We start from the raw sequence: 144,179 nt of genomic DNA on the forward strand, positions 1-144,179 counted from the left end.
GTGGGTGAATGAGAACTTTTGTTTGATGTAGTTTCATATTTCCTATGATGTAAATAAGTTAGCTACAGATTAGAAAGAGAGCAGAAGAAAGAAAGAAAGAAAAAAAGAAAGAAAGAAAGAAAGAAAGAAAGAAAGAAAGAAAGAAAGAAAGAAAAAGAAAAGAAAGAGAAGAAGGAAGGAAAGAAAGAAAGAGAGAGAGAAGGAAGGAAGGAAGGAAGGGAGAAAGAGAGAGAGAGAGAGAGAGAGAGAGAGAGAGAGAGAAGGAGGGAGAAAAGAAGAGAAGAGAAAGGACAAAGGTTCAATCCCATGTAAGACTGAAGAAGAATCCCATGAAGACTGTCCCCTCCCCTGGAGAGTTCTGACTCCCAGCAGAGTGAAAGATACAAAACTTGGCTATTCTCTATCAGGTGAGTTGGAGAGATAAAGGAAGTATAAAAGAACAATTAAAGGAATGATGAAATAAAAGAATAAGAGAAAAGGAAGTACTCATAGATAAGAAGAGGCTTAAATTAGTCTTAAGTGGATATTTAATGAGTACTTGAGAAGGAGAAGGATCTTTTTTGTTTGTTTGTTTGTTTGTTTGTTTTTTGATACCAGGAATTGAACCCAGGAGCACTTAACCACTGAGTCACATTCCTAGTCCTTTTTATTTAAAGACAGGGTCTCACTAAGTTGCTTAGAGCCTCACTAGCTTGCTGAGGTTGGCCTTGAACTTGTGATCCTCCTTCCTCAGCCTCCCAAGCCCCTGGGATTACAGGCATTTGCTACCATGCCTGGCAGACGGGATTTCTTGTTTGCATCTATTCTCTTGGTTGATGGATGCCCAGAGCCAGATCATTCTCTCTAGCTATGAGTGCCAACTTAGGTCAAAGTCCTGGCTTGTACTAACCAGCTGTGTGAACTTGGGGCATCCCTCCCCCTCAGTATCATCTTGGTATCCATTTCAATAAAACGAAGGGGTTAGATTCTGTGGCGCTCCTCTCAGCTCCAGCTTGCCCTGGGAGAATGCAGCACTCTGTTCTCACAGTCACACTCTGTTTTGTATCATCATCTTTTCTGTTTTGGGTTTGGTAATATTAAGTAAGAGAAACCTAATTAAAATCAGGTTAGAGAGGTGGCGAAGGGATATATTACAGGACTCTAGGAACACCTCACTTTTGCCCATGAGTAGGAAGGCATTGTGGCCTCAAAATTGGAAAAAACCGAGAACTCCCCTCTCTCTCTCTCTCTCTCTCTCTCTCTCTCTCTCTCTCTCTCTCTCTCTCTCTCTCTCTCTCTCTCTCTTTCTCTCGTCTTTTTCTTGCTATGTGTCTGCTCCCCTCTCTTCTTTCTCTTTACCAATAAGATCTGTTTGCTTTTCAACATATAAAACTTCAAAATGGGGAGCCCCCACCAAATGCCTGGTATGACTCCCAGGTGTACATGCCTCGCAGATGCAGTTCCTACAGCTCAGTAACCCAACCTGTGCCCAGTTCCAGCTCTTGAGAGGGAAATGGGATTGGCCCAGCTATGGTCAGGGAAGGCTCCTTGGTCAATCATCTGTAGTGATCTTATGGCGGAGGCCAGTCCCCGTCCTTTGGCAGGGCACGGTCAGGACAGGGTGGAAAAAAATCACTCCATATTCATAATTTCCTTGACATTCTATCAATTTTATTCACATCAATCCCACACCAGACTCCGACTTCCCCATTCGTGCCTGCCTTCCCAGAGCCCCAGAGAGTGTCTCTGAGGGTGACATCATGTGTGGAACTGAGAGAATGCAGAGTAAATATCCCCACAGAGCTTTACCACTTACATTGTCATTTTTACACATGATTCATTTAACCCTCACACAACTGTGAGCAGCAGGTATTATTATTAACCATATTTTATAGTTCAGGAAAATAACATTAGCCCCAAGTCATAATTGCTATTAAGTAGTGAAATTAGGACTTAAATATAAATATAGCATTTTTGCCTTTACTCACATTTTCTCTTTCCGTAGTTTCAGTTACCTGTGGTCAACTGTGGCCTGGAAATATTAAATGGAAAATTCCAGAAAATAACAATTCATAAGTTTTAAATTATGTGCCATTCTGAGTAGTTGATAAAATCTCTCACCATCCTGGCCTATCCCACCCAGGATGTGGATCATCAGTCTGTCCAGCGTATCCACGCTGTATGTAGGACCTTCCCACTTGTCCCTTAGTATCCCTCTTGGTTAGCAGGTTGACCGTCATGGTGTTGTAGTGCTTGTGTTCAAGTAACACTTATTTTATTTATAATGACCCCCAAGCATAAGAATTTTGCTGCTGGCAATTCAGATATGCCAAAGATAATCCAAAAGTGCTTCCCTTAAGTATCATCTCACATCATTACATGAAGAAAAGTGAGTAGGATACAAGAAAGAGAGAAAGTGCTCATTCATATAACTTTTATTGCAGTATACTGTTAAAATGGTTTTATTTTTATTGTTGCTCATCTTACAGTGCCTAATATTAAGACACATGTATATGAGGAAACACATAGTATATATAAGGTTTGATATTGTCTGCAGTTTAAGCATTCCACTGGCAGTCTTTGAAGTTAGTCCTCATGGATAAAGGGGAATTACTGTATCATGGCTTGAAATTCCAGAATCCAACTAATGATTCTAAGTGTCCTTTAGTCCTAATATTCACCAATGCAGGGATATTGATATCATCAAGTTTAATAAACAAAACAAAACAAAACCCACATCCCAATGTTTTTAGCTGTTTATTTCCTTCTTTTTCCCAATTTTAGTTTTGTGTTATAATATGGCCAATAAGATGTGCATTTTTGAAGCTCACCACATTGGGTCTCTTTATATTTGTTGAAAATATATTTCATTGGAAAACAAGGAGAGCAGAGAGGAACTAGGAATTCTATAATAAAAAGAGAAAGGCTCGTAAAGTGCCATCTGGCTACGTCTTTAATGAGGAGCTTCAGACTTGCTCCCGAGGCCATATGGGATGGGGTCTGAGAATCCGAGGGAGGTTTCCAGCATAATCCTGGTTACGCGCAGCCCCAGCACCTGCAGGAACAACCCTCTGTTGTTGAAATGTCAGGAATGCTTTTTATTTCTTTTACTGGCATGGGCCATATCTGTGGTCAACTTGGTAGTGTTTGTGTAAATTTGACCTAGGCTTTTGGTTTTTACCCCCAGGGAATCGGGAAATTAGTCTTTTAGAGATTCTTCCTTCTAAGAACAATAATAAACATTATTAATCATTTATTGATTACTCTGCAATGGGTCAGCCATGTGGTAAACAATTTATATAATAATATTCATTTAATTTATCTCAAACACTCTAATATAGGTAATATAATCCCCATTTTTAGGGTCACTGAGACCCAGAAAAATAAAGCAAGACCCCACAGCTAATAAATAGTGGAACTTTCACTTAACCAGTTCACTTGGGTGCACACATTGGGTTCCAAGTCTCCTGAACTTGAGGTGGACACTGAGGAGCAAAAGGTAGATAGGAACTTAATTTTGCCTTATTCCAAATCCTGCTTCAGAGAGAGCACCATTTTTATGTGCTTTATAGATTGGCATTCTAAATAAACTTGCGGTTTTTTTGTTTTGTTTTGTTTTGTTAGTTTCAAAGCTAAAACTACAATACTCATCATAATAACTTTGAAACATTCTCTACTCTGTGGTTATTTAGGACTTCCTCCAATAGCTGTCACCACCACTCCCACCCATTTCCCTTTCCTTATTGGCATCCAGCTAGATGGAGAGACCTGGCCCAGTCTTCCTGGCAGTTAAGAGTGGCATGTGAGCTCTGGCCAATGCAAGGCAGGGAGAAGTGGTGTGTGCCCCATCTGGGCCTGACCCTTCACTTTCTCTTTTGTCAGTCTGCTGGTTGAATACCAGCCCTTGGGTTGACCTTGGAAGCCACATTGAAGATGACAGAGCCTCTCTTAACCTGAAAGACTGTGTGAAGTTGAGCACCCATGCCCTTTGCTAGAACTGGGGAGAAACTTCTATTTTGCTAAGTCACTGGAATTTCTTAGTTCGTACACAGTATACTCTCTCCTGCTGGAATTTATGTAAATGAAAGGGTCCTGCCTGAACCAGGCCTTGCTTCACATCATAATGTTTGAATGCTTGGTTCACCACCTCTCTTACTTGTATATTGTGATTTGGGACCTGTTGACTGCCAAGATCCAAGCTCTGTTATTAGCCAAAGCCTACTTGGTAACTATAAGTTCAGTTCTCTAGTCAACACGTGCTTTGAAGAGAACATTTGGTCATTTAGACGCCTGGGTTTTGGTCAAGTGCTTTCTCCCTCCTGGTTTATCTGACTTTCCACAATCAGAACTCTTGAGTCAAAGGGTGGTAGAGAGGATGCCAGTATTTTAGAAGTTTCTTAGAGAATTTTAAGACAAGTGCCTCATTTTACTGATGACAAAACAGAGACCCAGTCACCTGCCTGACAACATGCAGCAATTACTGGAGGAGGACATGTTACAGCCCAGGGCTGGGACCAGGGTGAGGAGAGCAAGAAGCCAGGGCTTCCAGTTGAAGAACACCCCAGACTGTGCTTCAGAGGGAGAGAACCCTCAAATGTTCTTTCTTTCCTGTGAGAAATGGCCATGTCTACACTGAGTAGCTTTCTCAGATTCCTTCCCACACCTAGGACTCGGGAGCAAAGAGACTTATTTTCACTTTGAACTCTCTTATTCTAAGCTCAGGCTGAAATAATTCCCTTAAAACCTTTGTATTGGATTTTCATTCACTCCATAGACTCCATTAGATGAAAACTACATTCAATACTTTTTGCAAGACAGACTCTCAGGTATTTTGCAATTAGGTTTCTGTTAGGACTGTACCCTTAAGATTCTTAAGAGTCCTTTTGTCTAGCTGGGAAGGTCTATTAAGTATCACCTTAAATTAACTATTTCAGAGGTTTTAACCTATAGATCTTGTAGCCTTGTCCTCGATTTGCTCTTACTTTGACACTCTGGCCTTCTGAAGAGACAAAAAATGTGAAATAGTTTTATTTTCCAACCAGTTAAGTCCAAGCTCCTTTAAGTTCTCTTTAAATTCTTTGTGTAGATAAAATGGTTTGTTCTCCAGCTTATTATCTCTGTTGCAGCTGGAAGCACCCAACTTACACTTTCAACATATGTCTAGAGATATTCTTAGCTAGATCCACAGTTTATTAGCTATTTCTTATTTTTCAAGTTACTGTAAGCAATTCTTTTCAATTATTTTTGCTGCTACATAATATAGGTCACCATTTTCCCAGCCTGCTGTTGTAGTTATCTCATGGATTTCCAATCTCTCATCATTTTTCCAGTCTTTGCTAACATTTCCTGACAACGTTTCCAGTGTCTTGTTGCTAGCCAGTTCCAAGGCCAATGTCTACATTGTCTACATTGTTCTAAGTTTCTATTATTACCATTCCCCACTTCTGATACCAATTTATGCATTAGTTATTTGTTGTTGCATGCTAATTTATCCAAAAACCTTACTGGCTTAAAAATAACACATTTAAAATTTTTCTTAATGTTCTCTGATGGCTTGGTGTTTTTCTGATCTAGATTGCTGAATGATCACAGATAGCCCAATTACACATCTGGTAAAAAGCCAATTACACATCTGGGTACCTGGGCCATGCACCCCTAGCATCTGGCATGCTGGCCCAGGCTGCTTCACAGAGACTGGGATCCAAAATTAGCAACAGCGAGCGAGCACTTTTCCATAATCTGTTTGAATCTCATCTGTAAATTCCCAAATGGCCAAAGCTAGTCATGTGACCAAATGTAGATTCAAACAGTAGAGACATAGACTTAATGGTGGAAGTTGCAAAATATGTGGCCTTTTGGAAAAATATATAAAATAAGCCAAGTATTTTTATAGTTTAAATAGACATCTTGATTCCCTATGCCATCATGATTTTTCATATTTTTTCCCTGTGTGGTGGCTGATTTTATGGGTCATCTTGACTGGGACATGGTGTGCCCAGATATTTTGTCAAACATTTTTCTGGATGTGTCTGTGAACATATGTCTGCTTGAAAGTAATATTTGAGTCAGCAGACGGAGTAAACCATTTTGTCACTGTTAGTGTGAGTGAGTCTTATTCAATTAATTGAAGTTCTGACTAGAACAAAAAAACTTTGAGGGAACTTCTCCTGCCTGTGTTTGAGCTAGAACCTGGTTTTCTGTTGCTTTGGATTGGGACTGAAACCTCCAGTTCTTCTGGTTCTGAGGAGTTCAGATTTGGACTGTAACTTACAAGATTGGCTCTCTTGGTTCTCAGATCTTTGGACAAACTGGAGCTATACCACCAACTCCCCTGAGTCTTCAACTGCCAACAGCAGATATTGAGACTCTTCAGCCTCCATAATCATATGAGCTAATTTCTTGTAATAAATCTTTTCATATATATAATGAAATATACATATGTTAGACTTCAACTTACAGCGGAGTCATATCCAAATAAACACATGGTAAGTTGAAACTATTGTGTCAAAAATGTATTTAATACACCTAAAGTACTGAATCTCATAGCTTAGTAATGCAATACACTGAGGAGTATTAATTATTCACTCTCATGTTATTGCTAGTCCAGGAAAAGTTTTAAAATTTTGAAAGTGATTTTTACTGTGCATTGCTTTTACACCATCATGAAGCCAAAAAATTGTAAGTTGAATCATTATAAGTTAGGAACATCTGTATATAGGCATATATGTAGTCAGGGTTCTCCAGAGAAATAAGATCAAGTAAATTGTGTGTGTGTGTGTGTGTGTGTGTGTGTGTGTGTGTGTATGCTTGTCCAGTATTGCTTAAGTAGTGGGATATATAAAGGGGATCATCATAAGGCCTAACAATTATTAAATAATTATTATACCCCTGGCACCATTCTAAGTGCTTTACTTCTATTAACTCAATTATTATAAAGTCCTAAGAAGTAGGTATTTTTATTTTACTCATTTTCAGAAGATGAATTGGAGATACAGAGAAGGTGAATAGAAGGTGAATAGTAAGACAGGCAGCCACTGATGATAGGACTAGATTTGCACTCCTCAGGTGATCTGATTGTAGAACTTGTGCTCTATCTACTACACTTGACTTTCTAAGAAGAAAAGGAAGCAGTGGGGGAAGGAGCAAGAGGGAGGGAAGGAACAACAAGAGGAAAGGCAGGAATGCATGACAGCAGAGAGGTCTGCAGTGCCCAGGTCATAATGAATCTTGTGAGCTGAAGTGAGCATTTTGGGGGTGCCTACAAAGTTCACAGAACTCTTTAAGTGCTTCTTTCAAAGACCCTCAGGAGCTACGTGCACATTTTATCCTTCTGCCCTGGCCCCAGTTGGTTGAACTGGTTCCAACCTGAGCAAATACTAATCTTTCAGGAGTTTGTAATTGAGTCGGAGAGATTCCAGATTGGTCTGGATTGAACTGTTGTCACTAAAAAAAAAAAAAAAAAAAAAAAATAGTACACTGAAGAGCTACAGGTGATCAAGTCCTGCTACTGCATGGCCCTGAGAGGCCAGGAAAGGATACAGAAGTGCAGAGAGCCAAGAAGACTGCTGGTGAGACTCCAGGCCTCTTTCTGATCTTCCCACGTTTCCTACCTCTGTTAGAGTCCACCAGTGTTCAGTATTTACAGCTCCAAAGGCCTGGGGATTCTATACATCCAGGTAAAGAATTTTAACTTTATTTTAAAACAGGGAAGAGAAAGGGGTAGAATTGTTTTGTCTGGATTGTAGTGTGGAGGTAACAGGGAGGCAGATTTGGGTTCCGAAGAGCGAAGAACTTTCTAAATCTGTATTGTCTAAACACAAAACAATTTGAAACCCAAATTTTGGGGATCCCCTGGCACTTGGGTGGCACAAACCCAGAATTATCAAGCATCGGACAGAAATGCAAGCTTTAGGTGGAGCAGCAGTGGACTAGGCCATGACTCCTAGGTTGGTTTCCACCCTGTGATTTTGTGATTCTGTGACCCTGGACTAGGGCCTCGGACAGTGTGCGTGGCTCTTTGTTTCTGGGAAGGAAGGCATTCCAGGTTGAAGGTGCACAGCTATACCAGTTGCTATAACTAGAATGTCTGAGTCCTAATCCCAAACTCCTGAAATATTAGGATCCAGGATGGATCCAGTTCAGTCATTTGGGACCAGAGGAGGATATCTCCATACAGAGCTCCTGAGGGCTTCTGAAAGAAGACTGGCTTCCTAGGACCTGCACAGGAAGCCTTCCTAGGCAGGAGCCACACCTTTCTTGTGTAGAAGAAAACAATGCTCCTTCCTCACACCTACCATGATGGGCCTGTCAGCACCTTGGACCTGAAATGAGCTTCTTTCTGGCGAAGGTTTCGGACACAGCACAGGACACCCCAGGAGAACAGCCGTTAAGCTCCCTGTGTCTGAAAGCCTGGTGGTTGCCTTCCATTACTCCACACACCCTGGCCACATCTTCTCCCTTTCTCCCCATCCCCACACACAGATCTGGTGCTTCTAGTTCTAAAAGCAATAATTATTTATTAGCAAAGAAACACAGAAAAGCTTAAAGAAATAGGAATAACTCAAAATACTACCATACAGAAATAGCTATCACTCAGTGGACAAGGAACAAGTGCCAACTCCCCTTCACACACATGCCAGCATTTCATGATCTCATCTTAGCTGAATGTAACCTCCTTTTTCACTCAATCACCCCTCCTGGACATGTTTTCATGTCGATAAACGCAGACAGATCTTGCAAGGCCCCTCTTCTTGTTTCCCCATGTTTTTATGCCTCATTCGGATTGCTGCAGCCACCCTCGCCCAGCCGGTTCCCTTCCCAGAGACATCAGTAATGAAACAAAAGAGTCGCAGCTTCAGGCTGGGCACTGTGGTGGCCACCCGCTGGAGAAGTTGCTCAGCTCTTCCCTGCCACGACCTTGCTGCTGGGAGATCACGTTGAAAAAGATATGACAACAGAAATTTCTTTTGGCCCCATGGCCAGTTTGTCTCAGTCTTTCTTTACAGAATTCTTGTTTTTTCTCTAATTATGTAGCACCCAGAGCTTCAGAGCCAAGCCATGCTTCAATTTGTCAGGGGGAGTTTGGGATCATTGGCACGAAAGACATTATAGAAAGGAATGAATGTGGCTTCCGACCCATGGACCCTTGTGGAAGGAGACCTGTGACTTCTCTGGCAGGAGGAAGGGTACCTGAGCCTGGCTGTCTCAGCATTCCCACTGGAAAGTTCATTCTGCTGGGGGCCACACCCCTCTCCAGTGGTTTGTCCTAGAACAAAAATCAGCATTTCAAAAAATATGCTTCTCCTCTGATTTCTGGTTTTTTATTATTATTATTTTTTATTTTTACAGACTGCATTTTGATTCATTGTACACAAACGGGGTACATCTTTTCGTTTCTATGGTTGTGCACGATGTAGATTCATGTAATCATACCTGACATCTGTCTCACTTATTCAGCCATAAAGGAGAACATTATGGCATTTGCAGATAAATGGATGGAGTTGGAGAATATCATGCTAAGTGAAATAAGACAATCCCAAAAAAACAAAGGCTGAATGTTTTCCCTGATAAGTGGATGATGATACATAATGGGGTTAGGGGAGGGCTGGGAGGTGAGAGAAGAATGGAGGAACTTTAGATTGCGTGGAGGGAAATGGGGGGGTATGAAAAAGGGTGGAATGAGACAGACATCATTACCCTTTGTACATGTATGATTACATGAATGGTAAGAATCTACATCATGCACATAGATACAATCAATAATGTGAAAAGAGAGCCTACAGAATGGGTGAAAATCTTTTCCACACGCACTTCAGATACAGCACTAATCTCAAAAATGTATAAAGAACTTACAAAACTTTACACCAAAAATACAAAGAACCCAATCAATAAATGGGCCAAGGAACTGGACAGACACTTTACAGAAGAAGATGTATAGGTGATTAATAAATAGATGAAAAAATGTTCAACATGTATAGTAATTAGAGAAATGCCAATTAAAACAACTCTAAGATTTCATCTTACTCCAATTAGAATAGTTATTATCAAGAACACAAACAATAATAGATGTTGGTGTGTATGTGGGGAAAAAGGCACACACTTCCATTGCTGGTGGAGTTGCAAATTGGTGCAGCCACTCTGGAAAGCAGTGTGTAGAATCCTTAGAAAACTTGGAATGGACCCACCTTTTGATTTCTGTTTTTTTCCTCTAGTTGGAGGGAATAAATATAGAACAAGGTTTCTCAACCTCAGCATAAATAATATTTGAACTGGATAATTTTTGTTATGGAGGGACTGTCAAGCACATTGTACAGTATTTAGAAATATCCCTCATCTCTACCCACTAGGTGCTGAGAGTGGTCCCCTCAGTTGTGGTGGCCAAAAATATCTCCAGACATCGCCAATTGTCCCTGGGAGAAGCATTGCCCCCTGATTGACAGCTGCTAGTACCAAGGTTACAGCCAAACCAACCTGAACTTAAGGTCCAGCACTGACCCTCACTTAGCTCTGTGACTTTAGGAATGCTATCTGAACATTTTTAGTCTTCAATTTTCTCATCTTTACAATGCAGACAATAATGGAATTTACAAGGATTTGGTGAGAAGATTAGATATCATGAAGGAAGTACATTGGTTAACAAAAGTTCAGTGAATTATCCAATTTTGTTTTCACAGTTGTTTTAGTCAGTCTTTGAGTTGTTGTGACCAAAATATGATGAGAACAGCTTAGAGGAGGAAAACAATTCAGGGCTCACCATTTCAGAGATCTCAATCCATAGACAGCCACCTCCATTGCTTTGGGCCCAAGATGAGGCAACAAATCATGGGTGAAGGGCCCAGTAGAAGAAAGCTGCTTGGCTCTTGGTAGGGTCAGGTAACAGAGAGAGAGAGAGAAGGAGGAGGCAGGAAGGGGCTGCAAGGAAGAGTAACCCTTCTAGAGCCCACCCTCAGTGACCCACCACCTCCAGTCACCCCCGCCTACCTACAGTTACCACCCTGTAATTAAATTCATTCGAACTAGGATAGACTAATTAGGTTATAGTTCTCAAGATCCAATCATGTCACCTATGAATATTCCTAAATTACAAAGAGATTTTGGGGGACAACTTATATCCAAACGGTAACATTCTGTCCCAGGGAAACCAGAGTTTTGAGATGGATGAAATGAGATGCCCTGCTTCTGCTGGCAGAGGGGGTTTGTACAAGCTGAAGGCCTCACCAATTTCCTTCTGGGTTCCTGTCACTCAGATATGAAGAAAAAAATCTATGACAAATAATGAAAGGGAAGAGTGAACAGAGTAGGATTTATTTAAGTGAGAAGAGACAGAACTCCTGTGAGGTGGGAAGGGACATGATGGTATTACAGGGTTGGTGCCTTCCAGGACACTGAGGCAGTGTGAGGACCTCACTACCCCTTTGAACCTCAATTCTTGGAATCAAGTCAGAAAGACTTCAGACACGTTACTTAGAGTAATAGGCATGAGTTCATTGAAGGGACAGGAGAAGGGAAGAGGGAGAAAAAAATCTCCAGGGAGAGGGTGGGTTCTCTAAGAGAGGAGAAGGACAATGTGCCTCTCCTGTACTCCAGTTTTATTGGGAATCCTAGACAAGTTTACAGAGTCTCACCTAGGTCCACCTCTTGACTTTTTTTTTTTTTGCCAGGGGTACCAGGGATTGAACTAAGGGGCACTCAATCACTGAACCACATCCCCAGTCCTATGTTTTGTATTTTATTTAGAGATAGGGTCTCGCTGAGTTGCTTAGCACCTTGCTTTTGCTGAGGCTGGCTTTGAACTTGTGATCCTCCTGTCTTGGTCTCCAAAGCTGTTGGGATTACTGGCATGCACCACCATGCCCAGCCACCTCTTGACTGTTGACTGATAGCAGGATGACAACAGAACTTCAAGTCCTTACTGCCATGACGACTCAAGGCCTCCTTTGCCCATGCTGACCAGTTCTAATTGGATTCTTAACCATACATCCTTACAGGTATTATGGTTAGAAGTAATTATCCTTATCTCCCTGAGTTCCAGGAATTAGTCTGTGAAAAGAGTCACAGAGTTCTCCCCTTTCAGGGTAACTGGGTTCCTCTTATTCATATTATTTTGGGCCTGCATTTCTCCTGTAGATAACAGGTAGTTTGCTGAAGAATGTGACATATCCTGTCCACTTAAGCCAGGTAGGGTTGTAGGTAAATTGCTTCTTGGAAAGAATGCATGTGATGAACAGCACAGTGGGCCCATTTACAGATTAATCTGTAAATTCCCTTAATCTTATGTTCCCACTACTTGCTTCTATCTGCCCCCAGCCCATCGCTGGTTTCCAAAAGCTTATTTCCATCTCACGATGCAAAATACGTAATTCATTTCCGAGAGTCCCAGTCTTAACAGTTCCAGCATTGTCCAAATGTTCGAGTCAAAGTCTTTTCTGAGTCTCAAGGCAAACACTAGGTTGTGAGCCCCTGTAAAATGCAAAAGCAATGTACAGATATATATTATAACATACTGTAGCACAGAGTAAACATTCCCACTCCAATAGGGAAGAACAGGAGTAATGAAAGAAGGGATGGGACCAAAATGAGACTGAAACCCAAATGGGTGAACAGATTTCCTAATTCTGTGTATAGTGACTGCAAGACATCATTTCCAAAGGGCTTGGACAGTCTTGCCCATTTGTCCTTGTCAGTTCTTATGGGCTCTCTTTTAGCCTGACTCTCTGTAGTCAGCAGGTTTTCTCAGCAGACAGTCTATAATACTGGCATCTCTTAATTCCTGGGGCCTCCATTCTAGCTTCAGTTTCACCATCAAAGCTTCATGCATCACCCTCTTAAGGATGACCCACAAGGACTTCAATCCTGCTACACTTTGCTTAGTCTCTCAGACCTTCCTTTAATATTTTGGTGGAAGCCTCCAAGATCATCAAACTTCAGCATTCTGCATTCCTGCAGAACTGGTACCACCTGGATGATGCCAAGTTCTGCTGCTAGCTCCTGTAATACCTGGGTCCCTCAGCATGGTGAACCAACTTCCTATTCACCCTGTGCAAGTAGGAGATCCCTATGATCTCTTCCCAAAGTAATTGTCTCTTCTGTACCCTGGAGCCTGCAATAGGTGCGGTCTTGCAAATTCCTGCGATGCCCTGGTGGCATCTTTCCTATTGTCTCTGTGTAAAGTACTTAGCATCTCTTTAGGAGATATAATCTCTTCAACAAACACAACTTCCTTGGCCCCAGCTTTACATAAAATTTTCTGAAAAAAACTCCAAGTTTTTAAAGTCCTTTAGCTCTACTTTCTCTTCCCCATTCTCACAACAAACCTTGCTAAAAGTTGCCAGCAATATCCATGCCACTGACTGAATTCTGTGCTGCCTTTAAATGTCCTCCATCAGATTAATTAATCCATCACTTTTAAATTCAGCCTCACTCAAAGTCTCAGAACGTGGGCAATATATAGTCAAGTTCCTTGCCGGAATATAACATGAGTAATCTCTAGTCCAATTCCTAAGAAAATCCTCAATTCCCTCTAAAACCTCATGAGTACAGTTCACATTCCTATCAGCATTCTGGTCTTCTAAGCTCCCACCGGAAACATCTATTACGCTCTGCTTTCAAGCTTCTAAAGCTTTTCCAGCTTGCATCTCTAGATTTTAAAAAATTCCTCCTTCCCACCAACTGCAAACGCTTCTGAAACACATGATTCAGTTAGAGCAACGACCCCACTTTTTGGTGTCAATTTCTGTTTTAGGCAGCTGTCATGTTGCTGTGGTCAAAATACCTAACAAGAACAATGTAAAGAAGGAAAAGTTTATTTGGGGCTCATAGTTTCAGAGGTCTCAGTCCATAGCCATAGTCCATTGATCTGAGGCTAGGGTGACACAGCACATCATAGGTGAAGGGTCCTGCAGAGGAAAACTGCTCATCTCATGCAGAGTTCAGGGAACAGAGAAGATCAGAAGGAAAAGGAGCCACAGGGAAGATATATTCTTCCAGGGCATGCCTCCAGTGACCCACCTCCTTCATCCATGCCCCATCTGCCTACGGTTACCATCCAGTCAGCCACTCAAACTAGGATGGATTGGTTAGGTTACAGCCTCATACCAGTCTAATAATTTTACCTCTGAGTATTCCTGCATTAACAGGAGCTTTTGGGGGACACCTCATATCCAAACCATAACCACAATAATTCTTTGAGGTTGCTAGTATCAATATCCCCATTTTTTTTGCAAGACAAGATTGAGACTTAGGGACATTGGATGACTTTCTTAATTAGGAAGTGACTCCTGCTGTTAATTCCTTGAGTAAGGGAACTTCCTGGTCATACCTGGAATAGGTTACTAGTAGACTGAGATACAAATTCCCTCAAACACAGGCATAGTGGGCAGAGCCTGGGGAACCCAAGCCCCTGGGACTCATCTCAGGCTACCCATTGTATAACATAGAAATTATCATTTTCTCTATGCCAAGTTATGCATGACAGCCCTTTGTAATCCCAAGTCATTATACAAATGAAAGCTGTTAATATGACACAGCTATGCTCTGATGAGGCTGTGTAAACCCAAGGGAGAGATTTATTTACTTTACAGGAGCTGGGCCTTATTGATCTTTCACTGATTATGATTTTATGACTCCAACATCTTATGAATGAAGATGCTAAAATCTAGTGCTGACAGCAAAGCAAGAATGAAGAGCTGCTGAGAGTAACTGGAGTTGGAGAGTTGGGAAGGGTATAAGACTCCAGAATAAACAAAGAATCAGATCAGATCGCATTGCAAGATGATGTCCCAACCAGAGACTTCTTCATCTCTGAAGACAGTCCTCTCCTCTGCAGAATCCCCGAACTTCCAGAATCAAGATTTAATTGTGAATAAATCAAGAGGTAAATAGAGAAGTGATAAGCAAATGTAGCAAAATGTTAATGATAGCATCTAGGTGGGTGTTCACTGTAAAATTATTTCCCTACCCTGCGTGTTTGACATTTTCCATAATAAAAATATTAATCTCTGGAAGACTAGACCACAGGGTCTAGGGCTTTTTCTAATTAACAGAAGGTATCTTCTGATTTATATAGTGATTTTTTGGTTTAGCACAAGACTAGATGATTGATTTGTAATTTAAAAGAACAAATTTGCTTTCCTACAGCAATCATGCTAGAGGAAAACTGAATGATAAAATGTTTATAAGCTTTTGTGATCAATCTATGTTTTACAGTTAGAGGTTACTTTTCTGTGAGATTAAACAGGAAGGGTGAATTGAATAACTCCAGGAGAATTTTTTTAGAACCTTGAATGTCATAAAAAGCTACTGCTTGATACTTCTCAATAACATATGGTTTTAAAATTCTGTACTTCTTTCAGTGGATCATCTTTTTTAAAAGTTTTTAAATTTGTTCTAATCTGTTGTACATGATAGTAGAATACATTTATACATTTTGATAGATCATACATAAATGGAGTGTAATTTCTCATTTTTCTGCTTATACATATTGTAGGATCACATCAGTCATGCAGTCATACATGTACATGAGGTAATAATGTCTGTTTCACTCAACTATCCTTCCTACCCTCACACCCCTTCCCCTCACTTCAATCACCTCTATTTAATATAAAGTAAACTATTCTTTACTGTCCCACTCCTCTTATTGTGAATTAGCATCCTTATATCAGAGAAAACATTCTGCCTTTGGTTTTTTGGGTTTGGCTTATTTCCATTAGTATGATATTCTCTAACTCCATCCATTTACCAGCAAATGCCATAATTTCATTCTTCTTTAAAGCTGAGTAATATTCCATTGTGTATATACACCACATTTTCTTTATCCATTCATCTGTTGAAGGGCATCTAGGTTGGTTCCATATTTTAGCTATGGTGAATCACCTTTTATCTTTCTGTCATTTACTACGTGGGCAGCATTGGTGCACGATTAAAATTAAAAAGTGTGAATGGAACAAAAGCAAGGTCTCCTTTCCACCGAAGTCAACCACTTCTCCCTCTGAGGAGAAACCACCTTGTTAGGTTCTCATCCGTTTTTTCAAAGGTGTTTTATGAATACATGAGAAAAGAGGTTATCTTACAGTTAAATATATCCTTTTGCCCACTTGTCTGGACTCTTGGGTTTTTGTGCTTCTGAGGACCCAGCAATGTAAATGTTTTCCTTCAACCTTTCCTTATCTCACTGAGGAGGGTAACGGCTAGCCCAGCACTCTGATTGTCAAAAAACTTGAGTCAACAAGATTACTTCCTCTCAACCCTTCCTATTAAATATTGTGTGCTTTATGGTCTATATTTTCACTTAATGTAATCAAGACCAAAATGCAATTTTTAAACTTATAATTTGTCTTTCCACACACTGATATCAGATACAACAACATGATGCTTTGATCTAAAAGTCAGCAAAGAAAGGAATCAAGTCTCCATTTGTGCTGGTCCTTAAGACAGAAGGGACACTGAAGGTAGGTTGATTTTACAGTCTAATTCTTAGAGGGGAATCTTACCTACTATTTTTTAAGGATTTGGCCTAGAAATATCCAAGCATACCCTATAATACTATTTTTTTTTTTTTTTTTTTTTTTTTGCCGTGCTGGGGATCGAACCCAGGGACTTGTGCTTGCAAGGCAAGCACCCTACCAATTGAGCTATCTCCCCAGCCCTATAATACTATTTTTGTTCTGAATTTATTATGGCATTTTATTTAAACATTTGTTATGAGGAAGTAATATAAACCTTGTTTTATAGGGGAGCAATCTGAGATAAGACGGAAGTGGCAAGTTAAATTTTTCAAAGATGGCCACAGCTATGTCTCCCATCCCCATGCTGTTTTACAATGTAACCTTGTCATGCACCCCTATCAAGAGGTAGAGCCTCTCACTTTGAATCTGAGGTGACCAAATGAGACACTCGTAACTATCAGAATATAGCAGAAATAACTCTATGTGATTTCTGAGGCTGAGTCAGAAAATATTCCAGACCTTCCACCAGCCTTTCTTGGATCTCTCCTGGAGGAAGCTAGCTGCCTGGCCAAGAGTCTGGCCCCCTGGGGACCTCACTGCTGGAGAGGATGCGTGTGACTGTCACCGATGAGCCTAGTCTTCCAGCCATCCCCATGAAGGCACCAGACTTGTTTAGGGACAGCCTTAGATTCTCCAGACAAGTCCACCTGCAGCTGAGAACCACACTCAACAGAAAAATCACTGGCCAACTCCTTCTGAAATTCTTTGCCCATAGAATCCTTGTTTAATCCTCTGAGTTTTCAGATAGTTTGTTCCACGGCAATAGTAACAGAAACGAGGAGCTTTGAGGAAAATGACAATTTAACAAAATAATTAATATAGTGTCTTCTAGCTAGTGTCTTAAGCACTGTACATGATTCTGGGGATTACATCAGAGAGTAAGAAGAGATTCCAGTTCTCAAGGAGCTTATAGACCATTCTTTATATGTCAACTTGCAAAGAAACACAAGTACAATGCAGTGTTGGAAGTGCTGTGCTAGAAATATGGATGAAGTAATGTTGGAGGCATAATGTAGAAATGGAAATGACCAAATCTCTCCTGCTTCTAGAGGGTTTGCTACCTATTCTTTCCCCTACTCCTCAGCTTCAGAGAAGGTAATGTTGACGGGAAATAAGAATAACAGAATATCCTTGTTTCCTTCCTAACCTCAGGTAAAAGCTCTAAATAGCATAGAAGTTGTTTTTCTTTGATTAATGCCATATCAGATTAAGGAGATTCCCTCCTATCTGTTAATATATATTTAATCTTGATGGACATTGAATTTTGTCAAATACTCATTCTGTATTTATGGACATAGTATGATTTTTCTCCTTTATTCTGCTGATGTAATAAATTATACTGATTGGTTTTCCATATTAAACCACCTTTGCAATCCTGGAATAAATTTTATTTGGTAATAATATATTACCCTTTGAATATATTGCTGGATATTTTTTTCCTTTGACAGTGCTGAGGATTGATCCCAAGGTCTCATGCATGCCAAGTAAGTGCTCTACCACTAGCTGTTACCGTTGGATTTGATTTGCTAGTAATTTCAGATTTTTTAATATTATGTTCATGAGAGAGATAGGCCTATCTTATTTTCCTATTTTTATATAATATCCTTGTAATTTTTCATCTCAAAGCTATCTTGGCATTATAAAACAAGTTGAAAAGAATTTCCTCTTTTTTTTTTGTTATATAGGTGAATTTCTGCAAAATGGTGTAATTTCTTCTTTAGATGATTAAGAAAATCACCAGCGAAGCCACCTGAGCCTGAAGATTTCCTTGTGGAAGGTTTCCAATTAAAACATTTTTAGGAAAAAGATCATTCAGATTTTTAATTTCCTCTATTTTCAGTTTACGAGGTTGATATTTTCAAAGACTAATCATTTTATTTAAAACTTAAAATTCACTGGCATCAGTTCACCTGTAATAATCCTATTATTATCTCTGTGGTGTCTGGTGGACATATAATGATCCCCTTTTCATTTCAGATTTGCTAATTTATTCTTTTCATTCTTGAGTATATTGCTAAAAGTTTCAGAGAACATTTTTTTTATTTTTCTGCTTTGCATTTTTTATTTGCTTACTCTTATGATTATTGTCATCTACTTTCTTTAGGTTTATTTTGTTATTCTTTTTCATAAAATTGACATTAGAACATTTAAGACTATAGTAATCTCTCCATTATAGCTATTGTCAACAAATTTTGATGTATCACATTTTCATAATTCAAAATATTTTCTGATATAAATTGAAACATTAACTCAGGGATTATTTAGAGATATTTTCCTAATTTCTCAACATGTTGATAATTTCTGTTTAAAATGTTTTCTAATTTAATTATGCTGTGATCTGAAGACATTACATTAAGTAATGTTAATTCAAATTCATTACATTCAGTAATTAATCCAAATTCTTTGAAATTCATTGACATTTGTTTTATGTACCTGCATACTGCCAATTTTGGTAACTACTTCATGTGTATTTCAAAATAATGTGCATATTATCCTCGTCACAGTGTTTTTTATATGTCGGTTGGTAAAGTTGGTTTACTGGGTTGTTCAGATTTTCTAGGTCCTTATTAATTTTTTTTTCTTGTGATACTGGGGATTGATCCCAGTAGTGCCTACCTCTGAGCTACATTTCCAGCCTTTTAAATTTTTTATTTTGAGATAGGGTCACACTAAATTGACCAGGTTGGCCTTGGACTTGTGATCCTCCTGCTTCAGCCTTGACTGGGATTACAGATGTGTGCCACAATGCCCTATTATGTCCTTATTAATTTTTGTTTTTTATCTGCCTGCTCTAATCAGTTTTGAGAGTGGTATTTTACAGCCACATCTTCCCATTCTATGATTACAGATTTGCATATTTGTCCTTTTAGATCTGTCAATTTTTGCTTTATAAGTTTAGAAACTATGCTAATAGTGTCTGGAAATTTAGAATCATTACATCTTCTTGAAAGACTAACTTTATTCTTACTTATGAAATGTCCTTTTCTATGGTAAGGTTACTTTTTTTTCTGATATTAGGATGGTTAAAGCAGATTTATATCACTTTGTATCTATATGGCTTTTATTTTATTTCTTAGTATAGTGTGTGCTATGGTTTCAATGTTGAAATTCCCTCAAAGGCCCATACCTTAAAGGCTTGGTCGCAGGATGGTGGTATTGGGAGGTGCTGTGGATCTTTTACAGGTAGGGCCTATTGAGAGGTTCTTAGATCAGTGGGGACAGAGTCCCAAAGGGGATTGCGGGACCCTGGTCTGTCCTCTCTCTTGGCTTCCTCGACTGGGATGTTGAGTACTTGCTCCGACATGTGCTCCCGCCATTACCATCTGTTGTCTTCACCAGAAGCCCCAAAGAAATGGAACTGCCCCATCTTGTGCTTGAACCTTTGAAACTATGGGCTGAATAAACTTCTTTTCTTCATAAGTGCGCTTTCTCAGGTATTTCATTATATTATTGCAAAGCTGAATGATACAGTTGCCACCCTACACATTGTACTATTAAACATGCTCTTAATAGCACCTAATCTACCCTTCTCTCATGCCAGTCAGCATCTTGGGGTAGATCTCTTTTTCAAGACCCTGTCTCAAAATGAAAAACAAATATATGGTTTGGGGATGTGGCTCAGTGGTGAAGCACCTCTGTGTTCAATGTCTAGTAACAACAACAACAAAAAACAAATAAAACTCTTATTACCAGTAATGTTCTTGGACAACTGCTCTGAAGTACAGTACGCCTAACCCATATAGTTGTGCCCTAACAAATGCATAGTAGTAGTAATTTTGTGAAAATAGATGAGAGCACCTATTCAAATCACAATAAAATTTCAACTTCGAATTCATACAAAGTCTATTCCCTTTATATAGTAGCTATTGCCCCAGATTATGGTTTTGAAATCACAGAAGTGAGAATGTCTGATTTCATTGGAGATGCTACATTTTTCTGTCTTATCATCTTTTCTTTCTTTCTCCTTTCTTCTTTCTTCCTTTCCTTTTTATTTACCCTCATTTCCATTTTATTTCCCATTTTTTTTAATCCTTTTTTTTTTTTTTCCCTTTTTGTATCTTGAATTAAGGTATGTCTTTTGAAAGCAGCAGATGGTTGGGTTTTCCCATGGGCAATATTGAGGTTAAATTAAAGTAGTATTTGTCTATTTAATATTAACACTGACATATTTGGGTTTATATTACCATCTTACTCCAACATAGATGAGTACTTTTACCACTTCCCAAACAACACTAGAATGTTAGTAGAGTTTTATTTAGTTCACTTCAGGGTTTTTTTGTTTGTTTGAATTTTATTTGTTTTGTTTTGCAATTTGGTCATGTGTTTCAAATATAATTATACTTAAAGCTTCCTAAAGCAACTATTGTTTTAAAACAGGAAACATTTGTTCATATGTACATATTTACCTTTTAAGTTATTTTTATTTCTCTTTTCATTTCCATGTTTACATAAAGGATTATTTTCTTCTGTCTGATAAATTTTTGTTGTTGTTGTTAAACAAAGCTTTATTTAATGCATGGCCAATTTTTAAGAATTATTTATTTATTTTTTAATCTTTTTACAGATTGCATTTTGATTCATTGTATACAAAAGGGGTACATCATTTCATTTCTATGGTTGTGCACAATGTAGATTAAAACCATTCATGTAAATCATACATGTACATATGGTAATGATGTCTGTCTCATTCCACCATTTTTCATACTCCCCTCCCTCTCATTTCCTTCTATATAATTTAAATTTCCTCCATTCTTCTCTCACTTCCCATCCCGCCACTCCCACTATATATCATCCACTTATCAGGGATTGTTTTTTTGGACTTGGCTTATTTCACTTAGCATGATATTCTCCAATTCCATCCATTTATTTGCAAATGCCATAATATTATTCTTCTTTATGACTGAATAATATTCCATTTTTATATATACCACAGTTTCTTTATCCATTCATCTGTTGAAGGGCATCTAGGTTGGTTCCACAATCTAGCTATTGTGAATTGAGTCACTATAAACCATTAATTTTTGATAAAGTGTGTCTCCTGGTAATGAATATCTGTTTTTTTTTGTTTTATGAAAAATATTTTTTGCCACCATTCTTACCTTTTGTTGAGATATAATATACATAAAATAAATTATATAACTTCAAATTATGCAACTTAATGAAATTTACTCTCAGGCTTCTGTACCCAACCCAGATAAAAATATAGATCCCATTTTCACTTTTATAGGTATTTTTCACTGGGTATAAAATTCTGGGTTGGTAGCTACTCCTCTTCCTTCTAGGACACCAACCTACTTTGTATTGTCTCTGTTGAGATATAAGCTGTTGGGTTTAATATTGCTCTTTGAGAATGTGTTTTTTTCTCATTGACTCGTTTTAGGTTTCCTTAGTGCCTAGGTGTAGTTTTATTTGAATTTATTCTTTGTTAAAAATTTACTCTTCCTAGATTTTGTAGAGTTTCTTGAATTTGTGACTTTAAATCTTGTTAATTTTAGAAAATTCTCAGTTGTTATCTGTTTAAGTGTTCTTAATTTCTTCTCCAAGGATTCTAATTTCATGTATGGTAAAACTTTTACCATTTGTCATATGTCTCCAAAGATCTTTTTGTTTCTTCTACCCCCTTGTTCTCCATACTTCAGCCTGAATATTCTATTGACCTATATGTAACCTTCTGTCCTTCTGCCTAATCTATAGATAAACCCGTTATTAGTTTTAATTTTTTGTTTATTGTATTCTTCTGAATTAGAAAAAACCATTTGACTTTTTAAAAATGGAATCCACTTCTTTCATTCCTTTCTCTTTTAGAAGTTTCTTTCTTCTTCCTTTCTTTTCTTTCTTTCTTTCTTTCTTTTTTTTTTTTTCATGCTGGAGATTGAACCTGGGGCTTTGTGCATGCCAAATGCACACTCTACTACTGAGCTAGGCCTTCAGCCCCTGGAACTCATTTCTTAAATGAAATTGTCTATTCTGTGAACAATTTATTGGAACATACTTATTAATATCTTAACACCTGTGCCTGATACCTCTAGCATCTGTATTTGTCAATGGTTGTTTCTATTGTCTGTTTCCCCCTCTCTCTTCTATTTCTTGGTATGCCTATTGATTTTGACATTGAATGCTTAACTTTCTAAGAAAAACCGTGATGCTGTAGATGATATTATTTTTCTGTGGAGAAGATTCACCCTTTTCTCTGGCAAGCAGTTAAACTTGAGATAGACTGTCTCAATCCAATTATGAATTGAGCTTTCTTGAGTTTGGGGAACCTCCTTTATAAGACTCTGTTGCAGAATTTGTATGTACCTTTGGTTCATCCACGGGTCCATAGAAGGGTCTGAACTGAGATGCCAAGGTGTTTGCCCGGGTACATCCCCCATGGAAGATCATAAAACTCAATTCCTTCTCTTCAGCATCACAAAATTGTCCAAAGTTATTCTTGGATTTCCAGATATATTCTCTTCACATTGGATCTAGCTTAAGTAACAAGAAGTTCACTGAGGCAAAACTGGAGCAGAGTATTGGTCTCTGTTCTTTGTATCTCCTTTCTCTTTGGATTTGGGTTTCTTAAGTCATGGCAGCCTCAGAAGTCAGAACCAATGTTTACCTCTCAGGAGATTGCTGAAAGCACTGTTGTATTTTTCTCTTATCAGTTGTCTCCCACTCATCATCTCAACCTCTCATCTCACTCTTTAATATTCAGCAAATGTTCTAGGGAAAAAGTGCAGATCCAGTTGTCAGATTCCAATCAGTTCCTTCCCTCTAGGGTCTTGATCCTTCACATCCTGGCTGTCTCTGAATCGTTTATGCTTCATGCAATTTTTTTTAATATAGCTTTTTCAGGTATCTGGTTGTGCTTCTGCAATTTACTCCATCATAGTCACAGTTATTTTACTTTTAAATACAGAAAGTTCCTACAAATAGAGCTCATGTATTCCCTCATAAAGTTATATATTAGTTCTGTTTTACAATAGATGTTGGTGGGGGAGCTCTGGATATCCAGAATATCAGGTTACCAGAATTAATATAACCAAAGAGGTTCAAATAACTAGGCCCCATAAATGGAACTAAAATGGAAAGTCTTGATGCCATAGTTCCAAAATGGTTGTAATGGTTTTAGGGCAAATCTTTTTAAAAATCCATAAAGGCTACAAGTTTAACCATGAAAATTAAGATTCTCACTTAACAGAGCAATAAAAGAGAAATAAAAATTAGCTCAATGCCTCAAGCCTGTGTGCTTGAAAATATTGATAAAATAGATTTTAAAAAAACGTCGTAAAGGGGATTCTGATAGTGAAAAAAATATAATGCTTGAGTTCTGCAAAAAAAAAAAAAAAAAAAAAAAAAAAAAAAAGGAACTGATAAAGACCAGGAAGATCATAATTTCTTTGAGTAGAAGAATGACCTACTTTGATCTTTCAATGAATAATTATATAGAAAGGTGGTCATATGACTCTGCTCAGGAAATCATGCAACCAAATTTTTTTCTGTCTAATTTTTTGATAAAAGAAAAGAAATGGTAAGAAAATCAGGTTTAACAAATTTCAGATTAGTATTTAAGTAACTTAGAATATAAGTTTGACTAACTTAAAATAATGTGCTTATAATTATATAGATTAGGCATCAGCAAACTATCATCTTAGGACTGAATTCAACCTACCACCTGTTTTTATAAATTATTTGATTGAAACGTAGCCACACCTATTATGTTATGGATTGTCTATATATGTTTTTGTGTTACAACAGCAGAGTTGGCACTCATGAGAGAGATCATATGTCCTGCGAATTCCAAGGTATTCACTCTCTGTTTTGTCAGCCCAAGGGGTAGCTATTTCTTTTGGGTGATCACGAACAGTTATAGTGCTCTGCTGTGTGAAGTCTTTATGACTTGGATCTTTCTATTTTGTCACTTGACCTTCCATAGAATGTTGTTCTTGTCTTCCTGTCCAGGCTTATCATGAGGTCTGCTTCGTAGCCACTGAGAAGGGGTCATGTGAGTTATAGTCGACCCACATCTATAACATGATGTCTTCTACTCCACCATATAAGGGCTACACTATGTTTGTCATATCTTATTTACTAAGGTAGAAAAGCAACATACTTTAGAAATATGTCCATTTTTAAAACTTTATACCCAAGGGAAAATTTTATCTCTTATACCTCTTCTTACAGGTTTGATGAATTAAGAAAGCACTGCATATAACAGCTGTATAAAGAAGTAGGAAAAATCAGAGAGAGTTGGAGTAAAGTTGAGTCAGAGGGAGAATGGATTGAATCTCAACTCTGTCCCCAGCTAACTTGAACAAATTCTTTAACTCTTCTGAGCTTCCGTTTCTTCATGTCTAAAAGTAGCTTGTGGAACAGGTCATTTCGAAGAATAATTTAGATGTAAATGCTATGGATAGGTGCTCCACAGATGTTGGCTTTTTTTTCTTTCCATGGGTTTCCACTTGTGTCAAAAGGCACTTGTTTTTTGGAAATGTTAAGCAGAATGGAACTTCACTGGTTCCCTACCATAGAAATGTACCAGGCCCCACACACACTGTTTATATCTGATAACAACTCTGTGTAGCTAAGTCTCCTTTCTGTGTAAATAATTTGTGAAGAGTCTACTTAGAAAGCACATCTTTCTGCAGACACTGACATTCAGAAAGATTATGGCCATTTTTAGGTAGCAGAATTGAAGAACATCTTTGTATACTCTGCTTCTGAAGCCTGTAATTGATGCCTTAAACTACAGTATATAATTTAGCTTGACAGGCTTCTTTTGTGTTAATAAGAAGTTATTCAATAATTCATTTCCTATTCCTCTCACTGTAAATCATGATAAAGAAATGCGGTTTTAATGAGGCTGTAATATGCTTTTCCAAGGGAATTCTGTAGTGCTGTAACAATTAATGTACCATGCTTTTAAGGCACAATTGCCTCAAGAATGTGTGCTGCTTGATCCGAAAGGAGATGACACTTTCAGGACCAGGGGTGGCAAGTTCCCCAAACACTGTCTACATAGAATATGGAGATTAAATTGATGAACACTTAGAACAAATACAAGTCTGACATACTGACATGAGAGAGGAAACAATGATTTCCCTTCCCCGAAAACTACTATTCATGAAGGAAGAAATAAAGAAAAATATTGATGCTTTCAGCACTAATTGCTTTAAATGCAGTAACTAACACATTCCAGGTGCTTAATGCTATTCCTCTGCTCTTTGGTTTCCTTTGTTCATTTTAATGCAACTAATTTTGTTTTGATGTTAATTATCCTTTAACATCTTGTTTAATCATGCAAGATGTCCATATGTTTTTTGAAAGGAAGAAGAGAATTCTAAGCAGAAAGCCAAACAAACTAATGCATGACTTGCTTTTCCTGAAAATACGTGGGTGCTATTCCATACACTACCACTTAGACTTATCCTCCTGTGAGTTAGGTATATTTCCAACACACACATTATAAAATTTAGCAGCAGGAAGGATAAATGACCACCAGCATCAGTTCAATTCAATAAACATTCAGGAACCTATACAGTTATTTCAAAACAATACATCACATTATGAGGATATAATCATGAATAAATGTTTCTAAGATATCTTACTGTAATACAGAAGACAAAGGCGTATACAAATGGTATTGATATATTGTGTCCTATGACAGCTGTTCTTATACAGATATTATGTATTCAGGAAATACAATAACTTTCATTTGAATTATATTTTCATAGTTTGCAAAGGAATTTTATGTACATTATTCTTCATTTGGATCCCTCAAAAATTCCAATAAGTGTATAAAGTGTATTATCCTAACTTTACAGGTGAGGCATTTATGGTTCAGAGTTGTTGACTAACCCAAGCCTGAATGACAAATAAGAGGAATCACGTTCCAAGTCCTTTGCCTGATTAGCAGTATTATTTGGCTTTTCATATATTATACAAAAGGGCAGGGCATTAGTGAGTTCTCTTTGAACAATGTTGTTAAAGACTGAATATTTGTATCACTACCCTAGTCATACATAGCGTGTTGAATCCTTAATTTTAAATGTGATGGCATTTGTAAGTGGGACCTTTTAAGAAATGAGTAAGGCTAGACGAGGTCATGAAGATGGAGCCCTGTGACCGGATTAGTCCTCTTATAAAAGAAGAAGAGACTAGAGGTTCTCTATCATGGTGGTGCTTGCTGTAGTTTGCAACCATTTCTGATCTTGAACCCCAATACAGTGGCCCCTGAAGTTCCCCATGTGCTACCCATAGTTTTTCATTTTTGACCAAGTCGTCTTCTCTGCCTGGAATATACTTTCTTCCCTTTTTAATTAACAACCTCCTGTTATCCTTAAGACCCAGTTATTCTATTTCCCACTGGGAGCTTTCCAAACTCTGAGAATCTGTTAGATTTTCATCTTCCATGTTCCCATACTATTTTAATTGCATTTTCCTCATTTTTATTATCATTATGATTTTGAGTCTCTCCTTTATTGAATTGTGAGTCCAATGAAGACAGGAACTAGGTCATATTTTTCCTCTGGTAACTGTCACATAGAAGGTGCTGAGTGCTGTACCAGTGACCGGATTCATTAGAAATATAATTGCCCCTGAAGTGAGGCCCAGGACAATACACAGTAGATCATTGTAGGCTCCTTTCCTTGTATTTTAAGGATTTCAATAGGAGGGTGAGTAGAGAAGCCAATCTCTGGTCTGCATCAGCCTGTTCACTGTGCTCCTCAGTTGAGACTACAGGATATAGTAAAATCTTCCTCTAAGGAGTAGGCAACTAAGTAGACACAGTCTGAAATGTTGAAATGGTAAATTTTACTCATATTTTACAAGAGAATAATAATATTATAAAAAAAGTTTAGCTCACAGCTGCTTTATTCCTGGAAGCAGATAAATTGAGGTAGATGGAGCTCAGAGACGGTCCAGGTCAGTCCTGGGGCATGATCATCATACACACCCACAAAACTGAATTTCACTACAAATGGGAAAATGCAAAAAAGGGTAAGACGGAATCCTCTCTCTACACACCTCTACTTCAGCATTCTTCCAGAGAGGCCCCAATCTACCTTTTTCCGTTTCATTGAGGATAAGGTGTGTGCTATCATTACCTGGAACCCTGATCCCATTAGGGGATGGGGAGTCAATTGTCCCACCTGGGTCATCACCAGGTAATTCACAAAGAACTTCTGGGGGAATTGGGGGGACTATCTTCTTTGCCTTCCCAAACTTACCATGACCAAAACTAAACTCAATTCCTTCCAACCCCAAACGTGTTTCTCCCACAGTCACTCCTATCTTTGTAACAACAACTCTATTTTTTTAGTTGTTCAGGTCAAAAGTTTTGGGGTCATCCTTGACTTCCCTACTTTTCCCACAACTGACATCCAAACCTTTAGTCAAACCTGTAACCCCCACATTAAAATCATCTTATCACTCTCCTCACCTGTGCTGCTACTTCCCTGGGCTACACCATACCCCGCTTCCCTGAGAGTTTTCACTCCAGTCTCCTGACTTACCTCACAGCTTCCACTTTGCAGTCTACCCACCACCTGGCAGCAGGAGGGATCCTTTAAATCCTGTCAGATCATGTCCTGCCTCCACTCAAAACATCAAGAGATTTTTAAGTCACTTGAAATTTAGTTAAAACCAAAGACTTTACAGAGGTTTTTCATGCCCTGGTGCCACCTCCCTGGCTCTGCATCCCCCATACAGCCCTTCTATTTGTTCTGGAAACATCAGGTAGGTTCCCACCCTGGGACTTGGTAGCACATGCTCTTCTCTGAGCAAAGAAGGCTCTTCCCTTCCCTGGCTTGGCCCATTCCCTCCCTTCATTTAGGTTTCTGCCCAAGTGTCTCTGGTAAGAGGCTTCCCTGTGCATTCGACTGAATCCCAGCTCTCTCCCAGCATTCCCTACCATGCTGTTGTATAGCTAAAATTAGCCAATAATCAAAGTATGATTTCACAAGTCACAAGTTCTATTGCCAAAAAAAGAGTTTTTTTTTTTTTTTTTTCCTTTTGTTCTCAATGCTTAAAGAGGGGGAGAATAACAAGAACAATCTCGTAGGGGAAGCACTTGATAGATGAGTGAGTGAGCTCTGATTTTGTTAGAATCTGATTATTGCAGTCTGGTTGTTCAGGATGGAAGAAGGGGTCTCTGTGGAAAGGAAAGTCTAGCTGAAGTCTGAGGTATATTTTTATATGACAGGTTCCCTGGAGAGGTGACTTGAATAACACCAGAGAGCTATAATGGCACTTAAGATCCTGACATGCTGGTGTTGGTGGTCGAGGCTTCGACACTCCGGGGGGGGGGGGGTACAGGGTGTGGCGCCACTGCAGTTGAACCACATCTCAGAAAAGATGACAGAGTGTAGCTGCCACCGCCTGAGTTCCCTCTGTCTGTCAAGCTCTTAGGATTACATGTACAGTATTTTGAAGTCCTGGGGTGGAGGTTAGTAACTCACAAGTGGGGTCTGGTAAGGTGAGGTAATATTTTACAGAAAGAGGGAGAATACTTGAAATTCTCATCACATGTTATACACATAGCAAGCTTTGTACGTGTTTAGAATCATTTCAAAGATACATAACAGGGTTGGGGATGCAGGTCAATGGTAGAGCGTGTGCTTAGCGTACATCAGGCACTGGGCTCAAACCCTAGCACCAAAAATTGAAAAACTTCATAGCACATGTTTACCAGTTGTATTAGTCAGGGATCTCTAGAGGAACAGAATCAACAGGAAGTATGATTATAAAAAGGCGATTTTTTAGATTGACTTACACGACCAGAAGCTGGATAGTCCACAATGGCCATCTGCAGGCTGGAGAGCTGGAAGAACCAGCAGCTGAGCACTCCAAGAGGCGAAGCCCCAGTACAAAAAAGATCTACCCTAGTCCGAGACCAAGGCTTCCAGAAACTACCTGGAGAATCACTGGCAGAGTCCGCTTTGGAAGAGTGAAGAAGCGAGAGTCCAGTATCCTCAGCTGATTGAAGCAGCAATCAAGAACCCGTTCAAGAAGAGTTGAGCTTGCATCTGCATCTGCTTCCTTGTTCTTCCAACTTTTATTTTATCCAAGCCACCATACTATTGGGCGGTGCTGCCCAGACTTAGGGAGGGGCTCCAGTTCACTATCCCACATTTCAATCATTCCTAGACACGCCCTCATGGACACACCCAGAAGCCTCTTAATCATTGACATCTCTTAATCCAATCAAGTTGACCATTCAAATTAACCATTACACCAGTTGTATTTTTTATTTACAATACCTGACTTGATATATATGCAATATGTTACATACACAATATGTTATTATCTCTATTACCTCTAAAACAAAATGACTGTTTGTATAAACAAAGATTTTATGCTTTACACTGAAGTATCTCCAGAATTTAGAATGGCACCTGGCACATGGTAGGCACTCAGTGAGGACGTGTGGAGTGAATACATGAATGAGCACTGTACTTAACCAACAGGAAAATGAAAATATTAGTACTTAGTGATGGTGAAGATATGGAGAAATAGCATCATACTCCTTTGGAGGATACTTTTTTATTAAGAGGGCTCTTTGACACTTGGAAACATCATCAAAGTAAAAAATTAACAGCAACTCAACTTCTTGTTTCTCTGTAACACTACTGGTTCACAAAGACATATGGCCAATTATAGTTAGAGAAACATTTTTAAAAAAAATAAGATAAATCAAAACAACTTTAATGCTCATCATTAGGGAATTAGTTAAATAGATTTTGGTGCCTTGGAATAGAGCCTTAAAAGCAAATGAAACAAATGGCTAAGTTATTGCTGCCTGGGATATGTTGATGAAGAAAAAAGAAAAGTAGGTTATAGAATTGTAGAACTGGAAGGGTCCTTCTTGCTTTTTCAAAGAAAATATTATAAAGAAAGAATTACATGCACATGCTTGTACACTTTCGGGGGTACCTGGTTGGACATCATTGGACTGCAGTGGCGATTATTTCTGATGGGGTGTGGGAAGGGGACTGCACTTACTGATTTAAGCACTTCTGGGCTGTTTGAGTTTTTATACTATAAACTATTTAAGTTTTATCTTTAAAAGTCATATTTTTTTCAGTAAGCCTAAAAACTAATAGATATGAGGACTTGGTTTGAATATTGGCTTTTACCACTTGCTAGCTATGTGACCATTAGTAATTTACTCTCTAAAGATCAAATCCATTGCTTGACAAGGAGGCAGGCAGTATCAGATGCCCACTTGGCTGAATAGTGGGGAACTGTCTTGGACACTGAACCACAATAAAAAGCAGCAGATAACCAAATAGATGGGATCCTGGAGAGGAGCCTTGCATAATGCTGCTTCAGGTCACTTAATATTGATGCTAATAGACTCCATAAAGCCTTTTCCCCTTTACATCCAGGATGTAAGCCAGACCTCTTTAAGATCACAGTGGTTTATTTCATCCATCCCGGCTTCCCAATCAATGCTTTTACTTGAGAGATATTTATGTTTAGGATGCTGAAAAGCTTTTCCCACAGTCAGGTCCCTAGAGCATTCTGATCCCACTTTCTAGAGTTAAGTGCTGGGACCTTGGACCCTTGATGTGAGAGACAATAAATAATCACAACTGCAGCATTTGGCAAATAAGAAACTCGATGCAAAGCTGTGGAGAGAAGGTCCATGCATGCAGAGTGGAGGCAGCCAAGAAGTGTGACGCTTCTAGCTTTTGATCCCAGCAACTAGAAGTGAAAACAGCAACTATAATTTTGTACCCTTTGGGGCATTTTGTGTATCAGTTGTCATTTGTTATTAGGCTACCTCTCCTTTTCTCCCTGTTTTCCCCTTATTCACCAACCTTACTGTGCTAACACCCTCTTTTACTTACCTGCAAAATACTGTGGTTAACTGAACTCTTCCTCTCAAGGCCTTCACTCGGGTTCAATTTCCATCTAATCCAGGAGATTCAACTTCCCACAGCACTGGTTTCAACATGTCCATTTCTGCTAAATGTTTCCTCACAGAGGCAGAATTAGGTCTAACTCTGTTAATTTGGTACTCAAAGCTGCTTCTTGTAATCTGATTTTCTCATTTCGCCACAAGAGAAAGAGCAGATTACATGGTATTAAGAGACCTGGGTTCCAGTTTAAACCATGATCAGCTTGTTTGGATTTCTTAACCTCTTTTAGTTTCAATTTTCTCCTTTGTAAAATGGGATTAGTAATAATGCCTGTCTCTCAAAGTTATTGTGAGGATCAAATGAATCAGTGCTGTGAAAGCATTCTAAGTAGTAGGCACCGTAAAATACAATAGTAACACTAACATTTATTGAGACTTGTGTGGATGCAAACCTATAGCAACCCAGGGGGCTACTACTTTTTCCATTTTACAATAAGATAACTGAGATACACCTGGACTAACTAGTGCATCTTATGTATAGAGCCAAATAGTGGCAGAACTGAGAACCCAATGAAGGCCCAGAGCCTGTGTCGGACCAACTTGTAGCACGACAGTTGGGCATGATTACGGCCTGAACCTAACCAAAAGGAAGCAGTTTCGGTTTCCATACCCATTCTCTGGTTTCAGTATTTCAAAACTTGACCTCTCCTTCCTTCTTTTCCACAGAGTCAAGTTCTTCACAGATCAGTTCAGCTCCGCCCCTCTCCAAAAGTGTCACTTGACCACAGTTACTACTAAAACCAACCTTTGTCTCTCGTCAGGAGCTCTTACCTCACCCTTGAGTGTGCCTACTGTGTGTCGAGCTTCCTGTGGGCTATAGGCCAGGTGAGTCTGATTCCTCTCTTTCTCCAGCGTCCATCATGGAGCTCAGTGAGATTTCCTGGATAAATGAGTACTACCCAATCTAGTATTCTTCCAATTTACTTATTTAAAAAAATTACTTGGAGATCCAAGATGGCGGACTAGAGGGAGGCTGCGTTCCTTGTCCCTCCATAACTCCGGTTTCAAGCAGAGGATATCTGTTTCTTGGTGAGGCGATTTTTGCTGCTTATCAATCCCCTGCTGTTTACGCCATTTGTCTGCTGTGATCACCTGCAGTCTGCCAGGATATCGACACCTTTTTTGAATGCAGATTGCTGACTGTCAGGAGCCTATCATTGGCCATTTGACTTCCTCTTGCCTGTCCATTGCTTGCCTGCCTTACACCTATCCATCACCCAACGCACGAGGTTCACCTCCCGATCGTCTGATGACAGTCAGCAAACTGATCACTGACTGCCAGTGGAGCACCAGCTGCCTGCTGTTGCCTGGAAGTTCACTGTGACAGTACCTGCAGGTTTAATTACACGTGGCTGCCGCCATTTTGAGAAAATAGCCAGACCCTGTAGGACCCATGGCCGGACTGACTGAGCCCTGTCTCCAGGATCCCTCAGCCCAACCGATCACTCCCTGCCTCTGGGGCCTTCACATCGGCTGACTGAGCCCTGCCGCCAGGACCCCCAGACCAACCGACTGCACCCTATCACCAGGACCCAAGACCGACTGCTTGCACCCGGCCTCCAGGATCCCACAACCACACCGAACACACCCGACCTCCAGGACCCCTGCCTGACCAACCGCATCTTGCATCCAGGACCTCCAGCTGACCACGGCCACACACTGAGCTGCAGCTCCCCATTTGCCAACACATTTTGAAGACAGAACGGCTATCTTGGATAATCCTGGAAGCCATTGCAACGATATTTAGGTGGGGCAAATCCCATCCTGACGCCGGCTGGAGGCTTGAAGCTCATTGTTAGGTACCTCTCATGCATCAGGCTATGAACTCTGGGAGGTTTCATTACTATATGACTGTTATACTGTAGATTTTCTTTTTTCTCCTTATTGAAAAAATTTAAGTTTTTATTTCTTTACTTTTCTTGCTCTCTTTTCCTTTTGTTTACCTGTTCCCTCAGAGTCTCTTTCTCCCTTTTTTGCATGCTATCATCCAATTTCTTTTGATTACACTCTCACCCTTTCTATTATCCAGAACTTCTGTATATTCTTTTCTTATCCCATTAACAGTCACATTCTACATCTCTCTGCATCCTCTTTGTCCTCCATTAGAAACTGCAGACCTTATTGCAAATCTGTTTGTTTTACTGAAGATAATATTTGAACCCATTCTGTTTATTATGACAATTTTGTTATTGTCCTCATAGGGGCTATTTGGTCTAGGATTGCATAGTATCTTAATTGGGCACTGCTAATATTGATCTCCCCTTAAAGAAAGGGTTTTGGAAACCTATAGGGCCACTATAAGCCTATGGGGGAAATCTGCAATACCCCAGATCTGCACTGCTAGAGGGGAAGATACATGAACAACATGAAAAAACAAGGGAAGAAAATGATCCAAACAAATCTAGATTCTATATTAATAGATTCCAATGACAGTATGATAGAAGAAATGTCAGAAAAAGACGTCCGATTATACATGATTAAGATGATTCACAAAGCAAAGGATGAGATAAGAGAGCAAATGCAGGCAATGAATGATAATACCAATAAGCTGAAAGAGCACCTGCAGGAAGCAAAAGATCATTTCAACAAAGAGACAGAGATTCTCAAAAAAAAACCAAACGGAAATCCTTGAAATGAAGGAAACAATAAACCAAATAAAAAACTCAATGGAAAGCATCACCAAAAGACTAGACCACTTGGAAGACAGAACCTCAGACAATGAAGACAAAATATTTAATCTTGAAAATAAAGTGGCCCAAACAGAGAAGATGGTAAGGAATCATGAACAGAATCTCCAAGAACTATGGCACACCATGAAAAGACTAAATTTAAGAATTATTGGGATTGAGGAAGGCACAGAGATACAAACCAAAGGATGAACAACTTATTCAATGAAATAATATCAGAAAATTTCCCAAACCTGAAGAATGAAATGGAAAATCAAATACAAGAGACTTACAGAACACCAAATGCACAAAATCACAACAGATCCACCCCAAGGCACATTATAATGAAAATGCCTAACATTTAAAATAAAGATAGGATTTTGAAGGCTGTGAGAGAAAAGCATCAGATTACATATAGGGGGAAACCAATACGGATAGCAGCCAACTTCTCAACCTAGACTCTAAAAGCTAGAAGGGCCTGGAACAATGTATTTCAAGCTCTGAAAGAACATGGTTGCCAACCAAGAATCCTATACCCAGCAAAACTAACCTTCAGATTTGAAGATGAAATAAAATCCTTCCATGATAAAAAAAAGTTAAAAGAATTTACAAATAGAAAGCCGGCACTACAGAATGTTCTCAACAAAATATTCCATGAGGAGGAAATGAAAAACAACAATGGAGGTCAGCAAAGGGAGGAACTACCTTAGAGAAAAACCACTCAAAGGAGAAACTAAGTCAACTTGAAAACCAAAAATAAGCCAAATGACTGGGAATACAAATCATATCTCAGTAATAACCCTGAATGTTAATGGCCTAAACTCATCAATCAAAAGACATAGACTGGCAGAATGGATTAAAAAGAAAGACCCAACAATATGCTGCCTGCATGAGACTCATCTCATAGAAAAAGACATTCACAGACTAAAGGTGAAAGGATGGGAAAAAACCTACCATGCACATGGACTCAGTAAAAAAGTGGGAGTTTCCATCCTTATATCAGATAAAGTGGACTTCAAGCCAAGGTTAGTCAGAAGGAATAAAGGACATTTCATACTGCTTAAGGGAACCATAAATCACAGACCACAACACAATAATTCTGGGTGACTTTAATGCACCGCTGTCACCACTAGATAGATCTTCCAAACAAAAACCATCCAAAGAAACCATAGAACTCAATAACACAATCAATAACCTGGACTTAATAGACATATATAGAATATTCCATCCATCAACGAGCAGATTCACTTTCTTCTCAGCAGCACATGGAATCTTCTCAAAAATAGACCATATGTTATGCCACAAAGCAGCCCTTAGGAAATGCAAAAAAATAGAGATACTGCCTTGTGTTCTATCAGATCATAACGGACTGAGAGTAGAAATCAATGACAAAATAAAAAACAGAAATTACTCTAACATCTGGAGACTAAATAATATGCTATTGAATGAAACATGGATAACAGAAAACATCAGGGAGGAGATAAAACAATTCTTAGAGGTCAATAAGAATGACGATACAACATATCAAAATCTCTGGGACACTATGAAAGCGGTACTAAGAGGAAAATTCATTGCATGGAGCACATTCCAGAAAAGAGTGAAAAGTCAACAACTAAATGACCTAACATTACAGCTCAAAGCCCTAGAAAAAGAAGAACAGAATAACAGCAAAAGTAGAAGACAGAAAATAATTAAAATCAGAGCTGAAATCAATGAAATTGAAACAAAAGAAACAATTCAATTGACAAAACAAAAAGTTGGTTCTTTGGGAAAGTAAACAAAATAGACAAACCCTTAGCCACACTAACAAAGAGAAGGAGAGAGAAAACTCAAATTATTAAAATTTGTGATGAAAAAGGAAATATCATGATAGACACCACTGAGATACAGAACATAATGAGAAGCTACTTTGAAAATCTGTATTCCAACAAAATAGAAACTACCGAAGACATTGACAAATTTCTAGAGACATATTCTCCTCCCAAACTGAACCAGGAGCACATACACAATTTAAAAAGATCAATATCAAGCAATGAAATAGAAGCCATTAAAAACCTACCATCCAAGAAAAGCCCAGGACCAGACGGATTCTCAGCCGAGTTCTACAAGACCTTCAAAGAAGAACTCATTCCAATACTTCTCAAAGTATCCAGGAAATAGAAAAAGAGGGTACCCTACCAAACTCATTCTATGAAGCTAATATTACCCTTATACCCAAACCAGGAAAAGACACATCAAGGAAAGAAAATTTTAGACCAATATCCTTGATGAGTATAGATGCAAAGATCCTTAACAAAATATTGGCAAACCGTATCCAAAAACATATTAAGAAAATCGTGCACCACGATCAAGTGGGGTTCATCCCTGGAATGTAAGGATGGTTTAACATCTGTAAATCAATAAACATAATCCATCATGTCAATAGACTTAAGGATAAGAATCATATGGTTATTTCAATTGACACAGAAAAAGCGTTTGACAAAATACAACACCCCTTCATGCTCAAAACACTAGAAAATATAGGGATAGTAGGAACATATCTGAACATTGTAAAGGCTATTTATGCTAAGCCCATGGCCAACATCATTCTTAATGGAGAAAAACTGAAACCATTCCCTTTAAAAATGGGAACAAGACAGGGATGTCCTCTTTCACCACTTCTATTCAACATTGTCCTTGAAACCCTAGCCAGAGTAAATAGGCAGACCAAAGAAATTAAAAGGATATGAATAGGAAAAGAGGAACTTAAGCTGTCACTATTTGCTGATGACATGATTCTATATTTAGAGGATCCAAAAACCTCCTCCAGAAAACTTCTAGACCTCATCAATGAATTCATCAAAATAGCAGGCCATAAAATCAACACGCATAAATCTAAAGCATTTTTATACAAAAGCGACCAAACAGCTGAAAGGGAAATGAGGAAAACAACTCCATTTGCAATAGCCTCAAAAAAAATAAAATACTTGGGAATCAATCAAACTAAAGAGGTAAAAGATCTCTACAATGAAAACTACAAAACATTAAAGAAAGAAATTGAGGAAGACCTTAGAAGATGGAAGAATCTCCCATGTTCTTGGATAGGCAGAATTAATATTGTCAAAATGGCCATACTACCAAAAGTGCTATACAGATTCAATGCAATTCCAGTTAAAATCCCAATGATGTACCTTACAGAAATAGAGCAAGCAATCATGAAATTCATCTGGAAGAATAAGAAACCCAGAGTAGCTAAAGCAATCCTTAGAAGGAAGAATGAAACAGGGGGTGTCACAATACCAGATCTTCACCTATACTACAAAGCAATAGTAACAAAAACAGCATGGTATTGGCACCAAAATAGACAGGTAGATCAGTGGTACAGAATAGAGGACACGGACACAAACCCAAATAAATATAATTTTCTCATAGTAGACAAAGGTGCCAAAAATATGCAATGGAGAAAAGATAGCCTCTTCAACCAGTGGTGCTGGGAAAACTGGAAATCCATATGCAACAGAATGAAACTAAACCCATATCTCTCACCCTGCACAAAAATCAACTCACAATGGATCAAGGACCTTGAAATCAGACCAGAGACCCTGCATCTTATAGAAGAAAAAGTAGGTCCAAATCTTCAACTTGTTGGCTTAGGATCAGACTTCCTCAACAGGACTCCCATAGCACAAGAAATAAAAGTAAGAATCAATAACTGGGATAGATTCAAACTAAATAGCTTTCTCGCAGCAAAGGAAACTATCAGCAATGCAAAGAGAGAGCCTACAGAGTGGGAGAATATCTTTGCCACTCATACTTCAGATAGAGTGCTAATTTCCAGAATCTATAAAGAACTCAAAAAACTCTACACCAAGAATACAAATAACCCAATCAACAAATGGATATGAACTGACACTTCACAGAAGATCTACAAGCAATCAACAAACATATGAAAAAATGTTCAACATCTCTAGTAATAAGAGAAATGCAAATCAAAACTACACTAAGATTCCATCTCACCCCAATTAGAATGGCAATTATCAAGAATACAAGCAACAATAGGTGTTGGAGAGGATGTGGGGAAAAAGGTACACTCATACATTGCTGGTGGGGATGCAAATTAGTGCAGCCACTCTGGAAAGCAGTGTGGAGATTCCTTAGAAAACTTGGAATGGACCCACCATTTGACCCAGCTATCCCACTCCTCAGCCTATACCCAAAGGACTTAAAATCAGCATACTACAGAGATACAGCCACATCAATGTTCATAGCTGCTCAATTCACAATAGCTAGACTGTGGAACCAACCTAGATGTCCTTCAATTGATGAATGGATAAAGAAACTGTGGTATATATATACAATGGAATATTACTCAGCTATAAAGAATAATAAAATTATGGCATTTGCAGGCAAATGGATGAAATTGGAGAATATCATGCTAAGTGAGGTAAGCCAATCTCAAAAAACCAAAGGATGAATGATCTCGCTGATAACTGGATGATGACACATAATGGGGGGTGGGAGGGGGCAAGAATGGAAGAAGGAGGGACTGTGTAGAGGGAAAAGAGGGGTGGGAGGGGTGGGGAGGAAGGAAAAAATAACAGAATGAATCAAACATCACTACCCTATGTAAATGTATGATTACGCAAATGGTATGCTGTTACTCCATGTACAAACAGAAACAACATGTGTCCCATTTGTTTACAATAAAAATAAATTTTAAAAAAATTGCTTTGGCTGATTGTTAAATATCTTATAAATTAAAACCACAGTGAGATACCTTACACCTGTTAGTATAATTATTATTGGAAACAGGAAATGTAAGTATTAGCAAGGATGTAGAGAAAAAAGAACACTTGTGCACTGTTGTAGGGAATGTAAATTAGTACAGCCATTATAGAAAACAGAATGGAGGTTTCTTAGGGGAAAAAAATAGAACAACCGTATTATCCACAATCCCACTTCTGGGTGTGTATCCAAGGAAATCATATGTCAAAGATACATCTGTACTCTGATGTTCATTGCAGCATTATTTACGACATCCAGGATGTGGAATCACCCTAAGTCTTCATCAGCTAATGTATAGATAAAGGCAATGTAGTATAGATGTGTACATGTACAATGGAATACTATTTTGCCTTTAAAAAGAAAGAAATTCTGCCATTTGGGACGACATGGATGAACCTGCAGAATATTAAGCTAAGTGAAATAAGCCAGGCCCAGAAAGACAAATACCACATTATCTCATAGGTGGACTCTAAAAAAAGTTGAACTTAAAGGAGCAGAGAGTAGAGGAGCGGTCATCAGAGGCTGGGGGTTAGGAGATGTTGGCCAAAAGATACAAAATTTCAATTAGGAGTAATAAGTTCAAGAGACATATTTCATATCATCATGATGGTAATTAAAAATGGTACATTTTAGCCAAGCGTGGTGGCGGCGCATGCCTGTAATCCCAGTGGCTTGACTTCAGCAGGAGGATTGTGAGTTCAAAGCCAGCCTCGGCAATGGTGAGGCACTAAGTAACTCAGTGAGACCCTGTCTTTAGACCCTCTAAATAAAATACAAAACAGGGCTGGGCATGTGGCTCAGTGGTTGACTGCCTCTCCCCCTGAGTTCAATCCCCAGTACCCACCCCCAAAATAGTACACTTTATACTTGAATTTTTCTGTGTGAGAAGATTTTAAGTGTTCTCACTGAAAAAAGTGGTATGTGAGGTAATGCATGTGTTAAATAGCTTGATTCAGATATTCCACAAAGTGTAAGTACATCTAAACACTATCTTGTACAATATAAATATACAGATGATTTTTGTCTATTAAAATAAATAAATGAAAATATGAATTCTGCACCTTTTGCCAGACATGTTGAATCAGGAACTCTGAATGGGTGGACCTGTGAGATCTAGGGTGTAATCAGCTTCTCAGATGATCCTTATGATCAGATAAGGCTGGGAGGTACTGGCCTGATTCAATAGCAGATACTCATGGGAGCGCATCTGAATCTGGCAAGCTTTTCACATCAGGCAAGCCCATTTTAATCTCCATCTCCCTCGGAAATTCTGATTCATGAATTCTACGGTATGCTTTTTAAAAGAGTCTTAAAAGGTTCTCATAGTTCCCTTTCCCACCCCTGCTGCAGGGAAAACATCCATTTATTTTTTGGGTTAGTGGGAGTGGGTTCTAGGGATTGAACTCAGGGGCACTCAACCACCGAGCCACATCCCCAGCCCTATTTTGTATTTTATTTAGAGACAGGGTCTCACTGAGTTGCTTAGTGCCTCGTCATTGCTGAGGCTGGCTTTAAACTCTCTATCCTCCTGTTTCAGCCTCCTGAGCCACTGGGATTCCAGGCATGCTCCACCGTGCCTGGTTAAACATCCATTTCTAATTGCTTCATGTGTATGTACTGTGACTCCCCAAACTTCCACTCTTACCTTCAAAAGAGACTAAAATATGGTTAATATGTTTTATAATTTTGAATTCAGCACAATGCCAGGGACATAATGATGTTCAGTGTGAAACTATTCAGTTGCATTAAAAACTCCTATCCAGGGCTGGGGAGATAGCTCAGTCGGTAGAGTGCTTGCCTTGCAAGCCCAAGGCCCTGGGTTTGATCCCCAGCACTGCAAAAACAAAAAAACAAAAAAAAAAAAACTCTTATCCATGTTCATTTCCCATGGACCTAGTTTTTGGTCTTGTTACATATCCAAGTCTACCCTTTTGGTATAATTTTTTGGGTTTCTGCTTTTTACCTGCTTAGCTATATCTCCACATTGGAATCCAAGTCAGTGAATTCAAAATCCACACTGACTGGAGTCCTATAGCATCTTCATCTGTATCCTCTTACTTATTTAGAACACTAACACATGCGCTGAGTGTCAATAAACCTCTGCACTTATCCTTGGTAATGATATACACCCAACAAGATAAGTTCTATTGCAAATGAGTTATGGATCTCACTTCGATATGGCTGATTGTGTACATGAGGACTGCTCTTGCAGAAAACATCTCCCAACAAATCTACACAAGTGACTAGAATTCCCAATATGATGGTTGTACATTTTCTTCCCTCCAGAACGATACAAACAACAGAGGCATATCGACAACTGTAAACACATGCTAGTTAGCTCATAAGAGTAGAACATGGGTCTAGAGAGTTTTGATCAATGGGAGAAGAGATGCCATGGCCTGTCTAGCACTTAGGCAGGGACCCTATTAAGGCACTCTAGATACGTGTATTCATAATCCAAAGGGGGTGTAGCAAAGGACAGAGATATTTGATAAAGCTGGGAAAGGGATGCCTAAAACATATCTCATCATGTAACACTTTTTTTGAGAATACAGGATGAAATCAGACACTGCCTGATCATTCAATTCATATAGCTACCACTTTGCATCCTCTTTTAAACAATAACTTTAATACATTCATTCTTAATGATCCTCATTTGGTTTTTCACCCTCTCATTCGCCCTCTCAGACGCCCTTTTATTTCTCTTCCTGTCTCTAGGATCCTTTAAACCTACTACTTTCCCTCAGGAGTTTCTTGATTTTCATTCCTCCAACTCTCCTTGAATGTGAGATGTGCTGGTAAAGGAGGAAAAGACAAGGAAAAAAGCCTTCAAGTTGGAATTCATTATCTGCCTATTCTACCATTGATTTGAGTGTGCGAGCACGTGCATGCGTGTAAGTGTGCACTCAGGGGTGTGTGTGTGTGTGTGTGTGTGTGTGTGTGTGTGTAAGAGAGACATTGAGATAGACAGTTGGAGACACAGGGAGGTTAATTGATTCCTTAAAGAGAATTAAGAGTTCACTTACTATGTAATTATACAATATGAGGCTTGGATTTACTTCTTTTCTTTCACTTTTTTTCTTTTTCTTTTCTTCCCATTTTCCTTAAGTTGCTCTGAATGGCATTGAAAGCTAAACAGTCTACCATTGTATGCAATTTGCCAAGCTGGCTGCCAGGTTTAGTTCTAATGTGATCGAAAATGGTTGAGTTACAAAGCCACTGAAAAAACCGGTTTTCTACAGGAAATAGAAATTTATTAAAATCAGGCCTCTCCAATGCCTGGCTGTTAGGCTGGCAGCCTGCCAGGTCAGCCAGGCTGGCAGAGGAGGAGAGGGCAGATGCAATCTCCCAGCAACTCCTCGAGCCAGGCAGTAGTGGGGGTGCAGCCGAGGGTCCTTGGAGGGGCAGCTGTCATACAAGGCAAGCAACCTCCACGTGACTCCCCCAGGAACACTGGCATCATGGCTGCCTACTCCCTGCCAGGCCTAGGTTTTCTGGGGGAGTGCCATTTGTGAGTTCTGGTAATTATTAGTTCCCAAAGTATACTTAAGTTTATTTCTAATCCTCTGTCAGATTTTTTTCCCCCAGCAAAATAAAATGTAAATACCTTTATAGAGTCTTGGGTTCTAATCTCAGCAGAGATTCATAACTCATCTGAGCTTCTGTTACCTTACCTCTACCATGGGAATAATATCTAATCCATGAATTGTGAACTGGGATGAAGTAACAAGAAATAGTCGATGAGTATTGCCATTTTTATCTCCTTTCACCCAGCTTGGGACCCCCAGATCCCCTGGTTACCTTTAGCCACTGCTTCAGTTCTGGGCACAAGGGCCAAAGGAGGCCCTGGCCTGGCTCCCAGGGTTTCCTCTGACCCTTGACAATAGCCAATGCTTAACACAGTGTCTACTTGGAAGGTGATTGCTCTAGGTACTTAGAAATGGTAATTCAGTTAATCCTTGAAAAAGCCCTGAGGTTGTTAGTGCTCTTATCTTCACCTGGGATTGGAAATGAGGGCACAGAGGAATCAGCATTAGGTGGAGCTCAGATGTGGGTCCAGGCAGTTTGGCTGCAGGGTTGTGCTGCAGTGCAGTACTTTACAACCTGAAGGAAGGAAGTTTTTACAATGTACTTTTCAGAATGTTAATATCTAACACAATGCTGGGACTTTGAGAGACAGATAAAAGACAGATACCAGGAGCTATGAGGGACAGGGAGAAGCAACTCAGATTGCTGTTCTGGGGCAGACAAGCACATCTTAAGATCTGCTTCTCATTGGGGTAAAGAGCCTTGTCAGAAAAGTAGGCAGAAGTCCGGGGGCCAGAGCCCATGACATTCCTCGGAACCCCACTTTTTCTTCTTTTCAAGCTTCCTGCCTGGCTCCACTCCTCTTGAACTTAAATTTAAAAAAATTTAAATTAAAAAAATGTTTAGTTGGAGATGGACACAATGGCTTTATTTTATTTATTTATTTTTATGTGGTGCTGAGGATTGAACCCAGGGCCTCACACGTGCCAGGCAAGCACTCCATAACCCCAGTCTCTCCTCCTGAATTTTCTAAACAGTCTTTGGGTTTAATTCTCTTGCTTGCTCTTTATACCACCTTCAGATGCGATAACTTTAGACAGCATTTATTGAACATGAAACTGTGTGAAGCATGTTATATGCATTTTATTACTTGACTCCAACCACAACTCCATGAAATACATACTATTATTTTTTGCACTTAGGATGAGGGAGGTGAGACTTAGAAAGATTAATTAATTTACCCAATCTCAATCTCAGCCTATACATGATGGTAAGCACAGGTTTGGCCTGTATCTGATTTAATCAAGAAACCAGATTTATCCATTTGAAATCATGTTAAAATGGAATTAAATTTGACCCTGAAAGGAAAGAAAAAAAAAAGAAACAGACAGCCCATGTGATTCTCAGCCCATGTGATTCTCCATCCAAAATTTCTTAATTCCCTGTTTTAGTACATGGCCCTACTATCCCTCATACCAACCAGAAACTGGGACTTCTCTCTCCTCAAGACTGGTTCATTCCCATGTCTTGTCAATTTAGTGTCCTGCACAACCCCAGAATCCATTCACTTTATGTCTTCTCTGCCCACTCTTGGCAGGTTCCCCATCACTTCTTAACTGAGCTCTCGTCTCCTGCCTGACCTGGCCCCTGACTCTTTCTTTTCTCATTTTTCTCATCTCTTACCCATCAGTTGTTTTGAGCTGCTTTCAGGCTTTCCCAGGTGTTGTGTCCTGTCACCTGTCTCATTAGGTCACTAGGCAAGCTGTTCTCTTGGCCCATATTCTGTTCTCCAGTTCTCCTTTCTGCTGGGCTAACTCCACTTTATCTTCAGGGTTCAGCTTGGTTGTTACTTTTCCTGAGTCCTCAAGTTTGGAATAGGGTGCTCCCCAACCTCATGATACCTAAACCAGCTTGAACTTCATCTATCACACCACTTCTATTTATTCCTCTATACTCCTTTAAATTACAAACTCAATAAGGACAGAGTTAATCATTATCTTTTAACTTAGCTCTTAACAAATTTTTGTTGAATATATATGTAAATAAACAAGAGAATGAACCAGTGGTCTCATGTTCTCCACTGGCTCCCAGCTAACTGAATGCAACATCATCTTTCTCCCAGTCTAAAGTTGGTCAGCAAGGGGATAAAGACCTAGATATTTCTTTCTCTTTCTTTCTTTCTTTCTTTCTTTCTTTCTTTCTTTCTTTCTTTCTTTCTTTCTTTCTTCTCTTTCTTTCTTTTTCTTTCTCTCTCTCTCTTTCTTTTTCTTTTTGTTATTGGGGATTGAACCCAGAGGTGCTTAACCACTGAGCAATATTCCAGCCCTTTTTATTTTTTATTTTGAGACTGGATCTCACTAAGTTGCTGAGGGTCTTGCTAAATTGCTGAGGCTGACTTTGAACTAGTGATCATCCTGCCTCAGCCTCCTGAGCTCTGGGATTATAGGCATGTGCCATGGCACTCAGCTGACATTTACTTCTTGAAGAAAAAATTGGAGAGAATGCTTTTCTCTCTGTCCTCTGCTATGATTGCCCTGTCTTGTCATGTGTATACACATTATTCCAACACCAAAAAACATGAGGCCAATTCCTACCCCTATCTCAGTCTCACTCCACTGCTAACCAGCACTGTGAATGGTGCTCATTGCATTAGGCAGGCAATATCCTCTCTGCTGCACTTTATTAAATAATAACACCAGAAAAGATTAAATAAGCAACAAGAAAGAACAGAGATACCTATGCACACGCTGAGGAGACCAGAATGACTTTGTCTCTAGCACAAACACATCATCATGTGCTTTCTCTGTCTGCTGTCCACATGGCTGCATTACAGAAGGACTTGGAACCAACAAATACATATTGGGCAACTAGTATATGTCAGATGTTATTCAGGGCACAGTGAGGAAAACAGACAAAATCCCACTTTTTTAATATATATTTTTTAGATGTTGATAGATCTTTATTTTATTCATTTATTTTTATGTAATGCTGAGAATTGAACAAAGTGCCTCACACATGCTAGGCAAGTGCTCTACCACTGAGCCACAACCCCAGCCCCAAATCCCCGTTTTACTGGAACATAAATTCTAGAGGTAGGAGAAATGAAGGCAAATTTCATCATCTGGTTATTCTGATTGATTTTTAAAAGATCATTCTATTCACAATATGGTGTGGAAGTGTTTTGCTTTTCACCAAATAAACAAAGAACCTACTCCTGGCATAAAAACTTGACATGAGGGGCTGGGAAGATAGCTCAGTTGGTAAAGTGCTTACCTTGCGAGCACAGGGCCCTGGGTTCGATCCCCAGCACTGCAAAAAAAAAAAAAAAAAAAAAAGAAAAACTAAACAAACAAGAAAAAAAAAAAACAAACCAGTTGACATGAGTTGCTTCCACTTCTCTGGGACAGGCATACCCTTTCATACTTCACATAGAATAGTGCAATCATCTATCACGGAAGTATCCCTATTGTGTAGGACAATGTCTGGCCCATGAATGAAGAAATGAAGACTTATTTTTCTAGTAGTAGAGAAAAGTTATAATGATTTATTTACCTTTTCGGTAGCAGATCACAAAAAATGGTCACAATTCTTCACTCCTCTCTGCATATATGCCCTTTGTAATATGACTCTGCAGTCCCTTCCATTAAGAGATGGAGTCACTTTGCCCTCCCCTCAATCTGTTCTGGACTTGTGACCATTTTGGCTAATAGAATTTAGCAGAAGTAATGAAGTGTCTGTTCTGAACTCAGTCCTCAACAGAGCTCCAACATCCTACCTCACCCTAATTGTTTTTTCTCTCTCTGGAAATCTGTCCAAGTTGCCTTATGACCAAGTCCTGCACTAGTCTGTTGAAAGATGAAAGACCAAAAAGAACCAACACAAGCCCCCTAGTTGAGGATGCCTAGACCAGACAGACTACAACTGAGCTGGATGCTGACTGCAGATGCATGAGCCAGCCCCACTCCTACCAGAACTGAGAAGCTGAGCTGCCCCAGAGTGCTGATAATGAAAAACTATGAGCTGAATAAATGATTGCTATTTAAGCCAGGAAGCTTAAGGGTAGTTTGTCACACAGCAAAAGGCAAATAATACACTTTTGTGATCAACAAATCTACTACCATACTTTTGTAAGGCATTAGGATAGCTATAATGGGAATTCAACTGCATCCCCAAATAGAGAACCTCAGTGTATGAGTCCAGGTTCTGTAGAGGAACAGAGAACCAATAGAATTTACATATAATTATAAGATGGGATTTATTAGATTGGTTCACACAATCAGAGGTTGGATAGTCCCACAATGGCTATCTGTAGGCTGCAGAGCCAGGGGAGCCAGTAGCTGCTCAGTACGAGAAACTGGAAGCCTCAGAACAAGGGGATCACTTCCCTCTGCTCCCTTTCTATCTTGAACACAGAAACAAAGTCCGGACTTTTTGTGCCCACCTTGTAATCATAAAGCAAAAGGAAGGGAGACAAACACCTACACAAAAATGATAGAGTGAAAAGAGCAAAAGCCTTGGTCTTTGATGCCTTCATTGCACACCTAGCTGGACCAATGGCAGCAACTGGTTACCTTGGAGCTCCCTATTTTTAAGGAAGAGGAATCCCTACTTCTTTAATCCTCTGCTAGGTCTTCTGCTACTTGCAAATGAATGTGCAGTCACACAATATGAAGACTCAAAGTTATTTAAACATTTGTGAACATTAAAATAAGATTATCTTATTAATAGTCTTCACTAGAGACACTGAGGTTAATTTTAAACATGTTCTAATTTAATTATCATACATATACTTAACCAGAACAATTATCTCAGTTACATAGCTTCACTTCAAAATGGATCAACTTGTGAGCACATCTAGGATGTGTATGTTTCTTCTCTGCAAAAAACCTTTTTCTCTATCAGTAAAGCATTGCTAACATGAGCTAGTTGTTGAGACATGCAGAAAACCTCAGGAGATAGATTGGATGTTGTAACTGTATTTGTGAAAACAGAATTCAACTTGCAAATTTAATTATCCTTGGTCGTTAGGGTGAATTCTAGTCTGGTCTCCAGAATTTAAAAATTGAGATGAAGAATCAAGTAGAGGGTTTGGACATTGAGGTCACAACAAAAAACAAAAGGAGTTGACTTTGGTTGGTACAGATAGTAGAAGGGTAGGCAACTCTTAAAATTAACTTTCAGATCCAGTTAGGGACATTGTGCAGCAAATGAGTGCCAGCTGTTCTCCATCTTTTAGGATTAAAAACCCCAAATCAAGTCAGCTTATGCTTTTGCATTTGGGAATCAGATTGGCCAGAAAGAACTCCCTCCTGGAAGGGTGGTTAAATACTGGAATTGGATATTTAGATAAGACTTGGAATCTCATTCCCTGGAGAGAGTGGCTTAAGTTTAACTCTGGGTCAAAAAAGAAGACAGAAAGAAAAAGGAAGGAAGCAGGAAGTGAAAAGGAAAAGAAATTAAAAGAATAAAATGAGAAAAAGAAAAAAGTAAATTCTGGTCTCCTTATATCCTTAGTCAATGGCCAAATTATCAAAGATGCAGAGACTCCCGTGACACCCCATCCCACTCAACACTGCTGGACCTTTGCTCTTTAGGGATATCAGTGGCCTGTAAATGAGAGGGAAACAAGGTGCCCTAGGTGAGGACAGGCCCTGGGGAACTTCCTTCCTCCCTCCCTCGAGGAGGAGAAGCAGCCCTCAGTGAAAAGGCTGGTGTCTGGAAGTCATTAGGTGAATACCGAGTTCTTTCTCCTCTACAAAAGGGCGTTCCTGTGTGGTCCTGCCTGCAGGCAGTGGGAAGAGCTGGCTGGCTGACTTCTCCAGGTGGGTCTATGATTCTATCAACGTTCATAATTTGTAAGCTCTGGATTATTTTCCTCTTAGGAAACCTTTCACTGCACCGAATAAAAATCTTCTTGAGGAAAGAAAGCAAAGTAGCCTCACTATTATAAATGCTCAGTTGCCTTACAAGCCTTTAAAGGCATCAGGAGATTTGGTCCTGACTTCTAGGGACTATAATGCTCCATGACTTGAGCACATAAAATAGCTTATTGGCGCCATCTGGAGGAAAAGAGGAATCTAAACAATAAAGTGAATTTTAAAAAACATTGGTAAGGCTAACATCATAATGCAATCAATCCAAACATTTTAGGAAATAATTCAAAATGATATTCCTGCCTGTTTTCCTCCTTCTTTCTCTGAAACCATCTGGGCATACACAAGGTGACTGGGGACTCAGGTCCAAACAGGACTCAGTTTTCCATTTGACATCGTGTCCAAAGGAGGCAATGTAGTCAGCACCAAGCTTCCAGACACTTGTGACTCTCCCATTATCCATTAGCACCTCTTGTCATATCACATATTATATTTGAAGTAAATCTTAGAATTGCCTGGTGTCTCAAATTGTCATCCACTAATAATATTCAGAATCAGCCAGGGTAAAATACTTCAGATTGGTGGACATTCATCCAGGCTTCCTAAGTCTGATTTTTTTCACACTGTATTAGATCAATAACCAATAAGTGAAGGAGGAAATAAAATTTGTTTTCCAATAGTCTTTAAGTTTTATTTTGAATATTTCTAAATTTAAAGCCATGAATGTAACTTAAGATTGCTCTGTATATAAAAAACCTATAAAAGCATAGCTTTTTAAAATTGGACACAGAATAAAAAATGCCATTCTAGAATAATCTTCATAGAGTAGGCTTTGGAGTCAAACAAGGATGCCAATTACTCAGGCCATTTGTCATTCTCCATTTATTTTATTTCTAGCAGGGAATACCATGGAATATTAATTACTGTACTTGTGTTTTATTCATACTTTTTGCAAACTTTTCCTTGTGAGTTAATAACATCCTCATTGCTTCAAAGAAAACTAGCGTTGCTTTAGTAGGAACACAGAAAAGAAATAGTTTGTGCTTGATTTTTTTTTTTTTTTTTTAACTTCCGAATGAGTTTCTCAAAGTCTACATCAGGAAAAAACTAGCTTTGGAATCAAATTTTTTGACTTGTAAAACAAAAAGTTACTGAGAAAGAAAGGGTGTGCAGGAAAACCTACATACAGTTTCCTTTTTTTTTTTTTTTTCCATACATGTCTTCTCTTGTAAGTGGAATCTAGAACTTTTTTTTTAATTTAGTGAAATAAGCTGATTCTCCCCAAAACAAAAGTCAAATGTTTTCTTTGTTATGCAGATGCTAATTCACAATGGGGCGGGGCTAGGAAAGAATAGAGTTACTTTAGATTAGGTAGAGAGGAGTAAAGGGAGGGGGAGGGGGTATGGGGGTAGGAAGGATAGTAGAATAAATCAGACATTATTACCCCACGTACATACATAACTGTACGACCAGTGGGATTCTACATCATGTATAACCAGAAGAATGAGAAGGTATTCTCCATTATATATGATGTACCAAAGGGGATTCTACTCTCAAGTATAACTAATTAAAATAAATTTTTAAAAAATTTAAATTTATCTAACACTAAATAGTGCTTATCATGGGTCTTAGCACTTTAAAAATATTCATGTATTGATGCATTTATTAAGTCTTCTTAATAACATAGTTATCTATCCTTGCCATAGTTATCTATCCTTGGCTTGACATGGAATTCATGTGAAGGAACAATGAGGAACAACTCTAAACCACACAGCTAGCAAGCATGTGGCTCCAGACTCTACACCTCTAACCAACACCCAGAGCTGCTGCCTCTAGGTGAAATAACAGGGAACAATCTCAGTTGGAATTTTTTTAAACATTGCTATTTTAGTCTTCACGTATTTTTAGTATGTTTTTTCTATTTGCACCTAAAAATAGGAAATATAAATATAGCCTGGTAATAAAAAAAATTCTATGATATCTTAGGAAGTGTTCTCTTTCCACATGCAATTACCTTAGAAATCAAAAGTAGATCTCTGGAAAATCTCTAAATATTTGGAGAAATACTTTTTTGTTTTGTTTTGTTTTTTGAGAAATACTTTTTTTTTATTGTGAACAAATGGGATACATGTTGTTTCTCTGTTTGTACATAGAGTAAAGGCATACCATTTGTGTAATCATAAATTTACATAGGGTAATGTTGGTTGATTCATTCTGTTATTTTTTCCCTTCCCCCCACCCCTCCCATCCCTCTTTTCCCTCTATACAGTCCTTCCTTCCCCCATTCTTGCCCCCCTCCCTAACCCTAACTCTAACCCTAAAACTAACCCCTCCCACACCCCATTATGTGTCATCATCCACTTATCAGCGAGATCATTCTTCCTTTGGTTTTTTGAGATTGACTTATCTCACTTAGCATGATATTCTCCAATTTCCTCCATTTGCCTGCAAATGCCATAATTTTATCATTCTTTATGGCTGAGTAATATTCCATTGTATATATATGCCACAGTTTCTTTATCCATTCATCAACTGAAGGGCATCTAGGTTGGTTCCACAATCTGGCTATGGTGAATTGAGTAGCAATGAACATTGATGTGGCTGTATCTCTATAGTATGCTGATTGTAGGTCCTTTGGGTATAGGCCAAGGAGTGGGATAGCTGGGTCAAATGGTAGTTCCATTCCAAGTTTTCTAAGGAATCTCCATACAGCTTTCCAGAGTGGCTGCACTAATTTGCAACCCCACCAGCAATGTATGAGTGTACCTTTTTCCCCACATCCTCGCCAACACCTATTGTTGCTTGTATTCTTGATAATGGCCATTCTAATTGGGGTGAGATGGAATCTTAGGGTGGTTTTGATTTGCATTTCTCTTATTACTAGAGATGTTGAACATTTTTCCATATGTTTGTTGATTGCTTGTAGGTCTTCTTCTGTGAAGTGTCTGTTCATTTCCTTAGACCATTTGTCAATTGGGTTATTTGTAGTCTTGGTGTTGAGTTTTTTGAGTTCTTTATAGATTCTGGAGATTAGTGCTCTATCTGAAGTATGATTGGCAAAGATTTTTCTCCCACTCTGTAGGCTCTTTCTTCGCATTGCTGATAGTTTCCTTTGCTGAGAGAAAGCTTTTTAGTTTGAATCTATCCCAGTTGTTGATTCTTGCTTTTATTTCTTGTGCTATGGGAGTCCTGTTGAGGAAGTCTGGTCCTAAGCTGACATGTTGAAGATCTGGACCTACTTTTTCTTCTATAAGATGCAGGGTCTCTGGTCTGATTCCGAGGTCCTTAATCCATTTTGAGTTTAGTTTCGTGCACGGTGAGAGATATGGGTTTAGTTTCATTCTGTTGCATATGGATTTCCAATTTTCCCAGCACCATTTGTTGAAGAGGCTATCTTTTCTCCATTGCATATTTTTGGCCCTTTTATCTACAATGAGAAAATTATATTTATTTGGGTTTGTGTCCGTGTCCTCTATTCTGTACCATTGATCTACCTGTCTATTTTGGTACCAATACCATGCCGTTTTTGTTACTATTGCTTTGTAGTATAGTTGAAGTTCTGGTATTGCAATACCCCCTGCTCCATTTTTCCTGCGAAGGATTGCTTTAGCTATTCTGGGTTTCTTATTCTTCCAGATGAATTTCATGATTGCTTGTTCTATTTCTGTAAGGTACGTCGTTGGGATTTTAATTGGAATTGCATTGAATCTGTATAGCACTTTTGGTAGTATGGCCATTTTGACAATATTAATTCTGCCTATCCAGGAACATGGGAGATCTTTCCATCTTCTAAGGTGTTGTTTAATTTCTTTCTTTAGTGTTCTGTAGTTCTCATCGTAGAGGTCTTTCACCTCTTTTGTGAGATTGATTCCCAAGTATTTTATTTTTTTCGAGGCTATTGTGAATGGGGTAGTTTTCCTAACTTCTCTTTCTGAAGATTCATCACTTATGTATAAAAATGCATTAGATTTATGAGCATTGATCTTATATCCCGCTACTTTACTAAATTCACTTATGAGTTCTAAGAGTTTTCTGGTGGAATTTCCTGGTTCCTCTAAGTATATAATCATATCATCAGCAAATAGGGATAGTTTGAGTTCTTCTTTTCCTATTCGTATCCCTTTAATTTCTTTGGTCTGTCTAATTGCTCTGGCTAGAGTTTCAAGGATGATATTGAATAGGAGTGGTGAAAGAGGGCATCCCTGCCTTGTTCCAGTTTTTAGGGGGAACGCTTTCCGTTTTTCACCTTTTAGAATGATATTAGCCATGGGCTTAGTGTAGATGGCCTTTACAATGTTAAGGAACGTTCCCACTATCCCTATTTTTTCTAGTGTTTTGAGCATGAAGGGGTGCTGTATTTTATCAAATGCTTTTTCTGCATCTATTGAAATAATCATGTGATTCTTGACTTTAAGTCTACTGATATGGTGAATTACATTTATTGATTTCCTGATGTTGAACCAACCTTGCATCCCTGGGATGAAACCCACTTGATCATGGTGCACTATCTTTTTAATATGTTTTTGTATGCGATTTGCTAAAATTTTGTTAAGAATTTTTGCGTCAATGTTCATTAAGGATATTGGTCTAAAATTTTCTTTCCTCGATGTGTCTCTGTCTAGTTTAGGTATCAGGGTGATATTGGATTCATAGAATGAGTTTGGGAGAGTTCCCTCCTCTTCTATTTCATGGAATACTTTGAAAAGTATTGGAATGAGCTCTTCTTTAAAGGTTTTGTAGAACTTGGCTGAGAACCTATCAGGTCCTGGACTTTTCTTTGTTGGTAGGCTTTTGATGACTTCTTCTATTTCATTACTTGAAATTGGTCTATTTAAATTGTGTATGTCCTCCTCGTTTAGTTTAGGCAATTCATATGTCTCTAGAAACTTGTTGATATCTTCGAAATTTTCTATTTTGTTGGAGTATAGATTTTCAAAATAGCTTCTAATTATGTTTTGTATTTCACTCGTGTCTGTTGTGATATTTCCTTGTTCATTCCGAATTTTGGTGATTTGGGTTTTCTCTCGTCTTCTCTTTGTTAGTGTGGCTAAAGGTTTATCAATTTTGTTTATTTTTTCGAAGAACCAACTATTTATTTTGTCAATTTTTTGTATTGTTTCTTTTGTTTCAATTTTGTTGATTTCAGCTCTGAGTTTAACTATTTCCTGTCTTCTACTACTTTTGGTGTTGGTCTGTTCTTCTTTTTCTAGGGCTTTGAGCTGTAGTGTTAGGTCATTTATTTGTTGAGTTTTACTTCTTTTATTGAATGCGCTCCATGAAATAAATTTTCCTCTAAGTACTGCTTTCATAGTGTCCCAGAGATTTTGATATGATGTTTCTCTAAGAATTTTTTAATTTCCTTCCTAATATCTTCTGTTATCCATTCATCATATAATAGCATATTGTTTAATCTCCAGGTATTGGAGTAATTTCTGTTTTTTACTCTTTCATTTATTTCTAATTTCAATCCATTATGATCTGATAGAATACAAGGAAGTGTCTCTATCTTCTTGTATTTGCTAACATTAGCTTTGTGGCATAATATATGGTCTATTTTAGAGAAGGATCCATGTGCTGCTGAGAAGAAAGTGTATTCACTCTTCATTGGATGGTATATTCTATAAATGTCTGTTAAGTCTAAATTATTGATTGTGTTATTGAGTTCTATGGTTTCTTTGTTCAATTTTTGTTTGGAAGATCTGTCCAGTGGTGAGAGAGGCGTGTTAAAATCACCTGGTATTATTGTATTATGGTCTATTTGGTTTCTGAGATTGAGAAGGATTTGTTTGACATACATGGGTGAGCCACTGTTTGGGGCATAAAAATTTATGATCATTATGTCTTCCTGATTTATGGTTCCCTTAAGCAGTATGAAATGTCCTTCTTTATCCCTTCTGACTAACTGGCTTGAAGTCCACATTATCTGAAATGAGGATGGATACCCCAGCTTTTTTGCTGGGTCCATGTGCATGGTATGTTTTTTCCCATCCTTTCACCTTTAGTCTATGGGTATCTCTTTCTATGAGATGAGTCTCTTGCAGGCAACATATTGTTGGATCTTTCTTTTTTATCCAATCTGCCAGTCTATGTCTTTTGATTGATGAATTCAGGCCATTAATATTCAGGGTTATTATTGAGATATGATTTGTATTCCCGGTCATATGACTCATTTTATTCATTTATTTGTTTATTTTTGACACGATTTGGTTCCTCTTTATTTGAGAGTTCCTTTAGGATAGCTCCTCCCTTTGCTGATTTGCTTCTTTGTTTTTCATCTCTTCCTCATGGAATATTTTGCTGAGAATGTTCTGTAATGCTGGCTTTCTTTTTGTATATTCTTTTAGCTTTTGTTTATCATGGAAGGATTTTATTTCATCGTCAAATCTAAAGGTAAGTTTTGCTGGGTATAAGATTCTTGGTTGGCATCCATTTTCTTTTAGGGCTTGAAAAATGTTATTCCAGGCCCTTCTAGCTTTTAAGGTCTGGATTGAAAAATCTGCTGATATCCATATTGGTTTCCTCCTGAATGTAATTTGGTTCTTTTCTCTCACAGCCTCTAAAATTCTGTCTTTATTTTGTATGTTAGGTATTTTCATTATAATGTGCCTTGGTGTGGGTCTGTTGTAATTTTGTGTCTTTGGAGTTCTATAAGCCTCTTGAACTTGATTTTCCATTTCATTCTTCAGATTTGGGAAATTTTCTGAATTTATTCCATTGAATAGATTGTTCATTCCTTTGGTTTGTTTCTCTAAGCCTTCCTCAATCCCAATAATTCTCAAATTTGGCCTTTTCATGATATCCCATAGTTCTTGGAGATTCTGTTCATGATTTCTTACCATCTTCTCTGTTTGTTCAACTTTGTTTTCAAGGTTAAATATTTTGTCTTCAATATCTGAGGTTCTGTCTTCCAGGTGTTCTATCCTATTGGTTGTGCTTTCTATGGAGTTCTTAATTTGGTTTATTGTTTCCTTCATTTCAAGGATTTCTGTTTGGTTTTTTTCAATATCTCTAACTCTTTATTGAAATGGTCTTTTGCTTCCTGTATTTGCTCTTTTAACTGTCGATTGGTGCGTTCATTCAATGCCTGCATTTGCTCTTTCATTTCATCGTTTGCTTCCCTTATCATGTTAATTATGTACATTCTGAACTCCCTTTCTGACATTTCTTCTGCCATGCTGTCATTGGATTTTATTGATGTAACATCCAGATTTGTTTGAGGCATTTTCTTCCCTTGTTTTCTCATGTCATTCAGGTTATCAGTGGACTGCTGAGATGTTGCAGATTTCCTCTATTGACTTATAATGTCCCTGAAGATTGCTAGTGTATCCCCTCTTATCCTTCAGTAGCCTGAAGTCTTGGAGGAAGTTGATAATGCGGTTCTCCCCAAGGAAGCTGCCTCTCTAGGGGTGGTGGTCTTCAGGTGGGGTATATTCCCTGCTAGTGGGCAGAGGTGCCTCCATTTGTTGACCAATGGTCATCCAAAGGGGAACTAGGCTGCAGGCTGAGGCAAGGCCTGTTTGGGCCTGTGTCTCTGTTTACCGTCCTTGTGGGAAAACCTCACCCAGTGGGGAAGACTCACCAGTGGGGAGGTCTCGCTGGTCAGTTCCCCTCCTAGAGGTTCCCCTCAGTCCATAACTACTGCCTGGGCAGGGCAGCCTTCCCAGGCAACGTTCCCAGGGGCCCGGACCTACCTCCTGGGCCTGGGAACCTCACCCTTCGCAGACGAGTCTCCTTAGGTTGCCCCTCCTCAGAGAAGCTGCCCGCAGTCCTGGAACCTTTGCTTCACCCCTCAGCTTGTCTCTGTGTAGCTCTTTCACCAAAAGGCACCTAGGTCCCCGGACCGTGCTTTGCACCTAATCGCCTGGCTATGCGACACCTCCTCTGAGCAGCCACCTGGAGCCTCGTACATATTCTCCGAGCCCCAGTGACCTGCCGCTCGCCTCTTCCTCCAGGCAGCCACCCGGTGTTTTGTGTGGGCGCTTGGAGACCAAGCAACTCACTGCGCACCTCCACCTCCTCAGGACAGCCCCCCCCCATTGTTCAGGAGGTTGCTGAGTCCAAATAGCTCGCCGCTCAGCTCTTCCTCTGGCAGCTGCCGGAGCCCCGGCAGATCGCTCCAAAACCAAGCGTTGTGCTGCGCGGCCTCCTCTGCAAAGTTCCCCGCTGTCCGTGTTCACTGCTCCAGCGGGGAGAAGGGTATCTTGCCTCCTGGGCAGGGCAGCCTTCCCAGGCAACGTTCCCAGGGGCCCGGACCTACCTCCTGGGCCTGGGAGCCTCACCCTTCGCAGATGAGTCTCCTTAGGCTGCCTCTCCTCAGTGAGTCTGCCCGCAGTCCTGGAACCTTCGCTCCACCCCTCAGCTTGTCTCTGCAGCTCTTCCACCGAAAAGCCGCGTAGGACCTGGGACCCCATTCTGCACCTAATCGCCTGTCTATGCGGCCCCTCCTCTGGGCAGCCGCTGAAGCCCGGCAGGTTACTCTGAAACCAAGCGCTGTGCTGAGCAGCTTCCTCTGCAAAGTTCCCAGTGGTCCGTGTTTACCGCTCCAGCAGGGGGAGGGGTGTCTCGCCAGGCAACTCTACTTCACAAAGTTCCCTGTGTTCCGGGGCTACCGCCCCATCGGGACGCCTCCCCAATGGGAGAGACTCACCCGGCGGCTTTGAGTTGGTCCCAAGTCACTCACTATCTCCTCTTTTGAATCCTGAGTCCTGGAGCAACATGAAATGCAGCCGCCCTCTAGTCCGCTATCTTGAAAACCCCCAGAAATACTTCTTAATAATACATGGATCAGAGAAGAATCAAAAGGAAATCACAAGTATTTTGAATTGAATGACAAATAAAAATTTGTTGGGAAGCTGCCAAAGCAGTACCTGAAATTGAGACAGGTTAAGCATCCCTCATCCAAAATGCTTGGGAACAGAAGTGTTTCAGATTTTGGAGTTTTTCTGATTCTGGAATATTTGCATAGATTTTACTAGTTGAGCATCCCTAATCAGAAAATCCAAAATCCAAGTGTGGTGCATGCCTATAATCCCAGTCACTCCAGAGGCTGAGACAGGATTGCAAATTCAAACCACCCTCAGCAATTTAGTGAGGCTCTAAGCAACTCAGTGAGACCCTACCTCTAACTAAAGAATTAAAAAGGGCTAGGGATGTGGCTTGGTGGTAAAGCTCCTGAGTTCAATCCCAGGTAAACAAACAAACAGAACAAATAAACAAACAAAAATCCAAAATCCAGACTGCTCTGAAATCCAAAACTTTTTGTATATCATGTTGACACTCAAAAATGTTTGGATTTCTCATGTTTGGATTAAAGATGCTCACAGCCTGTAGTATTAAATCCCTATATTAGGAAACAAGAAAGCTCTTAATCAATGGTATCTGTTTCCAACTTAAGAAATGGGGAAGGGTAAATTAGACCTAAGTTAGCAGAAGAAAGGAAATAATAAAGATTAGAGTGGAAATCAATAAAATAGAAAATAGAAGCCAAAAGATAAAGTAAAAATAAAATCACAACTAATTCCATGAGAATATTAATACAATTGATACCCCACAAAACAAAGGCCAAATATTTTCTCTGATTTGAGTATGCTAATTCACAATGGGGGTGGGTTAGGGAACAAGAGAGGTACTTTGGACTAGGCAGAAGGGGTGAAGGGAGGGGAGGGGGCATGGGTGTAGGAAGGATGGTAGAATGAATTGGACATTATTACCTTATGTGAATATATGACTACTGACCTGTGTAACCCTACACCATGTACAACCAGGAGAATGAGAAGTTATACTCCAATTATGAATGATGTATCAAAATTATCCTACTGTAATATATAACTTATTAGAGCAAATAAAAAAGTACAATTGATAAACCTCAGGTCAGACTGATGAGAAAAAGAGAGAAGACATAAATGACATCACCTCAGATTTTGCAGACTCTTTTATTATTATTCACTACAAAGAATGATGAGCGAATATTATAAACAACTTCATGCCAAAACTTTGATTGCTCACATGAAAAGGACAAATTACTTGAAAGACGAAAATACCAAAAGTCATTCAAGAAGAAATAGATCATTTAAAGAGCCATAAAACCATTTTAAAAATTGAAGTTGTGACTAAATGCCATCCTGAAAGGAAGCCCCAGGCCCACATGGCCACATTGGTGAATTCTACTAAATATGTGAGGAAGAAATAAAACCAATTCTACAAAAACTCTTCCAGAAATTCAGGAAGAGGGAATTCTTCCCAATTCATTATATGAGTCTAGAATTACTCTGACCTTAAGCCTGGATAATGACATTTCAAGAAGAGAAAACTCTAGCCAATTTCCCTCATGAATACAGATGTAAACATTCTAAACAAAATATTAATAAGACAAATTAACAGTCTATAAAAATAAATCTATGGGAAGCCATCCTTATTTAGCAGAATCAAACTAGGTTGAGCCATGGGACACAGATGCCTGGCTTCTAGGAACTGCTGGGAAGCATGTGGTGCTGCGTGGGTGTGGCTCCCTGTCGCCTTCTGGAATATTCCCCCTAAGAGAATGACTCCTCTAACTCCACCTTATCCTGTCCATCACAGAAGAAGCTCCTCCAGGTCCTGGCCCCCTTTACCTGTATATTATAAATGAAAGAGAGTTGGGCGAGTTGTTGTTGTAAGAGGCCAGAGCTGGTATGACCAGACCCATCATACCCCTCTCATTTAGAAAGAGTATTGACTCTTGCGTGTTTATTGAATAGATAAAGTTTTTTGGGCAATTGAGTGATATACTGCCAACAGCATCCTCTGACAGTTAACCCTTTTCTCCTCCACACCGGATGTGGCAGAGAGGACCCCCACATAAATCTATATAATTCACCTTATTAATAGAAAAAATCCAGCCCCATGCCCTGCGAGGAGATGCTGTACATTGCAGCTCCCCATCTACCAAAGTGTGACAGCCTCCATCTTGGGATGCTCGCCAGAGACTAGAAGCCAATTGTCAAGGTACCTATAGGTTGGCTGCTACTGCTGCCGCCAACTAGGAACATGGCCACTTCATCTAGGGGTAAGAGCCAGGACCTCAAAGAACATCACCAGGGGCCCTGCAGGCTTGGTTACATCTGAATTATCCCTGCTAGGTGTGCTAATAGCCACCATCTCGCTGAAGAGGCAGAAGACAGCCTAGCAAGGGGTCAGTAGGTGAGAAAAGCCTGTGAAGGCATTTTGATCCTGGCTCATCCAGCTAACCAGCCTGGCATCCTCAGGGACCCCAGAAACAACTTGGGCAGCACTTGCTGGGACTCAACATTAGCCTGGTCCATGACTCCCTCCCAATATGACACTCACTGATCACCTGGTCCCACCAGTTTGGCAATCAACAGGGCTCTTAGGGTTGTCAATCCCCAGTCTCCCAAACACCCCCTACCCACCAACCTGGCCCAGTGCTTGCAGCTACGTGGCTGGCCCACAGCTGTCAACGCCTGGTCCTGATTTGCCCAATACAGAACAGTTTTCCATGACAGATGCATCCACAGACTGAAGGTGAAAGGATGGAAAAAACTTATCACACACGTGGACTCTGTAAATAAATAGGGGTTTCCATTCTCCTATCAGATAAAGTGGACTTCAAGCCAAAGTTAGTCAGAAGGGGTAAAGAAGGACACTATATTGTGTAAGGGAATCATATATCAACAAGACATAACAATCATAAATATTTATGCCTCAAACAATGGAACATCTATGTACAGCAAACAAACCCTTCTCAAATTCAGAAATCAAATAGACCACAAACACAATAATACTGGGTGACTTTAACACACCTCTCTCACCACTGGATAGATCTTCTAAACAAAAACTGAACAAGGAAACCATAGAACTCAATAATACAACCAATAATTTAGACTAACAGACATATATAGAATAGTCTATTCATCAATGAGTGAATACATTTTTTTCTCAGCAGCACATGGATCCTTCTCTAAAATAGAGTATATGTTATGCTACAAAGCAACTCTTAGAAATACCAAAAAAAAAATAATAATAATAATAGAGATATTACCCTGCATTCAATCAGATCATAATGGAATGAAATTAGAAATCAATGATAAAATAAAAAATAGAAACTACTCCAACACCTGGAGACTGAATAGTATGCTACTGAATGATGCATGGATAGCAAAAGACATCAAGGAGGAAATAAAAAAAAATCCTTAGAGGTAAATGAGAACATCAATACAACATATCAAAATCTCTGGGATACTATGTAAGCAGTACTAAGAGGAAAGTTCATTACATTGAGGCAATTAATTAAGATAATAAAAAGTCAACAAATAAATGACTTAACATTACATCTCAAAGCCCTAGGAAAAGAAGAACAGATCAATGCCAAAAGTAATAGAAGACAGAAAATAATTAAAATCAGTGCTGAAATCAACAAATTGAAACAAAACAATTGAAAAAATTGACAAAAAAGTTGGTTCATTGAAAAAAATAAACAAAATTGATAAACCCTTAGCCACACTAACAAAGAGAACAAGAGAAAAAACTCAAATTACTAAAATTAATGATGAAAAAGGAAATATCACGATGGACACTACGGAAATACAAAAGATAATTAGAAGCTATTCTGAAAATTTTCAGATATTCTGAAAAATCTATATTCCAAGATACTCTCAAAGACATGGATACATTTCTAGAGATATATGATCCATCCAAACTGAATCAGGAGGACATACACAATTTAAACAGATCAATTTCAAGCAATGAAATAGAAGATGCCATCAAAACCTACCAACCAAGAAAAGCCAGGGACCAGATGAATTCTCAGCTGAGTTCTACAAGACCTTCATAGAAGAACTAATACCAATACTCCTCAAAGCATTCATGAAATAGAAAAGGGGGGAACCCTTCCAAACTCATTCTATGAAGCTAGTATCACCCTGATACCAAAACCAGACAAAGACACATCAAGGAAAGAAAAATTCAGACCAATATCACTGATGAACATAGATGCAAAAGTCTCAACAAAATTCTGGCAAATCACATACAAATACATATTATAAAGATAGTGCACCATGATCAAGTGGGGTTCATCCCAGGGATACAAGGTTGGTTCAACATCTGGAAATCAATAAATGTAATTCATCACATCAATAGACTTAAAGTTAAGAATTATGTGATCATATCAATAGATGCAGAAAAAGCATTTGATAAAATACAGCACCCCTTCATGCTCAAAACTCTAGAAAAAATAGGGATAGTAGGAACATACCTCAACATTCTAAAGGTTATCTATGCTAAGCCCAAGGCCTACATCATTCTAAATGGAGAAAAACTGAAAGCATTCCCTCTAAAAACTGGACCAAGACAGGGATGCCCTCTTTCACCACTTCTATTCAACCTAGTCCTTGAAACTCTAGCCAGAGCAATTAAACAGATGGAAAAAATTAAAGGAACATGAATAGGAAAAGAAGAACTCAAAACTATTGCTATTTGCTGACAACATGATTCTATATTTAGAGAAGTCAAAAAATTCCACCAGAAAACTTCATGAACCAATAAATGAATTCAGCAAAGTGGCAGATTTATGAGTAGTAGATTTATGTGTTCCATAAACTGGTAAATGGTAAAAGATTTGAGAATGTTTTGTTTCTGTGTCTCCACTAACAACAAGGTTACTAAGAGTTAAGATTCTATCAGGTGTAATTCTGCATACAAAGAGCACAAAAGGTTTCAATTGGGTTTCAATAAAAATACTATAAAAACAAAGAATTTCACCTTGTTAAAGTGCAATAATTTGTCTAATTCAGAAATTTCCTAAGGATTGTTTCAAATGTGAATTTATAAAGGGGTGAAGTTAGGAAAGAGGTATAAGAAGGTTCTAGGTATGGAAATGTATTCTAGCATGAAAGTAGAAGGAAAATGAAATGTTCCTAGATCAGAAAGTCTTTCATGTGGGAAAGAAAGGTTGTAGAATGTCTAAACAAGTTGCAGAAGGTTTGTTAGAAGGTAAATCTCAAAAAGTTTGTTTGTGACTAAGTTGGCTATAATTGGTAAAATCAATTAAAGCTATTCAAGATTTTTCCTAAGGTCAAATATTAATACACTGATATAAACCAAGGAACACAAATTTCTTAAAACATTTATCTGCTCTTATCCAACAGGTAATTTCTTGTGTCTGTTAGATTTTATTCTTTATGGAAACTAGTCTTAAAGGAATTAGGAATTAAGGTTTATACAACACTGGTTTAATAACAACTATTCTTTTAGAGTATTATCCTGTACTACAGATTCTAAATTTTTCTTTAAAAGCAACTTGGTTAATATATGAATATCAGTGTGATGGTGGTGCTGTTACTGGCTTCATTGTACACTTGTTGTGTTTCTATCTTCCAAGTGTACACGTCTTTAAAATATAAGGTTTAGAAGAGCATTTTACCAAGCTGGTGTACTTCAAACTAAAGTTTGAAGTGAAGATTTGGAATTATAAAAATTATGTTTCTTGGTTCATAGCTATTATACAAGCTCAATATGTTTTTACTCTTATTAATTTCATTTATATTTTTCTTATAAACTTTATAACTATTGTCTGTTAGTGCCTAACAAAAGTACAACTTCTAATATAACAACCAGGATTAATTTGAGATAACAGGCTATCACCCATAGGACAAACAGATATGAGGTTGACCTTCAGTACTAATACTAACCCCAATTAAATGCAAGAGGTAAACAACTAAAAATTACAGACATTAAAGTTAAAACCCAGTGCTCCTACTTTAGGATTGGTCAAACTGGCTTGCTGGATGTTTAAAACCCAAACTTAGAGAATGAAGTTAAGGAAGTAAAAGGGCCAAGAATAAAATAGCCAATATTTGACTCTGAGGTCAGCTCAAACCCAGGGAATGAGGGAACTTCTCTAAGAGCTTTGCAACTCTGGGCCACATGACCTCCCTATCAGGGGGAACAATGAAACCCTAGAGAACAGATAGCCAATCACTGCACATGCTGCAAAGAGGAGGGTCATTGGAGAAGAAAAGTCCCTAAGTCTTCCAAGGGAAGCCACCTGCTCAAAAAGGCCCTGACCTATCCTGGAAGATGGCACCAGAGGAGCTAAGAGGCTTCTCCCAAGTTCCCATGAGTGACCCCCTGTTGTAGTCAGCTTTTTCATTGCTTTTTTCATATGCCCATAACAATTTTAGTGGAGGAAAAGTTTATTTGAGGGTTCACAGTTTCAGAGGTCTCTATGCATTGACAGATGTCTCCATTCCTTGGGGTTCTAGGTGAGGCAGGACACCTTGGTGGAAGAGTATGGCAGAGGGAAGCAGTTCGCATTCTGATCAGGAAGCAGAGGGAGAGATAGATATTTCCACTTGTCAGATATAAATAAATACCCCAAAGTCATGGTCCCCCAGTGCTCCACCTCCTCCTGTCATATACCACCTGCCTCCAGTTACCACTAAGTTAATCCCTATTAGGGAAGTAATCCACTGATAGGTTTAAGGCTCTCATAACCCAATCACTTCTCCTCCAAACTTCCTTACTTTGTCTCACACATGAGCTTTGGAGGAACACCTCACATCCAAATCATAACACCCCCTAAGGAAACTCAGCTGACTCCGAACAGTAGATAGGAACAAGGTCAATTTGGCCAGCTTGGTCTTAAACACCTGACAAGAGAATTAAAAGGAAGACAATTGTTCTTTGGTGTAACTTAAGATGTACACTTGTGTCAGTCCCACCAAGAGTAAGAAAGACTGGAGGCTATGAAAGAAAGATTCTTAGACGGGTGTGCCTAGTCAAAAGAGACTATCAGTGTTAGAAGATTTTTGTCATCAGTTTAAGACCTATAAATCTTCCTGACTGCCTACATAGGCGGACTTGCTCTGTTTGCTAGTATGATTATCTAGCCCTAAGTAACAGGAAAAAAGGGGTCTCTACTAAACACAGAGGTTATACCAATAAGGAGGCATTTTATAAAAATCAGATGACATTAGATATCTTAACTACATCTTATGGGGGCATCTATGACATTATAAACACTAAATGTTGTGTGTATATTCCTGATAACTCTGGCAATGTAACTAATATACTTAAAGATTTATATTTCCAAGTAGAGGCCATGCCCTCACTGGCCTTGTCATGGAAACAACTTAGCTCTTGAACCTCCTGGTGAAAAATTAGTGGTTTCTATCATTGTGGTGATATTCATTGACATGTTCCAGATGCTATGACATTCATTGTGTATTAATCTCATTCCACTCGTCATGTCTTGTTTCTCTCATAGAAGCACCCATCTCCCAGATCACTTCACAGCCTGTTCTTTCTGAACCAGACTTTGACCACAGAACCCTTGACTGATCTAGAACATTCCTAAAAGGGAAACCCACACAGCTTGCCTCACATCACCCAACTCAGCCCAAAGCGGCCAGAGCAATCATTTTCCGTTTCTCCTTACTGTAGTAAGGACTCCCTTTCCAGAAGGTGGATTGAGGCCTGGAGCAAAAGGGCAATCAGTGTAGGTAATGTATGATTGGGTCAGGAAGATGGGGGCTGATTGAAGGGGAAATAAAATGCTAATACCTTCAGAACACTTCCCCCTCCTCCAACCTGTTGCCAAGGTTACCTGCCTTCAGGGAATTGTTCCTCCCTGCAAGAACTTGTTAATGAAGCACCTCCTGGGCAGCTCCCTTCCTGCCCTTCTGGGCAGATATGGAGAGGCACCCCTGGGAGGCTCTTTTCCCATCTTTTGGCCATGTAGGCAAGATGGCGGGAGAAGGGGGCATGAGAAGAAAGGTTAAAAAGAGCAGGACACCCCACTCCCTTAGGTACCAACTTGGACCCCCTCCTCGGCAGAGGAGCCTGCCCCTCCCCCTCTGTTCTATCCTTTAAATAAAACTTTTTGCACTTGCCTCAGTGTTTGTCGGGTGTTCCATCTTCAACACCAGGGGTAAGGGACTCAGACCAGATTCTCAACACCGGTATCAGTATCATTAATTGGGCTTAGTTCCAAACAGAGCAGAGTTCAATGATCCAAACAACATATCTATGGATTTCTATTTGTATTTTCTAATTTTTACTTGGTCGACTTGAAAAACGAACAAACAGAAACAAGTTCTGACAGTCTCCCAAAGTTGCTCCACGCAACTGAGCTAAGGTGGAGGTTGTTTGTTTTTGAAACCCTGGAGTGTTAGTTCTCATCTTCTAAATTTTCTATACTGAGAGTGTTGGCCCAGGCAACCAGGTCGTCCACTTCCTCTTCCCAGGACTCTAAGTCTATTTTAAAATCTTCTTCAGTTTTTGAAGCAGAAGAGACTTTATCTATGGTGGGAAAGATGAAAAGCAGAAATTTCATGCACATATCAGGGAAAGCAATGGTGTTCCTGGATTTGTCATGTAATGCTGAAGGTCATCTGAGTGAATGCAAGCAACTCTCTTAACCTTTCTAAATTTGACATTTTAAAACAGACTTTGTCATAAATCATTCTTTCCTTTTTGCTCAACCATTGTTCTTTGCTAGTTCATTTATTGGGCTTTTATTTACTGAGTCCCAGTTGATGTATAAAGGAAAACATGCTTCAGAAGCACCATGGTATAGGTGGGAACTTGATTTTTATGTTCCCAAAATAGGCCATGAAAATACTCGTTCTAATTGCCTTATATTTTGCATGTTTTCTCAGAATAGATTCTGGAAAGACTACATCTTATTATTATTAATCTTGAAACTATTTGGTAAAGATATTAAAATTTGTGCTGATTGGTAGGCTCTGGTTATTGCCAAGTGGTTTATTTCTGTTCAGTCCTGTTATTAGTTTAGGTTCAGTTAGGAAAACAGAGCCACCATGTGAGTTAGGATGTAGTACAAGAATTTGTCATTATTCAGGTGTGAGAGGACCAGGGCAAGGAGTGGTCTGGAAAACTACAGCTGGAAAATCTGAGAACTGTAAGCAGCTACTTTAGCCTGACTCACAGGCCTGAGTGGGAGAGTACAAGGAGCTAGGTGGACACAGCTACCAAGCTAGGGCAAAATGAGGAATTCCTGGAGACATCTGTGGAGGCACCATGTCTGTGAAGTGGGACTGTAGGAAAAGATAAATGAAATAGCTGTGTCTGAGGAAGCCACCATGCCTGACATGCACAACTTTCCAAGCATAATGTCCTCTTCTTCCCTCCCATCTCCTGAATCTCAGAAGAGTTTTCTCAATGACAGATTGTGACACGCTAAACCTCCCTATAAAAGAACACAAAATTCATGCCTTTTCTGAGTCATATTTTCCTTTGATATTGTATACAAGTTCACTATTGCTGTCTAATAAACAATCACAAAATTTTAGTGACATACAATAATAAGTCTTCCTTTAAGTCACACATTTGTAGGTCAGTTGGGGTTGGCTTACTTGGCTGGAGAAAGTCTGCCAGACTCAGTGGGGAAAACTCAGTTCCTCACCTCACATCTTTCTCTGTGATCAGAGAGCTAGTCCACACATTCTACTGTGATGATGGCAGAAACAAAAAAGTAAGCCAAGTCCTGCACACTATCTGCACACCCTGGGCACACCACACTCACTAATATTCCATTGATCGAAACAAGCTCTGGGAGGTGGAGCAGGAATGAATATTTCTGAATGATAATCCAGTTTAACACGAGCTCTTAGGAAAAGTCTTATCCAGTGTAGATGCAAATAACCATCTGCCATTTGCAAAAAGGACAAGGCTCAGTACTGAAGATCTAATCAGTTCCTTAAATTGTTCTTCCTTCCAGCCTTCTTTAAAAAAAAAATTAGTTTGTAGATGGACACAATATCTTTATTTTGTTTATTTTTATGTGGAGCTGAGGATCGAACCCAGCACCTCACACGTGCTAGGAAAGCGCTCTACCACTGAGCTACAACCCCAGCCCCAAATTAGTTTTCTTTTGCCCACTCATCATGGGTTCATTCTGCTTTTTCCAAAATCACAGGACTACTAAAGTATGACAGCTCTACTTCTTTCTGTCACAATCTGTTCATTTGCTTTGGTCACTGAATAGATAGTACTATATGGTAGGTGCTGCACCACACAGACTGGGAGGTAAGCAGACCCTTTCCTCAAGGAGCCCACTGCTCATCAGAGACCAGCAGTAAAGAGACAATGACAACAGCTTGTGTGGCAGACAGACTCGAAGGTGGCCCCTCAGGATCCTCCATCCTGGGGTACACACCTCTGTGTAATCCCCTCCCTTTAGGTGGGGTGAGACCTATGACTTGCTTCTAACCAATAAATGGTGGCAAAGGTGCTTAGATCTCACTCTCATGATTGGGCTGCATTTCATAAGATGCTGTCTCACTATCTGACTTGCCTTAAAGACCTCCTTGCTCACTTGACAAAGTAGGAGGCCACGTTGGGAAAGCCCACATGGCAAAGAACTACACAGGAGTTGAAGGCAGATTCTTCCCCTTTTGAGCTACCAGAGGAGAATGTGGCCCTGTTGACACTTTGCCACCTTATGAGATCCTAAGCTAAGAATCAGGCACACAGAATTCCAAGCACACAGAAACTATGAAACAGTGTGTTTTGTTTTAAGCAGTTAGGTGCATGTTAATTTACACATCAACTGGAAGTTAATACAGTGTGATATGTCCTTGATAGAAATGCTGTGATAACCCACAGAGAAGATTTCATAGAGATGGTAATTCAGGTTGGATATGCCTTATCTGAAATGTCTTGGACCAACATTTGATGTATTTTTTTTAATAGTTGTATATACATAACGAGAACTCTTGGGGATGTGACTCAGGAGTCAGGTGACCCTAATATAATTACACAGAGCTGGGATCTGAACCTAAGTTCTCTGATCCCAAGCATCAGGGCTTCCCCTCCATACCAGCTGACTTCCACTCTAGGCCACCAGCTCTCTTCCTGTGCAGGACTTGCCCTCAACCCATCCTTACAAGTCAGGCAACTCAACTCACCAGGTTCCTTTCTTTTCAGCCATATTGCCTGTGGGTCCGAATCTACAAGGAGTTTTAGGGGTCAGTTTGTGACTGCTTTGTTCTGGCTGTTTTTTCACAATTTGAAACTTTCCTTATAGTTTCAAACTGTGTAGTAGCCTAGTATAAAGGGTAATAAGCTTGAACACATAAGCAATTCAATTTCTAAAAGCTTCAATTCTTATGTAATTGCTTTGCTGAATTTATTTTGTTAGAAAGAGTTAAAGCAACCTTAAAGGAGAACACAAGAATTGGACCTTGTATATTCAAACGTATTTGAGCTGAAAATAAAAAAAATTCAAATTTATTATTATAATATTGTAATTGTAAGAACAAAAACCAAATAGGCTGAATCCAATTTACCTGGAGTTGGCCAGAGGCGCTTCTTTTCAATTGGATCACTGACTTGATGAAGCATTCTATTTTCTCTTGCAAGCTGAGACTTGGTAGCAGCATACCTACAAAGAGAAAAAGAAAGAATCTGAATTCAGCAAATGAATTTTGGGAGGTGTACATAACATCCAAGGAAAACAAACCTAACAAATAAGAGAGCAGAACAACAGACTTCAAACATGGAACCATTCTGAGTGCTCACGAATAATAAAGTGAAATTATTTCAATATGTGGTTTCCAAAAACACAGTAGTTAAGAAAATAAACAAACATGATATAAAATTAATATCATAAAAATAATGAAAACATCATGTGGTACAGCAAAGAATATTAGTTTCCTAGGTCCACCACAATAAACTAACACAAACTTGGTGACTCAAAATATGGTTATCCCCCTTTATATATGTGGAGATATTCTAAGACCCTCAGTGGGTCAGTGGGTGCCTGAAACCACAGGTAGTACCAAACCCCATAGATACTATGTTTTTCCTATACATACATGTTTAAATTTTATGTCTTTTCTATCTTTTTTTTTAGTGTGTTCTATTTAGTTATACATGATAGCAGAATGCATTTTGATTCATTGTACACAAATGGAATACAACTTTTCATTTCTCTGGTTGTACAGGATGTAAATTCACACCATTCATGTAATCATACATGTACATAGGGTAATGATGTGTGTCTCATTCCTCCATCTTTTCTATCTTAACTAGTTATCACCTACTTTGGGTTATGACATCTGCAGTTTGAAGTACAAAAGCAAACCTGGGACAAATTTCTTTTTCCTTCTTCACAATTTCACAAATAGAAGATTTGGTTTTACTATGGATCTTAGCCTCAACAATTGATCTTTTTGTCTTCCTTATTAAGTCAAGAATGTTAGCTGGACACAATGGTCCATGCCAATAATTTTATGGGAAGGCTAAGATAGGAGGATCACAGGTTTGAGGGCCAGCCTGGGAAACTCAATGAGACTTCGTCTTAAAATTTAAAAAAAAATTAAAATTGAGGGTGGGGGTTGGGAATGTAGTTCAATGGTAGAGTGCTCTTGGGTTCAATCCCTATACCCAATACAGTGCACATGCACACACACACAGAGCAAGGAAAAAAATTAAAAAGAACTTTCAGCTTTCACTTGAAGGAAGCATTTAGACATTTTAAAATTTACTTGTAGATGTTCCCTCGTCTTTCACATGCCTTCCATTTTTTCTTTTTGTCATCCTCGTGATTTTTTTTTTTAGCTACTTGAGTATATTTCGTAAGATGTATAATAGCTGCCTTAGGGCCCATATGGACTAATTCCATCATCTTTATAATTTATGAATCTATGTCAATTGATTCTTTTCTGGTCATGAGTCACATTTTCCTGCTTACTTGCATGACATGATTTTTTATGCAGGACTGGAAACTACAAATTTTATGTTGTTCAGTGCTGAATTTGTTAGACTTCTTTAAATATGTTTGTGCTCTGTTTAAGAATGCAATTCATAGCTTATGAATCTGTTGTGGTTTTGTTTGTTTGTTTTTGGTACCCGGGATTAAACCCAGGGGTACCTAACCACTCAGCCACATCCCCATCCCTTTTTATTTTTTGAGACAGTTTCTCCCTAAGTTGCTCAGGGCCTTGCTAAATTGCTGAGGCTGGCTTTGAACTTTCCTCCTGCCTTAGACCCCCAGGGTCTGAATCAGTTTAAAATCTTCACAGTTTACTTTTAAACTTTTCGTGGCTCAAGGACAGGCTTTATCAGAGGGCTAATTTGGTTGGCCCCATGACCATTTTTGACTTACATCATGACCCTTCTGAAATCTATCCCATGTCCCTTAAATTATGAGGTCTCTAGCTAGGAGGAATACAAATAATTCCCAGATTTTGTGAGCCTTTAGCTTTTAAAAAAGAAATCATTAAGATTTTGTTTTGTTTTGTTTTCCTCAGGGCAAATACTTTAGGAAACATCATATCATGATTTGTATCTTTTCTCCTATACCAATAAACCTTTGTCTTCAGAATGATATAATATATCTCCTTTTTTCACTCATTTGCCTTTATATAGCTGGAAGTACACATTTTATATGCAAAAATATTTAGTGTCACTAAAGAAAAGCAAATTAATGCTTGTGAAGTAAAACGAAAATACTAATGCTGTTTCATTTTTAAGTTCTTCCCTAACTTTGGCAGCACTGTAAATTGCAACATGTTCTTGAAAAGCAAGAGTCATAAAATGAATTGTATCCTTCCGTTAATAATCCAACTTTTGTTAAACATGTTCTAAGGAAACTTCTTGACACCTCATTCTACCCTTCTGGTAAAACACAATATAATAAGTCTCTGGGGAGTAGGTCCCTCCTTCCTCTCACCTCAAGGAGAGATGCCAGTAAGAGAAGCCAGTGCAGGTATCAAGTTTCTCTGGCCACAGGGAAGTGGGGTTGAGAGAGCAGAAGAAAGGTTAGGGAGAAGGAGGAAGAAGAGGGAGAGGCGAGGAGGAAAGAAAGAAAAGAGGGAAGGAGAAATGGAGGGAAGAAAGGAAGAAGGGGAAGAAAGAAGGGGGGAGTCCCCTCAGAATGTGAGAGAGAACCAAAGAAGCAATTTCTTAGGGAAAAAAGTTTTTATATGCATTTTGACTTATATCAAACTCTCTTTCAGGAGCAGAGAAGAAGGGAAGAAGCAAAGTTAATCTATGGCATTTATAATACAAGAGGTCCAACAGAAAGATAGCGGACTGAGACAGACATTATTACCCTACGTATATGTATGATTACATGGATGGTGTGAATCTACATTGTGTCCAACCATGGAAATGAAAAACTGTACCCCATTGTGTACAATGAATCAAATGCAGTTTGTAAAAATGAAAATAAAATAAATAAAAAATAAATTAAAAAGTTGAAATAATTGGATTTGCTTATTCTGAAAAAGAAAAAGTTTAATGGGAGAAAAATATGATAGCTACTTTCTAAGAAACAATATGATAGCTATTTTCTAAGCTATTTTCTAAGGGCACTTACACAAACCAGAAATAGCCTTATTCACGTTGTTTCAAAGAATAAGTGGCATACTTTCATTTTTTGCACAAGAACATCCTTTCAATCATGCCTTCTATCCATCCCCAAAACCATCCCAGGTCCTCAGCATCTGACATGGTGCCTGGCACACTTGGGGCAGCTCCATCTAATGGAAAAAGCAAGGAGTGTAGCCCTGGGCCAGCAGGGTTAAATTTCAGGTCTGTTAGTAAGTGTGTAACTTAATGAAATTTTATTTTATTTTATTTTATTTTTCCCCCTGAGGTGCGGGGGAATGGAATTTTATTTTTTAACTTTTTATGATATCTTCTTTATAAAATGGAGATAATTTCTCATTTTCTGGACAGTTTTGCAGATAAATGAGATTTTGAAATGGTTGATACCATAAGGTGTCAGATGTAAGCTAGAAGAAACAGTAGAACTGTTTGAATACTTGTTACTGAGCTCTTTGTATCTAAAAACACCCAAGCAGAGCCAAAGTAATTGCCTGAAGAAATTATTTTTTAAAGGGATTTTTTTCCCCTTTGTCTTTATGTCTACATTCCCCCACCCAATACCTATATTTTAAAACAATGCTAATTCCTGTTTTAGCCACAAGATGGCACTCAAGGTTTAGTCTTTGGGGAATAAAAAAATTCCTAAAAAATGCATTCAATATAATTATGTAAACCTATAAAAACAATGTTTAAATTCAATACCCCTAAAAGGATAACACAAACATACATTAAATGAAAGTACTCAGCATGAATGTTTTCCATGCAACTGAAGAAAAGGAAATCAAACTTAAGTATACTGAAAGATGACAGGTTTTTAGAAGTAAAACACATACAAAATCAGACACTAAAACAACTTAGAAATAATATGTATTAGCTCCTTAATTTGTAAAGACAAGACAAGTACAACCAGAGTATATTTCATAAACATAAGAAAGCTTTATATTACTATTTCATATAGCAGATGTTAAAATTTTTATATGAATGAAAAGGAAAGTCAGATAATAGACTATGATGTTGATAAAAGTAAAAAAAACAAAAAATTCCACAAAAGGCAGACTTCTATTTGTGCATGCATACAAGTTGAGTGGGCAATGATGTTACACTTACCTGAAAATTTTAAGCGTTTAAGTACATATTAGTAGACAAGTAGGAAGTACTTGTTCTAAGTTTTAAACACATTTTGCATTTATCAATAATCTCAGGAAAGTTTGATAATCTCTTTGTGCCTCGGTTCCTTCCCTTCGTAACATTTACTTCCTAGATAACACGTATTTTCACCTTCACGGAATTTCTGAGAGGGAAGTCCCAGGAATGGCAACTCAATTGAAAAGGGTGACCAGGAGCCTTGCTTGAAGCTGTCACCAGGGCAAGCCAAGCGGTGTGATTTGGAGTAGAGGTTGATTAGTTGTGGCTCTGAAGGAAGAAGCTGAGTCAGAGAGAGGCCTGACTCTCAGCTCCATGGGGTGGCCAGCAGCACCTCAGGAATTAAGAGTGCCTAGCACACAGATGATACTTTCCCACATTGCTACTTCCTGGAATGGGCAAGAGCAATGTCTTTTTCTAAAACTACACTGAATGTAAAACCCCATCAGAATGAGTCACTTTTCTTTAGAAACTTGATGGCGGCCAAAGCTTAGACAACTGTTATAGATTTTTCTGTTTTTAACGTAAGCAATCATTAGCTATCAAGTACAATACACAGTTTTATGTGTACTGAAGCAAGAAAACTCAAAAGAACAGCTTTCATTACTTTGTGATTTTATATCTTTCACAATTTTTTCTAGAAAAAAAATACAATCTGTATATTAGATTCTGGATTACATTCTTTCCTACATCTTGACAGGAAAAAAAGCATTTGCATGAAGATCTAAGAGACAGTCAAGGCACCAGAAAAGAAAAAAAGCTGTATAAATGAACACCAAATCAGATGACTGGTTAATGAAAGTTTATGAGCTGATTATTATGACGATCAGTGTCTGTTAATAGTAACTAAAACATGTGTAAAGTTCAATAACTGCCTAAAATATTCATGATAGTCATTTATATTTTTAGTTTTCGTTCGTTTATGACTACACACTAGAACTCCTAAAATAGAACTATAATCTCTACATTAGAAAGGACTTTAATAGAAGTCTACAGCTACATTTTATTTTTCTTAAAATTATCTGCTTTCACATTTAGTCCTAAGGAGAAACAGAATAAGTGTGTGTTTTGGTCAGCTTTTTCTCTGCTATGACTAAATGATCTGAGCAGCACAATTAGAGAGGAGAAAAAGTTATTTGAGGGCTCAAAGTTTCAGAGGTCTTAGTCCATAGAAGGCCGGCTCCATTCCTCAGGGTTTAAGGTGAGGCTGAACATCACGGTGGAAGAGTGTGGCAGAGGGAAACAGCTCACATTGCCATCAGGAAGTAGGTACAAAATATATACCCCATAGCCACGCCCCAATTCCCACCTCCTCCAGCCACACCCCACCACCTCAATTAATCCCATCAGGGATTAATTCACTGATTGGGTTAAGACTTTTACAACCCAATGATTTCTCCTCTGAACCTTCCTGCATTGTCTCACGTGTAAACTTTTCGGGACGCCTCACATCTAAACCATAACAGTATGCAGCTTTCAACAAACATTCGTTGAGTGCCTACTATTTGCCAGGCACCATGCTAAGAATGGAGAATGCAAAGCTATACTGATGGCCCTGTCCTGGTCACTCACTATGAACAGAAGAATTTCCACACCACAGGTGCTGAAAGAGACAAGGAAAGAGCCCTTCAGGAAGAGAGGATGGGGAACTGGAGACGCCTCAGCATGTGAGGTATGGTTTCACAAAGAGATGTCTGAGTTGGATCTTCATGCCATGTTTGTGAAACACTTTGTCAGGAGCGGGAAGGGTGGAGGCAGAGAGAAGGAAAAGGAGCCAGAGGCCTCATGGGCCCTACCATATATGCGATCATGGTAGGGATTGCTTTCTAATCTGAGAAAATTTTACAATCTTTATTTATTTCTGACAGATTATTTTTGTTCTCTAAAATGTTGGAAGCATGAGCTTTCATCTTCCTTTGTCCTCAAGAGCTAATGTTCCTGTACCAATACTGTATGGTTTTAAATGTATGATCTCATTCAAGAGATTCAGTGCAAAACCACTTGACCAGGTGGGTCATGTTATCTCCATGTAACAGATGAAGAAACAAGTTCAGAGAGGGTAGGAATTCCTTCCAGATCTGTCTGACTCCAAAGCCCCTGCTCTTCCCCACGCTACTTCCAAAGAAAGATTTTCCATCTGTGAATTGAAGTAGGGCCACATCAAAAAAGGCACATCTTATGAATACCTACCATGTGTCAGACACCGTTTGAAGCATTTACATGTATTAATTTATATATTCCTCACAGCCTCTTTGTAGGAGAGGTACACTTATCAACTACTGTCTAACAGAATCAGCTGAGGGTCAAAGAAGTCAGATAACTCTCTCAAGGTCCCAGAGCTGGTAATTGGCAGGGCCAGGACTCAGATCCAGGCAGTCTTACTCCAGTGCCCTGAACTTAATGCACTCTACACCCTATTTTTTAATTCAGGCCAAATCCTAATTCTAGGTCACCAGTAAAGAACCTGCTGAGAAACTTATCTCAGGTAGAAGGCATAAATGGGGAAGAGATCTTATATCCCCAAATAAAAGTAAGAAAAATTTCCTGTTGCTTAAGAATCAGGAAATGATTGATGAAGGTAGGGTAGGATAATAGGGGGAAGACAGAACAGTGGCAGGAGAGAGAAAAAGTCTTTTTTCTTTACACTATGCAAATAAAATATTCCCAATTTGCATTTTAATGTTTTTCTTAAGCAGGAAATGTCAGTGCAAGGAAAGCATTTTCAAATACATATTAAAGCAGAGATGCACAATGGCGAGTACAAACAGACCAATGACTCACTTGCATAGATTCCCCACATATTTGTTATTTAAGTCTCTATAAATTGACTACTTTGTCATATCTTGTGTATTTCGATAAACACAAGACTTGTTATCTGAAATCTAATTTTATCATTCTTTAGATTTTTACTGACTTCTACACATTGGCAAGCTGAAATATTTATGTGACAATAAAGTGTAAGTATCTTTTAAAAATTTTATTGGAAGTTTTTTTTTTTTGACTAATCAACTCCAAAAAACATTACCCTATGTACATGTATGATTACACGAATGGTATGAATCTACATCATGCACAACCATAGAAACGAAAAGATGTACCCCATTTGTGTACAATGAATCAAAATGCAGTTTGTAAAAATAAAAACATAATTAAAAAAAGAAAAAATTCATAAGAAGCATCATTTGATCTAAATATATTCTTATCAACCACCAGATGGCATAAGGTGTGAGAGTTTTATTCTGACAGGGTCACTGTGCACATGATAACTTGACCTGTAACTTCAAAATAATGTACTTGGAAGAATGTTCTAGCACTCAAACAGCTCACAATTGTTTTTGCCATATGTAGAAGTGAGTGAGTAAGTTGAAAATGACATGGTCCTGCTTTTTCTAAATCTTTGGATTCTGTGGGATGCTGGCATTACATAATGAATCAGTGATCAAACAAATAAAACAGAGCAGCTCTGTTAAAGGAAATAAAAAAGGAAGTCATGTCAAGGCAAAATTAACCTCATATTCTAAGTAGGTTTCGTCAATGCTAAAAGAAATTTGAAACTTGTCTTCAAGGGGAAAAAAAACAACACTTGTACTCATTCAAATTGTGCCTAATAAGAACTTTTCTTCTGCCTATAATTTATCCTGAAAGCAGAAAAGTAACTAATGCAAAAGTTTTCCTCTGCTTTGGCTTGAAGATAAGTTGTTGCAGAGGTCACCTAAAAAGAAAAACTCCAACTAAAACACCCAATCTGAACGAGGATGTTAAATGGTTAGAAAGTATAAGAACTGCAACTTTGGGCTGGGGTTGTGGCTCAGTGGTAAAGCACTTGCCTAGCACGTGTGAGGCCCTGGGTTCCATCCTCAGCACCACATAAAAAGATAAAGAAATAAAATGAATGTACTGTGTCCATCTACAATTTTAAAAATATATATTTTTAAAAAAGAATTGCAACTTTGACACAAATTCAAAATATAGTCCATTACTTCTATAGTTCCTGCATGTCCATCTGGAAAAGAAAGCACTTTGCCAACATTAAGTTGAAGAGTAAGTGAAATAAAAGATAAATGAAGTAAATTTTAAAAATCGGATCTTTCACCTGGTTTTATGTAGCATGTTCATTGAGTACCTTGAAAAAAGACACGCCAGAGTAAGTAATGACTACAACTCACTCAGGGCATGGAGGGGGATCTGTTTTCCGGGGCATGATGAGGCAGATTGGCTACCTTCAGGAGCAGAAGACCAAAGATGAGATTAAATTCCCTTCCTTAGTGTGGTCTAAGATCAATGATTCCAAAGATATCATATTAATTTTTTTTTGCATTTTACTACACACTTCCTCATTAGATTTAATATATGTGGTTCCTAAGTGAGAAATCTGTGGAAGAAGAAAAGATGCTTGGAGCTAGGAGAAGGGAGAAAGACTAATTAATGATAAACAGTTTTTTTCTTTTACTATTCTAAGTTATAAAGTTGTATGTTGATAAGGATGTGAATAAGAGGGGTGGGAATAAGAGAAATGATGGGAGGGTATTGCGCGATTCTTCACTGTGGCTGACATCCTTTCTCCATCTTCAGCAGCCAATAGAGAGAAAAGATGTTCCCTACCTGGGTTCATATGAAAGGAAGAAATGCTACTTTATTATTGCTTTTAGGCATTAAGATCTAAGTTGTTATTTCCAAGAGTTTCTTCTGATGGTTCAGTTAGATAATAGAAAGTGGAATCATGCAAATTTCAAGTTCATAGAATAATGCCGTTCAAGGCATTTGAAATTTCTTACTTTAACTTCCATTCTTTAGGATGTTGTAGATCAGTTTTCTTCCATTTATAATACTGTCCAATGAACTGTGGATCTTCAAGCACTGAAATTAGAGTATTAAAATAAGGAGCTGTGTATGCATAGATTCTTTAATCAGAGTTAAAAGTTGAAAATAGTTCACTTCTCATTAAGTTGATATGGAGCAATAACATATACCATGTAGATCAAATCATGTTACAATGCTCAGAAACTTTCCAATTTCTTCCTTTTATTGGAACTTTGTAATATTCGACATTGTTTGAAATAAGCAGGTTATGAACTAGAAGTTGTTTTCATTATAATGACATTTGTTTATATATCATTTATGTTGTTAAATAAAATTTATGGGAGACCATTGTTTTGGGTTGAGCTCCTGCACTAGGCCCCAACAGACCAAGCCAAAATACAGTTACTCCTGCTCCGTACTATACAATCAAACTGAAACTTTGAGGAAGCAGGAAAATTCCCAAACTGACTAGCTCCACCCCTCAACCAAAACCAGAGATCCACAGAACCACTCAGAAGGGACCCAGTCAATCCGAACCTGCAGTGTGAAGGTAACCTTTTTTCTTATCTTCTTTTCCACCCTCTGTAGTACTAAGGTATTGAATCCAGGACTTCATACACACTAGGCAAGTACTCTACCACTGAGCTACAGCCCCAGTCCATTTTATTTTTTGAGATAGGATCTTGCTAAATTACCCCAGCTGGCCTCAAACTTGTTATCCTCCTGCCTTAGTCTCCTGAGTAGCTGGGATTACAGGCATGCACCAGCATGCTCAGCCCAATCTCCTTTTGGCATTATTGTTCCCTGTTCCTGTGCTAGCTGCTTTGTAAAATCAACCTGCTTGGCCATGTCCAGTGGAACACTTATTTATTCTTTAGAAGAGATGCTATCTGTTTTGTGAATCACTAACTAAAGTCAATCAGGTCATTAAATTTGTCGAAATTTTATTTTTGGCAATAGTAATAAAGACAGTATTAAGAGAACTCATATAGTCAGGCACAGTGGCATGTATCTCTCTAATTCCAGCTACCCAGGAGGCTGAGGCAGGAGGATTGCAAATTAGAGGCCAGCCTAGGCAACACTGTGAGACCTGCATATCAAATAAAAGATGTCTCATAAAAACCACAGACATCATAGTTTAACAAGTTTGTAATTTAGTACTGAAGTTGAAAAATAAAATATTGGAGTTGGAAGGGACATTACAGATCTTGATCCTTCACAAAGCAAGACTATCAAACATATTCGTCCAGCTCTGACCTTTGCCAATGACAGAAAACACTCCACTGTGTTGTTGGGAAGCTGCCCATTCTTCTGGCAGATACATAATAAGGGCTACAATTTCCTCCTTTCATCTGAGTGCTGCAAATTACCACGGGTCCTATCTCTGACCTCTGGAGAAATAATGAGTAGGATGGTTCCTCTTGCAATGGGACAGAGCCTTCCATATTTGAAGATAGCTCTCAAGGAAGTCTCAGCTCCTTCAATTATTTCTCAGGACATGATTTCCTAGAGACCAATGTCTTCACCATTCTGATGGTGAACTTTGTCAATGTTCCTGTTAAAATTCACGTGCAGGGCTCCGGGTGCAGCCCAGGGTTAAAACACATGCCTGGCATGCGATGAGGCCTTGGGTTCAATTTCCAGCACCAAAAAGAAAAAAAAATGTCCAGAACTGGATCAGGATCTTGATTTAATATGAATAGCAAATATATAAGTGAAATTACTACCTCCCCTGATTTGTGCACTACACTTATGTAAAGTCACCTTAATTAGCATTAGTTGTTTTTTTGAACTCACATTACAACCACTGGCTTATAAGTTTGTGGTTAATTATAAACCTATGTCTTCGATCAAATTCACATCAAATTTATTGAAAACCTAGTGTGATTAAGAAATTGGATGCTCATAAATCTAATGCATTTTTACACATAAGTGATGAATCTTTGGAAAGAAAAATTAGGAAAACTACCCCATTCACAATAACTTCAAAAAAAATAAAATACTTGGGAATCAATCTAACAACAGAGGTGAAAGACCTATATGATGAGAACTACAGAACACTAAAGAAAGAAATTAAAGAAAACCTTAGAAGATGGAAAAATCTCCCATGTTCTTGGATAGGCAGAATTAATATTGTCAAAATGGCCATACTACGAAAAGTGCTATACAGATTCAATGCAATTCCAATTAAAATCCCAATGATGTACCTTACAGAAATAGAGTAAGCAATCATGAAATTCATCTGGAAGAATAAGAAAACCCAGAATAGCTAAAGCAATCCTTAGCAGGAAAAATGAAACTGGGGGTATCGCAATACCAGAACAGCAACTACACTACAAAGCAATAGTAACAAAAACGGCATGGTATTGGCACCAAAACAGACAGGTAGATCAATGGTACAGAATAGAGGACACGGACACAAACCCAAATAAATATAATTTTCTCATAGTAGATAAAGGGGCCAAAAATATGCAATGGAGAAAAGATAGCCTCTTCAACAAATGGTGCTGGGAAAATTGGAAATCCATATGCAACAGAATGAAACTAAACCCATATCTCTCACCATGCACGAAACTAAACTCAAAATAGATTAAGGACCTCGGAATCAGACCAGAGACCCTGCAGATTATAGAAGAAAAAGTAGGTCCAAATCTTCAACATGTCGGTTTAGGACCAGACTTCCTCAACAGGACTCCCATAGCACAAGAAATAAAAGCAAGAATCAACAACTGGGATAGATTCAAACTAAAAAGCTTTCTCTCAGCAAAGGAAACTATCAGCAATGCGAAGAAAGAGCCTACAGAGTGGGAGAATATCTTTGCCACTCATACTTCAGATAGAGCACGAATTTCCAGACTCTATAAAGAACTCAAAAAACTCAACACCAAGAATACAAATAACCCAGTCGACAAATGGGCTAAGGAAATGAATAGACACTTCACAGAAGAAGATCTACAAGCAATCAACAAACATATGAAAAAATGTTCAACATCTCTAGTAATAAGAGAAATGCAAATCAAAACCACCCTAAGATTCCATCTCACCCCAATTAGAATGGTGATTATCAAGAACACAAGCAACAACAGGTGTTGGCGAGGATGTGGGGAGAAAGGTACACTCATACATTGCTGGTGGGGCTGCAAATTAGTGCAGCCTCTCTGGAAAGCAGTGTGGAGATTCCTTAGAAAACTTGGAATGGAACTACCATTTGACCCAGCTATTCCACTCCCTGGCCTATACTCAAAGGACTTAAAATCAGCATACTACAGAGATACGGCCACATCAATGTTCATTGCTGCTCAATTCACAATAGCCAGATTGTGGAACTAACCTAGATGCCCTTCAGTTGATGAATGGATAAAGAAACTGTGATATATATATATATATACAAAGGAATAATACTCAGCCATAAAGAATGATAAAATTATGGCATTTGCAGGCAAATGGAGGAAATTGGAGAATATCATGCTAAGTGAGATAAGCCAATCTCAAAAAACCAAAGGATGAATGGTATCGCTAATAAGTGGATGATGACACATAATGGGGTGTGGGAGGGGTTAGTGTTAGGGTTAGAGTTAGGGTTAGGGAGGGGGGCAAGAATGGAGGAAGGAAGGACTGTATAGAGGGAAAAGAGGGATGGGAGGGGTGGGGGAAGGGAAAAAATAACAAAATGAATCAAACAACATTACCCTATGTAAATTTATGATTACACAAATGGTACACCTTTACTCCATGTACAAACAGAGAAACAACATGTATCCCATTTGTTTACAATAAAAAAAGAAAAAAAAAAGAACTTGGTAATTTGTACATGAAATATCTCACCCTGCACGAAACTCAACTCAAAGCGGATCAAGGACCTTGGCATTAGACCAGAGACCCTGAGCCTACAAGAAGAAACAGTAGGCACCATTATCCATCATATCAGCTCAGGGACAGACTTCCTCAATAAGACTCCAAAGCACAAGAAGTAAAATCAAGAATCAATAGATGGGATGGCATCAAACTAAAAAGCTTCTTCACAGCAAAGGGAACAATCAAGAACATGAACAGAGAGCCTACAGAATGGGAGACAATCTTTACCACACACGCCTCAGATACAACATTAATCTCCAGGATATACAGACACTGAACACCAAAAAAACACATAACCAAATCAATAACTGGGCGAAGGAATTGAACAGACACTTCACAGAAGAAGAAATACAAATAGTCAAAAAATATATGAAAAAATGTTCTAGCAATTATAGAAATGCAAAATAAAACTACACTGAGATTTCATCTCACTCCAGTAAGAATGGTAATTATTGAGAATACAAGCAACAATAGGTGTTGGCCAGGATGTGGGGGAAAAGGTACATTCATAAGTTGCTGGTGGGACTGCAAATTGGGGCAACCACTCTGAAAAGCAGTATGGAGATTCCTTAGAAAACCTGGAATAAAACCACCATGTGACCTATTTAGCCCACTCCTAGGTTTATACCCAAAGGACTTAAAATTAGCATACTACAGTGACAAGACCACATTAATGTTTATAGCAGCTCAATTCAAAATAGCCAAGTTAGGGAACCAATCTAGGTGCCCTTCAATAGATGAATAATAGAGAAAATGTCTTATATATACACAATGGAATATTAGTCTTAAAAATGAATGAAATTATGGCATTTACTGGTAAATGGATGGAACTGGAGAATATCATGCTAAATGAAATAAACTAGTTCCCAAAACCGAAGGCCAAATGTTTTCTCTGATATGTACGATAACCCATAACAAGGGAGGGTAGAGAGGGGAAGTATAGAAGTTCATTGGATTAGACAAAGAGGAAGGAAGGGAGGGAAGGGAGGGTTATAAGAATAGGAAAGACAGTAGAATGAATAGGATATAAATTTCCTATGCTCATATATGAATACATAACCAGTGTAACTCCACATCATGTACAACCACGAAAATGGGATCCTAATTAGAATAAGTTATACTACATGTATAATATGTCAAAATACACTCTATTGTCATGTATATCTAAAACCAAAATATATGGGAAATTCAAATGTAGAATTTAAGAAATAATGAAGGACCTGAATAAAATTTTCTGAAAATAGAACATAATACCAATGGGGAAAAAAGAAAATTCCAATTATTTCTTATTCTGAAATAAGTTCCTATTTTAGAAGAAAGATCTTTAATAACCATACTCTTAAGAGAATCAAATAACAGCAATGTTTCTTCATTGTGGGCTTCTGAAAGATATCTAAACATTGTAATTCTACCTTGATGTTTTCAAAGAATATATGAATAAAAGGAATGTAAAAGTTGCATCCTTTAATAATTAGTTTTATATGCAGGAATTTTTGACATGCTGTAAAGAAGATTTAAAACTGGAAAATGATCACAATCCTGTTTGTTTTTTTTTTTAACATTGCTTAGATTAAGATGTTCTATTAAAGAAAGAATTGTCATTCAAAGAAAAGAAATTATATTAATCCATATCACATATTCACATAGACTCATCTATCTATCTATCATTTCCTTATCATTATTCTGAGTTTATAGTTGAACTATTGAACCAGCTAGATGCTCTTCAGCATTTTTGCCTTTATCTGGGGGCTTCCTTTTTTTTTTTTTTTTGGTACTGGGATTAAACCTAGGGTCACTTTACCACTGAGCTACAGTGATAGGTGAAAGGTCTTGCTAAGTTGCTGAGGTTGGCCTCAAGTTTACAATCCTCTTGTCTCAGCCTTCCAAGTCACTGGGATAACAGGCATGCACCTCACCACCTGGCTTGGGACTCCCTTCTTTAACAATGATTAATATTTTCTGTTAGCTTGATGACATTTGCCATTGATAGGAAAGAAAGATTTAAATTGAACAGTTCTTTTCTTCTAATAAATTGCATGATTTTCACCAGCAATGCTCCTATTTTTAAATTTCTTTTCTCGCCTCAAAAATACATACATATTCTTATAGGCTTTAATACTTTTTATATTAATATTTGGATATATTCTCCTCCTTTCCATTAAAGAAAGTCTCTCAGAGTTCTTAGTGAGGGATTATAATTTTCTTTAGATAATTATAATAACTAACATTACTAGAATTTTTACTCTGTGCTGGGCATAGGTAGAGTAGGTATGTAATGATTGCCATTTTAATACCCACTTACAGGTGAACAAACAGACATTGCTAAATGTCTGTAATGTTCTTGTTGGGACTCTTCATTATGTTTGGTCAAAATTTTAAATTTAATCTCTTGTGAATGCTATTTCCTTTTGAGGTTTCTATTCAAGAATAATACATATCTTTTCTTTTTTGAAAAATTTTGCCTACTTTTCATATTTGAATATGTATAGCCAGCAGTCTCTTCCTTAGGTATTATAAAATCCCAAATCACAAGGTCATCTTTCTTGAAGAGTCCCATCAGTCTTATATCATTGACTCATTCTCTTCATTGCTTTCTCTCACACACAGTACTTTGTACACACTTTTATTTTAGTGACTCTCATATCTTATCCCTGTAATCTTTCACTCATCTCCTACTGTTTGCCTGTGAACTCCTCAAAAGGCTTATCGCAGTCTGTATCTTCATATCCCCAACACATAGTCAGCTGTCTAGATACAGATGTTCAATGAAGGATGCTGACTGGAGGAAACGGTGAAGGAATGAGGGCAGGAGAATGGCAGAGAAACAAAGGAGAAAGGATCAGTGAAATTTTAGCAGACGTTCTAGAAGTTGAAATTCCTTCCTACCACATCCTGCCCTCTGGCAGTCTTACAATCTGTGGTTGAAAAGCATCCTCTCAATTACTTCCACAATGGGTTCATTTTCTGTGGTTCCTTCTAAGGATTACTGGGCATTGTTTCCACTCTGGCATGTGTTTGTGTGTTTCTGTGGTGCTGGGTATCCTCGCTACCCATGGGTGTTTCCATGGTACCCTTTCTGTCCAACATTTGTGGAAGTTGACCTGAGATTCTCTGCCTGTTGGGAGAGTGTCACATTCAAGGAAAATAACAGCTCGACTTGCTTCAGCATGTTTTATTTTCACACATATTATCTTATGCTAATCATAGAGCAAATTAAAGCAGGGTGGAATGTTTTTGTCCATCAGTAGACCTGGAAGACGAGGAACAAGGAGCTGAGAGATGAACCTGAATTCGCTTGTCTGTTTTGTGGCTAACTAGGACAGGCCTGAGTTGCTAACGTCTGACATCATACTCTTCCCACCAGAACCTTCCCAGTCTGCATTGCAGTCACCTTGGGAGCTTTAAAGAATGACTACTGCCTGGTCCTTCTCCCAGAGATCCTAATGGAATTGGTACAGGGTGTGCCCTTTATGTCGGAATTTTTACAAGCTCCTCAGGTGGTTCTAATGAGCAGTCAGGACTAAGAACCACTGCATTGGAAGCAGACATACTACCTCTTGCACTTAAATGCGTTTGGGAGATGCTTGCCCTCATTGCAGGCTCAAAGATTCAAAGTTAACCAAAGTCTCCTAGGGGGAAGGCAAGCACCTGAAGGCCTGATGCTTCAGGCCCTTTGGTTTGTCCGGATGACAGCAAACAAACTTTGGGATGCCTACACTCGATATTATAGAGCACACTTGTCTGAGGGAATTCTTTTCCTCTAACATAAACATTTCCTTATGGGGATCATATTCTGTCATTAAGGAGCTGTTGCCCACAACCATATGTATTGGTTTGTTCTCTGCCAAACCTTTTATTAGCCATTCTATAGTGATGGACAGAGAACAGTGGGTCATTGGTTCACTTTCCTATACAAGTGCCTATGATCATGAACTAAAAATTATAATGATTAATAAAAGTTTTACCTGTACTTCAGAGATTGAATTTAAATCTCATACTCTGCAGAGATAACTTGCTGTCATAAAGACAGTGTAGTGTGATAGAGTAACACATGTGGAGTCAGAGGATACGGCTCCAATGTCTGGATCACAGCCTTCTTAATTAAGAATAGGCACATTTATTGAGCACCATGTGCTAGGCATGTTGTAAATGCTTCAATCCTATGAGGTATGTGCTGTGATTATTCTCATTTTGTAAATGAGAACTGGGACACAAAGAGAGTGGGAAACTCACCCAATGTCACACAGCTAGTAAATTGCAGAGCCAGGATTAAACCCTAGTAATCTGGCTCCAGAATTTACCTTCCTTATCAATGTATGTTATTCTCCCTCCAAGGTATGACCTTAGTTAAATTACTTAGCTTCTCCTGGTCTTGGTTTTCTGTAAAACAGGATAATAATAATAATAATAATGCCTAATTCGTAGGGTTGATATACCACTGTGCATGCCATATGTGTGTTTGATGAATATTGCTTGGATAAATGAATAAAAGATTAATAGATTGGGGTGATTCGAAACACAATATAGGTGGGCACATTCTATAAACTGTGTTATGCCAGGACAAACTTCTTATTATGGCATCAATGACATATTTGTGGCACAAAAGTATGGAAAAATGTTAGACCCCCAAATAAAAATATAACTACTCATCATTCGTAAAACATACAGCTCTTAAAAGTATGCACAAGAGTTTAATAATCTTACCAGTGATAAGAATATAACTGAAGAAAATGAAGTTATTAGAAGTCTCCCTTTCATTTCTGAGTCATTGAAGGAGCATTCTATAATCTACCAGCTTCATCATTATTATTGCCAGGAAATTAGGCCATTAAAAAAGATAGTGTTGGATCTCATCCAGCTGAACTATCAAAAGACAAAATGGCCAGCAGCACATGTAAAGTTTACATTTAATTTTTTAAATTAAGTGCTGGTTATTATTGAAGGCGAGCTCTTGAAACAGTTTTATTAACAATTCCATGGGGTAAGCAGAGGCAGGGGGACTGAAATCTTGCACCAACTGCTAGATTCAAAGTCTCAGAAATTCTTCCGGCCTAGTGACAACCATTACCAACTCTTGCCTTTACAACAAGAGTTGGATTATGTAGTCAGTTGGTGACAGATGTAGAAACAACAAAATTAAAAATCTGGGGGTCAAACTCCTTTGAGGAAGAAACCACAGTCAGGAGGGCATTTTTATCTCCTTCCACTTTTCAATTATTCTTTATTGCAAGACAGTCATTCCCACATCTCCTTAAGGTGTGGCATGAGCTTCTATCATTTTTTTCTCTAGCAGTTTGGAGTTTCCAAGTGCCCTATATATTTACATATCATTCTGTAAACACCATCCTATAACAATTTGTTTTTTGGTTGAAGAGTGTGTCAGCTAATGTCTCTTACCACCATGTTTGTTCAAGTAAAGGGTTTTTGCCCCTGAAATGCATCTAATCTCCTCAGTGCCTCATATGTAGTAGGTACTCAAATGTTTGCTAAAGTGACTAAGTAGCATCTGATCACAAATCTTTGAAATTAAATATTCATGCACTCTAGCATCAGAACTAATGAAACTCTTTTTTTTTTTTTTTTTTTTTTTTCCTTTTGGTACTGGGGATTGAACTCAGGGGCACTTTACCACTGAGTCAGATCCCCAGCCCTATTTTGTATTTTATTTAGAGACAGGGATTACAGGCGTGTGCCACTGTGCCTGGCTAATAATGAAACTCTTTATACAGAGAGACTTGCTAAAAATCTGTGTATCTTTTTTTTTTTTTTTTTTTTTTTTTTGGTGCTGGGGATCAAACCCAGGGCCTTGTGCTTACAAGGCAAGCACTCTACCGACTGAGCTATCTCCCCAGCCCCAAAAATCTGTGTATCTTAAAGAGCCATAGCTGAAGTGGCACAGCGTTTGCTCAGCATGCTCAGGGTTCTAGGGCCCATCCCCAGCATAACAACAAAAAAAGATGCTAATTTTGGAATGGGGCTGTAGTCCAGTGGTAGAGTGCTCATCTAGCCTGTGCAAGACCCAGGGCTCAATCCTAACACTGGAATAAAAAAATAAAAAAAGAAAAGAAAAGAAAAGAAACTTGAAAGCACCTTACATTATTTTCCACCACTAATCTATGAGTAAGTGAGGATCATAATCAGCAATGTATAATCACAAAATGATTAGTAACCAACCTTCTGAAAGAATATGTGATTTCTTAAAAGTTATTTATCTTACTTTTGGGGGGGTATTTGCTAATCTTAATACTATTTTTTTGCCCTAATTCTAAAACTAAGTAATAATTTTTTGCAACAGTTAGGAAACTGTCACAATGATGAGATGAAAGATTAAAGAGACTCCAAATTAAGGCAGTGCTCACAAGGTTTAATGAGAGAGACTGAGAGGAATAAAAACATTCTGGTTTCAGCAAGAAAATACAAAAACAGTGATCTCACACTGAACAAGAGAGGGAATTAAGAAGAAAAGATAGGTTTTGGGGCAAGAGAATGAATTCACTTTGGGACATCTTAAATATGATCTGCTTATAATGTATGTAGGTGAGATGTCCAAAGCACAGTTGTAAATATGCATGTAGATTCAGAGGAGGGGTCTGGCTTAAGATATGGCTTTAAGCTAATGCAAAACATGGCAGAGAAAATGGGTAGAAACCATTGAAAGAAGAAGTTATTTATTTATTTATTTATTTATTTATTTATTTATTTATTTGCGGTGCTGGGGATTGAACCCAGGGTCTTGTGCTTGCGAGGCGAGCACTAGAAGAAGTTATTTTTAAGGATAAAGGCAGAGGAGAGCTTAGAGAGAAGAAAATCAGGGCTGTATGGTGTCATATAAATCCAGAAGAACATAGCTGATGAGAGTTTGAGAGATGAACTCAGTTACCCCTGAATCTTAGGAAGTCACTGCTAGCTTCAGAACACACATGTCAACAGGATGGCTGAGACAAAGTCTTAACCTACTTAGATCCAAACAATGAAACAGCTATCTAAGAATCAATGAGAAAGGTGTCTAGCTTTTGCACTTTTTGTTCTGTATGTGAATTTTCCTCTTACACTGATATAATCAAACAGCCCTAGGTTCTTAAGTTTTCTTGCTGAATTTCTACTTACTACTTCCTCTGACTTAGAGGATAATGGTGTTTAGAATTTTAAAGTCTCCTCCTGCTGCAAAGCCTTCTTTCTGGGGTGAAGGGAGTTAGGCAGACCTTATAAAATTAAGGACTTCATCTTTATTCTTCCAATTGCTTATATTTCCTCCTGCCTTTTTTGGTGGGGAGGGGTACCAGTGATTGAACTCAGGGAAACTGGACCACTAAGCCACATCCTCAGCCCTATTTTGTATTTTATTTTTAGAGCTAGGTCTTGCTGAGTTGCTTAGTACCTCGCTTTTGCTGAGGCTAGCTTTGGACTCATGATTCTCCTGTCTCAGCCTCCAGAGCCGCTGGGATTACAGGTGTGTGCCACAGTGCCCAGCTTCCTTCTGGCTCTTAATCAGACTTTAGTCCAAGGCTTTACACAAAAGAGGAACCAAATGAATAGTTGTTGAATGAATAGTATATAGATCCAGGAGACAAACTTATTGCTCTTACATAGCAGATATGTTGCAATTAGTCTTTGAAATCAAGACAAGTTGAGAATAATGAACAGATGAATATATACCAAAAGGACATAGGATAAGGCAAGATCACCTTACGTGGAATTCTGTAGTATTCTGTCGCTTTTGATGTGGCTATTGTAGACCATGTCTTGTAGTAATCATTAAATGAGATTGATTTAACTGATCTGAAAATATAAATAAAAATCAGACAATGAGTAGTTTGTAAATTTGCTTTTTAAAAGTTTATCAGAGTGAATCATTCAAATAATATCTTGTCATAAGACATTAGACTGATTTGCAAATTCTAACATGCAATTTTAATATGTAAATCCAACACAAGAATTTCACCCTTGGATGAATACAAATAGCAGAAAAGAAAATCTGTCTCAATCATTTTTCAATAATAAATGTAGGTGTGCATCCATCTGTATAAAAAGAAAAATATAGATTTAAGACATCTGCCTTTCATGACTGACAATAAAAATAAATTTAAACAAAGTATCATTCTTATACATTTTCTCACTCTGCAGTAAACAAATTTCTTGAATTGTCAAATATCAGTAAAATCACCTTTACTTCCTTCTTCTTATGAGGAGAGAATAAAAAGCAACAGGATTTTAGTCTTATTTTTACAGAGTCTAGTCATTTTCAAAAAAGAAAACACCCCCAAGTCTTTTCTAATACTCCTGCCTGTATTTTTCCTCCCCTTTGTTAATATTAACTATGTTCTAACAGGAGAGCAGAGATTATTATAAAATATTAAATGGGAACTACAAAAGTCTCTTAAACAATTGCATTTCCAAGTATCTTTACTACAAACCTTTGAACACAGAAATTCTTAACAATCTATAAACAAAATATTACTTAGAGATAATTTTCAGATGTGTGAAATCACCAACTGAATGACTTACATAGATGTTTACATATCAAATGTAAAATGCCTTATGCTTGTTTTATGGTTTAAGTTCCTAGCTCTTTGGAAAAAGAAACACTTTTTCAGTTAGATTGAATTATGTGAGCATTAGTTTTTATAGGTGAATCATAGGCACCTTAAAGTAAATATTTGACACCATTTTGAAAATAATGGGGAAATATCTAAATGTATTAATGTATTCATTTGTTTAAATAACAGTTACAGACTAGTTTTAAGACTAATGTTTTTTCAAATGTGTTATTACTTTCCCATTCACACTTCAGTAGAAATCTGAAACTTGGAAGAGATAAATTAATCATTACTATTATTACTTCCAGAGCTGCATGCTGTGCTTTACCCCACTAAATGATATACTAAACTAACATTAATTTGCCAACGAAATGTTTCGGCATTTGGCAACCGAGGTAACAAAATGAAAGGCTGCATTATATCTCCTGCATGGAAAAGCTTGTGATCAATTTTCTGTCACAGATCATTTAGCAGACAACAATGACCCAAGAGGAAGGAAACTGTCAACACACTGTCTCGTGAAAAAAAAATACACCATCTTCAGGCACAATCGTCTCCGTTGTTTTTGATCTGTTTGAAGACGACCCATGACCCTCTCCCTTCCCAAGGGTGTACTGTTCAATTTCAACTGTTAGCCTTCAGGGGCTTTTTTTTCTTTCTTCTAGAATAATTAAAAATATTTCCCTAAAAGGTATAACAGTAGTTAGTCTGAACATACAAAACAGAATATCCCACACATTTGAAAATGTTTGCATTTTCGATTATAGAGGAAATAGCCCACTAAAATAGGAAATAGTAACTATATTTTACTATTATTCAGATAAACTCCTAAACTTACAAGGATATACACAGCACAAAATACATGTGTGTTTATAGTTTCAACCAAAACCAGGAATTTATTGTTTATTATCATATTATCTACTTTTAAAAAGTAGAAGCCATAATTTTGAACTGACCATTAGAACTTGCTATCCTGCTGGGAAAATAAGGTTTATACTTGGACTAGTGAAAGGAAATTTTCTATATTAGCATAATAAAGTGTTACAAGGTTTGACCCAGATATTTGGAGAATACAATGCATGAACACTTCAGCAGTGGAATAGCAAAGACGTTAGAGAGGGAGTTTTCACTTTTGTTGTGAATCCATCAGGTCAACAATCACTTGGGGTATGGGTCTAGAAAAAAGGAAGAGGGCGTCCTCGGAAAGGGGAACAGCATTTGCCATAGTTCAGACATGTACAGAGGATGTTGGGGGAGGGATGAGAGTGCTAAGACAATTGGTTATCGTGGAGCATTCAAATTTGAAACAGCTGGAGTTTGATAAAAATAAGTGAAATGGGCAGTGCAGCATCCTCAAATTCATGTAGAGAATGGTTTAGAGCAGATTCAGGTCTTTGGGTTTTTTGTTTGTTTGGTACTGGGGATCAAACCCTTAGGCACTGGCTCAGTTGCTCAGGTTAGCCTCGAACTTGCAATCCTCCTTCCTCAGCCTCCCTAGTCACTGGGATTACAGGAGTGCACCACTACACCCGACCTGATTCAGTGATCTTCATTCATTAGGTAACAAAGAGCCACCGGTAGTTCTCGTATAGGTAAGTAAATGATGAAATCAGTTTCTGAGCAACAGTTTGCTCTGGGAGTAGCATACCAGGTGGATTAATATAAGGGGGACTAAAGGTAGAGCAGAATAGGAACTAGGAGAATATATTCATTTAGGAAACAAATTCAGGCATGAGCTAACTGATAGAGTGGGAGTAAAGGCTAGGAGGGGGAGGAGATGAATCTAAGATAATAATGATGAGGAATCTGCTCACGGGTTACCTAACAGCGTAAAAGGTGAAGGAATGTTAGGGTCAAATATGCAAAGCCCAGAAAACTAGTTTTACATCAAGACAAAATGAAGTAAAATATGAGTTTAATTTTAGACATGGGCTTTAGGTGACGAGCGGATAGACGAGTAAGTCAAAATGACCGTTAGGACTGTGAATGAGAAATTGGGAATGGAAAACAGGGATTTGGGTCAAATCAACATGAAGGTTGATGGATGAAGCCATTAGGGAAAACAACCTCTGAGAGACTAAGTAAGTGTTTGGAAAAGAAAGAACAGAAACCAGTTCATAGTTAAAAGGACCAGTGAAGGAACCAGAGAGGTTCATTAAGGGAAGAAGAAAATAATGGCAATGCTATCTCATGGAAGTGATGGCCCCAGCTCCAACCACAGCCTAATGGTATCAAGGCTAAGAGCAGGGTCTGTAGTCAGCTGGGCTGTGTTAATACCCTCTGGCACCACTACTTATTAGCAGTGTGTATCTGAGCAAGTTACCTAGCCTCTCCGTGCCTGTTTCCTCATCTATAAAAGTGAGAGACAGAACTTTCTCAAGCGGGTGTTGCCAACATTCAATGAAATCATGCATGAGAAGAGCCAAGTTTAGCAGCTCTTCAGCACTTGGAGCCGGCTGGTCTCAATTGCCTTTGATCAGGGCACCATCGTTTTTCTCCGGCTAACTCTAGACAGCTTCCTTAACATCTTTCCCTATTCCAGGTTGTTATGCCTCACTGCAAAACCACATTTGGTTATCTAATTCTATAGGATAAATTCTGAACACTTACAGGTTGGAAGCTGAGCATTAGCAACCTTTTCTTCTGCTAGTCTTATCCCTATATCCAGAGGCTCTATCCTGTGGAATTTCCTGCAGATCTGAAGGATACCTAATATCACACTTCTATTTTTGTGCAAACTTTTCTATCTAGAAATTCTTTCCCTCTAGCTGCCTGTTAAAATTTTACTCGACAAGGTGTGAGTCCAATTAACATGTTTTGTAAATGAAGGCTGTCATATAGTAGATCCTGGTTGCCGCCTCAATAGCTAATTCATTCTCCCCACTTGATGCAGACACCATGCATTGTGAGGAGACTGCACACTGCTTGCTCTATGGGAGAGGCTGATGAGTTCAGGAACTGTCTGGTCATGATTCCTATTTCAGGGACAGTAACTTGACTTAAAAAGATTGAATTAGAGCAAGGTTTATTGTAGTTTTCTAGTACAATACATCTCGATATTGGGGATGTGTCAATCCTTCTTGTTCTTCAAGACTGCCTTGCTATTTTAGATCCTTTGCACTTCCAGATATATTTTGGAACCAGCTTACAAATTTCCAGAAAAAAAAAAAACTGCTGAGTTTTTTTCATTAGATTGAATTGAATCTATAAATTAATTTTGGAAGAATTGACATAATAATAATAATATTTAGTCTTTCCTGAGATGTTAATGGTGACTATTTCATTCTATCCCTTTAGGTCTTTTACTATTTCTCTCTGAAATATTTTATGATTTTCAGTATAGATATCTTGTGCATATTTTGTTACATTTTGATACTGTTATACATTATATTTAAAATTCTTCATTTTCTATTTGTCTATTGTGAGTATATAGAAATAGTTAATTTTTTCTCTTGCAGTACTGAGGATTGAACTTGGAGTCTTGCGAATGGTAGGCAAATATACTACCACTGATCTACATTCCCAGCCCGATTTTTAAATATTCATCTTGGATCCAGGGACCTTGCTAAATTCACTTATGAATTTTCAAGTTTTGTATATTCATTTGGATTTTTTACTATGTACATAATCATGTCATCTGTGAAAAAAATGATTTGCAGCAGTCTCCACTTATCCACAGTTTTATTTTTGCAGTTTTAGTTACCCACAGTCAACTGTGGTACAAAAATATTAAATGGAAAATTTCAGAAATAAACAATTTATAAGTTTTAGGTTGCACATAATTTGAGTAGCATGATAAAATCTTGTGCCATTTGGCTTCATCCACTTTGGAGATGAATTGTCTCTTTGTCCAGTGTATCTATGCTGTATACACTACCTGCCCATTAGTCATCCGGTAGCCATTTTGATTGTCAGATTGTCGCAGTATCGTAGTACCTGTGTTTAACTAACCTTTAGATAATAGCTTAATGCTATGTCACAATGACTGTAGCATTCCCCTCACTTCATCTTAACATATAGGCATTGTATCATCTCATAAGAAGAAGGATAGGTATAGTACAATAAGAGATTTTGAAAGATAGAGCACACACATAATTTGTAGTATATTATCATAATGGTTCTATTATGAGTTACTATTGCTAATCTCCTACTGTGCTTAATTTTGTAAATTAAACTTTATCATATGGATGTATATGAAAAGCAGAAAAAATAGTTTGGGATAAACAGGGACTATTATATTTAGCATCTGTCTCATTTTCCTCTCAGTTATCTAGCAACCAATCCTCCTCTCCTTTTCCCCCTCTGACTTTGTATGTCAACTCCTCACACTCACACTTTGGTTGCCCCTGCATTCATGATTCATTTTTACTTTTTATTCAAGATGTCAAAAAACCTTCCTGTGGGCCAGGCCGTGGGAAATGTGCTTTCTCATATCTCCATGCTTTTGCATGCGCTGCTCCCTCTGCCTAGCAAGTCTTGTTTCCAAAGTCTGCAGATGAGTGTCTATATCACATTTAGAAATCACCTCTGGCATCACCTCCTCCTGAAAGCTGTCCTTTACATGCTCCTCTCCCAACCCCTTCCAAGACTTAAGAACCTATTTCTTCCTCTGCACTCCTCCAGCATCTTGATCCTACTTCTGTTGTAGCTCCTATCATGTTGTATTTGTGCAACTGAAGAATAAACAGGCATGGACCAATAAAACTTTGGATTGCAATATTTTAAAGAGATGGTTTGAGAGATAGACAACTTGCTAAAAAAAAAAAAAAGTGAAGGTTTCTAGAGAAAGCTTAGAAAAAAATGAAAGCCCCAGGGAAAGAAGTTTCTGCTCATTATTTTAAACATAGTTCAATCTGACCTTAGCATTCCTCAAATTCCTCCCTAACCATGATCCTGATATTTTCCTTGTGACCTTCCAACTACATGCTCTGGTGGAAGATGCTTCCTACATTGTTCCTGTGGGACTGAAAGTCAGCCTAGCTCCCTGCATTTTCTTCCCTTCAGAACAGGTCTTCATCCTTGAGTATAAATCTCATGAAGTTAGGATCACATATTACTTGGGGGCATACCCCCAACACTGGGGCACAATGCCTGGCATAGAATATGTGCTCAGTGAATGCATTTGAAATAACATACAGAAATAGCTGGTCTCTCATGGACGAAAACCTGCTCCATTAACTGTGGGTGGTATCCCATGGGCAAACATTCCAGATGACTAGCACAAGTTCAAGTCGCTTTCAATTACTGAACATTAACTGATTTCCCCTGATTATATTCTACTCAGTTAACCAGACTTCACCTGAGCTTTGTTATGTCTTTTGCAAACTGTTTTAATTGTCTGGCTATGACTCTGGGATACATTTCTACAGTCAGATCAGTTCTTCCAGCTCATGAAGTAATGAGAAGTTCTAAGCCTATGGCATTAGACCACTACAATGCTCAAAGCAGCATCCCCAAATAATCTCTGCCAGATCTCATTGTGAATACACTATTTTAAAACTAAAAACTAGGTATAGATTAGTTCAATTTAAGAACAGATGTACTGCCGAGCATGGTGGCACATGTCTGTAGTCCCACAAACTTGGGAGGCTGAGACAGGAGGATTGCAAATTCAAGAACCACCTCAGCAACTTAGAGAGACCCTGTCTTAAAATAAAAAATAAAAAGGGCTGGGAATGTGACTCAGTGGTAAATTACCTTAGGTTAAATCTCCAGTACAAAAAATAAGTACCACAAACTTTGGAATTCATGAATACATAACAAATTGCATCCTAACAGATACAAGGAGAGTAGAATATCTGAAATCTAGACTATTGCTCCAAGCTTCACCTAAAGACTTCTCTAAAGAGTTCAGGATGGCACAAGACCTGATTCTGGTGTCATCTGTCCTTGGTTTAGTTCAGAGGAGCTGCTGAAGCTTGACCACAGAAGGTCTTCTGGTCTGTTCTCATTGCCTTATGAGTTAATGCTGACACTGCATCTTTAGGCACTGTAAATAACTAAACTACATATAGAAATAACTTTTTTTATGTTCTAGGGGACATCAGTATTTTACAGATGATAAAACAGTGTTTATGCATTGGACAACTATTTGTCCCAGGTCTATTCTGTGCTGGATAGTTGAGTGCTTTGCACCACATTGACACATTTAAGGGTCAGCAATGCCTCGACTGAATTCCAACCTAGTGCATTATTTTCTAGACTATACATTATCATCCTGCAAGTTTCCAACACTGTTGCCTAAACAGAAAGCACTTAAGATGCCCAATTTCACTCTTATTTAGGGCCACTCAAGGAGCTAAATCAAGCACTGTTTCAACACTAGCTAAGTGGCTGTTTTCTACTTCTGATTGGGTAACAAAATAAAGTAGGTAAATGCCCAGGAAAGCAAATGCTGCAGGACTGTACCTGAGATTCTGCCTATAGGTAGGTGGCCAAGGCTGAATTGGTGCCACAATGCCAGCTTATCTCCTAAAAGGTACAATGGCCTTGGTCCTATCACCATTTTCCTATAGAACCTAATCTTCTCCTAAATTGCTTGAAGTTTTGTGATTTACAAAGATTTGTGCTCATTCCATTGACAACACATTCTTTTCCTTTTCAAATTAAAAATAAAATAATAGGCTGGTTCATATAATTACATTCAATTTAAATTCAATAGAAAGAATTCAATAATTTCCACATTCTTCCTGAACACATTTTAAGAACGTATTATAAGAGCAACAAATATCTACTCCCTTTTCCAAGTTAAAAAAACTAAAATTAAATGATTATAGAAAATATAAGCAATTTAAATCAATTTTCATTTTGGTAAATAAATTGACAGAGAAATGTATAATGAAAAGCTTACCTGACCAATTTATCTTGGTCTTGAGGTAACTGCAGACTGTCATCTTCCACTGTGAAGAAAAAAATATGAAGGCATTCTGGTTTATTTGGAGACTGAATATATGGCTTTATGTGCACTCTTTCCAAAGTCTCAATAAAGTGCTAATAAAGGGATAAAAAAATGAGGTATACACCTCAAGGAGTGCAAAAGAAAGATGACAAGAAAAAATTTCAAGGTGGAAAGCAGATGTCAAGCGGTAAATAACAGTCTTAAAAATTTGATGACTATCTGCATGATGAGGGGATGCCAACAAAAAGCAAGAGAATTTGGACTTCGGAATTTGAGAAGTAACTCAGGAACTGAAGCTACCTGTTAACTCTGAACAGAGGAGTGAGAGTCAGAGTACAGTCTGCAGGCCATAAGCCCTCATTCTATGGGAACAGACGACCCCCTGCAGGCAGGAAGGAAGATGCTTAATATCTGCAGAAGAAATTTCCAGAGTCTCTGGAGAAGATACCTCTTAAGCAAGGGAAACTCAGGACTGGAGGGTACTAAGCACAGAACAGGAGTATTGTAAGGGACAGAAAACCAGGGAAAGTCAAATAATTCATATTGAACAGCAAGATCTGCTCTCAGAGTATAAGTGCCTCTCTCCATTTCCACAGGCCGAAGATTTCTCCCAGGAAAAATAATTGAGCCTAATAAAGGGCCAGATTCTCACTCAATGATGAAACAAAACCATCAACAATCCTGTTTTATATTCAGAGTTTCCAATCTTTTAAACAGACCATTATTTATATGTTCATCATATGAATGGACAAAGGTCACAAGACATTTGAGCAAAATCAATATGAAGGAAGCCAACAATCCATACAATAAGGAGAAAAGTAGGAAATAAATACACATTTTTCTAAAAACCTTTCAGAGCGTACAAGAGACAACAGAGATGAATGATAGGAGAAAATTGATTTTAAGAACTAAAGGATCAGATCAATAGATCTAATGTCCAAATCACAGGAGATAAAAAAGAAACAACAGAGAAAATGGAGGGGAAAGAAATTACAAAATTATAAGAGAACTTTCCAGAACTGAAAGATAATATTTTGAGATTTCAATAGCTAATCAAATGTCCTGCACAGTGAGTGAGGGAGAAAAAAAACAACAAAAAATACAACTAAGAAACATTGATGGGAAATTTTCAATCACTGGGAATAAAGATTTTTAAAACTTTCAGAAAGAAAGAATTGTGTGTGACAAATTGGACAACTGAATAACATCAGACTTCACAAGAGCAGTCCTAGAAACTGAAAGAGAATAGTGTTTCTACATTTCTGAAAGAAAGTTATTTCCAAACTAAAACTGTAGCCAAACCATGAGCACATAATAGCAGAATAATCAGAAAAAATAATGCAAAATTGTATTTAGGGCACTCCTGGAAAGTGCCCTCCAACAAAATGAAGGAACACACCAACCACAAGGAAAATGAGGCATGGAGCAAGATCTCCAACCCAGGAGGCAGACAAAAGGAAAAACCCAGCATTCTTGCTGGAGAACTGCCAGTTGGGAATTAAAGGAGGATGGGAAGGACCAGGAAGGAAGTGGGGAAAGTGGAACGGATTAAACACTGGTCGACTACCTGGGAGTGGTTTCACAGCCTGGTCAGAAAGTTCAGGAGAAGAATAGTGGGGAGAAAAAAACAGGAATGGAAAATCAGGCCATTTGTAAAAGAAAAGAAAGATCATCATTCATTGCTTATTTGTGATGAATATTTAGTCATATTAATGTAACCAAACTATTTTAGGAGGACGAGAGAGAGGAAATGTGGGAGAGAATAGAAGCATAATAGGCAAATCTTTCTATTTCATAAGATCATGCCTCTAAATAATATCTACAATTGAAAACCTTAGAAATATTAGCACAGAGTGAGCCTAGAAATGTAGAGGTAAATGCTGGAAGAAACAGCTAAGTTGTGCTGAGCTGTTGTTGCCTCTCGGGGGCAGCACTCATGGATAAAAGATGTGGGCTTCTCAGGTTCGCTCGCTCTATTCCAGAAGAATGAATTTCTATTATATGTTCTTTGAAGCTATAAAAATATATTTTTTGATAGAAAATAGATATTTATGTACAACCAGAGAAATAAGTTTTACCCCATTTGTTTACAATGAATCAAAATAAATAAATTTAAAAAAAGAAAAGAAAATAGATATTTAACATTTTTAGCAACTTAGAGACTTTGCTAAAATGTTCCTGGGCTATCTGGTGTACTAACATACAAACAAGGAAAAAGAAGTGTGCAAAAGTATGTACATGCTACCACCCTGTATCTCATGATAACTGTACGTAACAGGGCATCTGTAACAATTCTGTAATCATTGATTCTAAATGACAGTGCTAAAACTCACATTCTTTAACAAGTGAGCAGTGCTATTGGACTGTTTCTTTTCCCCTGACATCCAGAAAATATATTTTCCAGGTGGATGGGCATTCCTACATCTAACCAAAAAAAATTATATGTACTTATTCTAAAAAACAAAACAAAACAAAATGAACTGTAATCCTATATTACTTGCCTCATTTGTAGAGACAATTTTCTTTAAAATTGCTCTAGTGTTAAGAAGATTTTTGAAAAATAGTGAATTTGGAGCTTGAGCTGGAAAAGAATCAAATGCTTATCACAACATTTTCCTAACTATAAGCAGAACAGAATTTATTTGCATAATTATTAAGTTCTTAAAGGTTTAATGCAAATTAGCATTATAATCTCCATAATGTTTCTATAATTCCCTTTTTTCTAGTATTGATCATCTGTTAATTACTGCATTGTAGGATATTTAGAGAAATGTCTGAAACTTACTAAGATAATTTTCCTTTATTTGTCGAAAGCTATAGGAATATAATTGGCTAGGAAGAATAAACTCAGGTTTAGCCACACTACTTAGTTTACTCTCATATTTTCCTTCAACCAAAGATTTTTTTCTTTAAACCTATGTTTTAAAATATCAAAACAACCATGACAAACAGAAGATAAATAACATTTGATCATATAAGCACACAAAAATCACAATTCACAAGGACAAATTTTTAAAAATCCATAGAGGTCAAATGAAATTCTTTTGTAACATATTAGGAAGAAACAATACTCAGAATCTAGAAAGCAAAGTTGCCATCCAATGTCTTCTTCCAGACATTTTTTTTTCAAAGTTTTCATAATCTGACGGAAGTATAAATTAGAAGTTAATTGAGAGACCTCCATGTTCAACTCCTAAGAACAGGCAAGAAGTTCTTTGATGATTTTTTTTTTCTTGTGGGGCTGGGGATTAAACCCAGGGCCTTGTAAATGTGAGGCAAGCACTCTACCAACTGAGCTATATCCCCAGACACTTTACAGAAGAAGATATACAAGTGATCAACAGATATATGAAAAAATGTTCAACATCTCCAGTAATAAGAGAAATGCAAATTAAAACTATCCTAAGATTTCATCTCACCTCAATTAGAATGGCTATTATCAAGAATACAAGCAACAATAGGTGTTGGTGTGGATGAGGGGAAGAAGGTACACTCATACATTGCTGGTGGAATTGCATATTGGTGCAGCCACTCTGGAAAGGAGTATGGTGATTCCTTAGAAAACGTGGAATGGAACCACCATTTGACCCAGCTATCCCACTCCTTGGCCTATATGCAAAGAACTTAAAATCAGCATACTACAGTGATGCAGCCACATCAATGTTAACAGCAGCTCAATTCACAATAGCTAGATTGTGGAACCAACCTACATGACCTTCAGTAGATGAATGGATACTGTGGTATATATACACAATATTACTCAGCCATAAAGAAAAATAAAATTATGGCATTTGTAGGTAAGTAAATGAATGGAATTGGAGAATATCATGCTAAGTGAAATAAGCTAATCTCAAAAATCCAAAGGCCACTGAGAAGTGGATGATGATATATAACAGGAGCTGATGGACTTTACCATTAAAGATGCAGCAATTATAATGGAGTTTACTTCTAGGAAAGATCAGGGTCGGGGGAGGAAGGGTGCAAGGGAAGAATGGAGGAACATTAGATTGTGTAGAGGAAAATGAGGGGTGGGATGGGGAGGGGTGAAGGAAAGGAAAGATAATGGAATGAGACAAACATCATTATCCTATGTACATATATAAATGGTGTGACTCTACATCCTGTACAAACACAGAAATGAAAAGTTGTACCCCATTTGTGTACAATGAATCATAAAATTTTTGAAAAAAATAAGTTCTTTGATGACATCCCTGAGAAATAGTCATGTAAATACTAAATAAACACTAGTTATAAAAGAATACCATTAGTGATAGGGGATTAACTACCTGCCAATCTGACCTTGTCCACTATTTTAACTTGAATTATTAGAGAATTCCTCTTCATGTCCAGCCAGCTGGGAGCTGATGGACTTTACCATTAAAGATGCAGCAATTATAATGGAGTTTACTTCTAGGAAAGATCAGTTGGGCACCAAACTGGCTTATTTAACTTATTGTGCAAAGTACACACTGCAAGGGAAAAGGGGTACTAGAAACCATTGCACCAGGACTGTGCCAGGAAGTTAGGGGTATGTGAACACTCTAAGGGAGACAGGGACAAGGCTACAAGGAAAGGAGGCTATAAGGATGTGGGAAGCTCATTGGGCCATCATCAACTGGGTCTGAGCTCAGAGCTTGGTATCTTCTTGTCAATACACCAAGGCAAAGACCTAGCTAGCTATGCAGATGTTAGGAAAGAGTTTGGGGAATGAGAGGCATTTGCATCTGCATATCAAATACCAGACTTAGACTCAGGATAACATAGTTAATTCCAAACAACTGATTACAGGAAAAAATCCCCCAGTGTATTCCAGATATGCTTCGACATAGGGCAGGGCCAACCCAGTAAATTCTGGACTTCAGTGGCTACAATCTTGAAGGGCTGGGAAATATGACAGACTTCTAGCTTCAATGTAGTTCTACTTCGGTTTTCTGGAGCAACATAGAAGAAATCTCTTTTTCTGTATTTCTCTTCAAATATTTGAAAATAGCTTTTACAATTGCCTTTGATGTTTTTCTTCCATTAGTGAAACATATACAGTTTTTTAGCCAGAAGGAAACATGATGTTATAAAACTGAATATATGGGTAATCTAGATGAGGACCCTCCAAACAAAGTAGGGTGAAATGATTATGTAACCCATACTTAGTAAGAGGGTACTTTTCTATTACTGGTTTACATTAAGCAAATACTGCCCAAGAACTTTTTCATAGAATTCATTTCTGCTATCAAGTCAGACTTCCAATCTGTACTAGCAGATTTTAATTCTTTGACCCTAAATGAGTGCCTTTACATTTGTTCCATTAAACTTGGAAGCACCAGGAAAGTGAAGGCCTAGAAGGAAGCTCTGACTGCAGCTTGTTCCATGTGGCCTTGGGTTAATCAAGTCATCCTTGGATTCCTCACAGAGGAAGAGACTGTGAGGATCAGATGATTCCATGTGTTTGAAAGTATTAAGTAAACTGTGAAGTAAAATCTGGATCTAAGTTCATGCATTTTTTTTCTCATTCACTCACTCTACAAAAGTTTATGTGATACTTCCTGTCAGAGGCTACACCAGGCTCTGAGGATAGGGTTCTACTCTAAAATCAATGACTATCAAGATGATACAATTAGCTGCATCCTGTTTTACGATTATAATTATAATTTATATAATTAACTATCTGTTCCAGTTTTGTGTCATTTAAAACTGTGACAATAGTTCTTCCTATGCTTTCCCTAGATCTCTGTACTGATATTTTAAATGTATAATACGAGAGAGGATTCTTCTAAAATTCTAGTAAACCATTTCCCAAGAGGTTATGAGTATTTAATTCTCATGGGATGCAGCTTTCCACACAGAAGTATTGCCATCTAATTTAGAGTGAACAAGTGTCTGCCACTTCCTCATTCCTGAGGCCTAGCTGCTGTCTCTACTACATTAGGACACACTCTCTAGGAAGCTGTGGAAAATTGTTCTCTTCCTGGTACCCCACACTACCATTCCTGGTCTAGTCAAGATGGCAGACAAGTTGATACTTAAATACTCTATTATATTTCCAGGTATTTCACCAACATACAAGGCGAATATAGTGAAAACTCTCAAAGTATTATTTGACTTGTCACTCATTTCCTGGACAGTGTGGTAATGTGGGCTGCTTTTCTGAAAGGTGTTCTAGCAAAGTTGGAGATCTGAAAGAAGTAAAGGCTGATGTCTACCTGTGGAAGACAAAAGAAAGGACTGAATTCCCTTCAGGTTTCTTCCCACCTTTTCTTTCTGCCAGGCAAAACCAAAGTCTATCGTGCAGAATCACTTATTGCAGAAAATTCTTTAGAACCAGTTTTTAAAATTGTCATTCACCAGAAATACAGATATAACTTTGTTATATAGAATGTTTCTTTGTAATGCTAGTACCGTAGGTCTCAGTGAAAGGTTATGTGGTATGTGTCATTCCTTTATTCATCCCACAAATATTTACTGAGAGCCAGTACTATTCTCCAGAGGATACAGCAGTGAATGTTAGAGAATACTGGTAGAATCAGAAATGTGGTTCAAGCAAAGTAGTACTGCTCTCTGTGTACAGATCAACCTCAAAAATGTCTGGAAATGTTTGAGAAACTTTGAGAAAAACCAAGACATATTTGGAGACACTGGGCAAGATGCCTGATCGATATTGCTTGATTTGCATCCAACCCAAAAGTCCTGTGAAAGAGAAGGAATTGAACTTGGCCTCAATTGTACAGACCTAGCTAATGGACTAGGGGAAAGGGGTGCAGGAGTCCTAGAAGGGGACTAGAAAAAGAGACAACAGAAATATGAGAGAAAAGATACCAGTAAAGATCAAGGTCCAGTGATTGGGGAGGTAATGATACCAGCTGCTATGCAAGGTAGCTGTGTGCCACTAGAAGGAGGGTCAGGGAAGGAAAGAACAGCTCTCACCTGTGGGGAAAGCCCTCTGGGCTCTGCTAACTGGAGGGAAAGCACAGGCACAATGGATCGAAAGTCAAGAATCACAAGGAAATACCAGGCATCAGAAAAACACTGGACATTAAAGCAGAATTTGGAGAGCTTCAGGTAGGGCCTATTAGAAGGAATACCTGGGAGGGAACACTCTAGAAGATAATGCTGAGTGTTTTGTTAATTGAGAGGAAAGTACGTCCACATGAAAAACATCTAGGGTACTGCAGGTAGTCTGGGAACTATCCATTACAGATATTAGAGATATCATATTATGATGGGCAGGCACCATCCCCATCCTTATGACCACAACATGTAAAGCCACTGAGCTTCCAATCTTTGCTGATCTTTAAAAATGGATCACTGATTAGACAAAAAATTATAGTAGAAGAGATCTTAGTACCATTTCATCACTGAAAATGGAGTACACATTCCCCTCCATAACATTCAAATATTCCCTTCTATAACAATTATTTGTCAGATCATTTATTTGCTTTAAATGCTTATTGTATAAATGATAGTTGCCAAATAACAAGTCAGCTCTCTTACATTGTAATGGCACCAGGAAAAGCCTTCGAACTATTTTTCTGTACCTAGATTCATCTTTAATCAGCATCTGGGCTGCTTGCAAGTTCACTGGATTTTCTAACACTGGGTAAGAAAGCATAACCTAAAAGAAAACACACAATGTATGGAAGTTTTTTTAAGTAAACTTTTTCTCAGAGCAAAAAGACAAACGAATACATACAACTCTCAACAAGCAGATTTGTAGAGACCTGGAGATCAATATAAAGATAGCACAACTTAGTCTGTATGCTAAAGAAACTCTTGATCTATCTTGGTTTAAACTAGGATCAAAGCGAGTTGAAAGTTCTTTCCTGTAACATTTCTTCCTGTCATATAAATTTAAATTGGATTTATGAGTAGATGGAACTAAACATTAGGGAATATTGAAACATTTCTGTTATGTAAGGTTAAGAAATAAAACTTCACATTTTAACACAAGACCACATTAGATCACAGGCACATTTGTGCTTGCTCACACGTCAGTATCCCTCCAGGTCATGGTTAATATAGTATCTGTGTTAGTTCTCTGTTGCTGCTGTGATAATTACTATAAATTTAGTGTTTTTTTATTATTTATTTATTTATTTATATTTTACAGACTGCATTTTAATATAGTAGTTTTAAAACAATAGAAATTTATTATCTCACATTTCTGTAGGTGGAAAAACTAGGTTGGTTGGACTGGTTTCTCTTCAGATTTAAGAAGACTGAAATCAGAGTGACACCTGGGCTTTATCTGATGATTCTGGGAAGAATCTGCATCCAAGCTCACTCAGAGTGTGAGCTAAATTTAGTTTTGTTTGTTTGTTTGTTTGTTTTGTTTATTGGCTGTTACATGTGGGTCACCCTGAGCTCCTAGAGACCTATCTTCAATCCTTGCACTGGACTCTGAGGATCTGAGACCACAATGGTATGACAGACTTTTTTTTTTTTTTTTTCATTTTCAGTCAAATGACAGATCTTCTTTTGCTTGGAATCTTGACATTCCCTTCACCCACATCCCTTCTCCCTCCACTGCCTTTCTTTGATTCTTCTGCCTTCTTCTTCTATTGCTGAGGGCTCATGATTACTTTGGTTCATTTGCATAATTCAGGAAAACCTTCCTATTTTCAGGTCAGCTGATTCGTAACCATAATTCCATCTGCAAGTGCTTTCACAGTAGTACCTAGTCTAGTGTTTGAATAACTGGAGGATGGCCATCTCAAGGGAACTCTTTAAAATGCTGCTTATCTGCAGTATCTGTGCACTAGACCAAATGGGACCAGTAAGAATTAAAAATGAATACTTCTGCTAGACCATAATTTGTTTATTTGGCACCTCTGAATTATCTTACCCATAACTGCAAACATTTATTCAATAATTCAGTATTTTGAACATTATGTGACATCAAACTATATAATAAAATATAATTAAAACTACTACTACTGTATATATTGCTAATACAATACCTACACGTAGATGCAGGACAAAGTCGATAACGGTGGCTTAAAAGTCATGGAAATTATGGCAATCTTACAATAATGAAAGCAGTCATTTGACATCTGGTGTTTCCAAAGCAACTAGAATTGTCTGCTGTTACTTGAGTTTTCCTGTTTGAAAAACACATTTGGGCCATACTTCCAAGAATATTATAATTACTGAAATAAGACTTCAGTGTGGATTGGACTATACCTTTCAAAGTGGGTGGGAAGCAGATGAAACTTATCTTTAAGAGCAAACTTTTGGTCTTTGGCTGGAGAGATAATCTTACTGAGAGAAGCACAGCTGGAAAAGTTTATTCAGTAGTCTGCTTATTAACCATTAGGCCTAAGACCTATTCACCTTATGTATACACAAGCTATTACATGTATTTAATGATTTTTAAGAACTGGTATGTAAGTGTATTTTAAAATGTATAAATCAGACACCCTGCTAAAATTGTAAAAAAGATCCACTTTTTAAATTAGCTATGTAATTTGAAATTTTAAAAAATAAAGCTCTCCAGGGGAGATATATTAATAACAATATGAGCTAGAATTTTTCTTTATGATTATCCATGATTTTTCTTTCCCTTTACATTATCTTAGAAATCTTCTGTGATGTGACATATTTGTTCTATTAATATATTGAAAAATAAAAGGATGAGTGGGGGCTGGGGTTGTGGCTTAGTGGTAGAGCGCTTGCCTAGCATGTATGAGGACGGTGTTCAATTCTCAGTACTGCTTATAAATAAATAAAATAAAGGTCCACTGACAACTAAAAAAATTTTTTAAAAAGGTGAGTAACTGTATTGCCTACTGGTTTTTCTGCTTATCTGCAGTATCTGTGCACTAGACCAAATGGGACCAGTAAGAATTTGTGGTCACTTTGCATGGCTGTTTAATAGTAAAAATAATCATAATATTTTCTATTATCTGCTGTGCTCTTTTCATAAAGTAGGCACAGTTCTAAGTACCTTTACAGATACTCCTTAATTTTACCTCAAATTCACATGATACAGCTATTAATAACTGCCTTCCTCATTGCTAAAGAAATTGAGGTATGGAAAGATAAAGAAATTTAATCCAACAGTACAAGGATATCAAGTGGAAGAAATAGGATTTGAAGGCAAGCAATTGTAGAACCCCACCCCAATTTTCCTTTTATTAAATTATTCTGCAATTCAAATTTTTCACCATTTCATTCAGTTTGCCATCACTCACTACATTTTGGGAACATTCAATTTTATCATTCTTAAGATAGACTATAGTTCAGATGGAAGATAGAGGAATATGTCTCAGTTTGAAGGAACTCAAAAGATCAACCCCAGACACCTGTATATTACATTCACTCACTTCCTTAAAATTTTTGCTCAAATGTCTCTTTCCCAGAATACAGTCTCAGACAAGTAGAGGTTCAATACATATTTGTAGAATAAAAGAATGATTGAATTGGACATTCAATCTTTTTAAAAGAATACAATTTACTCAGTATACTAAGATGACTAGATAGGAAAATTAACTATTATTTTATTTATTTTCAAAAATAAGTAGAAGAAATGGGATTTGTATTATAATTCTGCTCAGAAAATTCAATTAAGTCAAAATACTTTGTTCTCCAAATATTCCAGATAATCAAAAGTTAAGTTTATCTCCAGATTTTATTAATGATAAGTAGGTCCCTAGATAGAATATTGCTAAACCTGATCCGAGTAGTCAAAACAAATGTCATGGAAATGATTTTAGCAACGAAGAGAAAGGAGGGCTTTTAAGGGTCAGGAGTAACATTAAACAGAGGTAATGCTTCTAGGGACCACAGGTCCTAGGGGTTAAGGGTGGCATTTGGGAAACAGGCTCCTATATAAGGAGAGGAGATAATCCCTGGTTTAATCATTTACTGAGTTTGATATGAACATTTATAAGAGAAAGTAGCCAGAACTGTCAGAAACACAGGATAAAATCAAACATTTTAAGTTATAGTCATGTGATTCACCTCTCTGAGGAAGTCAAGGTTCATGAATGAGGAAAGATCTGAAAAATCTGTTTCATATTAGGAAATAAAGTTAGGAGCCAAAAGAAAACCTAAGACTATATTTCCACAATTGAAACCATTCAAACCATTATTTTCTTCCATTATAAAATGTGTATTCTCTGGTTGTAAAGGGCCTTAACTACAATTTCAAATTAAAATAATAATCTTTGTAACTTAAAGTCCACTTTGTGTCCAGATATAGAATGTTGATTTACATAAGCTTGCTCAAATCCTTTAACCATTTAAATATGCATTGTACATTTTGATCCTTGTGTTTGAATAAATGGGTTAATAAAGAAAGCATTATAGTAAATCTATTCTTACCTGTAGGGCAAGTAAGATACTGCTCAATGTGTAGCTTGTATTCCACTTCTTGGGGTCGTTCAGAAAATCTATACAGGGCTGAGCAGTATATGGGTCTACTGTATTAAAATAATATATTAATATTGATCTCTAATAATATTATCCTTTAAAACTTATAAATATCAGAATGATAAACCAGGAAATTATTTGCAACTACTTTTCCTTTCTATTTCTTCTCTTTAATGCAAAATACTATGCCCATTCCCGGTCCCCGCCCCCTCCCATGTTGTTTTTAGCTGATTACGTAGGTGCCCATCATGTTTTTCCCAGTATTCCTTCTACCAAGATGTGATCATGCGACTAAGTTTTAATCATGGGATATAAGTGTGCAATTTCTGGATCTTTTTTTTTCAGTGAAGATGTTTTACTCTCATTTCTTTTCTTTCCCACTTCCTATTGGCTGGAAATGGTAACAGAGTAAATGCGTAGACCAGAAATGGAATCCACATGTTGCGGATGGGATGGAACTTCCCTCCAGTCTGTTATATTAGATTGGAAAGTTACCAAAAGCTGGCTTATGTTCTATCACGGCTAATTAACCAATTCAGTGTTTGAAGGAAAAAAAAAAAAGAATAGAGCTAAATATGAAAAATAAAACTATAGAATAACTAGAAGAAAATATAAATAATTACTTGATTTTGTTTTGGGAAAAGCTCATTAAGCTTAAAGAATAAAACTAATAGATCTGACTACATAAAAATTTTAATCCCAGATGTAGAAAGAAAACAGCATAAGCAAGATTAAAATTAGCAACAAATAAGGGATAGTAGCAACATCTAGGATATAATTATAACATTGTAAATTATGTCAGATAAGTCATAAAATTAGAAATATAATCACCAAAGTAAAAAAAAAAATGTTTACTTCACAAGTATTCAAAAAAGTGTTTATTAGAATAATAGCAATTCTAGCATGTGTGAAACATTGGGCTTGATCCCCAGCCTGCAAAGAAAATCATAATAGTTTTAAAAATAATAGCAAGACTCTTATCAATTAGGCAAAAAATTTCTCCAAAGTTTCCACACCCAGAATTGGAGGTGCTAAACAGAACTTTATATACCCTTCCTGGTGGGAGTACAAATACCATTGAAAAAAGCAACTTTCATTTATATATATAAAAATTTAAAACCATACATAGTATTGGACTGGGGGTCTAATAAATAACCTTCCTCTCCTCTTAAGTTCACATAAAATTATGAAATAGACTAAGGTGTTAAAAGATGGAAGTTAACATCAGCTTTGCTACATGTAAGACTGAAATGGAGGATGCACTTGATCAATGGCTTAATCAGGCTCCACAAAAGGCTCCCTGATTTGAATTTACCCCCCAAACTAGAGGACAGTTTGTTTCCTGCTTGGAGAAATAGACTACACCCATTCTAAGGTCAGGATGTCTGGAAAGAAAGAGTGCTGAGAAAGGGTCAGGCCACAAGTGATCAATTCCTTCCCTTACCTCTCCAGGCAGGTAAGTGACTTCTCTGGGGAGGAGTAGGGGAGAAAAAAAGCAAACACAGGCATTCCCATATTTTTCCCTCCTAGAAACAGAAATTCCCTCTGCTCTATGGAAATGGAAGGGATGGGGACAAGGGGATGAGAATACATCCCCATTAAATTTAACCCATCAATGTCCTAAGCATTAAACAAAAAATGGCACAATTTTATATTATGAATTTCAAAAATGGGTTTTAATTACAAAAATAATAATGTACTTGGGGGGAAGAGTACAAAAGAGAATATAAAGTAAAATACCAATGTTCCCCTGTCTACCAATTCCACTCTTCAGTTATTACTAGTTGGTCCATACAAACATACAAACACATATACATATATGCACACAGGTATATATTTATTAATTATAATTATATTTTATATTTTGTTGTTCAACATGTTTTTCATTTAACAGTGAATTGTTAATATATTTGAGGACATAAATATTTATCAAAAAATATTTGAGCACCTATATGCCAAACAATGAAGATTCTAGGGATATAACAAGGAACCAAAGTCTAGCTTTTATAGATCTTTTTTGTTTTGTTTAGAGGTAAAATATATCACATGGGATATTTCACTTAAGAATTCCTGTATTAAGGGGCATTTAAGTTGCAGTAGGTCCTCTGCATCCACAGATTTAACATCCATCGATTCAAAACTATATATAATACTCAATCATGTAGAAAAAATATATGTACATAAATAAAGAAAATAAATTTGGCAATATGTTAAAGTAATATCTTTTGCATTAGGATTCAAGGTGATCATAATTTTTTCCTGCAGTTTCACAGTTTCCTCAACAACCTATTAGTTACATAAACATATTCGAGTTGTTAAAAAGAAACATGATTCTTAAACACTAATAAAGAATAAGGATTACAGAGGTAGAGCCCCGGATGATAAAAAAAAATAATAATAATTTTAGTCCTTACCATTTGGATGAAAAGGAATTGTTATAAATTTCACAACTGGAGGGGCAAGGTTGTACTCCAATGTAAAGTCTATTGTCAGTTGGAAAACTAATCCTATGATGTAGAAATAAACAGTTTTATTAAAGTGCCATGTGGTACCAATGAACTCTAACCGGATTAACACTGGAGTCTGCCCAAAGGTTTGCTTAAGTCAATAGCTTCGCAGTGCATAGACCTCCCTGGATATTATAACAGATTCTTCACTACTTTTTCCTGCGAGTTCGAAGCCTCTTTCCCATCACTTTTGCATCCACTGCCTGTTCCACTAACACTGAAGTCACCAGAACCTGCTGCACCCTTTCTTGCCTTCAGTTGCAGCTTTGCTGTGCTGTTTGCCTGAATTTTTCTTTCCCTCTTCTGAACCTGACAAACTCTTAAATGTTCTTCAGGATTCAACTCAAATGTCACTTTCTTGGAAAGACATTCCTGATTCTCCCAGGCATAATTCATTAATCACTCACTCTTAGGCATTCTGTTCAAATTCTTAGTAGCACAAATTATATTTTGCTGCAATTATCAGCATATCTCCCCTGCCTCACTCAAGGAATATGCCTTGCTAACCCATGACTGAAAGAACACATGGTCATTGAAGTTTACAGTGACCCAGTCTTCTTAAGAATTTGATTTATGGAAATTTGGGGGGCAATCACAGAGGGGAAAACCAGAAGTAACTGGGATTTTGAAAGTCAATTGGATTTTAATAGATATTTTCTGATCTCCAGAAAGACCACTGGAAGATATTCTTAATCAATATGCTTTATTGTGTTTGCTTCTTTAAAATGTGATAATATTGGGATGAGGGTGTGAATACTTGCCTAGCATGCATAAGGCTCTGGGCTCAATGCTCAGCACCAAAGGAAAAAAAAAAAAGAAAAAAAAAAAGATCTGGCCTAAAGGAAAAAAAATCTAGAATTTCAATTTGTGTTGAAAATAGTAAAAACATCTACATGTGAACACTTTAGATTTCTAGAGAATTGATGTGATTCAAACATATAAAGAATTTCAGAAAATCATAATGCAACATAACTATATATATATATATATATATATAAAGGATACAGGTTATTAATGGTATAATTTTTTTAAAAAGCAGATTGATTTTGAAAACACAAACCATGCCAATTCGAATTCTGTAGACCTTCAATTTCAGCTTGCCATTTCAGCATATCATCACTTACAGGAAAAGCAGTAATACCCTTTTAAAAAACAAGATAAAAGCAGACAAAAGATTATTAATTGCAGTTTTGAAAATCAGATACCAGGTTACATTGAACTCCAAAAACTCTAGAAGTTTTTCTTGATAAGTTTATTTATTGTTTGATCTGAATACCTTATTGTATTCAAAGTTAAGGTAGATTCCAGGGAACACATGCAATAATAAAATTAAAAATCACAAGGGGAACCAGAAGATCAAGATTGGTGTTCATGCTTACACAGTGTCTGTGTCAATAGCCAATTCAAGATTCAAATTACCAAAGAAGGAACTAGTTGGAAAACCCATGTTTCTTCAAAGCCTTTTAATGGTATGTGGATGCTATATGGAAGGCATGAAGTAGGAATGTTTTAAGAAAAAATTCAAAATTACACTTGTATATAAAAACAATTTTTCCTATACTTGAAGTATTGCTCCAATGGAGAGAGAATGTGTTTAATAGAAAATTTATCAGTTGGACTGGGGTTGTGGCTTAGTGGTAGAGCGCTTGCCTACCATGTGTGAGGCACTGGGTTCAATTCTCAGCACCACATTTAAATAAATAAAAATAAAGGTCCTTCAACAACTAAAAACATAAAAAAAACCCTACCAATTATGTTGAGTACACTTAAACAATTCAATAAATATATCTGAACAAACACACAGTTATTAAGTATGTTAGATGCTTGCCTGGATGAACAACACAACACCTCTCTCTCTGTCTCTCTCTGATTTCTGCTTTGCATTTGTTTTTTTAACTTTTATTTTATTTGTTTATTTTTTATGTGGTGCTAAGTATGGAAACCAATGCCTCATATGTGCGCTCTACCACTGAGCCACAACCCCAACCCAGCATCTCTCTTACCTACAATATCTGTGTGGAAGAGATAATATTCCTTCATTGAATTCTTTTTCACTAGAGAACTACAAAGTTCACAATGAGCAGAAACAATATGAAATCTAAGGTCTATGCCTCTGGGATGTTTGTTGATGGACTGTTCCTAATATCTGTAGTGAGGGCTTTTCACTTTTATAGCATGGTGAAAACAGACCATCACACTGAACTGGAAATGATAGTTCAACTGTTGGTATCATAATGCACCCTCTTTCTAAGAAGGGCTTTCTTTTTAGACTTTTTCTTAAGCACTCCTCTTTCCCTTTCTCATCCATTTTACTTTTTCATAAATTAGGCCAATGCTCATTCCAACATTTCATTGGTGGCAAGTGGGGCAAAGGTATTGCCTTCCTCTGAGTTAAAATTATAAGAGAAAATTATTGATGTGCTGTGCTGGTAAATGCATTAGACAGTAATTAGTAATTAGTAATTAGTAGAAGGGTAAGGAGTTTGCAGTCAAATTGGGCCAAATCACTACTGAATCTTTTGGAGCCTTAGGTTTCTGGTAGGTAAAATTAAATACTGCTTATTCTATAATATTGTAATTAATGAGCATAACACTGCATCTACTAGTTACTTACTACTTGATAGATTCTAGTACTCAGGACTTAAATTCACAACAAATTACTCAGCACAATATGCTTAATACTGTTAGCCATAATTATTTTGAAGTAATAGTATTATTATGAAATAGTTTTGGTAAATAACAATATTGTGGCAAATTAGGTTTAATTAAATTATGAATATAGAATAAATACGGATTAAACTGCTTCTTAAAAATCATTACCCAGTGAAAAACAAATCCCTCCACGTCCCCAGTACTTACCACATAATTGTTCTGGTTCAACTCTTTTAGGTCTCTTTCCAGCAAGACGTAAGCTCTGCGGTACATGATAAGGCAGCAGAGGATCTGCCACTGTTCACAGGTAGACTGAGAACCCCACTCCTCAGGTTTACTCTGAGCCACCTGTATGAGGTTATGGATCATCCATCTACACTTAGTTAGGTCTCAGAGGTCACATGCTTTCTAGAATCCCAGAACGACTCCCAAGAAAAACGGTTTTTTTGTTTGCTATATAACGATGACTTTTTTTTTTTTTTTTTTTTTTTTTTTCTATTCTGATTCCGCTAAAGGAGGACTTCCAGGCGGGAAATTGGGGTCTCGCTCATCTGCGGCGTGTTACTGCACTGCCAAAAGCCACCCTCCCAAGACAAATTTGGATGAGCAACTGGGACCACCCTGGGTTGTTGGCGCGTGAAGTGGCACTGAGGAGTGTAGGCGTAAAGCAGTCCTAGCGAGTTACGATTTCACAGGTGTGACCAGGTGTCCGCCGTGCCGGAGGAAGCAAATCGGTTGCCCAGCAACAGGACACAGCGAAAGTCTAAAGGAGGTGGAAGGTTGGCCTCCTTTCATCCAATCAGCGACGGGGTGTAGGCGTCTGGATACCTCCGCAGCCAATCGACGCACAGTTTCACTTTGAAAGGCCAATGAAATCCGGTCAAGGCGACACCACCCCCTTTCAGTCCGCCCACTGGGACTCCACACCGCCGGGGTAGAGGGTCTAAGGTGAGCTTCCAGGACCCCGCGTGTAAGTGGCAGCAGCCTTCCCACAAAGTGCATCTCCGAAATCATCCTTCCTGATTCATTATTAGGGACTATCCGGCCATAAGTGACCAGTAGGTACAGGTTTGCGTTTATTCGTAACATCTTGGCTGATAGGACGAGGTGTCACTCACGGTCGGATCGCATACATTATTGAGTTCTTGAGTCCTGGGAGAGAGCTCCAGGAATAGGGAACCGCATAAAATTCCTCGGATTCCCATCTCTTCCCGCAGATTCGCTCTTGCCGTTCCTTCTACCTGGCCCTTAACCACATTCTTTCCATGTTCCTCGCTCCATTTCCTCTTCACTCATCCTTCAGATTTAACAACTTTGTAAAGTCATCCCTAAGACGAAATTAGGCGCCTCTTGTTTTTCCCACGAGCCCCTATATTTGCCTCTTTGTTGGCATTATCACATTGTTTCAACAATTGCCTTTTGTCTTCACCAACTGGAACTCCTCATTCTCAGTGCCAACTACAGAACATGGCGTCTTTGTTCAGAGGACTTTCTTCTTTTACTTACTAATTTTATAGAAATGGGATATCAATTCAATCAATTCATTTAATATATATTTGCCAAGCACCTATTTAACAGGCTGTGGAACAATTCAAATGAAGTCACTCATTATTGCTTCAATGTACAATAAACAAGTACAGTCAGCCCTGTATCTGCAGGTTCTGTGTCCTTATGGGATCAGTATTTTGGGATTCAACCAATTGCTGGCAGAAAATAATTGGAAAAAAACACTCTCTTGCATCTGTACTAAATATGAACAGACATTTTCCATTATTTCCTATGCAATACAGTATAACAACTATTTACATATAATTTACATTGCACTAGATATTACAAGTAATCTAGAGATGATTTAAAGTATACAGGAGGACATGTGGGTTATATGCAAATACTGCACTAATTTTTTTTTTTTGGTAAAGACTTGAGCAAACATGAATTTTAAAAACAAAACAGAACAAAACAACCCAAAAAACATGAATTTTTGTAGTGGGGGAGCATCCATAAAGGAGCCACCTATAATACTGAGGTATGATTATATATAAAAACACAACAAATATACAAAAGGAAAATTATAATTTTAGATCATAATAAGTACTGTGTAGACAACAAAACAGTAATGCGATAGGAAATGGGGTAGAGTTAAAGGTTAGAAATGATGGTCAAGGAAGGTCTATAGGAAGTGGAACTTGGACCTCATACACAAAAGATGAGAAGGAGCCTGTTATATGAAATACTAAGGGCAGAGAGTTCTGGGAGGAACTGAGGAAAATGCAATAGTTCTGTGTCAGGAAAGAGTTTATCTTGAAAAGTAAACCAGGGAGGGCTGTGGGAGAGAAGTGACAGGGTGGGGCAGTTCATGGCAAGAACTTCAGGTTTTATGTTAATGGCAATGTGAATTCATTGAACTTTTTTTTTCTAATTAGTTGTACATGACAGAATGCATTTATACATTTTGATAGATCATACATAAATAGAGTGTAATCTCTCATTTTTCTGATTATACATACTGCAGGATCACATTGGTCATGCAGTCATGCATGCACATGAGGTAATAATGTCTGTTTCACTCTACTATTATTCCTTCCCCCACACCCCTTCCCCTCCCTTTATTCCCCTCTACCTAACATAAAGTAACTCTAATCTTTGCTATCCCCGCCCCCCCGCATTGTGAATTAGCTTCCGCATAGCAGAGAAAACATTTGGCCTTTGGCTTTTGGGGTTTGGCTTATTTCACTTAGCATGATATCCTCTAACTCCATCCATTTACCAGCAAATGCCATAATTTCATTCTTCTTTAAAACTGAGTAATATTCCATCATGTATATATATGTACACATCACATTTTCCTTATTTTTGGACGTTTTTGATCAGAAGAATGTTATGCAAAACACTTACAAAAATGGCCTTTCTTTGGAAAAATGAATTGAGGGAGGGAGGGTAGTTGGAAGGCTCCCACAGTCAACTTCATATCCAGGTATAATAGCTTAGAAATTTTCAGCAATATATGAATTTTACTAAAATTTTGGCACAATAAAATTATTTGATTCTATGTCTCATAGAACTGAATACAATGGATTTTTTGCTATGAAAGTATCATCTAGGATCTTAAACTGAATTTTGTTTTGGCCTTCTTTCCATTCAATCAGAATTGTACTTGGATTTATGTAGAAGTGGTAATGTAAAGCGAAAGTGAAGAAAGGGGTACTTCAGTGAGAAGGGAATGGACCCAATTTAGAGATCTTAATTAGCTTTCACAATAATATCATGCTACTTATTTGATTCCTTCTTCCATTCCAATAGAATATTGTGAGTAAATGCAGAATCTTTTGCATTTAAAAAAAGTAGTGATATTTATATTTTTCATGACCACATGAAATATGTATACATTTTGAAATGACTAAATGGAGCTGACACATGTATCACCTCATATGATTATTGTTCTTTGTGATGCGAACACTTAAAACTTACTCTCTTAGCCATTTTCAGGAATGAAATACATTGTTGTTAATTATTATACTCACCATGTTCCTCAATAATAATCTTTTGTTTTTGTTTAGGATTTTTATTCTACAGGGAAATATGTTGAAGTAAATAAAGTGAAAGAAAATATTCTTTGTTGTGAATTTTTAGGAGGTGGTCTTTCTGTGATACTTTAATATAATGGAAATCAAGTTGGTAGATTCTCATATGACCACCTCACACACCTATATTACCAGCTTTGATTGTTCCTTGGGACTTCAGCCTAATATACCCAAATACCCAGTTCCAAGGGTGTTTCAAACTGAAATGTCTAAAAAGAAAATCATCATCCTTCCTCCCGACTAGCCTTCTATCCCAATTTTTTCACAAATATTCCAGGCTGAAAACCGGAAATTATCTGACTCCTCCTCTTCTTCATGTCTCACATTCAGTCGCTCACCAAGACCTACTGCCTTCACAACTTCTCAAGCCTTACCACCAAAACCTAAGTTCACAGTCTTGTCATGACTTGCCTGAGCACAGAACATCCTTGTACTGTACTTCTTGCCTCCAGACTTGCTAGTCATTGTAATGTATTTAGACTACTATGTCATCTGATCATTCTCTGCTTAAATTAATATTTTAAGGGGCCAGGTAATGGTGGTGTATGCCTGTAATTTCAGTAACCCGGGAAGCTGAGGCAGGAGCATCACAACCTCAAAGCCAGTCTCAGAAATTTAGCAAGGCCCTAAGGAACTTAGTGAGACCATGTCTCAAAATAAAAATATAAAAAGGATTAGAGATGTGGTTCAGTGGCTAACCACCCCTGGGTTCCATCCCTAATACAAAAAGAAAATATTTAAAGGGTTCCCCTCCATCTCCTCATCTATCTCCATCTTCAGCATTTTGAATGTAAATTAACTTCTGGGGTGGTGCAGTGTGGATGTGGGTGTGACCTTGGACTTCTTCTTTTTAACAAAAGTGGGTCCATAGAATTCACTAATTTTAATAGTATGTGATGTAAAAAGCAAAAGAACCGCGTACTATAGAGTTAAATCCAAGTTTCTTAGCATGGCAGTGCCAAGCCTTCCCTTCCTCTCTACCCCTTCCTTTATTGATGGCCACTCTGCTTCAGAATTGAGGTACCAACACCATTCAGCTGTTTGCCTTTTTCCTGTATATACCATCTTGCCTGGCTCTAGCCTTCTTTTCTTTTCTTTTTTTATTTTTACAGAATGCATTTTGAGTCACTGTACACAAATGGGGTACAACGTTTCATTTCTATGGTGTTCACACCCTTAATGTAATCAAACATCTACATCAGGTGTATTTGTCTCATTCCACTATCTTTCCTTCCCCTACCCCCTCCCCTCCCCTCATTTCCCTTCTCTACACAATCCAACGCTCCTCCATTCTTCCCTTACCCTCCCCCACCCGCCCTGGGTATGTATCAGCATCCATTTATCAGAGAAAACATTCAGCTTTGGTTTTGGGGATTGTCTAGCCATCTTTTCTACCTGTGTTTCTTTTCTCTCCTTTATCTCATTTCCAACTCTTATACATCCCAAACACATAAATTCCTCCTCAAAACTTTCCTGAATCACCTGGGTGGGTTGTGTTTTGATTTTGATCTGAGTTCATCTTTGTTTATTATTACCATATATACATACATATATATATATATATATATATATGAATATATATATATATGAAATTGTCTGTTTAAGGAATCCCCCCCCCCCCTTTAGAAAGCAAGTTCCTAAGGGCATGGTGACTTGTTTGTCATTACATTCTCAGTCCCAAGCACCTGGCTAAGAGGAAGTATCAAATATGCTGACTGAATTGAACTTAGCAAGATAAAAAGTTTTGGGGTCAGGGAGAGTCACCTTCCATGAAAGAACTAGGCTAGGAGCAAGCAGAGGAAGGGGTTCAATGAGATGTGTCAGGGTGGGTGATCTAGGGGAGCTTAGTTAGCTCCGTGGCACACAGGGTATTAAAATCTGGAGGAAATTAACAGACAGGGCAAGCCATCTATGGAACTGAAGGATGAAAGAAGAGTTGCTGAGATCAAGAGCCACCACAGCAGAGAGGTTGCAGAGGTGCAGGCAGGGCATAGATTATTAGCAAAATCCCCAGAACACAAAAAAGGACGGTAAAGGAAATTAAAAATATTCTGCAACTGGTAGGGCTGAGGAGACAAACAGGTTAGGAATTCTAGGACTATTTTGAGAGTAGAATTGTTGGAAAAAACAGAACTTCCTGCTGGTGGCCCACAGGGGCTTGGCACTGTTATGTTCTGGGGCTGCTAAACATATTCACAATTGTACTCACTAGATGGCCAGCATCCTGCATTTTTAAGTAGCTTAGCTCCTAAGTCAATGAGAGATGTGCTTTGGTTTTACAGAGTCCTGAGCTGAGGCATGGGGCTAGTGCTTTGGTGAGAAGAGGGAGCAAGAGGAAGTATGTGTGTGTGAGCACCATGTATTTTTATCTGGCATCTGGCATACATGTAGCAACTGGGTACGTTTATCTCCAAAAATTAATAGCATCAGCTGTTCACATATGAGTCACTTGCAACAGGAAATTTAAGCAAAGACCTATCGGAAGATACTTTTGTGAGCATGGAATCACCTCCCATTAACTATAGCAAGTTTTAATAAACTTTTTACATATATGATATAATTGATCTCATGATCTTGCCATGTCTCACTCCCAAACCTGCACTTCTTTGCCTCGATCATCAGATTTGTTGTTGTGGTTGGTTGTTTTTTGGAAAAATCGACTCAATCAGGAAAGTTTATCTCTACCTGTAGGCCTTCCATTATCTCAATATCTGATGGTAAATAGCAGGTGCTCTCAAGACAGACTGCGTTAGATCCCAGCATACCTGTGTTTTATTAGCCTGTATTGATAGCCTTGAAAAAGTTACATAGTTTCCTATACCTACATTTTTTTCATCTGTTAAATGAGCCAGTGATAATACTTACAAGATCATTGCAAGGATTAAAAGAAATAACACCTGTCAGGGGCTCAGTTACTACCTGGTAAAGGGAAAGTGACAGGCAACACTTCCCAGATATGGACACTGTTCTAAGTGCTTTGCAGGAATTGATTGTACCCTTGGAAGCAATTCTGTGAAGTAGTTACTCTTATGATTCTAACTTACAGATAAGGGAAACTGAGACACAGAGACACTAGATAATTTGCCTAGGTTACACAGTTGGAAAGAAGCAGAGTCAGGATGCAAACCCCAAATATTCAGCTCCAGAGTCCATGCTTTTAACCATCAGGCAGCCCTGGCTTGCAAATGTCTTATATCCTCCCAATTGAGCACTCTGGACTTCTTGAATAGGTAATTGTTATTTTCAATAGTTGGTAGAAATATCTGTGTGCACCTGTGTTTTTTGTTCTTGTTTTCATTGACTATATTTCCTCCTATTACTAAGTCTCTCTTCCATCAAAATATAAATCCAAAAAAGCCAGACCACCACTGAATAAAATAGTGCCCATCCACATACTGTGAGCTGAATGTATACTCTTTCTTCTGTTTTAGATTACATGTTCAGTAAGAACTGTCTCTGATTTCTGCAAATTATGAATACACTTATAGTACTCTTAACATGTTGTTCAAAAACACCAACTAGTACATATTTTTAAATTGACTTTTACTGCTTTACTCCTTCAAGTTGAGAGTAGATTTAATTAAGTCTTATTGCTTGGGGGAGGGGTTGTTCATGGTCTTTACCCCTATGGCCTAGAGGTTTGAAAAGAGAACGTTGCACTGAATTTTTATGGAAGGCAGAATTCTAAAATAACCCCCAGACTGTGCATAAGATGGGTTTTATTCCTGTTATTAAGTCATATGGCACATTTGCCTTTGAGAGCAAATTTTTTTCAGGAAACTAATTAGGTGAATCCTTACATGGAACTGAACTTTTCCTGGAGTCAGCTACTCAAAACTTGTGATGGATTCCAGTTGAGGGAGGTTCTCTGTCATTAGCTTTGAAAACGGAAGGGGCCATGTGGCAGAGAATGTGGGCAGCCTTTAGGAGCTGATCATAGCCACTGGATGACAGTAACAAGAGAACCAGAGCCTCATTCCACAACTGCAAGGGAATGAGTTCTACTAAAACCACATGAGCCTGGAAGAGCTCCTGAATTCTCTGAGCAGAGAAGCTAGTCAGGCCTTGCATCAATCAGACGGATAGAACAGTGGACGAATGGAAGAATATTGTTTCAAGATACCAAGTTTGTGGTACAGGTTGAGTATCCCTCTTCTGAAATGCTTGGGATCAGAGATGTTTCAGAGTTTGAATTTTTTTTTTGTTTCCTGATTTTGGAATCTTTGCCTAACCTTTACTGATTGAGCATCCCTAATCCAAAACTCTGAACTCCAAAATGCTCCAAAATTTGAAACTGAGCTTCAAGTTAGCATTTAAAAAGTCTTGGACTTTGGAGCACTTCATATTTTGGATTTTTGGAATTAGGGATGCTTAACCTGTATTTTGTTACACAACAACAGGTAAATAATACAACTTCTTATCTAGAACACATCACCATTGCCCAAGATAAGTTATGTGGCAAAAAGGCAATTGACTTACTGATCTAGGTTTACCCTGATCCAGTGTGAAAAGAAATTGAAAGCAGTTGATAATAAAATAGAATAATTTCTAACATATGATTTTAGACAGGTTAATGAGATAAGTGTGGGCATGCAATCTTTAAAAATAAAGACCAAACTAAGGCTCACCCACTGATTTTCCTCATCCTAGATGAGTAAGGCAATGGATGGTGCAATTATTTAACATTTGTGATGTTACTGAGGTTGCTTCCAGTTTTAAAACCAGGCATCCCCTCCCCCTCTTTTTAAAAAATAATTCTTTCCCTCAGGACTTGAACAGATGTTTTCATTTTACTTAAAGACTGTTTTCCCCATCCACTAGGAATATGTAGCAGTACAAAGTGTTAACCTCGTTTGGATTTGAACCCCCATCCTCAAGAGCAAGCGGGTGGGGAGGACCGCCAAATGTCAACTCAGCTGTGAGAAGTGTTTTAAATCATATTTTGACGTATGTTACGCTGTTAACTAGAAAATGAAGTGCAGCACACATGCTTCTAGTAACTCTGGTTTCAAATCATATGATCTCCTCTTTGTCTTGAGGACCTTTTGATGTGCGTTCCCAATATTGAGTTTCTCTGCTTTTAATAATCTTATATTCCTTCCTCAATATAAATGTCATGAAAAATACTGAATGCTAATCTTCAAAGATCAAACAGGAAGAAAGAGGTGGGCAGCATAGTTCAGTGACTAGAATTCCTGAAATTTCTCATTTAAAAAATTTATTTTCACTTATAAAAGACTCAGCTCAAGAAATGCTTGGTTCCTCTTTTTAATGTTGAAACCATACATTCCCCACCCCCCAATTTCAGAATTATATTAATTATAAAATAATTGACTTTCTTGTTGTAAGGTACCTGAGATGCAGGGGCCACTTAATCACTATTTATATCTACTTCTGGATTTAACAGAGAGCTCAGTCTGCTTTTATTTCACCATCTCTGCATTAGCTCGGGTGACCAACAGCGCTGGTGTGTGTGGACAAAGAACGTTTCAGTGCTAAAACTGGGACAGTCCCTGGCAAACTGGCACAGTTTCTCACTCTAGCTTGTGTATCAAGGACCTTTTCAGAGTGAGAATTGTGAAACAACTTGGTCAAAGCCGTCCACTTGTTTTTGAAGCTTGGTGTTTAAAGGCATCTGATTTGTTTTCTATAGCAGGTGGGGACTGCTATACCAAAGTTATAACAAGTTATGCTTAGAATTAAGTTAGGGGAAATTTCTCGAAGTGTCTGTGAGGAAGGAATGCAATGTTTTCTTGGGTACTTCACTGCGCCGATGTGTTTTGGAAGAATCAGGTCTTTTTTCATTTCATTTTCCCGCATGAAAATACTTTCTACCAAGAGATACATATCTCTCGTCATATCCAAGTACAGTTGTGACCACTAAGTCTGGGGGGGGTGTTTAAAAGATGCAATTATCCTAGGTGTCCTTCACATATATCAATTTAATATGCCTTTTCACAATGTTCTCAGTTGCCTTCAAGGGAGTTCTAGAAATTCGATGTGGGAGAGGCTCTGAGGTGGCAATCTGCTCAGGAAGGGCATGGGGATGACATGGCTCGGGGGTGTTTTGAAGCTGTTTTCACTTAGAGTATGTTTATTAGGGGTGGTTTGAAGGAGATGATGGAAATTATTGAGGAGCTAAGCCTACCCCCACCTCTTTGGCACCAGTCCTGGGTGTTCTACATGATGGCATATGCATGAATAATTAAATAGAATATTTTATGCTCTATTTACCACATTAGAAAATAATGCCACCCTTTATAAAAATTGTTTAAAACACATTGAATGACAATGCTACCACTTTTTGATCAACTACTCTGTGCCAGATACGTCTTGTATTTTTATGGATAGTCTCATTAAATGCTCATACCAAATTTAAAAGATTGGTGTTAGAAAAATTACAAAATTGTAAACACTATTTTCTTATAACTTTGTTAGGTGTTTTCCTCACTCAACTCTCACAAAAAAATTCTATGAAACAGATACTTTTGAGGTGAAAAAACAACCAGTGAATTAACCAAGTTCTGCGACTAAAGGAGAGATTTAAGCTTCAACAATCTGACATTAATTTTTTTTTTTTTTTGGGTGCTAGGGAACCCACGGACTCAAGTATGCTAAGTATATACTTTGCCACTGAGCTGCATTCCCCGTCCAGTACCCTTACTTTTAACTACTTAAATTTACACCATTTGGTAGATAAAGAAACAGAGATTACCTTAGCTACTGAAGATCAACCAGCTCATTTACTGGTACGGTTGAAAAGTGCCGTTGCTCCCTGTCTTCCCCTCTAGGTCAGGAAGTAGGGGGACCTAGAGATACAGTGTCCTATGTTATTTCTGAGGAATTTATAGTAGATTTTAAGGCATCTTTTCTGGTACGTTCTGGGGTGTGACTGAGAAATTATAATTTCTAGACAATCGTGATGATAACCCAATTTGACGATGATTGCCTAGCACAAGGATGTCTCTTAAATTAATTTTTAGTGCTGTTTCTGACTAAGTGGTAGGCTGTCTAGGCAAGTGTGCTAAAAAATTTTAAGGCTAAATCTGAGCTCAGCATGGAAGAACACCGATTAATGATATTTGCCAACATCCCTACCCATGACCATGTGACTTACAGTGGCTCCCAAAAGAGATACACTCATGTCTTTAGAGTTAAGTTTGGCTTCAGAATTTGCGTTGACCAAGAGGATACAACATAGCACACGTATGAGAGGAAGTTTTCTGAATGACTGGGTTTGGGTTCTGCCTCTTGGTCTTGACAGCAGCTTGTCCTTCAGAAACCTGGGAGCTGGGCTGCCACCACAGACCCATCTCTACCAGGACATGAGTGAGACCTATTTCTGATGCACATATGCTTCTAAGGCTAGAGAGGGCTCGAGCTTTAATCTATGGCTTTAATCTATGGCTTTAATCTATGGCTATGTAGTTAGTTCCATTGTTTCGCTTATGTGCATTTGAATTTACAGTCAAGACCACAAGTCTATGAAGACTGACAGAATATTTTCCTTCAAAGTGAATATTTTCTGAATTATTTTTATTTCAGTATGTCCTGATATTGCCCTTTAAAAAATATAAGTAATGTCTTATCTAATTTTAAAGCAGAGCCTTTCTCCTAACTTAACCATTCTTGGATTAGAATATTTACTCACAGTCACTACAGCATGGAATATGCATCTTGCCAGATCTGGTCGGCAAATGTTATGGTACTCATTTGTGAATAAGCAATTCATAGGTGCTTAGGATTCAGCTAGTCATAAATATGTCAGCAGACCTTCTCCCTGTATGTCTCTATGTTTTTAAACCTCCCCAGCCTAATTTCCCAGAGGATTACATTGACCTTGAGTGCTTTGATGGTTTGTAAGGCTCCCCCTCTTCTGAGTTAACAGTGTCCTAATACTCTTGGCATTTATGGTAACAAACTTCAGGTGCAGTCTTATTTTGACTGCAAAAGAACCGCTTTCTTACATGTGTGCTTCCTTGCTCCTTCTATTTCTCTAATCTAGCACTTCCTCTTCAGTATTTGAGCTATTGGCTAAAAAATAAACAAACAAACAAACAAACAAAAAACCCCTGCTGTATACATTATGAGTATGAGCTTCACCCTAGCACCTATTTGGGTCCCTATTGCTATCCTCCCTGGAGCTTCCAGTCCTGTAGAGACCAGAAAAGGGGAAGAGCAGAGACAAGGCCTACAAAGCAGAGTGCTCACAGCCAACCAACCAAGAGCTGTTGGACTGCAGCTGGGTGGAGGAGAAAGTCACAGGGTGACAGCGTCCCCACAACTGGGGTGGAGACACAAGAAGCGCAGGGATTGGAGCAGGAGGGGAATCTCTGGCACCTTCTAGTTTAATGTTTTCTAGGGGCTTGCCAGCCTCGTCCTCTGCAGAAGACCTGCCTCACCTTCAGGATGCTTCTATTAACACTGAGGAGAGTTCCTTTCATTTTGTTGATCATCAGTCTGAGAGTCACGAGGTATTATCAAGAAACCACTGTTTTGAGCTTATCCATAAGAAGGGAAAAATTTTCAACCACTTTCCAAGAATGCGGGACTTTGGTGAACTAGAAGCAGCATGACAAGCATAAGTGTGTGTGTGTGTGCGTGTGTGTATTTACTTGTGCATGTTATGCAAGCTCTCTACCATTAGTTATATCACAACCTGTACCATTCTTTTTTATCCAAGTAAACAACTGCAGAAAAATATAGCTAGCTGATTGTCAAACAGCTAACACAAAGAGGTTTTAGTGCTCAGTTTTTGATTAAGTAAGAACTTGATTTTCTGTAAAGACAATAAAGTGGCTAAAATGTTCTTGAGACTGTGTCAGAATCATTTGGAGGGCTTGTTAAAACACAAACTGCTGGGTCCCACCGAAAGAATTTCTGATTTAGTCCTTTGAGGTAGAGCTCATTAATTTGCATTCCTAACAAGTTCCTGGGTGCTCTTGGCTCTGGGAACCCCACTTTGAGAAATACCAAGATAGGTAATCATCTTCAAAGCTACATAGATAATAGAACTCTTCTTTTTCAGTTGGTGCATATTATTAACACAGAATGGTGGGTTTAATAGAATCTCCTCTATTCAGTACTTAGTGCCTCATAGCGGGCAGAATGGGAGAGTAAAGCTGGGAACTTGCAGATGTTGGTGATTAAGGAATTAAGGGAATGGAGGGACTCAGTTGAAGGGATTGGGGAAGGCGGTAGAGGCAAGAGTCTGGAGAGACATAAGAAGGAATGGGAGTGAAAGACAGACTGAGAAATTCAAGCGTGAGGGAGAAACTTAACCTGACGCGGATCTCACTGCCATGTGAAGCGATTGCCTTATTGAGTTTGATCGTTGAGGTGGTGACAAGAGCTGTACCTAAAACAGATGGATAAGGCCCTGGAGGTTTTATTGTATTCCCTGCTGTATTCAATAGCAGAAATGGACAAGTTCTTTGAACTTTCATAATGATACTCATTTTCTTTGACAGTATGTATTAATCGCCAGATGGGAAACTCTTTCTTTTGGGCAAATAAGGTCATAAAGATAAGTTGTGACAATTAAATGGCCACATTTCTTTTATTTTATCAATATGGTTGGAATCGAAGTTGGACATGATAGGATGTAGGCAACCTTTTCTTCTTTAGTGTCCTAAAACATGAGTTTTGGTATCTAAGTTCACATGGAAATTCCCATTTCCAATTTTTTTTTTTTTTTTTTTTACATTCCATTCATTCTAATTGTTTAATGTGTTATTTTGATTTTAAGAATTCAAAGCTCGGCCATATGTAGGTGGATAGTATTTGGTTACGCAAACACTGCGATTCTACCTTCTACCTGCAGTCTCTAGTGAGAATGCCCAAGTCTGTTTTATTTTATTTTACTTTTGTAATGGTGGGGATCAAACCCAAGGCCCCATGTATGCCAGACAAGTGTTCTACCACTGAGCTACTTCCTCAGCCCCTCCAGTCTATTTTAAAAGCCTACTTCAAAAAATCACTTCAGTGAAGTATGAGCAAATATGACTTGTGATTCTTCTTTCTATGAAATGTCAATCATTAGTAGAAATAATATTAAAATTCCCAAATACTTCTATGAGAGCAATATTCAGGAAATAATATTTTATAGTAAACATTTTTAATAAACAGCAGCATAAAATAATCAGTGTTTAATATCATCTCTGGTGTGTGATACAAATGCATATATCCTTGATATAAAATAGCCTTTTATCATTACAATTTCATGCTTGTCTATTTGAAATGCCCATAATAACAAATCAAACATTAAGTAATACAGTGATTAAATGCATGCAGTGAAAATAAGGAAAGATATGGTAAGGTGAGATATCTCATTATTGCCATTATATATTTGAAGAAAATCTATATTGAGTTAAGAACAAACAAAGGAAACAAGGAAACAGACCAGATATAAAAATGCAGAGATATATTTTCACTTCTGTGATACAAACCATAAACATAGTTTTGTGCAAAAAAAGAATCTGAAAATAAAGTCATCTTACAAAACATTGTCAACAAAGCAAAAGATATTTTTCAGTTTATGAAAAAAATACTATTTAATACAAAAGGGACTGTGTTATGTAGTATCACAGTGCTGTTATAAAATACATTATTACAAGTGGTTTTGAAATTTAGTTTGCTCACCTTAATGATTTCAGTTATTACAAAATGTCTAAAATAAATGTTATAGTTCTTTATAAAAAACTAACTTGAATTTACTTTTTAACCATAATAATGTTTTTCCAGAGAAGGTATTTTACTGGCTCATGGAATGCTAATTTCCCTTTAAGGGATTCCTAGAAACTCAGATTCACTGAAATTGTGTTTACTTAAAATAATAAATAGTCTTGGAAAAACAATTGATTGTCATATGATATACAAAATTGTGGTTTGAAGCTTCATCATTAAACAGTTGCATAGCAACAAAAGGATACAAATATTCTCCTCTACCTAATGTTAAGAAATGTAATGTCTTGAATCAGCTTATTCACGCCACAAAAACATGTCTTAATTTATTTCCCAGAAAATCTGAATATGACCAATTCTTTGAGTTCACAGTAACTATAAGTTCATGTTTGCTCTTTGAAAATTCAAGTTTGGAAAAATTGTAACACATTTTTTTAAACAGATTTCCTTGCTTTCTTATGCTAATTGTATTTTTTAAAATGGAATCATCAAGGTGTTTCTAATTCTTTTACATTCTCCTCATGAAATATCATTTCCAGGAATTACTTTACATCCTGTAAGTCTCACATAGCTTTAAATGAAAACAAGACCTGGAGACATTGTTCTTAGAATAAAGGAGTTATTTTTTAACAAGAGTAAAATCAAATATAAAGCTCCTTCCTATATAGGACTTGAAACACATAAGAATTCTAAACTTGGCAAAAGATGCTTGCCAAGTAAATGCCAAGAGAGGCACATTTGATACCCCTCTATAAAGAAGGCAAAAAGGATTGTATTGCTTATTTACCAGTTTAAAGAAATCAGTTGTTGGTAACCTTTGAAATGAGAACTCATTACTTATTTTTGGAAATACTGTGATGTCTTGCAAAACAGAATGTATTGTCTTTGGATTTCAGCTAACTCTATGAATACATTGTGATAATTCTTGGGGCTGAAATAAAATCTGAACACTTTCAGCACGGGAAAAAAAGAGAGAGACTTTAAATTTCCAAGCTATTGGTATCATCACAGGGTTTACTACTTGCCTAGAGTCCATTGATGGTAAGCACCCTGACACCTCAAACAACTTGTAAATGGGGTTGTGGCTATAAGATGTGGTGTTCTTGTCTGCAGCCACACCTCTATTCTTCAGCGTTATTGGTCCAGGGAATCTCCTGTGGAGGTTGTCTCCATGGGAACCCTTGTTTCTCTCCCATGGATTCTTATCTAGGCTGAGGGACTATTCCCTGGCTATGCCTCCTTCAGTGTCTCGTTCCTAATGCAGCCAGGTGAACTATCAATCAACAATCAATTCCAGCATCCACATTCAGCCTTCTTAGGGTGCTGTGCCCTGTGTTATTTCAAGGACTTGTGTAAACACATTGTGAAAAAGGAAAATGTGGAAAAGGCCTTCATGATCAGAAAAGGAGGTTCACAAAGAGGCATCTCTGCACCTTCCCAAAGAAGCCCCACTGTGGAGAAGACTTCAGGGTATATGATACTGTGTTATGGCTCATTTCCATCCAAGATCTCAAATTTGGCCTAAAGTTTCCTCATTGATTCTGAACACCACTTCCATACAAACATGCATAGAGTCTAAATTGAATCAATATAATTCCTGAACATTTGTCCTGAAGAAAAGACAGCAGGTAGACAAATGCTATGGTATATACATCTCAGGGAGAGACCAGTCATGGTGACCAAAGGCAAATACATAAAGCACCATTTGACTTTCCTTTTTGGTTTGATATTTAATCACCAGGTTCTTTTCCTCTTCAATGGTTTCCAGTTTTAAGTACTTGAAACCACATGTTCCAATCCCAATGCCACGCCATGCACCCGGATGGACTGTAAATCCCACAGTGTGTTTTTTTCCTGGCTAGTGTCTGTCCTGCTTGGTAAGACACAATTAAACTTCACAGAAGATACTTGTTGCAATGTCTGCTAAATGAGAACCTTACTTTAATAAAAATATTTGAATATAAATCTTTTCTACGGCTTTCTAGTTTGTCCTGTACCACATTTACAAAAGTTGCACATTTTACAGTTCTGCAGAAATCATAGATTCGGTGTGCCCATGAATATTGGAGTCTCCTAGCAAAGATGGTTGCTTTGAGTCTATTTTGTAAGGCTTTTGAGATTTGTTGCCAAAAACGGTGATTCCCATTCCAGCGGGATGATTTGGTATGGACATGTGTGGCAGTAATGGAATATTTGCTTCCTGATTGGATCCTGATGAGGGCAAGCTGGTCACATGACCAGTGCTGGTTGACCCACTGGCGCTGCTTGGGGACCGACTCTTGGGAGGTGGGCAGTGCTGAATCACCCTGGGAGGACCTGTTGGCTGGTAGTGGGCAGCCGGAAAGGCTGCATAGCCCGGAGGTATTGGGTATCCATTGATGGGGATGAAGCGCTGGTTCTGAGGTATTGCTGGGCCAATGAAACCGGCAATCTGGCCCTGTGGTGTGATACCCTGGGTTGGGAACATGTAATTGGGATATCTGGGGTTACTGAGATTACTCACTGGGCTGGCACTGAGGGAGGTTGTCTGAGTGGTGGCATTTCCCCCCGAAGGAGTAGTAGAGCTGGTGTGACTTGAGAGACCTTCCCAGGACCGAAGCCGGACGTGAATATCTTTAAACCTTGGTCTCCTGGAAGGAATCTCATTCCAGCACTCTGTCATGAGACTGTACATCCTGGGCGGGCAGTCTTCAGAACATGGTAACAGCTGTCGTTTCCTCACCATCTCGATCACTTCTTGGTTGCTAAATCCATAATATGGCTGAAGTCCAAAACTGAAAATCTCCCATAAGACCACCCCAAAGGACCAGATATCTGAATCAGAAGAGAATTTGCCATACATGATGGCTTCAGGGGGCATCCAACGAATGGGCAGCAAAGATTTACTTTGAACCCTGTAGTAATCAGCAGAGTAAATTTCTCTGGAAAGCCCAAGGTCTGAAATCTTTACATGAAGTTGCTCTCCGATTAAAATATTGCGAGCTGCAAGGTCTTTGTGGACAAAGAAGTGACTAGACAGGTATTCCATGCCGGCTGCAATCTGAATTGCAATGTGCAGGAAATCTCCGTGATCCAAGCTGGATTTGACAGTGCCATCTTCATCACTGCTACAGCCAACATCGGAATGTGGGGACCGCATGATGAGGAACTCGTGGAGATCCCCCTGATTCATATATTCAAAAAGCATGCACACGGGTTGTTCCTGAGTGACAGCACCCAGGAGGCAGACAATATTGGGGTGGTGCAGTTCGGCCATTAGGGAAGCTTCCTGTTGAAATTCTGTCCATTGCTGAGGGTTATTATAGTCTTTCAGCGTCTTGATGGCAACCAGCTGAGCATGGTCCATACCTGGGAGATAGAGATGGCCCTTATAGATTTTTCCAAAGGCACATTCACCCAGTTCTTCCATAAAACGTACGGCAGAAAGAGGCAGCTCTTTAGCCTTGCTCTGTAAGTAAGAAAGGAAGAGTGTGGGTTAAAACATTTCTTAAGGCAAGACATTTTGGCATCTGAAAGGAGGTGTGGGGCATACAGGAAGAGGTTCCAAAAATAGATCCAACATGTGCTGAAATGAATGGTAATGAATTTCTTTAAATTTTCAGTAAATTTTTTGATTCAGCCCTATGCATTATGGTAGAGTTTGTAATAGCAAAAGATTAGAAATAACCCAAATGTCCCCTTAGAGAAGACTTATTTATGAAATAACTCATTGGAGAACTAGTAAATAGAATATCTTATAGTTGTGAAAAAGAATGAGAAAGTTTTCTCTGTACCGATAAGGAAAAGTCTACAAAATTCTGTAGCTCAATTAAACATAAAAAGCAAAGAAAGAGTTAATGCTGTTTGTTATCTTTGTGTAAAATAGGAGAAAAATGAATACACTCATAATTCTTTGCATATGCATAAAGAAACTACAAAAGGAGACTCAAGATACAGCAGTAGTTATCTGCAAGGTACGGCAGTAGGAATTAGAAGGGGGATGCAGAAGTAAATTTTTCCCGTCATTTTTTTTTTTTTTTTTTTTTTTTTTGGGTGGTGGTACTGGGGATTGAACCCAGGGTCTTGTACATAGGCAAGTGCTTTACCACTTAGCTACATTCCCAACCTGCTTTCGTGTCTCTTTACACTTTTAAATTTTTGAACCAGGTAAATGGACTATCAATTCAAAAAAATGGAATAATTAAACTTAAAACTATATGGTCAGCCTTTCCACCTGACTAATTAGGAAATTTCTTCTGCAATTATAGGTCTATCCACTATTTTTCCTTTGCCATCTGGATTCTTCTGTTATTACTATTACTACTACTAATAGTACTATTATTTTTATGTGCTGGGGATTGAGTCCATGGCCTCATGTATGCTAAGCATGTTCTCTACCACTGAGCTATAGCCCTAGCACCTGAGGTCTGGACTCTTGTGGCAGCTAATGGAGTTCCTTTAGGAGAGCAAGGTGTGGATGATAAGAAAAATCAGTTGAACTGATTTTTTTCTCTTGCAGCACTTGGATGATTTTACTTGTGCTATTAAGAGTAACCCAAGATGAATTTTTCCAGCATGATGTTAAGATTGGGGGTTTCTATAATAACATTCACTAATGATGTAAATGAATCCAACTGATGTGATGGTCCCTTGAACAGCACAGTAGGTATTACTATTTGAATTGAACCACCTTCCCCAGGCTTTTGATGATAGAGAGGGCTAAGGGACTTAGTACTAGAACTTCTTTTGGGAAAATGAGAATTAGGAAACAACCCACGGGATATTAGACTGATATAATGAGGAATTAGAAACCCAACACCCTCTTCTCCCCCACTGCTTGAAACTGACCCATAGGCAGTATGGTGTAATTCCAACCAAGTGCGCTTTGGACTCATACAAGTTTGAGTTTGCATCTTGGATCTGCTGTTTTCTATTAACAATAGTTAATACTTATATAGCACTATGTGCCAGAACCTATTCTTCTAAGCACTTCATAAATATTAACAACTCTGAGGAGGAGGGTATATATTAGCTGCTGACCTTGAGTGAGTTTCTTAACTTCTCTGAATCTGTTTCCATATCTATGAAATAATAAAACTAATTTGCCCAGTTGCAGTAGGAATTAAATACTACAATGTATAAAAGTAACTTCTACCTAATAAGTGTCCTTTAAATCATTCTTATTATCCTCATTAGGGAAGTCATCCAAGAAGTGGAGTAAATGCAAATGATTTAGATCCATTTACAATCTTAAGTAGCTCTAGAGTCTTGTCTGATTCCCTCTATGTTTTAAAATATTTGCTTAAGTGTCTTCCTGACAACTTTTCTCTGTTCTCCTGTTGTTAGTTAAAACAAAATCATAAAAAATAACAAAACTTGTTTGGGAGCCTGAGGGTGGGTGTAAAGTTGTGACCTGAAGAATCCTCGGAGAGTTCTGGTAAGAATGGATAGAAGTAGAGGTAGCAAGAACCCATGTTGAAGAGCAGATGCTGGCAAATGGGAAAGGAAGCAAGCAGGCCAAACTTCTGGGAATAGGAAAAGAAGAAGGAATGATGGGAGTTGGTGAAAGCCTGACACATGGCCCCAGGTTCCTAGGAACTGGCTGCCTGCCCCTCCACTCAAGAGAGCAAATGAGTGCTCTTAGTTCACCCTTGGAAGAAGCTCTCTTACTTTGCCATTCTATATAAGGAGAAAGAGGCTTAAGGAAAGTATCAAGATTTTTCAGGAGACCCCAAAGAGCTGCACTTGCATCTGCAAAGCTCATCCTGTGTGAAACTAAAGAAGGCTGTGGTCAGCAATCCCGTTGGGATGAAAAGGCAGGACATCTCTGGAGACTCAGCCTGGGCCTGACACCTCTCAGGGTTATAGCTCCAAGGTGTCATCACTTTGCAGAATTATAATTGTTCTTTATCCCTGTCCAGATACATGAAAGAGTACATTTTGGTCTAAAGTGTGTCTGGTCATATCTCACCAATTCCCATGGGCCCATGGGCCAGGCAGCATGGAGTCCAAGTCTTTTCCAACCTAATGGTAGGAGGGAATAGTCTGCTAGAGTCACTCAAAACCAAATTTGGGAGCCAGGTGTGGTGTTGCAGGCCTGTAATAGCAGCAGCTCAGGAGGCTGAGTCCCTAAGCAACTTTGGGAGACCCTGTCTCAAAATAAAACATAGAAAGGGCTGGGGATGGGACTCAGTGGTTAAGTACCCCTGGGTTCAATCCCTTGTATGAAAAAACCAAAACCAAAACCAAACAAACAAAAAAACAAATTTGGTGATTGCTTTAGAAAGAAGTGTGGAAAGTGTATATGATGGCAGGTTTCACAAAACTTTTACTTTAAACACCTGTGCAGCCGCTGGCACAGCAATGCCCAGAACAAACTGCTCGGAACTTGGTTTCAGGGAATCCTTTACACAGCGATTTGCATTTTTTAAATGCTCAAGTTACTTAGTACAAATGAGTCTTAACTATAGACTCATTTTCAAATTTTACATAAATCCTGAACTAGTTAAAAAGTCATAAAAACTCTTCAAGAAGCAGTTGGTAGACTGTACGGTGATGGCAGGAAATTAGCTGTATTGTTGAGGAACAGATGGTTTACATTATACAAACCCTTTAGGCTAAACTTGTTTAGGTCTGGCATATTGTAAATTATATTTTAGTAATGAAAGTGAAATGACCTCTGCTTGACCTCAAGTGGGGTTTGTCTGTTTGAACCAATGTAGTGGAAAACTATGAAAGAAAATGAAGTCATAAAGTTTTGGCAGTTCAATTTTGGCTCATTTCAAGTTAAGGGGTTATAAATCTGTTTAGTTTTTGTTTGACAAGTATTTGTCATACAGGGATGTACAAAATGTAAAGAAGTGTAAAATACACATGAGGCACGGTGCCAAAGTAAACCAAGTACAAAGGAACGCTGGAATGAATAGGGTCCTGGGCTCCTATCTCTTTATCACTCCCTCCATTAGTTGAATGACAAGATGGGGTTGGTTTATTATATGCTGTAAGGCAATTAAGTACCTTAAAACTGAAACAGGCTTTCAGTTTAAATGTTAACATTTTTACTTCTCAAAGTAAACACACATCTACCTCACTGTGGGTTTTTAAAATTATATGATTTTTGATGGGGGACAGATAAAAGTTGATGAAGAAGCTGATACATCAGTCGAAGATCAGATTGTGCTTCTTCCTTTAGAAACTGTCAGAGAGCAACAGTGTTAGGGTTTAAATGAGCAGGAGAATGAAGGAAGAACATTTCAGACGTGAATCATTTAGGCGTGAGTGGATGCGAGCACTGGCTAAACTCAGCTGCAGACAGAGACAGACTCATGTAGGTGGGTCCTTTCACTCGAGTGATGTGTGCTAAGTGGGGTTGGGCACCCCTTTTTGTTTCTTAACATTAGATATAAAAGGGCAAACTGTGGGTAGAGTTTTTTAAAACTGTAACTCTGGTGGTGGCTACTGATGGATAAGAAGAGCCATCAGCTTGGTGACTTTATCTTTCCACCTCAGGGGATGACAGATCAGAAATGACTCCTGGTGAAGCAGCTGATTCCTAATTGCTATTTCTGGCTCATTTTACATAAGTGATTACTGTAGGAAATGAGGTGGAGGTTTTGTGATGGCCACCAACATTTGTGTGTGGCACAAAACCTGCTCTGTGACTGTTCACCTCTGACCTGATATTGCCAAGGGCTGCTCTACTTTTGAGTCCAACTTGAAGTGGATATACAGATAAAAAGCAAAGCCACTATTATGTATAATTAAAGTTCACTAATTTTAAAAAAGGGAGAAAATAGAACTGCTTTAGGTTGGAGGGAACTGGGCCCGGGTGGTTCTCTGGCAGAGGAAAGGGTCTCTAACAGCAGATGACGAAGAAGGATGGAAGTTCATATTCACAGTCAGCCCTAAACCATCCCCTGTAGTCTCTGCCCCTGTCATTCAAGCTCAGTTTATCTCCCATGTTCTGATGACCAGGCTGACTATGGCCCCTTTTACAAATCACCTGTGCTATTCTTTGGAAGTAGATCTAGCTAGACACAAGTGTCTGCAAAAGAGTAAGTTTGATGTCATGGCATTTGTCCTTGCCCTCTCAGATGAATGACGAGACAGATTCCAGCCCTGTTGACATTCAAGGGATATTTTTGGTGGGAGGAGCACAACACGAGGTTATTTTTCTCTCCGGAAGCAGTATTCTGCTTCTGCAAGGAAGCTCTGCGTTCCTTGGAGGCTGGCTTGCTATCTGAATCTGATGTACCATATTCTACATCAAATAGGGCATCAGACCCGCTTGGAGCACCTGTTAAAACAAAAATTGCCAGGCCCTACCTCCAGAGTTTCTGATTCTGTAGGTCTGAGACTCTCCCTGTATGACAGCACCCAAGTGAGGCTGATACTCTTGGCCTCACTTTGAAAGTCACTGGAATAAATGGAGATGGCTTTCTGGATTAATCACTCAGCAGTCTGGGTCCCTGCATGAAGAATGACCACAGCACTGTGAAAAAGCCAGTGGAGCTATTCTAAAATACATACAGTGGAGAAAATAATACTCTATGAAAAGGTGTTTTGGAAAGGCAGGGAGAATAAAAATGCAAGATTACCTACCAGCAGGTACTGGGTTTGTGTTCTGCATAGCTACAAGAGATTCAAAGTTCTGAAATGTAAATATTTCTATAGCATGAACACTATTACCAGTTTACTGTGTTTAGGATAATAGTTGGTTGCATCAGTCAACTGATGTATCTACTGTATACCAAAGGGTGCACATACAGACTAATAGAGGAGGGACCATGCAAGACCCACCCATGAAGAGCAGACACAGTTCCTGCACTGATGTTTGTAATCTGAACTTACTAACAGCTACCACGTATTGAACACTTGCCATATGCTAAACACTGAGATCATAATAAGGGTTATGTGACATATAATTTTAATGCTAATGTATTAGGCTATAAATACTTTGCATATATTAACTCCTTACAATAATCCCATGAGATTAGTAACCATGCCTAATCTCCAGTTTACAGATGGAGAAACCAAGGGACAGAGTTGTCAACTGATCTGATAAGGGCTCAACACAGACTCCCAGAGCCTGTTTTGCCAGCTACTCCATGATGCTCCCTTATCTGCTCTCTGAGTTTTGTGCATTAGTTCACTTTATCCTCCTTACAGTGCTCTGAGATTTCCCCACCTTAGGGATCAAGACATTCAGGAATTCCATGGTTAGGTAACTTGCTCAAGAAAGCACGACTATTAAGTGGTGACGCCAAGATGCAAGTCCAAATGTGTCTGACCTCAAAGTTGGAGCACTTTTCTGGAAATTGGTAGCAGCATTTTCAGTTTGATCTTGAAAGGGCTCCCCATTTTAAAAGCATGAGGGCCACTGGTATGAAAGAGGGATGCTCAAGGTGTAAGAGCTTTCTGAGCCAGACTATTAGGGTTGATGCTCTGCTGCAGCGGGTAAGAGAACGAAACCTGTCAATAGTAACCTTTGCCAGAATTGGGTACAAGAGCCCTGGAGAATATCTGAACGTGAGATTTCTTGGTATGTGGACTTGGCTGTTGCTATGAATCTGCTTGTCTCCAAAGTCAATTTTCCTTTCATGTGCATTATCTTGGTTCTTAGGTAAACAGTGTTTGTTAGATTTGTGAAAAAATTGACTCCACTCATAAACGGAAATGACTGCATTTTAAAAGCTTAGAGGCCACAGTCATTTTATTTTGGGAGGTTATGGACATTTTTCAAAGACTACAGATGAACTAAGTGCCTTCTGGCTTATGCAATCAAATTCTAGAGGGAGTTTCAACTCATAGTTGGCCACATTTGCTCAGAGTTCAGCCGCACTTCTCTGGAAGTGATTTAACTTCAGAGGCGTTTCTTTTCTGTACAATGCAACTTTCTGATAGTTAGTTTGAATGTTTGGTGGTGACCAGAGTTGATTCTGTGGTGGAGTTACTTTACAATGTCAATGGGAGAGGATCCATTCTGCTTGGAAATAGACAGAACAGATGCCAGTAATTTTAATGTCAGCCTGACCACCATGTGCTCCTAACTTGAGCTCACATGTTTCAGCTAGCTTGAAAATTAAGGCAGTAGAATGAAATGGGCAGTCCCTGGGCAGACCTGGGTTTGACTTCTAGCTCTGTCTCTTACTAGCTGTGACTTTGGGCAAATCTTAATCTCAAACTCAGTTTCTTTTTTTTTTTTTTTTTTTGATCCCCCAAATCAGGATCAAATGAGTACTTACTTGGTAGGGTTATTAAAAAAAAATCTATAGAGATAACGCTGCATTACCTCAATGATGAAGAACTTCAGGCCATTCATGGAACCCTTTTATAATACTTGTTTTCCCTAGAAGTTTCTATAGACACAGGTCTGAGCTGAGGTTATATATTGGCCAAACTCCCAGTCATCATTACTGTATCCTCTCCACCCTAATGGGTTTTATCCAGAATGTGAGCAGGATGTGGGGCAGGGGAATCCACACTAATAGGATGGACACAAGGCATAGCAGAGCAGGACTTAGAGCTCCTCTACAGTCCTGGCTGTGATTCTTTTGGGTCCGTCCCCACCCTGGGCAATGCTGTGGGCTGCTGGATCCTCCAGTTTCTCTCTTGCAATGCTCTATGGGTGGCATCTGGCTTCATTAAAAGACCAGCAGTCATCACTGTAACAGCAACGATCATAATTTCTACCTACTGAGTACCTGTGAGTGCCAGACACACTATCTTAAAGTAATATTTTTGTCTTCTTTTTATAGGTGACAAAATAAGGCTCAGAGAAAGTGGTTAATTATTTGCTTACGATCTCAGTAAACAATATAGCCAAGATTTGTAATCCGATCTTTCTGCCTCTAAACCCAAGCTCTTTTGAAGACTATCAAACTATCTCCTAGAAATATACTCAGAGAAAAATAAGTTAGGCCTAGACGGTAGGGACCCCTGGGTGCCTGGATGAATTTTATAACTTGAGATTGGTCCTTCTAGGTTGGGAAATTATTGTACTCAAGGGGGAGCTAAAGGGATGCCAAAGGATGAAGTCAGGATGAGAAAGAGGAAGAGAGGACTGACGAACATGAGAGGACAGTCCCATTTAGGGCCTTAAAAGAAGAACTAGTGAAGGAAATGTGAGGAGATAGGAGGCGAGCCAACAGAAAAAGCAGTTCAATATGGTGGTTAAGGATATCAAATGCTCCAGAGAAATTAAAGAGGATGAAGACTTGGAAAAGGTCGCTGGGTTAAATTACATCATTGGTGATTCCCAAGAGGCCCATGTGAATAGAATGGTGAGCTCAGAAACTCTGGGAGTTTCTGAGTGGCTTTAAGGAGTGAGTGGAAAAGTTATTGAGGAGAGTTAACCATGAAGTGTAGTGACATCTGGTAAGGACAGGTGTTCAAACGGGAAGCCAGACCACAGCAGGGCTTCCTAGAAGCCTGTGCTGGCAAGAGGGACAGGTCCGGAGACTATAACCAAGTTTCAGTATAACCAGCAACTCCTTTGGCTGGAAAGGAAAAAGAAGAGATGAATTACCTAGAAGTGAAGAAACAGAAAAGCTGGCAAGAGATGAGGGTAAGTTGGGAAATAAAATACAGTGACCAGCTTCAGGAAGCCAGGCAAATCCTGCTTTCCCCCAACAGTCCTCAAAGGCTTCTTGCAGCAGCCAGGAGCTGCAGGAGTTTGACCCACCAGGGCTGGTTAGACTTTGGCCACACCCCTATCTGGGGCCTCCTCTGGGTTTCCTTGCCCCTGTTCTCAAACTCTTTCACCCCTGAACCTCTTTGTGTGCCTCCCCCAGGTAGGCAAGGAGTCAGGAGACTGCATGGGTCTCACTCTGTGCTTGAAGGGGAGACTCTGCCCGCTCTGTCTCCCTGAGAAGCTCACTCCATAGCACACCTAGAGGGTACAGTTTTTTCAGAAGCATGGCAGTCTGGGAGATGCAGGCAGGGGAAGGAGAGGCAAAGGGAAAGAATTAGAGAAAAGGGAATTCCCAGGCTCCACTGAGAAGGTTCACTTTCCACAGTAATTTTTTTTAAACCCACTTAAATTATAAAATTTGTAACTCAATATAGAAAAATCTTGCTTAGCTCAGGCACCACTAGAGTACTCATTGGAGGATTAAATGGTTCGAAATCTTTTGCTGAATAAAATAAAAGGAAAAGAAACTTGGACTGTCTGCTTCTTTCTCTGAACAGCTGAGAAAACTGAGCGGCAAAAGACTAGATGACTTCTCCCAGGCCCCGGGTGGTTAGAGCATCTCCACCGCCTGTCTGTCCTGCGCTCAGCATGAAGACGCCACTCTGGTCCGGTGGCTTCCTTTCCCCATAGATCAGAAGGAAACTGGTGCCTCATCAAAAACCTTTACTAGCAGCTACACCATTCTGTCTCCCAGGGGTCCCAAGCCAGGCTCGTCAGCCAGTCTGTCTGTGGCCACCTATTGTCCTTCTGGAAGGGTATCGGTTTCTAATCTCCCAGAGGAGCCTCTTCTTCTTAATCCAAACACTCAGGGGAATGTTAGCAGTTCAGCGAGTGAAGAGAGATGGAAACGGATCGTTTAAACCCTGATGGGAACATTCATGTGGATAAATAAGAACCCTGGAGTCTCTGACTTTTGAATAGGTCAAGGAAAAAATAAGAATTAGGCGAGGGCAGGCCAGTTTCTTTCCTTCACTTCTTTTTCACCCTTGCCTCCAAACATCCTTTCAACTTTGCTCTGGTAGAGAGTTTTCCAGGCTTTTTCTCTTCCTCGTGTGTGTCGCTTCCTTTTACATTTTATAGGTACATGAAATATTTATGTGGCAGTGACCTTTTAAAGCAGTTTTAGAGATTGACTGTTTACATTTAGGAATTTTCTTTAAGGTCTACAAAGTCTTTTGTGCTTTTTTCCAGGAAAGGCACTCAGTAAGAACCAAAACAAACAACTGAATAACTCAAATTTGATTGGAGCCAAATCTCTTAGGAGTGTAAGAAAAAAAAAATTAGCATTTGTTTTTGTTGTTTCCTTTTCCCTCTTCCAACCCAGTCAAATATTTGAACCATTCCTACTTCAGGCAAGTTCAAAAGTGCTTGGGAGCTGTTTAAGGTCAAATCCTAAGCATTGGACTGGAGAAATCTTGACACTGGGAGATTTTTCAAGGCAGGCTTCAGAAATGAGCCAAGGAATGATGAAAACAATGTTTATTTCACCAAGTCTCTGAGAAAACTCATGTCAGTATATTTTACATGTGTCTCTTTGACCATGGAGAATGGAGTACCATTATTACTCTGGCCAAATTTTACATGTATCTGTGAAAGCTAGGGCTACCTTGCTCAGGCTTGTGACTTATTTGGGCCTCTGAAAGGTTGGTCAGCAGTCAGGGGGATGCCGGGGTGACTGGCACAGATCAACCAGTTGGAATCATATTTAGTTGTTTTCCAGACCCACTCACTTTTCTATATAATTTATTCTGTGAAAAAGTTGTCCAGGGGTCAGCAAGAGCCAGCGCTTTATTTTGAGTTGAAAAATCCTACATTTACATTTTATCTCCCCAATTACAATCTCTTTGACCTTGAACGAGTTACTTAATCTGTTTGAGTCTCAGTGACTCTGACTGTACAACAGTAATGATATCATATGACTTGCATATTAGCTATGAGGATCAGCTGAGATAATGGATGTAAAAGTCCCTGGTATAATTCTTGGTAATTTGTATTAATCAATATATTAGCTTTCTCTATTTATGCCACAAAGATCTCTGAGATGTTCAGTAGAAAAACTATGTGAACTTAAAATTTCATGCCTGTTGAACATCACGTGTTATAAACCAGCCTGCACTAAAAAGAGAATTAAGGTACAGGTTAAGGCTAAGATACAAAAATGATAATTTTCCTGAGGTTAAACTACACTTCTATGGTTCCTGCCACAGCAGTGAGGAGCCTATCTCTCCAGTATGGTGGCTGTTGCCCAATGGAACAGCTATACCCTAACAGATTTGGGTCTCTGGGCCACCCGGGCTCCTCCACATTCAATAACAGAAATGACAGGGCAAGACTCTCATTGAACAATGACATTGCACTAGAAGATTGAACTCATGGGATATCTAAGAGTACCTGCTGGGCCAACCAGGTCTTACCTCCTGAATATGCAAAAATTTTAACCTCTATTATTTTCTCCTACCTTTAGAGTAGCATTAAATAGTAAGGAGTATATGTTGCATTACATAAAATACTATAATGTTTATAAACTGGCTAACTGGAAGCTAGGATGTCAATAGAGTTTAAACTCCCATTCCACCATTCCCCAACATTGCATGATCTTCAGGGTGTGTGTGTGTGTGTGTGTGCGTGTGTGTGTTATGGTAAATATTCACACTGAGCAAGAGAACACTGGTTTTGCTTGAGGTGGAAATTCTGAAAATGAAATTTTGGCATTTAAAGAACTCTAAGACTTAACCAAGAAATATGACATATAATAGCAAAAATATCGACTCTAATTTTTTTTAAAAGTTTAAACAGCAAAGCAAAATAAAATTAAATGAAGACCAATAGTGTTAATTATGTTATTCCACTTATTAGACAAAGAGGATTAGTTAATTTAAATGGGAAGACTTTTTTTCCCTAAAATTTATTATGAGTGTCCAATGAATAATATGGCCACTAACCCATGGAGAACATAAATATTTGTTGAATGACTAGTCCTCTGGATTTGGCACAAGAAGAAAAGACGGGTTTTGGAAGCAAGAATCCTACACTATTTAAGTGAATTCTTTTGCTGAGAGGCTCGGGAGGGAGGTCCCCACTTTCCTGAGAGTAAGACCCTGTCAGGTTTCAGTTCAAGATGCAGCACGGGTGCGCTATTCACAGTGAGGGCAGTGACCCTGAGTTCCTTGCCGGGACCTCGAGCAACCCAAATGCTGACAGATGTGAATGAAGAGCAAAAAGGGATATGGGTTGATTTTGCACGAAGAAGGGAAGGCTCAAGTGGGCTATTATAGAACAGCTTTCAAAGATTGTTGGAAGGACAATCTTTCTCTTAAAACATGCTTAAACCGAAGAGAAAGGGATTGAAGATAGGACTAGAAAGGATTTTTTAAAAAATTGTGGTAAAAATGCATAACATAAAATTGACCATCTTCATCATCTTTAATTATACAATATAATAATTTTCCTTACATGCACATTGTTGTGCAATAAAAGGATTTTTGACAGTGAAGTTTGTAAAACAATTTGAATCTCTCTCTCTGTCTAGTTGGAAGGGTAGGGAATCTCCTTTGAAATTTTATAAAGCAGCCCACACTCCGAGCCCTGACAGCCTGGCAGAGATGATTTCTTAAAAATCCCATCTAACCCAACAGCTTCAGGGCAGGGCCGAACTCTGACTGGCCCAACGCTGGAGTGGACGCTGGAGTGGACACGTGGATCAAAGCGTGTTTGAGTTGCCTGAGGCAGAAAGAGAGATATACAGTTAGTCTTCCCATTGGCTGAAGATGAACTCTAGCACCTGAACTCTGATTCTACATCATTTGATTTTTTTGGTTTTTAAAATTTTTTTTTAAAAATTAGTTGTAGATAGACACAATACCTTTATTTATTTATTTTTATGTGGTGCTGAGGATCGAACCCAGTGCCTCACACATGCTAGGCAAGCAAGCGCTCTACCACTGAGCCACAACTCCAGCCCCATGTCATTTGATTTCTAAGCATGGTATGTGGATAATGGTTTGCTTGAACCTGAGGCTTGTGGAATAAGGGCAGCTCTGCAGGGCTGGTTTTACCTTGGGTTTATATGCATTCAGCATCGACATCTCCACGTTTTGGCCTCTGACGTGCTTTGGTTGCCGCTGCACTGGTGGTGACGGGGACTTCTGGTTGTTGCGACAGACACAGATAAAGAAGAAGAGGAAAGCGATGGCTAGGGGAATGGCCACACTCGGTACCAGTATGTACAGGATTTCCATTTTATTCTTCTCCTTGGAATCTTTCGAATCTGGGTGCAGAAATGAAAGAGTGAGCTATTTTGTTAAAATAACACGTATAACGTTACATTGCATAATTTAAAATGACCTTCTTCTATTCTTCTATACACACAAATCCACTGTGAGAAAAAGGAATCCATTGCTTATTAAAATTTGTTTCCATCAAACCTTCAACATAACTTATTGAAGTTTAAAAGTTTAAAGTTCAAACGTTTAAAAATTATAGAGAACATGACAAAGATTTTGTATGTGTGGGCCTCTCTCTAGCAGCAGACCTGCATTTCTCTAACACCTTAAAAGTTAAACACAATGTAAATGGACTATATACACGCAAGAGCCTTAATGTGGACCACAGGGGTCTTCTTCCTTTGGACGCCAGCCCAGATCAACCACCACTACCACATGGTGTTCCAGACACCATACCCTTGTCTTGGCTGGTGTGGACTTACAGGTACAGTCCTGTATCTTCTGGTTTCAACATTGCTAAAGAATGCTGGCCTCAGGGTCCCAAAAGCAACTGGTCTGAGAATATGGGAATCTGGAGTCTGGGCTCATTGGGTCTCTGATGAGCTGTGTGACCTGATTAGATCATTTATGTCTCTGGGTTTCACTTTTTTCTGATCTGCCGAAGTGAAGTGGAATGTTCTGGATGGTGTGTAC

The 144,179-nt window shown here is 38.4% G+C and overlaps 2 protein-coding genes across 13 annotated transcripts in view; both read right to left on the bottom strand.

Annotated features, from left to right (window-relative positions):
• Window positions 1-9,207: 9,207 nt before the first annotated feature.
• On the bottom strand, window positions 9,208-114,050 carry Ube2u (ubiquitin conjugating enzyme E2 U). Of its 10 annotated transcripts, none has more exons than XR_007105867.1 (10): window positions 113,536-114,050; window positions 111,737-111,818; window positions 110,584-110,676; window positions 108,122-108,219; window positions 104,291-104,411; window positions 96,758-96,806; window positions 89,056-89,149; window positions 77,491-77,572; window positions 68,527-68,621; window positions 9,208-9,244 (listed from the first exon to the last, which is right to left on the bottom strand). XR_007105867.1 is itself a non-coding variant. In XM_047531065.1 (10 exons), exons 1-10 carry the CDS (start codon window positions 113,695-113,697, stop codon window positions 65,385-65,387), a joined length of 999 nt encoding a protein of 332 aa, XP_047387021.1. In that variant the 5' UTR covers window positions 113,698-114,050; the 3' UTR covers window positions 63,754-65,384. The 10 variants fall into 10 exon arrangements, 8 of the variants coding, with proteins under 8 accessions (XP_047387021.1, XP_047386938.1, XP_047387263.1 ...); XM_047531065.1 differs by lacking the exon at window positions 9,208-9,244 and adding an exon at window positions 63,754-65,515 and having other exon boundaries at window positions 89,061-89,149; window positions 108,122-108,216; XM_047530982.1 differs by lacking the exon at window positions 9,208-9,244 and adding an exon at window positions 63,754-65,515 and having other exon boundaries at window positions 89,061-89,149.
• A 13,267-nt stretch (window positions 114,051-127,317) lies between these two features.
• Window positions 127,318-144,179, bottom strand: part of Ror1 (receptor tyrosine kinase like orphan receptor 1) — a 378,032-nt gene continuing 361,170 nt past the window's right edge. For 2 of the 3 annotated variants that reach the window (XM_047518297.1, XM_047518306.1), the window contains 2 exons: window positions 143,319-143,530; window positions 127,318-131,040 (listed from right to left, as the gene is read on the bottom strand). In XM_047518297.1, coding sequence (XP_047374253.1) covers window positions 129,613-131,040; window positions 143,319-143,530 — 1,640 coding nt within the window. In that variant the 3' untranslated portion in view covers window positions 127,318-129,612. The remainder of the gene's footprint in view (window positions 131,041-143,318; window positions 143,531-144,179) is intronic. The other variant, XM_047518315.1, reaches the window with a different exon arrangement.

Source organism: Sciurus carolinensis, chromosome 1 (genome assembly GCF_902686445.1).
Source record: "Sciurus carolinensis chromosome 1, mSciCar1.2, whole genome shotgun sequence".
NCBI lineage: Eukaryota > Metazoa > Chordata > Mammalia > Rodentia > Sciuridae > Sciurus > Sciurus carolinensis.

What these genes read in the sequence shown, in the direction of transcription:
- Ube2u (XM_047530982.1), bottom strand. Translation starts at nt 113,697, where the DNA reads ATGATCCATAACCTCATACAGGTGGCTCAGAGTAAACCTGAGGAGTGG. An exon ending in ACAGAATTCGAATTGGCATG is followed by an intron (nt 110,677 to 111,736) that starts GTTTGTGTTTTC and finishes TCTACATCATAG; the next exon opens with GATTAGTTTTCCAACTGACA. An exon ending in GCGCCTCTGGCCAACTCCAG is followed by an intron (nt 65,516 to 68,526) that starts GTAAATTGGATT and finishes TTCCCACCATAG; the next exon opens with ATAAAGTCTCTTCTGCTTCA.